This window comes from Schistocerca nitens, chromosome 2, assembly GCF_023898315.1.
Source record: "Schistocerca nitens isolate TAMUIC-IGC-003100 chromosome 2, iqSchNite1.1, whole genome shotgun sequence".
Taxonomy (NCBI): domain Eukaryota; kingdom Metazoa; phylum Arthropoda; class Insecta; order Orthoptera; family Acrididae; genus Schistocerca; species Schistocerca nitens.
In genome coordinates, this window is record NC_064615.1 from 484,275,647 (window position 1) to 484,419,825 (window position 144,179).

The 144,179-nt window shown below is 38.9% G+C and overlaps 1 protein-coding gene across 2 annotated transcripts; it reads left to right on the forward strand.

The window, feature by feature from the left end:
- Nucleotides 1-15,430: 15,430 nt before the first annotated feature.
- LOC126236421 (dolichyl-diphosphooligosaccharide--protein glycosyltransferase subunit STT3A) lies at nt 15,431-120,232 on the forward strand. 2 transcript variants are annotated; one of them, XM_049945722.1, is made up of 14 exons: nt 15,431-15,558; nt 25,535-25,647; nt 29,549-29,716; nt 33,570-33,730; nt 51,172-51,262; nt 57,811-57,917; nt 58,163-58,354; nt 70,815-70,968; nt 95,337-95,575; nt 106,509-106,673; nt 113,979-114,167; nt 114,634-114,853; nt 115,044-115,232; nt 119,489-120,232. In XM_049945722.1, the coding sequence occupies exons 2-14, from the start codon at nt 25,551-25,553 to the stop codon at nt 119,632-119,634; spliced, it is 2,118 nt and encodes a 705-aa protein (XP_049801679.1). In that variant the 5' UTR covers nt 15,431-15,558; nt 25,535-25,550; the 3' UTR covers nt 119,635-120,232. The 2 variants fall into 2 exon arrangements, with proteins under 2 accessions (XP_049801679.1, XP_049801680.1); XM_049945723.1 differs by lacking the exon at nt 15,431-15,558 and adding an exon at nt 24,983-25,001.
- The last annotated feature ends 23,947 nt before the right edge of the window (nt 120,233-144,179 follow it).

A 144,179-nucleotide genomic window follows, 5' to 3' on the forward strand; every position in this document is an offset into this window, starting at 1 on the left:
TAGTACACATAAAATGAGAACAGAATATTATTGCAGATGTACTTTTGTGCCTGTCACAAGGTTTACATGAATTCAGTGAATTGACAGAACAAACTTCTGATTTTCTATTCTTCTTATGTATGGTGGCACATACCAACCATACTACTTAATGATGTGTCGAAATATGAGTAAGTTACAGGGAGAAGCTTCATGCTGGCAGAATTTGAAGTGGAGACTTTCACGAAGATAATAGTGAAGAATTTGGTAAGTGCTGTACTCTGCTCCAAGGAGGCTGTTTCATCGTCACACCAGAGTCATCCTCATGGTGTGTATGTTTACTTAATACATACATTGATGACTTCATCAAATACACTTGCCATGCTTGGGGACACTATGGTTTATCAAAGTGCACATACAAGTTTGTTTTGTTCTATTATTTTCGTAGTGTCTGATGCAGAGTACACTTGGGGTGTGTCCAAAGGTGGAACACCCAAATTAATCTAGTTTAATAGAACTACATCCAGTTATTCCTATTAAACCACTGGAGTTGGTGTGCCTAGATGCAGCTGACCCCTTGCCACAAGCTGGGGTGGGATAAAATATTAAAATATATAACTGTATTATATGATGTTTTTACCAAGAGCCTTCACAAGTGTGTGGTTAAACAGTGACTTCAGCTCCTACTATCAGAAGGACTGCAATGATTATTTATTTATGGTGCCGGGGTGCAGTATGGCCGCTCCTACCACAGACCAGCAGGCCTTCCAAGATACACCACCCCACTGGCCGTCTGCTGAAGCTGCCGCCTTTATACGAGGACAACCCCGTATCATGGTTTGCACTTGTGGAGTATCTGTTCAAGTTACATCATGTGTCTGACAACAACTCTAAATTCCTATGTCTCGGCACGCACCTCCTTGATCACTCAGACTTAATTTGTGATCTACTCCTCTCACCACCACCTCCACCGAAGTACAAGTTTGCAAAGAAAACAATATTGGACCGACTCACCTGCTCACCACAAGAATTAATCATCAAGATCTTGTATGAGGAGCACCTGGGAGACCGAACTCCATCACAACTCTGGCGCCGCCTTCGATTACTTGTGAGTGAACATACAATGCTGGACATTACTCTGTGGGCAGTATAGTCCGCCAAGTTACCTACCGACCTACAGAATCACCTGCTACTGCACTCCTTTGAGTCAATCGTCTCTCATCTTCACATTGCAGACCAGCTGTATGCACTGCTAGAACAACACCAACCAACACACCACTCACCACTGGTTGGCACAACTGCTCCTGTTTACCAGCTGTCTGTGGGCAGAGGCAGAGCTCTCTCCACCTCCGAGCCGTGTACACTGCCTGGCAGTATCCACTCACTGTCTCCTCCATCTGAGCACTCAAGAATCGCCCATGCACCATACGTGGCAGTATACATCCCAGAACAAATGAATGAGGACAAGCCTCCTCCACTGCGGCAGTCGCCACCACCACCACCTCTGACTCATCCGTAATGTTGGTACCACAAGATTTTCGGCGATGATGCCAAGAAGTGTCGATTACCTTGCCAGCACCCAAACACTGACCGCAGGATCTAAAAGACACCGAGTCCTGCGGGGAACCTCACAGGCATCTTCACACATTGCGCTCCGTCCACTCATCCACCCACCTGATTGGTCATTTATACGTGACCGAAATTTCATCGTGGCTCATCTTCCTTGTTAACACAGGCACTGACATGTCTATCATACCCTCATCGTTGGCTCCTCTCGCCTTTTCACCAATGAGGTCTCTTCTACGAGCTGTCAACGCATCAATGTTACAAACCTTAGGCTCTGTCAAAGTTACGGTGCACCTATCTCCTTCTCTGTGTTTTCTGTGAATTTGCTACATTGCTGACATTGATGAACCAATCCTCGGTATGGATTTTTTGTCACATTACAAACTCTCTCCGAACGTGGTTCAGGGCTCAGTGCTACATCATCCCACTAACACTCAGATACTGTGCTCCCACACTTATGTTCCACGTTCTGTTTCTCTTGCGACATGGGAGTTAGTATGCGAGTGCTCTGCCCTCGCAGGTGACATTGTGACCTGCATCACTAACCTACTGTCAGAATATGACTCAGTGACACAACTCTGCTGGGAAAACGACGAGCTGAAACAATGAATAGCACACACTTACAACGAGCTCGTCACAGCTCGTACCTCGCTGTTGAAAGTGCAGTCCACAGTGCCTCCACGTTATCGTGTTTCTCCAGCAGACACCAACTTGGACACTCAGCAGGTTAGTTCAAAAACATTAGTTGTGTGTGACAATTCACATCCGCTAGACACTGCACCGCTGACGCGCTCACCACATTCAGTGCCATGTGTTTTAAACAGTGCGTCTAATGACAGTCGCACGCATGATATGACCATGCCCACCATGCAGGCAGCTGCCCTGCATGTTGATAAACATTCCCCCTCTCTTGCGCACCGGCCATGTGACTCGGCAGCCATCGCTGTTCCCCTGCACGACACCAACACCTCTCTCGCCCGCACCGGTTACCCAAGTCAAGGCTGCCAACAGATAGTCGCTGCATGTCCCGACTGCTCCACGCTGCGCATGCAGCCAACCTCTTCAAAGAAGCACACGCAACGCTCACGTAATTGGCATGTGACTTTCGTGCTGCATTTTCCCACTCACACTAACAGTTACGCCTCGTCACATCCCACTCGTCCAAAAACTTCACATCAGGACATGCCTATCACCAGACTCCCGTAGCACCGGAAGACATTCCAAAGACAGCTATTATCACGCCGCTCGTTTTGTTCCAATACAACTTCATGCCATTCGGCCTGAAAACCACAGTACAAACATGGCAACGTTTCATTGACTCAATCTTACGACAGTTCGAGTTTTGCTTTGCATATCTGGATGACATACTCATTTTCAGCAACTGGGCTGAGGAACACTAAAATCATTTATCCAAGGTCCTCCAGACCTTCAACTCCAATGATGTCAAGGTCAACAAGGACAAATTCCAATTGCACCAGTCTTCTGTCACATTTTTGAGTTCCACCGTCTCCACAGACGGAATACAGCCTCCCAAATCCTGCATGCAGGCCATCACATCACTGCCACCTCCAGCTACTTACAAAGAACTCTGACGTTTCTTGGGTACAATAAATTACTACCGTCGGCATTTGAATTCTGCCGCCGCCGTGCAGGCCCCGCTGAATGACTTGCTGTCAAGCAAACAGACTTCAAGCCTTAAACCAGTTCGCTGGACTGAACCCATGCTGGAGGCCTTCAAGGTCCTAAAATCTTCCTCAGCTCATGCTGTGACACTCTCCCATCCCGACCTGTTGGCTGAGTTGTTCATCACTATGGACGCCAGTGACATTGCAGTGGGGCCAGTACTACAGCAACGCAAAGCCAACATGGTTTCTGCCTTTCATTTCTTCTCTAAAAAACTGTCTACAGCTCAGAAGAAACATTTGATAGGGCCCTTCTGGTTGTCTATTAAGCCATCAAACACTTTCGCCCCAGCGTCGAGGGCCATTCTTACTTCATCTTTACCGATCACAAACCACTAGCAGACCCCTTCTGCAACCCTCCCAGGGACCCACTCCCTCAGCATTTCTGCCACTTTGATTTAGTATCTCAATTCACAACAGATGTTTGCTACATCAGAGGCACAGAAAACGTCCCTGCTGATTTTTTTCTCACATCAATACTGTGTCATGCATCATCGACTTATCCAACCTGGCCGCTCTCCAGGCCTCTGACAAGGAATCTGAAGCTCTCCTCGCAGATCCTCAAACATCTCTTGTGTTTACCAAAGTCAAGTTCCCTGGCGTTTTGGACAAGGTGTGATGTGATTCTTCTACTGGTACCCTGCGGCCATTGCTCCCACCCACATTGTGCCGGCAAGCCTTCAGCGCCTTGCATAACCTCGCTCACCTTGCCGTCCATGCCAGCACATAGCTCGTATCCGAGCATTTCATTTGGAAAAATATTGAACGGGACTGTCAGACCTGGACATGCAGCTTCATCTCCTGTCAAAGCAACAAAATCGGCTGCCACACCTCCCCTCCACTAGGCAAGTTTGACATTCTGCAAGGAAGATTTCATCATGTACATATCGACCTTATCAGTCCACTACCACCATTGGAGGGCCACAAATATATTCTCTCCACAATTGACTGCATGTCTCGCTGAGTGGAAGCTGTTCCTTTACCCAACATCACCGCTGAAACCATGGCCGAGGGTTTCAATTCCTCATGGATTGCCAGGTTCAGTTGCCCGACCATCATCACCACCAACCAAGGTCAGCAGTTTGACTCTGCTCTGTTCACCATTTTATGTAACATCTGCGGCCTTAAAAAAATTCATACTATAGCCTACCACCTGCAAAGCAATGGGTTACTTGAACGGTGGTACCACACCCTCTAAACTGCCCTCAGGAGCCATGACTTTCTTTGGTCTGAGGTGCTTCCATGCATGTTACTCAGTCTCTGTTCGACCTTTAAACCAGACCTACAGGGAAGCATCTCTGAATTCGTTTTCGGGGAGAACCCAGTCCTCCCAGGGGAACTTATCCTGCCTCAAGCACCTGAGGATTCCCCCCCCCCCCCCCCCCCCCCCGCTTTCCCCAGATTTCATTAGGCGCATGCACACTCACTTCAAACATTAATTAAACATGCATGGCTTACCTGCCTATCAGCCATTCCCCGCCGGACACTTACTTGCCAACCGCCCTCAACACTTGCTCCCACGTTATGCTCAGGGATGATTCTGTTAGACAACCCCTGCAATCATCCTACTTCGGCCCCTTTAAAGTACTCTGGTGGGGTGAGACAACGTTCAACATTATGGTTAAAGATTGTCCTCAAACTGTTTCATTGCACAGGACAGGCTCAAACCTGCTTTTGTGGACTCCGACACCCCTCTGCTGTCTCAATCGGACCCTCCTGACGACTTTTCCGCCACAGAGCCTCAAAATACTTTGTCTCATCCCATGGTGTTGTTTTCTCCAACCCATGATTCATTGTTGCCATTTGCAGGTTTTCCAGGCACGTCGTCATCCACCTCATGGGCGGGTTTCGCCACCACTTAACCGACTGCGGAGACTCGCTCTCCCACATTCAACCTGTGCTGCAACATGCCACCACACCGCTTGAATCATGTGTCAATCGTCACATTCGATGACTGTGCGCTCGGGCTTCTAACAGACACCACATCCTCGCCCACCAACGGGCAGTTAAATGTCAGTGTAGTGCATAGCCTGCCCCTCCCTCGTGAGTGCAACCCGTCAGAAATTCACACATTCATCTCCTTGGACGTCTTGATCTGCATTTGGAGTGGGCACACCAGCACCATGCTGCAGGCCGTTCCACGTCTGCTCTCGGGCCAGCCGACACATCATCCGGCCCCACTGGTTGACTGACTATGAGGTGGACCTGCCGCCAATCACTCCGCCTCCGCACTCCGCCTCGACCGAGATGGAAATCCCGGTCGTGCACCTGCCGCCTTGCACGATTACTACCAACGCTGACGCCCACATGACCTCCACTCAAGCCTCACAGGTGGTACTCCGTACTGCAGGGGAGTGGAGGGGGGGAGGGGGGGTGATGGGCTGTGTGGTGTCGATAGGTTGTATTAACGATGATTAACACCATCTTTGGACTCTTATTGCTCTGCTGTGTGCCATGTGTGCTGTTGCATTGTTACAGCTGAACCTGGTGAGCAAATATAAGTTTCATTGTAATTAATAAAGTAGTACTTTTTTAGAGTGTTCTAATGAACTGTATTATTACTAGCCACATCATTGTCAAAGAAGTCAAACACAACAGTGTGTAAGCTATGGCAAAAACAATCTGTCAATATCTGTTAGCCTCCACAGACAGGTAGATCCATCATGATACTGTACACAGAACTAGATCTTGTCTGAAAATATGACAAGGTGCCACTCGTGTATTCATTATTATCATTGGTTTACCACTGTTTAAAAGATATGTCTTCCTGGCAGTTTTTCATATCAACATCAAGGAATCCATACTGGAGGTTGACCTTCTAAGACATTTCCACCTCTCCCCTTATCTGGCGCTTAGAACTCTTCTACATCATGGTAATGGATGTTGTGTAACTAGGATCACTGGTGGTCCACTGCCATCCTTGCTTCCATCTTCCACAAACTCCAATGACAAACCCTTCTTTCTGCCAACACACAAATAGGATCAACAAATACTCTGAGACTGCATGGCATCAGCATTAAAATTGCAATAAATCTTTCAACACTATTTCCCCATCAAACAATAAACACTTTGCCTACGTGAAGAAAACCACTCTATATGTGATAAAATTTGTGCATCTATGGAGAAGCTCATGGATGCATGTGTATACTTGGAGCAGCTCACTAGAGAACAACATCATTCTGACATCATTACCATGAATGAGTCAGTGATTGTGGGGGAGCTAGCAACAGTCAGATGCCCACCATCAGAGCAACCTGCACCATCTATACTAGCCCCAACACAGGTCAGTCCAATGTACCCTTCTGCAGGTGCCTGTGCACCTACTGTCCTCCACTCCCCAACCTAAACAGATTTTCTTGTGCAGTTCATACCACATGCTATCCACAGTGGAACTCTCCATACAATCAACACTATGCAGGTCCCTCCAGTCAGACATAAGGTGCATTTTATGAACTCCAGATAAACTTTGCTTGGACAAGTTGGTTATAGAGGAATTATTACAAGCCAGTATCATCAGACAGTCCAATAGTCCTTGGGCCTCACCCTTTTATCTTGTAGCTAAGAAAGATGGCACATAAGGAGTGTGTGATATCAGTCGGGCTCTCAACACCCACACTAACCCACACAGTTATCCATTTCCAAATATTCATGACTTTAGTTATAGTTTAGCAGGCACCTCTGTAAAAAAGCTCATTTTGAGATTCTCAGGAATAAAGAGGATGCAATAAAAGTGGCTGTTATCACCCATTTAGATTTTAGAAACTTCTTTACATCTTCATCAACATAGACACTCCACAAGCCACCATACAGCACGTGGTGGAGGATACCCTGTGCCACTACTAGTCATTTTCTTCCCTGTTCCTCTTGCAGATAGAGTAAGGGAAAAATGACTGTCTACATCCCACTGTAAGAGCCCTAATTTCTCACATTTTACCTTTGTGGTCCTTAGGCACACTGTATGTTGAGGGCAGTAGAATCATTTGGCAGTCAGCTTTATGTGCTATATGGGCTCAAAAATGCAGCACAGACTTGGCAAAGGTTCACAGACACAGTTCTTTCAAGTTTTCCTTTTGCTTTACCTACTTGCAATTAGATGATATTTTAGTTCTCTCTACATCTCAGTATGAACATGACGAGCATCTCAAACTAGTTTTCAGTGCCTTATATAAACTTGGTGTTGTAGTCAGTTACAATAAATGCCAATTGCTACAGTTAGTAGTTACTTTCCTTGGACATTCAATGAAGGCATATGACTTATAACACAATGGACTGAGATCATTAGTCAAATACCATGACCATGGAATTTTCAGGATGGGCTGGTAAATTTTTATCATAAACATCTACCTTGGGCAGGTGCCATCTAGACACCACTGCTAAATGTATTAGCAGGCAAGCACACAATGGGCAGAAGAGACATTCAATGTACTTCTCAGTCTCAACAGACATTTGAGAAAATTATAGACTTCCTTTATCAGTCTGTGGTGTTAGTACACCCACTACCCACTGCAGACCTGTCTGTTACCTCAGATGTGAGTGATTCCATGATTAGAGCTGTTCTCCCACAGTTAATAACAGGAATAAAACAACCACCATACTTTTTGCAGTAATTTTTGGGTCTGCAGCTGGGTTCCATCAACATTCTGCCACAATATTTCAGCCCAGAGATGTCAGGCCATCCTCAGGTGAGTAGACGAAGTACTGAAGAGACCTGATGCGGTCATGGTATTTATAGCAAATTCCATGCATGCGAATCATACTGGCAATTTGCGGTGCATGTTTTAGGAGGTGACATGCACAAGGCAGCCAAGTTGAACAGTCCACAAATGCTGTGTAGAACATGAAAGACACACCAATCTGCGACAACCTTTAAAATCAGCAGTGGCAGAAAATTGCATTTCCATGGCACTTTCAATGGAATACAACAACACCAAAATTTTAGCACCAGTTTCCAGCTTCTGGGACTCTATAATTAAAGAATCCATGGAAATACATCTTTCTGATAATTTAATGAATTGTGACAATGGCTTTCAACTGGATAAAAATTGGAATCCAATTATTAAAATGATGCGGTCACAACATAATTGGCATGCTCAGTCAATACTTAGCGATTAGTTTGTTCTTACTTCACCACTGAGGGCAGCACACACAACTTGGCTGCCTCGCGCATGTCACCTTCTAACACATGCACCGTAAACTGCCAGTACAATTTGTATGCACAAACACCATGACTGCATCAGGTCTCTTCAGTATTTCGTCTACTCACCAGAGGGTGGCCGGATGTCTCTGGGCCGAAATATCATGGTAGAATGTTGATGGGATCCGGCTGCAGACCTGAAAATTACTGGAAGAAGAAATATGCCAGGAAAATTTCAGAAACCACCATACTTTTTTCCCAAAAAGTTGACTTACACCCAATGTATGTGATCTTTCACAGAACCCAAAGAAATACTGGTCATATGTAAACGCTGGTTAGCAGCACCAAAGTTAGTGTCCAGTCCCTAGTGAATCAGACAGGAACTGGAACTGAGGATGGCAAAGAAAAAGCTGAAATACTTCACTCCATTTTCAAATGTTCCTTTACAAAGGAAGACCCAGGTGAATTGCCCAAATTTAATCCTCATACCACTGAAAAGATGAATGAAATAAGTATTAACGTCAGTGGTGTTGAGAAACAGCTGAAATTGTTAAAATTGAACAAAGCTCCAGGCCCCAATGGAATCCCTGTCAGATTCTGTACTGAATTTGTGGTTGAGTTAGCTCCTCTTCTAACTACAATCTATCATAGCTCCCCTGAACAAAAAACTGAGCCCAGTTCATGGAAAAAGGCACAGGTCACACCTGTCTACAAGAAGGGTACTGGAAGAGATTCACAAAACTACCATCCAATGTCCTTGACATTGATTTGTTGCAGAATCATAGAACATATTCCAAGGTGAAACATAATGAGGTATCTTGAACAAAATGACCTCCTCAATGCCAACCAGCTTGGATTCTGAAAACATCGATCATGTTAAACCCAACTCACACTTATCTCGTGTGACTGTGAAAGCTTTGGATCAAGGCAGTGAGGTACATGCAGTATTCCTTGATTTACAAAATGCATTTGACTCAGTACCACACCTGCACTTATTGTCAAAAGTATGTTCATACGGGATATCAAGTGCAATTTGAGACTGGATTGAGGACTTTTCAGTAGGGAAGACGCAGCATATTATCTTAGATGGGGAGTCATCATCAGATGTAGAAGTAACTTTGGGTGTGCTGCAGAGAAGTGACTTTGCAGACAATATTAACAGTAAAATCAAGCTTTTTGCAGGTGATGCAGTTATCTGTAATGAAATGCTATCTGAAAGGAGCTGCATAAATATTCAGTCAAATCTTGATAAGATTTCAACATAGTGCAGAGATTGGCAACTTGCTCTAAATCTTCAGAAATGTAAAATTATGTACTTCACAAAATGAAAAAAAAAAAAAAAAAAAACATAGTGTCCTATGACTATAATATCAAAAAGTCACTGTTGGGATCGGCCAACTTATACAAATGCCTGGGTGTAACACTTTGTACCAATATGACATTGAATGATCACATAGGTCAAGTGATGGGTAAAGTGGGTGTTAGACTTCACTTTATTGATAGAATACTGGGGAAGTGCAATCAGTCTAAAAAGGGGATTGCTTACAAATCACTCATGCAACTGGTTCTAGAATATTTCTCATGTGTGTGGTACTCGCACCAGATAGGACTAACAGGGTATATTGAACATATACAGGGAAGGGCAGCACAAATGGTCACTGGTTTGTTTAATCCTTGGGAGAGTGTAACAGAGACACTGAAGGAACTGAACTGGAAGACTGTTGAAGATAGACATAAACTATCCTGAGAAAGTCTATTTACCAAGTTTAAAGAACCAGCTTTAAATTATTACTCAAGGAATATACTGCAATCTCTTATGTATTGCTCACATAGGGATCGTGATGATAAGATCAGAATAATCACTGTGTGTATACAGTGGCATTCAAACAATCATTCTTCCTGCACTTCATACATGAATGGAATAGGAAGAAACCCTAATAAATGGCACAATGGGACGTACCTTCTGCTATGCACCTCACAGTGGTTTGCAGAGTATAGATGTAGATGTAAGTGGGTGGCAGGGAATTTTTGATAGTGTGCAAATCAGTATGGCATTTTAACGATATTGTGGAAGGCAGGCCTTTGGGAGACTCCATTTGCAATACTGTGAAAATAGATTATATTGTGCAGTTCACAATAGATGTTCGACAGCTTCATTGCACAGACACGGCCATGCCACATTACCTCTGCAGGATCAACACACTCACAATGGATAATGACTATGACAAACTAGCAGAAGCACAATAACAGGTCACGCAATTATACAAACTCTTACATGAAACTAAAACCAGGTTACCCAGAGAATGCCACACTATCCGCAGCTCCTCAAACCAACTACTACGTGATGTTTCACAGAACTGTCTTTGACCCCTGGTACCTCCCAACAAGTGGACACTCATCTTCGATAAATTGCAGGGGTTTCCATGTCCACTGATCTGTCCGACAATGAAACTTATCAAATTAGCACTTTATGGGAGCAAATGTCAAAAGAGATTATAAAACCAGGATGCAAGCATGTGCTGCTTGTCAACAGCCTAAAATAGGATGGCACATGTAACCATAACAGAGCTATTATTCAATCCCTAAGTGCTGCTTTCAGTATGTCTGCCTAGACCTTGATGGACCCCTCCCTGACTCAGGTAGTTTTCGCTTCAGCAACCGGCCACAATGTGGCTTGTCATGCACAACCTTGTGAAGTGGAGGTCAATGGATGCTGTCATCTTTCTCCTCGCCCCCCCCCCCTCCCCTCACCCGCTACCCTCCCCCTTCCACCAGTGCTCCACACTACCAGGAGAGGGGAGGGGGGGGGGGGCTAATCTAGTGACTCAGCAGCAATGTCATAAGCTACAACTTGGTTTGTTCACTGTCACATTAAAAAAAAAAAAAAAAAAAAGAGATCCTGTTCACCCACAAAGTAATTTGTGCTATGCCGAAAGCTTTATCTTCCAGTCATTATTCTACCACAATTTGAAATTGATTTCCATGCAATTCCCTTGAAGCATATGATGTACTACTGCAAAATATTCAACTAAAATGTAAAAAATTGTTTTTGTCTATACTTGAGTCCAAGGACTAGCCAGTAAATTCCTGTTTCAGGCTCCATGTGGGTTATATACAATTATATACAACATAACTTCTTCCAATCTCAGGTATGCGGATGATACGATCCTGTTGGCAGAAAGTGAAGAAGAATTGAGAACACTCTTGCTGAAGGTGAAAGACGAAAGTGAAAAGTCCGGTCTTTGGCTGAATGTGAAGAAAACGAAAATTATGACGACTACACCTACAAATTCGTGGGATATAGCAGGAGAAACCATGGATGTAGTGACCACATTCAGTTATCTCGGTTCCCAGATCTCTGCTGATGGCGACTGCAGCCATGAAATCTGGAGACGCCTGTTGCTCGGTAGACAGGTGATGTGAAGCCTTGACAAGGTTATAACGTCCATAGATATAACACTAGCAACAAAGATCCATATTGCGAGGTCTATAGTCTTTCCAGTTGTGATGTATGGATGTGAGACCTGGACCATTAGAAAGGCAGCACGGCAAAGAATTGACTCCTTCGAATTGTGGTGTTGGAGGAAACTTGTTAGAGTTCCATGGACTGCAAAGAGAACCAACAGACCAATATTGGAGCAAATAAAACCAGATTTCTCCCTGGAAGGTCTAATGTTAAAACAAAAGCAGACCTACTTTGGACGCACAATGCGAAGGCATGCCTCGCTGGAGAAAACATGAATGCTCAGGAAGATTGAAGGAACTAGAAGAAGAGGACGTCACAAGGTAGATGGATCAATGGCATCACAGAAGTAATGTGTTCCAACCTGGAAGGTCTGCGGGAGAAAGTGCAAGACAGGAAAAAGTGGCGTGATTTGGTTCATGGGGTCACGAAGAGTCGGAACCGACTGAATGAATAGAGAGCGAGAGAGAACTTCTTCACAATTTCAGTGCAGTAATGTGTTCATTGTAAATAAGTATTATAGTAGTTATATTACATGTTTATTACCTTATAAATAAAAAAAAAACATTTTTTAATTTTAAATTCAGTGCGTTAGTGTTTTTAAAATGATTCTTTCATATAGTGTTCATCAAAAAAATGACATTCATTCCACTTGGGACCTGTGGAAGGTACATTAGCTTATTTGTTTCAGCTGTAAATATTTGTCATGCATTATTGTTTTTCTGACATGTTCTACATCCTGGAGGACCTCCTCACTATGGATCAATTGCAACGAAAGTAAATCTAATCTAATCTAATCTAGATTCATACATGTGGACATTTTGTTTGATGTGCATAAGTACCATGAGTATGTGTAGCCTGGAGGCTACATATTTTGTGCACAACAAAATATTTTCAGCAAAAAGTTAAGTTACTTAAGCCACAAAACCCACCCAGTAGCTTTTTTTTCTTCCAGAGGATGACTTCCTTTGCCCCAGCAGCTTTTCTGCCAAGTGTAAGTCTGTATGGAAAGGGGACAGAATGCCATAAGCACTAAATATTTACTCACACAATCCTTCAGTTTCCAAAGGAAATATAGAACTCTTACCAATTTACTGCAGAGCATTTTTGTATGGGTATCCCAGCATTATTTTCTGCCCATGTAGATGCAAAAAAATTTTCAAAGGGCTTGAGTTCATTTTGTCCATTATTAATATATTTAATATTAAAGAGTATTTTTTTGTTCTTTAATGCCAACCTATTTTTGTGGGACCAATGAGCAGCCTTTTCCATAATGGAGCTGTTCAGTTGTTCTGCATCTTTCACTTCATTCTGTGATGTGATGAAAGTTGTATCATCAGTGTGCATCATGGATTTTTATGGCAGTATGTTAATTGATTAATCAATCAGTTAGCTAGTTAGTTTCATGTTCCATGGATCATTTGCACGATAAATTGTAATGATGTTGTACGAGTGATTTTACGTACATATTGCAGCTTAATTTTTAAATATGGCTACATGCAGAGCATTTATAATTTTTTTTTTTGTTTCAGTTTGTACAGATGTGAGCTGTAGTTTGTTTTCAAATTTTACTTTGCTGTCTGTTCGACATTTTATATCTTTGGGTAAGTGATCAAATATTTTTTGTTACACTATTGTGCACCCCTTTTTGAGCTAAAGACAACCGTAATGTGGGCTAATTAATATCATTTTCCCTTCTGATACTGTAATTACATGCCTCATTGTTTCTTTTGAACTGTAGTGGATTGTTTGCAACAAACTTTTTGAGGAAATAAATACACTTTGAAGCAGTAGTCAGAATACCCAACTCCTTAAACAGATGTGTACAAGATGATGGTGGGTGAGCATCACATATTATTCTTATGCACGTTTTTGAACAATGAACACTTTCTTTCTTAAAGATGAGTTACCCCGAACATTATTCCATATGACATTATTGAATGAAAATATGCAAAATATGTCATCTTACTGGTTTGTATCTCTCCAAGATTTGTATTGATTCTAAGTGCAAATGTGGCTGTACTAAGATTTTTAGGTATTCCAAAATGTGTTTTTTTTTTTAAATTCTCATCAATATAAACCCCTGAGAATTTTGAATTTTTCACCACATTTATTATTCCCTCACCATGTGTCACTGCTATAATATTTCTAGATGTGTAGAACTGAATACATTGTGTCTTCTTAAAACTGAGGGTGAGAATATTCACAGAAAACCAGTCAATGATACTTATAAGAACTTTGTTTACTATTTCACCTGTTTCTATATATATGCTTGGACTGATCACAATACCATATACTAGTGTCATCTGAAAAAAAAACTAATTTTGCTTGTTGCTTATTATATGAAAGGTCGTTTACGTATGAGGAACAGTAGTGGACCTAAGGTTAAACCTTGGGGAACCCCATATGTTATTTCTCCCCAGACAGAATTATGTCCCTGGACTATATTGCTTGAATTATCATTCTTTTGGTTAGATATGGCATTATCAGTTTGCTGGATATACAATTACCTTCACAAAACCTCCATTTATCTAGGAGGATATTGTGATTTACACAGTAAAATGTGTTAAGATAGTTTGCAGAAAATATCAGCTGGAGCTATTTTATTATTTAATGCTCGTAAAATTTGGTGAGTGAACATACAAATGGCATTATCAATAGAACAACTCTTCTGAAATCCAAACTATGGAGGATATGATTGTTTTCCAAGGTGAGATTCTATTCTAGAATACATCATCATCTCAAAAATTTTGGAAAATTATGTCAACAGTGATACAGGTTGGTAGTTATTGACATATCTCTTCTCATCCTTCCTAAACAGGGGTTTAACAACCGCATATTTCAATCTCTCTGGAAAAATGCCTTGAGTTAGAGATTCATTACATGTTTCAGATAAGAATGTGCTTACTTCATGGTAACAAGTTTTTAGTAATTTACTGGAAACCTCATTAAATCCAGATGAGCTTTTATTTTTGAGAGAATGTATAATCTTCTTAATTTCAGAGAGATAAGTTGGTAATACATTCATTTGGGCAGGCCATTCACCACTTACACAATAAATGATAAACGTGAGAGCCCATATTTTATTGAAAGTCAGTTGCTTTATTTAATTTAACAACAACCGTTTGGCATCTGTTTGTCAAATACGACCCAAGTAGTGATATTTCTGTTTTAATTATTCCATATCTTTCAAGTTTCTAAATTACAATGCTATGTGAGACAGTGTCTAAGACCTTCATTTTACTAGTGTATAATTTTCTATTCTATATAACTCAGAAGAAAATATGTATTCTTATAGCTATATAAAAATTGATTGAAGTTTTAACAGTGTTTTGAGACCATACATTGTTGGTTGTAATGTTGCTATCTCAAATGAACGGAGTGGCATCATAACTTTCGTGTATTCGATGCATACTTTTTTTTAGTTCCATACCCAACACTTGTTTTACAATTTTTTAAGTATTCTTTAATAATGGAACCTGCTACATATCGCTTTCATTTTCACTTAATGCCTAAAAATCGAATGTCCAATTGTGTAGGTCTCTGGAAGTCATATTATCGATTCTAAACAAACCTACTTTGTGTTGATTATCTTTGAAATATTGTTGTTTCTCTTTCTGGGGAAGTTGATAAACGCTGCCAACTGCTGATGTGGTGAAACGTGTGCAAGTACTTAATTTTTCCATGAGTTGAAGTACACATTCCTTGAAGTGCAATTATTGGTGCCGCGAGCTATCGTAAGTGTTGTGATGATTAGTATTAGTATAAAGCGATGAAAGCGGTTAGAAAACTTAAATATATCTACGTGTTAGGTGGATGTGCATGTGTTCCGACTACCGGCTTGCCAATTGCCTTGTATGTTGTAAGTACGTGTCATATCGGGTTGTTGTAATGGGTTAATTTCATGGTTGTACATGCGTTTTGTAATTCTGCAAGCTACCTGCTGTGGGGAATTCCAATTTGATTATATGCGTGTGTTTGTACATTGTTTGCAGCTTTCCACGTACACAGCATTTCCTCGTGAAATTCGAACATCTGGCAAGAGAGATTGTTGATTACTAGCCCAGGGTTGGAATATAATTCCGAAATATAGCATGTACGGTGCAGGAATATTGCACGTTACCAGAAAAACATCGCTACCTACTAGTAGGGGAGAGAGAGTGGGAGGTGGAATGAGATACCCCTCAAAGTTTTGGAGAAACCAAGTAACAATTCAGGTCTACATTTTCGGTTGTGCACCACAGTGACGATGTCTGAGGCTGATTGTATGGTCTTATGGGTTTTTGGTTTGCTACCAACATCCGGAGTTGTATACCTTTGTTGATCTGTAGATACTATACATTGTTAGACATATATTCACCGAGTTATGGTGTTTTGGGAACACTGTTTTTGTGTCACTTGTTGGTTGGTTATTCCATTGATTACAAGAAGTCCATTCAGGGTGAATTGTTGACCCATTATATACATGCTGTCTTTCGACACTCTTACTGAGTACTCAGTCTTACTATACTTCTTTTGAGCTGAAAGATATATCAAACTACATTATATCATGTCTCTCTTACGCTTCATAAAAATAATGGGTGATTTGTCAGTATGTTTATTTATTGGAATTTCTTATAACTTTGTGGTGCACTGACACACAGTTTGCAAAGGACAATGGGGCGATGAAAGATTTTGAAATATGATCAGAAAGCAGTTTTTTTTTTTTCTATGTTAAGTATCTGCTTTAAACGACTTAATTTTGCGCCAGTGTATTTGTAATGACCATTCGTATGGTGTTTTGCTGGAAATCAAACATTTGTACTGAATCAAAATGTTTAACTCCTTGCTACAGAAATGCTGCAAAGGGAAAGTAAGAGCTCTCCTGTGGTTTGCTACATAGTGCCTACTAAGTGAGATGAAGCAGTTGTCTAATGAACAATGCAAGCCATCATTCTATTCTTCAAGTTGTGATGTCATATTGTCATATGATATCTGGGATGTTTTTGTTTGTATGTTTCAATTGTTGATCTCCGTTGTGTGTGCGGGTTGCCCCCCCCCCCCCCCTACAGTGTCACTTAGTGGTTCTTGTTGAAAGTGCATTTTTCAAAAGGCCAATAGTGTATAGGTAGGCCTGCAGTTTGCGGTTCATTGAGGGGAATGATGTCTTTGTTTTGTATATTATAGATATAGGCAATTTTTTTTTTTTAGTATAAAAATGTTTCATTTATTTCATCCAGAGGTTATTCACAGTAAGATTTCCTATCTCAATAGTTGAGTAAAACTCAATAGTTCAAAGCTGAACACTTAAGTATATTAGGCCTATATAAGAATAGGGTAGTTATATTTGTGTCCCTGATAAAAACCCATATTTCCTCACTGTGATCCCATATTTTCAGCTGGTGTTGTGAACTAAACCGCAGTGGTTAAATTTTTTTAGTGTTAAAATTTGTATCTGTCCATCTGTTTAACGAAGAGCATAATTCTCACTGTGGTTGTTAAAGGAGCTTATATGCGCTTGTGCGCATTGTTTCAGCGTGTTCATTGGTACTTTGTATAGGCCTGCAGACTTTACATTGTTTCGTGTTACTACAGTTTTACCAACTTTGTGATCTGTGGTTGATAATAAGATCAATGTACTTGCTGTATAATTACATAAAGGTGTTACAGTTGTTGTAATTTCTCTGCAGTATGCGGAAAAAGTCAAAACTTACAAAATGTGTATTTTACATTAGTTAACACCATTACTTATATGTATGTTCTTATGTAATTGTCTGTCCCTGTTTTGTGGTAGTATCCTATAGCTTGCCCCCCCCCTCAGCAGTTAGGACAGTGCTATAAATAATTTGTGCCTGAGATATAAATTTGAGTTATTGCTTATTCTCACTATTCTGAGATGACTACTACTCATTGTGGTGTGCTAGCGAGAACTCGGATGTTTGATGCATTCTGCACAGAGGGTGCACAGTGTACTTTGTGGAATAGCCAGTGTTCTCTGCCATTGTCTCACATCCAATGCTCTGTTTCTTGTCTGTATACTGGTGATTGGTGATCCTGTTGTGTGTGCCATATTGGATACTGTTAATGCTTTGATGTCTCCTTCTTGTAAAGTATTACATTTGCATAAAACCATCATTATCACTTGTTAGAGTAATATGTGTCTCTTCTTATAAATCTTACACAATGAACACTACAATAGTAAAATATCCTGACCATAGACTATCTAATATCAAAACGCTTAGTAAGGCTGAATGTTATACATGCGTCCTGAAGTGAATCAACATCAGTTCAGTGACTGAACTGTTGTACAGGATATTTAATATTCATCAGTGACTCAATCGTTGCACTTGTGTGGGCTTTGTTGTTTGGCTCATTTTCTTTCTTGTCATGGAAAAGAGAGGAGGATTAAGGTTTAACCTCTTATCAAAGAGCTGTCTCATCTGGAATATCTTGTTGAGAAGGAAAGTGAATGAAATGCCTGTCTGACAGTCACACTTTAATTTTTCTGTGGTTTCTTTGAAACTCTTGGTGCATATTTATGGATGTTTTTTCTGAAAGAGCTAGGCCTGTGCTCTACCTCTAATGACTTTTTGTCTAAGAAACATTAAATCCTAACCTTCATTCCTTCATCTGGAATAAAGTGTTGCTGCTAAATGGGCCCTTATTATCCCATGAAACATGATTTTTTAGATTAATACTCTGTAATAAAATTAGCATTTTATGTAGATATCCACATAGCAGCAGTCAAGCTGTATTTATTGAACCCAGTCACTGATGCAAATTATAATTATATGTTGAATATTTCTTTCAGATTTCCATTTACATTGCTTCAGCACACACCGAATTGCCCAGCAATCTGCTGCAAAATCTCAGCTTCAGTATCACTCCATTGTACAATCACCGTTATTGCACATCCTGCTGCTGTAGTACAACATACTGAACCAAGAACAATGTATCTTGGAGTTACCTTTAATGTGGTTAATCACTGAAACTATAGATTTTTCTTAATTCATAAATATTAATAATGATGACTGCCAAATATGGCATGTTAGCTTTTAAGGGGTGATATCGAGATGACAGCTGCTAGGTTGACTGAAAGAAGCAAATCACAGTGGGCACAAGGGACACGAGTCAGTCAGTCACCGCTAACAAAGGACATATGATCTGGTCAGCCAATCACAAATTGACTTCTTTGTTGGATCAGCATGTAAATTAATATACATACAGCATGGGAACTAGTAAAGCTGTACCATCGTTTATAATTTTGGTTGCAGAAACTGTTTTCTCTGGGGATGTGATTAAGCTGGGAGCTAAGACCACAGTTTAAATTGCTGTGGGTGAAGTAATGACATTTCTATTCTTGATTGTGAGAAATGTTTGGCCATTTTTTTCCAAATATGTTGCTGTTTACAAAATCACGATTTCTGAGGGTGTGATCAGGTTCGGAAGTAATGGCATAGGTTAAATTGTTATGAGTGAAGCGGTGACAATACATTTTTCACTGTCACAAATATTTGTATGTTTTTTCTGAATATATCATGCTTTCTGAGATTGCGGCAAGGCAGGCACCAAAGAGAACAGCTTCAGTTGTCACAAAAAATCTGGTTTTGGTGACTGATTGAGCTGCAGCCTAGCAAAGTGTAGGATACATTGCGAAGGTAACAATTTTGTTGTGACTTGATGAAAGTAACAGATTTGAATGTTTGTGGAGACAGATTGACCGGTAGATTAGAGTGCACTAGTGAAATTTATAATATTGCTTGTAACATATATTTGGCAATTTTTTCCTTGAATATGTCAAGACTTCCTAGAATGTGGTTGACTGTGAGCCAAGAACACAGCTTAAATTGCCCCAGTCGAATATTTGTGGCTACCAATATTATAATATTGTTTCTTATAAATATTTGGTCTTTCTCCCCAGAATATATTGTGCTTGCTGGGGGTGTGTATAGACAAAAACCTTTGAGCACAGCCTAAATTGCTATTGCTGTGTGTGAAATAAGCAGCAGTGATATTTGGGAAATACGGAAGCGTCCGATCCCGCCCGTCTGCTTTGACCCATGACGTCACAAATATGGCGGAAACGGCCATAAACCACAATTCCAATATGGCGCATATAGTGTCGTTACGTACACATTATGAGGACGAAAATACATCGAAAAATAAACACACACACGTTCCACAAAAAGCCTAATGACACTAACGGGACAAGCGCAGAAAATAGGGGTTTTTTGGGTGGGGACAAACTAAATATAAACAAATTTAGACACCCACCCCATACAAAACCGCGCAAAACGACGTAAAAAAACTGACATCATAAAACTCCCCAAATACCACTAAACACAATATCATCAGGAATCGGACACTTCCCTTGACCTATATAGCTCAACAGCAGCTTCCGATCCCATTAATTGGGATCGAACACTTCCCTTGACCTATGTAGCTCAACAGCAGCTCCCGATCCCATAAAAGGACCTAACACTTCCCTTGACCTATATAGTTCAAAAACATCTCCCGATACCAATACCAACATTCACAGCCACATATTGGGGTTCAAACACTTCCCTTGACCTGTTATCCTTACGACATCTCCACATACAGCCGTCCATGGTCCGAGATGCCGGAACTTTAAGTAAGCCTCATTTCTTCACAACATACTGAACACTTCACGACTTCACCCAAAAATCCGAATAGTTGAAGAAATAGCCAACAACCGAAAACTGTTGACCCTGTCAGTCATATCCATACCTAGCAAAGACATAAAAAAAGCAATTTTTCAAAATTCACACGACACCACACTCGCAAACTAAACCAAAAATATCACCTAACACACACACCACCGGAGAGTACCACCGATCGCATCAAAACGACACCTACAAACACGCCACTCTCACAAACTAAATTCCGCGCCATCGTGACATCACACACCACAACAGCCTTATGTCGCGGGTCAAAGCTGACGAGTAGGATCGGACGCTTCGGTCGACCCGATTATCGTGTTGTTGCTGGTCACAAATATTTGGCTCTTTTTAACTTCTGCCATCCTTTTATTCTCAGTTGCTTGTAATACTTTATTATTATTATTATTTTACACTAAATCATGTGTCCTGTGCTCTGATTGACTGACAGAAACAAATTGAGTCTGCAAATATTATTTAAGTGCCTTAAAAGCTAATGTGCCATATTAGGTGGATTTTGTATTTATATTTGTGTGTTATATAAATATGCTGTTTCAGTGATACATCACCTTTAAGGTATCTCCAAAACACATTGTTTGTAGTAAGGTTTGTTGGGCTACAGTGGTGGGAAGACTGATAATGGTATATAAAACAATACACAGAATGCATTTATATTTTATGAGTAAAACCAAGAATAAGTGCAAACACTTGATTGAAATGGGAATAGAACACAGTAGAAGTTGAAAAGGCTGCATTGAGAGATGAAATAGTGAACGTAGTCTAGAAGATCAAATGTGTAAGGAGACAAAATCTAGAAGAAATTCTTGGATAATACAAGGGGTATTGAATTCAACTGATGAAAAGAGGAAATATGAAAATGCAGCGGACAGTACATATGTCACTGAACGAAGACTGGAAGGTGAAACGAATATTGGGCTAGTTTAAAGAACAAGCATCACAGGCGACTGCTTGTGGCGCCAAGTTGAGAGGGGTATCAGAGGCGCCACTACTGTAAAATTTCTATGCAGAGGGGTATTGCTTGCAGTGGTCATTTGGGCACCAACCTGAGAAGTGTGCCAGCACCACTCGTATGCAAGATTTGTCAACAGTGTATCACAATTAATAGTGAAACCCACTATGAGTGAAAATGTACAAAATAATAAGAGGGAGATGGCAGGGGTGTCAGATAAGTTGCTTGTGCAGACAAATGTTTTTGAATCGGTATTGAATATATACTGAAGAGCCAAAGAAACTGGTACACCTGCCTAATATTGTGTAGAGCCCTCGCGAACATGCAAAAGTGCTGATGTAGCATGGACTCAACTAATGTCTGAAGTAGTGCTCGAGGGAAATGACACCATGAATCCTGCAGGGCTGTCCATAAATCCGTAAGAGAACAAGGGGGTGGAGATCTCTTCTGAACAGCATGTTGCAAGGCATCACAGATATGCTCAATAATGTTCATATCTGGGGAATTTTGTGGCCAGTGGAAGTGTTCAAATGCACAAGAGAGTGCCTATGTAGCAATTTTGGACACGTGGTGTGTCGCATTGACCTGCTGGAATTGCCCAAGTCCATCGGAATAAACAATGGATACAGGTGATCAGACAGGATGCTTACGTATGTGTCACCTGTCAGACATATCAGATGTCCCATATCACTCCAACTGCACAAGCCCCCACAATTACAGAGCTGCCTCCAGCTTGAACTGTTCTCCGCTGACATGCAGGGTCCATGGATTCGTGAGGTTGTCTCCATACCCACACACGTCCATCTGCTTTATACAATTTGAAATGAGACTCGACCGACCAGGAAACAAGTTTCCAGTCATCAGCATTCACTGCCGTCGTTGACAGACCCAGGCGAGGCATAAAGCTTTGAGTCGTGCAGTCATCAAGGCTACATGAGCCGGCCTTAGGCTCCAAAAGCCCAAATCAATGATGTTGTGTTGAATGGTTTGCATGAGACACTTGTTGATGACTCAGCATTGAAATCTGCAGTAATTTTTGGAAGGGTTGCACCTCTGTCACATTGAACGATACTCTTCAGTCGTCATTGGTCCCATTATTGCAGGATCTTTTTGTGCCCGCTGCGACGTCGGAGATTTGATGTTTTACCGGATTCTTGATATTCATGGTACACTCGTGAAATGGTTGTATGGGAAAATCCCCACTTCATCGCTACCTTGGAGATGCTGTGTCCCATAGATCATGTGCCGACTGTAACACCACTTTCAAATCATTTAAGTCGTGATAACCTGCCATAGCGGCAGTAACCGATATAACAACTGCACCAGACGTTTTCTGTTATATATGGGGGTTGCTGGCTGCAGTGCCATATTCTGCCTGTTTACATATCTCTGTATTTGAATACACATGCCTATACCAGTTTCCTTGGCACTTCAGTGTACATATGGACTATACAAAGAAAAGAAACTTAGCAATGCTATGGCAAGAGAAAATAGATGAAGAAATTCGATACTACAGTAAGTGTTTGACAGAGCGTTGAAACACCTAAGCCAAAACAAGGCAGCTGTCTAAATGAAATTCTCTCTTGTTAATCTTGGGAGAGCAAGATATATGAGAAAATACACTCTCACATTCAAGAAGAGCGTACTAATTCCAGTTTCAAAGGAGACAGATGTGAGTATGTCCAAACTATAAGTTTAAGAATTCATTGTTTCTAAATGCTGACAAATTATTTATAAAAAAGTGGAGAGATTGGTAGAAGGCAACCAAGGGGAGATCCGTTTGGGTTCCGTTGAAGTACTGGAACACATGAGGCAATACTGACCCTACGACTTACCTTCGATGTTAAATTGAAGAATGGCAAACTATGTTAATAGTATTTGTAGATTTAAAGCTTTGGACACTGTTGACTGGAATATACTCTCAAATTCTGAAGGTATAAAATACAGGAAGTGAAATGTTATACAGAACTTGTTCAGGAACCAGACTGCAGTTTTAAGAGTTGAAGGACATAAGAGGGGAAACAGTATTTGAGAAGGGAGAGGGACAGGGTTGTAACCTTCTCCCAATGTCATCCAGTCTGCACTTTGAGCAAGCTGTGAAGGAAGCCAAGGATAAATTCAGAAAGGGAATTAACGTTCAGGAAGAGGAAAATAGATTTTTTTTTTTTTTTCCAATGACTTGGTAATTCTGCAACAGATGGCAAAAGATATGAGAGATCAACTGATCCAACTCTGTAGTGTCTTGGGAAGAGGTTATTAGATGAACGAATGAGGCCAAATTAATCTAAGTGATGCCAAGAGAATTAGATTAGGTAGCAAGACACTGAAAATAGTATTTGAGTTTTAGTGTTCGGGTAGCAGAATAATTGCTGATGTAGAAAGGATATAAAATTCAGATTGCCAATAGCAAAAAAGCATTTCTGGAGAACAAAAGTTGTTGAGCAAAAAATGGCTAACTTTAACACATTCCATTCACATAACAGTGACTGCTGTGTTCTACAAAAATGTAACTTTTTTGGCTTCTTAGTGTGGTCCTGCTTATAACATGAAGAAAAAAAGTAGATTAATGTTTGTTTCAGAAAGACTAATTGGTTTCGAAACCATCATTCTCAATTTCAGAACCATATTCTTGAAGCAGCACCGGAATTTTTACGTCTGTCAGATTGTATTCCATTTTATGACAAACTTTTGCAATCAAGATGGCTACAGAAGCACACTGTTATTAACAAATGTGTGTGAACTGATGGCACCTGTAATATGTTTTTCAAGTTTGGTAGCACTTTGTGGAAACAGGAACATCCATCTAACAGCTCTCTGAAGCACTGAAAGGCAACTGTCTTCTATCCATCACTTCTCAGAGAGTCTTCGAGCACTGGCATGTTAGGGAAATCACAACATGCTCTTTATTGCTTAAAATTAGATGGGTAGACTGGATGATTAATGAAGTGGTTCTGAATCAAATCAGAGAGAAATTACTTCGTGTAAAATCTTGACTAAAAGAAGTGATAACATAATAGGACACATCTTAAAGAATCAATAAATTGTCAGTTTGGCAATGGAGGAAAGTGGCAGTGAATTGTGGAGGGAGACCAAGACTTGAACATAACAAGTGAGTTCATGTGGATGTAGATTTTGGCAGTTAAGCACACTGACTAGAGTGTAGAGCTGCAGCAAACCAGTCTTTGGATTGAAATCTGCAGCAGTGGCAGCAACAATGGCAACAACCACCACAGACATAATTGCAAAGTGTCGACACAAATTAAATAATATTGGCAAGAGTCATTGCCCTCACCAAAAAAAAGTTCATTCCATAAATTACCATTGAAGCAAAATAAACAATGTTCTGTTCTATCTCTGTACACTTTCAAACATTTGTTCACAGACAGACAAAAGGATTCGTAAATTAGCTCATGTTGATTGCTCTGTTTCCTTTTCCTTATAGGACAGTATGTGATGACTGCACATGCTGAAACATGTCACAATAAGGAGAAACAAACACATCATATATTTCTGTGTAAGACAAAGGTCTATCACAAATAAACCATCTGTGCTGGTTAGTACAGTTTCTGTAAGAGGTACCTATTGTACTCCTAAATAGTTGGCAATTTTTCTTCTTGTCCTTAATAATAATAAAGTGTAACTTTTTTATTATTTTTATTTATTTATTTATTTTTTAATTTAGACGCGCAATAGTGCCTGTGAACACAATGTTCACAGAAAAGGAACTAGAGGTTGGATACAACACAGAGTATGTTTGTTTTGTTAACAACCAGTTTGATGTAGAAGGGCGTAATGTTATCAGTCACATTACAGATAATCAGTGTAACTAAAGAGGCTGCTAAAGATCTACTCACAAATATGGTGGGAAATTTTCAACCATCAAAATGGAAGGTTTTGTAATATGGTAGCTGTTACAAAAGCTTTAGAAGCATGAATTTGTTTGCAAATCAATTGGTCTCCCATTGATTCATCCCACATTGGTAGAATTATTTGTGTTGAATTTTTTGCTGTGAAATGCTTCAGTTTTCAGACATGTTGTGTGCACAAGTAGCAGTTATAATGACATTAATGTGTTCCTTTCTACAGGTCACCTTATAGCACAATGGGGCTACTTGTCAAGTCTCGTGCTTTTCGTATGTCCACGGATAAGCAGGAGACATTGTTGAAGCTGAGTATTTTATCTCTAGCAGCCATTCTATGTAAGTTTTAACAGTATACGCACATTACTTTTGTTTTGATTTTTAATTTTGCATTTTTGTGGAAGCTTTGCAGTGAATTCGTGTTTGTTTTTCATGTTTAAAAGAGCTTCATGTCTGTTTGGAAAATTTAGAGAGCTCTGAAAAGATGAATGTCATGTGCCTGTATGAGCACAACATAACCACAGGGTTAGATAAGTTATGTATGAAAGATTACACTATTGCAGCTTACTCATGAAGAAATAACATGGGGAAAGGAGTTGCTACATACATTTAAGACAGAAGTGAAGTTCAAAAACTCTGAGACTATTAGATTTGTAATGATCAGCAAATAGACGTGTGCACTTGTGAATTAATGCTGAATATCCCCACTGGGAAATTTTGAACTATTTATGAGGAATCTGGATTCCTTACTGTGCTGTCCATCGTAGAGCAGGAAGCAGTTACTAGCTTGGTCGCTTCAGTGTGTATTTGCTGAAGGATACTGATAGCAAAAATGATCTGGAAACCTTATTTGGGCCCTACAATTTGATCTCAGTAATTAACTTTCCATCATGGGCGGATAAAGACAGTAGGGTCCTAATCAATAATATTTTCTTTGGTAAAGCTCAAAGCAAGAAAATAACTGTTTACTTAATAACAAATACGGTCTCTGATAATGATGCACAGTTAGCATAAATAACATAGCACCTTCCTGTGTTAATAGTCCTCACTGGAAATCAGTTAGAATAATTAATGACTCCAGGACAAATGTTTTTTAAGAATAATTTATACGCGATAACATGGTATGTAATGTATAATGAAACAAATACTGCCATTAAATTCAATCTATTCCATGATAAATTCATATCATTATTTGAAAATAGCTTTCTGCATAAGCTAATCAGAAAGGACACTAAATGGCCATGTAAAAAAGCATGGATTGCTAGAGGGGTTAAAGTATTATGTGAAAGGAAAAGGGAAATGTATCTTTTGGCAAGAATAAGTAGGGATCCTGCAGTAGTTGCACACTACTCAAAATTACTAAGAAAGGTTATTTTTTTTTTAAATCAATAAACTTGCACCTAATGTCAGAAATCAGTACTTCTGACAACTGACTTAAGGGCACACAGAATATATTGAAATGAGAGCCAGGTCAACCAGCCACAGATTAGGACAACATCACTATTGAACTGAATGGAAGGGCTATAAATGATAGTCACAAGTAGCAAATGTGTTTAAGAATCATTTCTTAAATTTAGTCAAAAGCATAGGCACAAACAGTTAAAGAAGAAAATCACAGCAGTATGTTGAAAATGTAACTTAAATTTAGTCACATGAATGTGTCCCCCAGCTTCTTCTTCTGCTATTAAAAAAATTATACATTCTCTCAAAAATGAAAGCTCATCCGGTTTTGGTGGTGTTTGCAATAGAACACTAAAAATTTGTTCTCAGGTAGTAAGCTCAGTGTTATCAGAAACATGTAATGCATCACTAAATCAAGGCATTTTTCCAGAGAGACTGAAATATTCAGCTGTTAAACCTCTCTTTAGGAAGGGCGAGAAGAGAGATGTCAATAACTACCAACCTGTTTCACTGCTGACACAATTTTCCAAAATTTTTGAGATGATGTATTCTAGAACAGCATCTCACCTTGGCAACAATAATATCCTCCATAGTTTGGATTTCAGAAGAGATGGTGTACTAAGAATGCCATTTGTATGTTCATTCACCAAATTTTACGGGCATTAACTAATAAAATAGCTCTGGTTGATATTTTCTGCAAACTATCGAACACATTTTACTGTGTGAATCATAATATTCTCCTAGATAAATTGAGGTTTTATGAAGGTAATTGTATAGCCAGCAAATTGATAATGCCATATCTAACAAAAAGAATGGAGAAAGTTGTTCTTGGTAACTCAAGCAATGTAGTCCAGGGACATAATTCAGACCGAAGAAATAAGGTCCACTGCTGTTCCTCGTATGTAAACAACCTTCCATATAGTAAACAACAAGCAAAATTAGTTCTTTTTGCAGATGACACTAGTATTGTGATCAATCCAAGCATACGTATAGAAACAGAAGAAATGGTAAACAGAGTTCTTAAAAGTATCATTGACTGGTTTTCTGTGAATTTTCTCACCCTCAGTTTTAAGAAGATACAATGTATTCAGTTCTGCACATCTAGAAGTATTACAGCAGTGATAAGTGTAGCACATTATGAGGGAATAATAAATATGGTGGAAACTTTAAAAATTCTCAGGGGTCTATATTGATGAGAATTTAACTTGGAGTTATTAAAGCCTTTTAGTACAGTGACATTTGCACTTAGAATCATTGCAAATCTTGGAGAGGTACAAATCAGTAAGTTGACAAATTTAGCATATTTTCATTCAACAATAATGGAATAATGTTCGGGGTAACTCATCTAAGAAAGAAAGCGTTCATTGTTCAAAAATGTGCCGTAAGAATGATGTGTGCTACTCACCCATCATCATCTTGTACACATCTGTTTAAGGTTGGGCATTCTGACTACTGCTTCACAGTATATTTATTTCCTCGCAAAGTTTGTTGTAAATAATCCACTACAGTTCAAAAGGAACAATGAGGAACTTAATTACAATATCAGAAGGGGAAATGACATTAATTACTCCATATTAAGGTTGTCTTTAGCACAAAAAGGAATACACAATGCTGCAACAAAAATTTTTGATCATTTGCCAAAGTGATATTAACTCATTTTTCTTTAAAAGAGAGAGAGAGAGAGAGAGAAAAACTTGGAAATGTTCAGAATGTAACCATATGTACAAATTAGTTTGCAATGTGAATGTCAAATGACTTGTTCCACGTCTTTAAGATCTACCGTGCAATATGATTCACGCAACATGTAACTAACCAAGCCTTTCACAAGGTGTGTATCTACACATGATTAACTTCCATAGATAAAAATTTTACCTTGTTTCACATAACTGTCATTTGTTGACATTTTAATTTGGAGGACTGTTATGGCAGTACCCTAACAAACACAGTAGCGGTTGTATTCTGTCTGGAAATTCTTGAAGCTGATGAAACTGCACTAATCTATCCATTCCTGCTACGTGCTATGTAGTTAAAAGAGGGAAAGCATGTTCTCATTTTGTTTGCTTTGGTGGTGTTCTGTTGTTGACCAGGAATCAAAGTTAAAACTGTTGATTTCTAAATATTTAGCATAAGAAATAGCTTCTGGTTCATCAGCTTTCACTACTTTTGATAAAAAGCAGTGGTCAGGATAGTGCAGTAGACATGAAAATGTCTGAAAACTGCATAGGTGCTAATGGAGCTGTTAAGGTGTAATCTCACTTTTACTGCTGTTTGAAATGCAGATTGTATTGTGTGTCAATAAGAGAGCTGTTTGTTTTCTTTGTTTATCATGTTCCACTATGTCACCATTTAAACCAAATATAAGGGAACACACAAAGAACTTGTATAAGGACTTTCATCTTCGTTCTTTTGGACAGTAGTAGACTATGCCTCAGCACTGACTTTAATCCTGTTCTCTCTCTCTCTCTCTCTCTCTCTCTCTCTCTCTCACACACACACACACACACACACACACACACACGCCAGTCATCCACACTCAGCTGATACACTGTTACAGAAAGATTCTGCTTTGTATGTAGAAAGAAAACCTACTCAATTAGTCTGCTAAACTTGCTCCTTTGGGTTTAAAAAGTAAATATTTGTAGCTAACATGGATGACATTCCACAGAGTATACTCTTTTAGCACAGTAGGTGAACTTGTAATATGTTTGTGATTTTAGGTTTATGTAATGTACACAAATGATAGAACATGAAAGCACAATATCACAATATATATGCTAATTGACAGCATCAAAATTTTAAGGTATAGTTCTGTAAAATTGTAATAATTCTGTTTTTACAGCATTTGCAACTAGATTGTTCTCAGTATTGAGGTTTGAAAGTGTCATACATGAGTTTGATCCATATTTCAACTACAGAACAACAAAATATTTAGCTGAGGAAGGCTTTTACAAGTTTCACAATTGGTTTGATGATCGAGCATGGTATCCTCTGGGGAGGATAATTGGAGGTAAGCAATATTAGCCCCTCTGGGCCAATCATTATGGATATTTACTTTTCAGAGGCAATACTGTTTGTGATAGCCTTTATGCTTCTTTTCCAAATCTAGAATCTGCTTCAAATCTAGAATAATATCTTGCTGAATTTGTACATTTCATTGTGCCCTGCTATTAGGTCTGTCAGTGTTCTGTGTTTCTCAAGATGTCAAGTGAAAATTGCCATGTTAGTTTACAACTAATTGTAAAACTTTATAGTTTTTGTAATAAAATTTGAACTATTAAGGATAGATTTTACAAACATTTTACTTGAGTTCAATTTTGACCTTAGTTCAAGAAACTGAACTGTGATCAGGACTAAGTTATATTGTATAACACTAAATTTGACACACTGAAAGAATGATCAATGTTGATCTAAATTGGCACAAAACATTCTGGACAACTCCACTAAAATCAGCTATTGATACAATTACCACACTTTGACTGCAGGTATTACCCATGCATCGTAAATACAAAGCAACGAAATGGCCTGGAAATAAGTTGCTGTTGACTTTAATTCACAGAACGTACAGACAAATTGTGACTGGAAATGTTTGAAAATTTATTATGGTAATATTAATAAGAAAACCAAGAATGCATCCACAAATGGCAGGGTGTAATTTTAAGATGCTCTTCACACTTGCTATATTTCATCCCTATGTAATTAATTACTGTGTAAACTGGGGCAAAAACAGTATCACTCTTCCATGGTTGTGAAATGCATAAAACTGGAAGTGGTAATTTCATCACGCTTATTGTTATGGAAAATGGGCAGAAGCTAATTACAGGCCTGAAGCCACAATTTATTGTTATTTCCAATTATACGATGACAATCCGGAAGTTATATGCGATGGTTTGTATGCATTTAATATGCACAGATAAATTTTTTGAATCAATTTGCTGTGTAAAATGAATTCATGATATTATTTTTTATATTCTTGTTCATTTCTTGTTTTTAATGTGGATGCAAATAAACACTGAATGTTGTAGTTCATTCAGAACACCAGTAAATGAGTAGATGAATTTTTCATTTGTGTAACCTTATTGCCCGTAGTTGCCTTTGAATTCCTGAAGGTATTTTTGTTCTGTCATCACAACTACAAGAAAATGTGTGGTTTTTCATCAGATGCGTGTCACTTTATTGAGATAAAGCATCATGAGTGGTCTGTAATTAAAGATATTTGCAATTTGATTTTTGTTAAAAGTACTCTCAGAAATGAGTAGAAGACAGCAACTTCAAATTAAAATATTGTTCTCATTGATGACAGTGGAAATGAAGACAGTAGGAAAGAGCGTTTTCATTGAGTTGGAAAGAATGATAGTGTAATGCAACTGACAGTAATACGATGCATATTTTGAATTAAAAATAACTGAACCTCTTATTACAGGCAGATGCACAACACACAAACTTTCGCTCTGCTATAGAACATACAACATCAAAACTGTGCCCCAGAATCAAAAAGAACAGAAAATGTTCTCCCAGTGCAACATCAAAGCTACAATAGAACATTACAGTGCATAGAGAATGAACTTAAATAAAAACACTGTGGTGCTTGAGAAACATGAAATGAGAATAACAACACTGAAAGTGTATAGAGAAATGAAAGAACTGGGACTGAAAGAAATAAAAAGAAAATTGTGCTGTTCAAGCCTTGAGTTTTGAAAGAAGTGTTCCATTGATTATAGCTGCTGTTGAACTTCTTGTACTTAACTTTTCACTGCAAATATTTTTGACACTGCTGCTTTTCACTGCAAATATTTTTGACACTGCTGCTAAGTGTCTATAAAATATCTTGAACTATAAACATATTAATTATGAGCTCGCACGGAAAGATATAGGTGTTCATTTTTTCCACGCGCTCTACGAGATTGGAATAATAGAGAATTAATGTGAAGGTGGTTCAGTGTACCCTCTGCCAGACAATTAAATGTGATTTGCGGAGTATTGATGTAGAGGAATCACCTCCAAGAATTGTTATGAGATAAGTTATTATCTGCACTCTTTACTCACATAGCTGATAATTTCTTAACCTAACCTTACAGATTAAAAAACAAAAAATAGAGTTTCAGTAGTGTGAAAGTTGTGTATTCAGATTTATACATAACATTTTTTTGTTTTAATTACAACTTCTTTATTATTTTTTGACTTGTAGTTGCACGAAACAAAAGCATTGTTTAGTAGTGCCACTGATAATTGCAGCTGAACTAGACACAATCCATGAAATTTTCCCAAAGTTGACCCTACTTAATGGCAATATAATCTTAGACTTATGTTTAACATTGAGCATGGTGAGTAATATAAGTGAAACACTAAGATTTAATTCACTCAGATGTTATGTATTACAGATGGGACGTAACCTATGTTTACTATAATGACACAATATTCTTGAGCATTGAATTTGTTGCTTTACTGAACAAATACTCCATAACCATGACTTTCTCCCAGTTGCTACTCCACATGTTCATGGTGGATGTGTACTGATGCATTGGACAATAGATTTTTTATATAAAACTATTCGTAGGAATGTTTTGGGTGATAATACTTTCGGTATCAACCAGATCAGTGGTTTCTCTCATGGTTGGCTTTCATCGCATAAGATGTAAATTTTCAGTAACTTCCTGCAAATATCGGTAAAGGATACTTTCTTATACATGTTTATATTCCTTTAAGTGAGATAACATGCCATAGGTGAAGAAAGACCGCCACTCATTTCCTTCTAGAAGTTGTTTTGTTATTGGCTTTTGGTGATGAAGTAAAGGCTTCTCAGTCTAGTAATGTAAGAGAGAGAATTAATTGGAAGAATCAAATCTGTCAGTGGCTTATTTAGTTTTAAAACTACTGATGAAAATAAAGACATTCCTAAGAATTTTATCTGACTAACAACATAGGAGACTGTTTAGGAGAAATTCAGATTTCTTCAAATATTTCCCAATGAGGTACATGTTGGAAACTTCCAGCAACAAAAATAATTATTAAAGGTGAGTAATTTTGTGCTCTCTCAGTATGAAATTGTTCCATCCATTTCAGTATTGATTATGCGGCCAATTTTTAATTATTTCTGCCATTCCATATTTCTCAGTCATTTTGGTAATCAACAAAGAGCTTCTGCTCTTTTGTGGAATAAACCCTGTATTACCTTTGAATACATTGTGGGAGTGAACAGTAATCAATGTGTTACAAATATGTGATTTACCACTAGGAGGAGGTTTTTGCTCATTGGTCTGAAGATGACCACAGTAGTGGTCAAAACCGGTCACCGTAATAAATAAAATGTGACCAACACTTTTTGGTAGTTAAAAAAAAAAATGTTGTATTGCTTGTATATGCCAGTTCTTTCCTTAAAAAACTAGTTTTTCTTCTGAAAGTATTTGACATATATTGAACAGCTACATCATACTGCATGCATGTGAAGTCTAATTTCCTCCTAATCTTACTCAACTGCCTTATTGTGGGAAGATTTAAGTAGTAGACTCGCCTTTGTTAGGCCATCCAGATGCTGATTTTAGGTGTTTTATCAAATCTTTAAAGTGATTGCCATTGTAATTCCTTTGAAAATGACTTGGCAAATTTCCCTTGCATCCTTATATTTCTAAGCTTGTGCACTGTCTCTAATGACCTCGTTGTTGGTGGCAAGTTAAAACCTATCTTTGCCTTTTGTAAATGTAAGATGATGAAAGAGGTATTTCTTCACAATAGATTTCGTTATGTTGGTAATTAGTCTTATCAACCCTTCAACATAGTAATGACATTGTGTTAAATTATAGTGTAAAAAAACGTTGAAAATAACCTGGTACTTACAGATGAATTCTGTTTTCATTCTGCTATAGGAACCATATATCCTGGACTGATGGTGACTTCCGCTGTCCTGTACCACTTAGCTCAGCTAATAAATGTCACCATTGACATAAGGAATGTTTGTGTGTTTCTTGCACCATTCTTCTCAAGTCTTACTACAATAGTCACTTACCTGCTTACAAAGGAACTTAGGGTAAGTAATGCTTGATCTCATGGTTTTTCTAATTAGCAGTGCTGATTTTTTCCCATAAGGAAATTATTCATTGACTAAAAAAAATAAGCTCAGGTGTCACATTTCTGTGTTGTTTGTTCCTTTGGCCTCTCAAATTACATCAAACCATACATATTTGTCACACTTTGTGAGGATGAGTTGCTGTAGTTTAAGGAGCTATAGCCTAAGAATAACAACAAAGTTACTCTGTTAACAGTTTGTCAGTTCACATTTGTTGTAGATTCATTATAGTGATCCTCTGTGTGTGTGTGTGTGTGTGTGTGTGTGTGTGTGTGTGTGTGTGTGTGTGTGTGTGTGTGTCAGGGGGGGGGGTGTTGCAGACAAGACATCAGACAAGGAATTAACATATATTGACAGTTGGGTGACATAGTGATTTTATTACACAACTAATACTATAAAAATGACCTTCAGGTGCAAGTACAAGACATGTGGACAGCTGAAATGTAGAAATCAATGGAAACTCTATGTACCTGCAACCTAAGTTAGTAGTTTATTTCACCTCCATAATGTTGTTAACTTTTTGGCAGTTACTCCGAATGTTTCCATGTGCTACACAGTGTTGTTATGCACTATGCTAATCTTGTTTTCTCTAATCATTATAAACATTGGAGAATATGTGAGATTGAATAGGGCATTAAGAATTTAAGCTATATCCTTAAGATGTGCAATAACCTAAAATATTACAGTTTGCTTACATTCATATTGTTATAAAGTAACTGTGGCAGTGAATTGCAAATATATGTATTGATAAAGTCACGTAAATTGCTTTGTTGTGTGTCATGGCCATTGCACCCTAGGTGCAAAGTAGTATCGTCTAATTTATAATGTGATAAAAGCTGTCTGTTAAAAAAATTCATGAGACACAAAATTTCAATCTGTATCATATTTGTTGATCTGTTTCTGTAAACCACTAAATCCTTGCACCTACCTTTCTTTTTGTTTAAATATAACTGTAAGTATTCTATTAGTTATTAGCAACTTGCTACCCGAGATCAGTAATTTAATATGATGGGTAAACAAACCCACTTAAATAAGAGTAAAAAATGACAAAACAATAGAAGGTTAAAACGGTGTTATTATGGAAAGATAATAATGAAGGATATCAGTGGACTAACAAAGGAGAATAATGGGAATTCTAACACAGTGGATTGGGTGGTATGGTTTTTGTTTGTTGTTTAAGCTTAGGTAGTGATTTGAACACAGAAGTAAGAAAGCAACTATTGAAATGCCTGATATAGTGTGTGGCCTGTACGGAGCAGACACATTGATGTTGAGAAAGTGGGACAAGAGGAAAATTGAAGTTTGTGAAACATGAATATCGCTCAGAAAGGAGGAGGTCAGCTGGACTGTGAGGAGGTACCGTGGAGAATTGGAGCAGACAGGATGATGCTAACAGTGAAGCTAAACTGAATAAGACATAATTTGAGATGAGATTGCTTTCTAGTAGAGGCAGTTATAGGTTTTATTCCAAGGAAGAGAGGGAAGAGCATAAGAAGATACTGGATGCTGAATGAAGTTACTAGACTGCAAGGAAGTTAACAAAGAGGAAAGCGGAGGACAGAGAAGTGTTGTCCACTCTGAAGTCTAAAACTGCTACAAGGCATGTAACCAAATGATGATATTGTTTTTATCGTTTTTCACCTCTTGGAGAGGGGGGGGGGGTAGTGGCAGAAAATTGTTTACAAATTGACTGTGGCTTCCTTAAGGCCCCCATAAACAATCAAAGATTTTGTCAAACTTAACTGTGCTTGCCCAATATTTGACCATGTATGGTGCTGTTTTACATGCTTGTCAAGCGTAGTGTGTGTTTGACGTGTTTTGTCAGAAATTCTGATTAGCAGAAAGTTTGATAATATGGCGGACATTGTTTGTGTTGATAATTCACCGCACATGTTTGATTGTTTTATTACAATTTATCTCACTGTATTGTTAGTTTCCACCATTGTGGAAACTATGGCCAAGGATAAAATCAAAACAACACTGACAATTACCAAAACGGTAGAGGTATCACATTTTTCCATCTATTATGCAGGAAGAGGTTACAAACAAAATCAGTTTTACACCTAGCATACAAGTGGTAGTGCAATGAATTAAAATAAGTTGAAATTCTCTGCTTGTTCCACGGATGATGTGGGCTATAAGTTCCTATGTTGTGGAACATATTTTAATGAATTGTCATTAGAGGAGCTGGTAGAAGGGAATATTTTTTCACATACATAAGTCTTCTTTTTCAGTGCAAGGGCTAAGTAACTCTAGACAAATTATTAAATGTTTCACTGTTCATCTGCTGAAAGTTGTGATCTTGATGTTCTGAGTGTAACATTTCTGTTAATAGTTTTTCACATATATATTTCTCTCTCCTTTTAAACCATTCCCTGGACCAATGTCTTGTTTCCTTCTTCTTTAAACACAGCATCACAGTCAGTGCCAGGACTGCTTTGCTTGCATTTGTTGCCATTCTCATTACTGTCAAAATACTCACATACATGAACAGCATCTGCTTCAAAGTGAGCTGAAACTGACAAAAATTGTTTGTATGTGTATGGACTTTTTTGATAAATCTATGGCTAGACAAGGGTTCATCTGACAAACAGGTTTGCTCATTTATGGAGACCTTTATGAAAAGAACAGATTGCTGCTCATCTTATAGTGGAGATGTTGTGTTGCAGGCAGGCACAACAACAAGACTGTAGCAAGTGAAATTTTGGACAAAAGGCCTTCATCCACAGTAGACAAAATACACACACACAAGCCACTGAGGCTGGACTGTGAGCAACAGCACCTGGTGGGAGAAGCAGTCTGGGTGGTGGGGGGTAATGAAGAGGCCAGGGTGAGAAGGGGGAGGGATAGCAGGGTGGGGATAGGGAATGATGAAGTCCTGCTTGTGGAAGCATACAGGAATGTGGTGGGGACACGACACTGCAGCTAGGTGCAGTATGAGTGTTGGACCGGGAGGGGGGGGGGGGTAAGGAGAAGTATAAAGACTGAATCAATAGGGGGAATAAAAGGCTGTGTACTGCTGGGGTGGGTGCAGATAAGGGGGTAGGGGGGTGAAGGACAGAGACTAACAAATTTTGATGCTGGAACGGGTACAGGAACATGGGATATATCCTCCCCTTCCCTGCTCCCACTACACAGCCCTCTAGTCCACCTAAGCACCCAAGTCTCTTTTATGTCTCTTGTTTTCCTCTCCCTTCCCCCACCACCGCCCCCACCTCCACCCCTCACCTCCATCTAACTTCCAGACTGCACCTAACTGCCCTATTCAGCCCCCTCTGTCTCTGTATGCTCCCACAAGCAGCATCTTACCCAAGGTTGCCACAGGTTCTGGAAATATGGTTTGTTTACTGAGATGCCATGCATCGTTGGTGGCTGTGTGTAGCTGAGAACGTGCACCACTGCCCTACTTCTTCATTCTTAGTGCTTCTCTCCTTCCTCCCCTCCCCTCGGCTTGCAGGCAGTACTGCCACCACTTCTTGCCGCTTAACTAGCAGCTGCCGAAGAGAGGCAGTGAGGCATGAGGAGTGATTTGTATGGATCTGATTCTCAGAGATTGTTGACGCCACGGCCGGAGATGGCAGTCATGTACGCATGAGCTGTGTCTGTGTGGTTGTGTGAATACGTGTGTGCTCTCGTTTTCTGACAATGGCTGTGGTCAAAAATGTAGTTGTAAGATCTGATAGTCTTTTCTAGAAGCCTGTCTGCAGCTCAGCGATCATCTTTACAGGGAGTTGCTACCTGTACTCGTTAATATTGATCCTCAGAGTGTTTGTGCAAGTTATCTGTTGCATGGATTGATTACCGCGCTCTCATCTCGTCAACATGGCATCTGTAACGCGTGAATAGCTGTCCAAATAGTGAATTTCCACAGTGGGCCAAAACCGCAGGCAATTTCTGCTGGTATTTCTAATGGACCGGGCATGCCAATCTGAAGCCCATCAGTCCGTCGAATCAAGTCTCACCGATCTGCCTCCACTACAGGTCTACTTGTGTGAGGCATAATGTGGCAGATAGGATTGATGATATCTTTACCATATGGATTCAGCTGAGACAGACCTGCTAAAATTCCTAAAATCTTTGAATACCTTCTCCCAATTAAATTTCACATGGTCCTACTCCGAATCCCATGCCACTTTCCTTGATGTTGATCTCATCTTTACTGAAGGCCAGTTACACACTTCCATCCATATTAAACCTACCAACAAACAACAGTACCTACATTTTGACAGTTGCCATCCCTTCCATGTCAAACGTTCTCTCCCATGCAGCCTTGACATCTGAGGCATACCTATTTGTTCGGCTGCAAACTCATTACAGCAATACACCATCATTCTCACCTCAGCTTTCACAGCACATAATTACCCCACCAGCCTAGTTGAAAAGCAGATTTCCTGGTCCATCACGTCCAATGCTGTTACTGCTGATCCCTCCACAAAACAGCTTTGGAACACACCATTGGTGACTCGGTATTATCCTGGTCTGGAGTGCATTAATCAGCTGCTGTGAAAGGGCCATGACTTCCTAAAATCATACTCTGAAATGAGATCCCTTCTGTCTGAAATTTTGCCCACCACACTTAGAATAGCTTTCCGTCGCCCTCCCAATCTCCTCAATATTCTAGTCAGACCCTATGCTCCTTCTGCACCCGTCTCCCTACCCTATGGCTCCAACTCCTGTGACCATCCCCGCTGCAAGACTTGCCATATTCACCCTCCTACCACCACCTATAATAGCCCTGTAACTGGCAAAACATACACTATCGAAGAGAGAGCCACCTGCAAAATGACAAGTCATATACCAGCTATTATGTAAACACTATTCGGCCTTCTACATCGACATGACTACCACCAAATTATCAATTAGGATGAATGGGCATAGGCAGAAGGTGTGTAATGGCAACATGCAATAGCCTGTTGCAGAGTATGCTCTACAACATGACATTCTTGACCTCGGCATCTGTTTCACTACACGTGCCATCTGGATTTTTTCCCCCCAGACACCAGTTCCTCAGAACTCTGCAGGTGAGAACTTGCACTACACCATGTCCTTGGTTCTCGCCACCCAACTGGCCTTAACTTAGGTTAATTTCTTCCATCTCAGCATTTCTTCACTGTAACTACTCTTTGCTTCACTCCGTTTTAGTTTTCTACATCTTTCATTGTTATTCCTATCTATTTTTCACCGCCCTCCTCCCACCTCTGTTACGTACAATGCCCTTAGCTTTTAACTCTAATTAACTCATGCAAGATGTTTCAGTAGTAATCTCTGTCTTTCATATTATCCTGTCTTCCACCCTTAAAGCTCTCAGGTTTTCAAATCGCATCCAATGCTGTCCCCATCAATCAATCTTTCCTTCTCATCCCGTACACTAAGTCTCCCCTGACCCGTGGTTCTGGATGAATTTCCAGAAATCTACCACTTTTCCTAGACCTCTACAGGCCTTTCCCTTAACCTTTCTTCCTTCTCCTTCAATCTTTCTGCCTGAAGAAGGAGCCACTGGCTCCGAAAGCTTGCCAATTACTACAGTCGTTTACATGTGTGTTCTGCCGCCGCTTGGCGAGTACATTTTTTATCTGTCCAATTAAATAATTTTGTAAAATCATTATCTGTCATTTCAAGTGGAGAAAGAAAGGTCCCGTTGCATTGCAGTCATGCCATGTTCTTTTTTCATGCACACAGCCTTTCTCACTGATGTGTCAAGGCAGTTAAATAACATAATGTAACTTAAAATTACACTTCATGTGACAGTCAACTGTTATTGACACTACAGTAAGATTTATGCCTTCATCAACAAACTGCATCTATTTGACAAGCAGCTTAGTAAAGGGAACTTAACTTTTTTCCCAATGTCTTTCATCTTTACAATTATCTCTAGTGTGTAACTTCATTAGAATATTGAGAAAAGATTTCAGGGCTGCCAGAACTTAGAAAATGAATTGAAATTATTTAGCTCTCCTCTTTAAATTTGGCCTGATACTGTACCTTTAGAAAAGCAACTAGAAGTGATTGATTCACAAGATTGCCATCAGTTCAGAACAAACTTTTTGTTATGGTATTGTGATTTACATGTGGAAGAGTTCCCCAAGCTTCACAGAAATATGTTCAACTTTACGTCGGGGTCAACATTTTATTGTGGACAACTTTTTTCCGAGGGGGGAGGGGGATGTCTGCAGAAAGGTTCCAGCTTCACATTACATTTCTAAAGAGCTATGTTCTGTGATAGCATGGGATCTGACACCAAACATGTCATCACTTACTAATGAAAAGAAACGTTGTGTTTAACAAATTTAGTAAAATGCTACAGTAAAACCCCAAATTAACAAACCTCTTTTTAAGGAAATCTTGCTTTTAGTGAATATTTCTGGTGAGCCCAGTAAAACGTCCATAAGAACAATTTTATTCCTCCCCGCTTTTAATGTACCTCACTTTAAGAAAAAAATTGCTTTTGAAGAGTAAACATGAAAAATTTCTCAAATTAAAATCCAGTGTTTATGCAGTTTCTAACATGTCCAATTGAGTTTCAAATTCCTTTTATTTTTATACTTCATACATATACTGAGTCTGCAAAGGGCGAGAATCGTAGTTATTTCTTTGTTAGTGTCAAATTTTATCAGTTTTACCTTTGTGTGTTTGTGAGGTTATGGTCTGCAGACATAGAAAGCTTACAATTTACCAAAAGCTTATGACCACCTGTGATGTCAATGGCAATCATAACATGGCAAAGAAATATGATTCAGCACAGTCTACGCGTGTGGCACTCTCAAAAGTAAGGAAGCATTTTAACTGCAGAAGCTAACAATTCCAGTTGATCCAAAAGGAAGAACATTCAGTAACATATGAAATGTTCTTTTATAGTGATTTCAGGGAGTGATAAGTGGCAGCAATCCTATTTTTCTGCAGACCTTAAGCATTCCTATTAGCAGAAACATACTGCAAGAGAAGGCTAGTGAAATCATTCTGAAGATTTACATTGAAAATTTTAGTGCATCAAACAGCTGGTTGTAATGTTCTAAAAACCTCATAATCTATTGTTTCAAATTGCAAGTGGAGAAGGTGAGACTATAGCCATAGAAAGTGCAAACTGTTGGAAGAACATTACACTCTACTATTGATACATGACTATGAGCCTAGAGACATTTTCAACACTGATGAAATTGGTCTCTCTATAAATTGTTTTCTGAAGAAATCAGTCTTGTTGAGGGAGAAAAATGCCATGGATGTTATAAAAAGTAAAGCAAGGATGGCTGCACCATTGTGTATAAATAGCAATGAAAGTGAAAAACTGCCTCCTCTAATAATAGGAAAATTTAAAATTCCCAGGTGTTCCAAAAACATAGAAGTGCTACTTTGTACTTTAAGAGTACAAGACCTGTGCCTGGGTGACATCAAAGTCTCTGAGATTTTTCAATCATTTAATTACGAAAATGGATACAGCAGGAAGGAAACTTGTACTTATTGTTAACCAGTGCCCTTTATATCCCAAGGAAACATAATTTCTGAGGAATGTAACTGTTGTGTTCCTTCCTCCAAACTGCTCAAGTTATCTGCAGCCTCTGGACCTGAGCCCAACAGACTCTGTTAAAGCCATGTACAGAGTAGCAATTGTGAGAAGCCAGTTGCATTCCTTGAAAGGAAGTGATTGACTCGACATTTCAGCATTCTACAGACTGTGCATATGTTTGTTGCTGCCTGGAATTCTATAATGTATCGGACTGTCAAATTTTTTCACAAAGGTTGTTGTTAAAGGTGACATTGTTCCAGAAGAAGAATGCAGTAGAATCAATGATTTCTGAAAATGTGACAGTCCAGGACATTGTTTGTAGTGATGATGATGTCTTTACTTTCACACCTGAAATTGATGCAGCTGAAATGTCTGAAATGTTGTGAAGGAACGCTGAGATAGGAGACGGTGGTGGCGATGAAGAATCAGAAGAAGAAGAAGAAGAAGAAGAAGAAGAAGAAAAGGAGGCAATTACACTGAATTCTGCAGGCTAAGAATTGTTACTGTCAGGAAATTATTTTCCTCTTTTAATGTAGATAAATCAGTTCTAACTTTAAATCCATCAAATGGAGTGACAACTTCTTTCACCCTGATATTCTGGAAGAACTAAACAAGTCATCTGCAGTTTTTAAGTAAAGGTTGTGTTATGTGAAAAGTGTAACCTGTTAGTTCATCCCTATGAAATCCCCAAACCACCTTCCCTACCCTCTGGCTCCTATCCTTGTAACCGCCCCCGGTGTAAAACCTGTCCCATGCACCCTCCCACCACCACCTACTCCAGTCCTGTAACCCGGAAGGTGTACACGATCGAAGGCAGAGCCACATGTGAAAGCACCCACGTGATTTACCAACTGACCTGCCTACACTGTGATGCATTCTATGTGGGAATGACCAGCAACAAACTGTCCATTCGCATGAATGGACACAGGCAGATAGTGTTTGTTGGTAATGAGGATCACCCTGTGGCTAAACATGCCTTGGTGCACGGCCGTCACATCTTGGCACAGTGTTACACCGTCCGGGTTATCTGGATACTTCCCACCAACACCAACCTATCCGAACTCCGGAGATAGGAACTTGCTCTTCAATATATCCTCTCTTCCCGTTACCCACCAGGCCTCAATCTCCGCTAATTTCAAGTTGCCGCCACTCATACCTCACCTGTCATTTAACATCATCTTTGCCTCTACACTTCCGCCTCGACTGACATCTTTGCCCAAACTCTTTGTCTTTAAATATGTCTGCTTGTGTCTGTATATGTGTGGATGGATATGTGTGTGTGTGCGAGTGTATACCCGTCCTTTTTTCCCCCCTAAGGTAAGTCTTTCCGCTCCCGGGATTGGAATGACTCCTTACCCTCTCCCTTAAAACCCACATCCTCTCGTCTTTCCCTCTCCTTCCCTCTTTCCTGATGAGGCAACAGTTTGTTGCGAAAGCTTGAATTTTGTGTGTTTGTTTGTGTGTCTATCGACCTGCCAGCGCTTTCGTTCGGTAAGTCACACATCATCTTTGTTTTTAGATATATTTTTCCCACGTGGAATGTTTCCCTCTATTATATATATATTTACTTATTTAAACTGGTAGCCCAAGATACTAGTAATATTGTTATTAAATAGCACTTACATCATCTAACTTGCTTGAATTAAGATTCTGGGTCACTACTTCTATATACTCTGGCAAAACCCAGATTGAAGAAAAAAAAAAAAAAACAAAAAAAATAGTCCCCAGACATCTGCTAAAAAGGGCTTTTATGGAAGTATCAAACAAGGAAAAGTCCAGGATGTTATAACAACAATATAATGAAGGGTAGATAGATACTCGCTATATAGAGAGAAAGTTGAGCTGCAGACAGTCCTAGCAAAGAGACTGCTATACATTAAAATATGCCAGCAGGCTCTTGTTTGCACACACATGGACACTTGAGTTGGAACAGCCTGGGCTATAGAATCCACAAAGAGTACGACCTTCATGGGGGCACAGCTAAAAGGGGAGTGGCCATATTTATCCCTCTTACCCTCAACACCAATGTGATAGCATTTAACCCTTTCGCTGTTACAGATATGCCCCCTGAATTCCAAGCTGTGTGCAGCTTTGTTGTGGCTGTACTGCTTGCCAAATGCTATTAGTTGAAAAAAAAATTATTTTTACACATCGTACAGTCTGATATCTTTGCTTGATAAAGGACTGAATTTCTTTTTGTTTTTCATAATAGGTATTGGACTGCATCAGATTGAACAAAAATTGCATGAAACTTTAAAGAGTTTTTAGAGGTAAAAATGCATTATGTAAACTTTGCATGTGATTGATTTTAATGAGGCTTTTTGCATGTGGTAGGCAGAGAGGTGTATGATAAATACTCAGTAAACTTTTTATTCACTAAGATATGGAAGCAGCTCGTCTGCAGCGGTGAGAAGTCATCAGCTCCGGATACATACAGATGTCGATAGCAGTGGAGGAAAACCCAAGCGGAACATGTATATACGTCCACAGCACCTGGGGATGGCAGAGCAGGATGTGTATACATGCCCACATCAGCAAAAGGGTTAATGCAACAGTGTGTGCAGGGTATTGGGTGACATTGTACTCATTAATTGCCCTTGAATGAAGTTCTCAACAATCATTTGAACTCTGTTATGGAGACTTAAATAAAAATTTATGGTACTATAGGGCTTCACTGCTTAATATCCCCACAGGTCTGAAGTGAAGTGCCTAATTACATATATGATGGGGAATTGTTGTAGGAATTTGGTCATGATCTTCCCTTGGCCACTTTGAATTAGTTTTATATGTGCCTGATTTCAAGGCATAATGAGCCATTTTCAGATACATCATAACCCGCTTATCAGATTCATCATAACCCGCTTATCTTTGAACCCAAAATGGTCATTGTTCAGTAATCAACATATTTAGTAAGACTTTATACACAATTTCCTTAAGCGAGTTGTTGTATTCTGGTATTATTGACTTGCACAAATACAATTTCATATTATGTAGTTAAACTAAATACTGAGTACTTGTCAGTAACCAGGAAGAGTGAAGTCTTGTTAACCCACTTCTAAGTTGGGCATTGCTGCATGCATCATGGATTCTTTTACTAGGTGATGTATTAGTATCTGTACTACACATTGAGCTTTTCAGTTGAATTGATTTTGTGCAAGATCTTACCTGTTAACTATTTCAGAATGGGGTACATGCATATAGTATGTAAATTTGACTACAAGCACTATGGGTTATAGTGTAACACTTCCATAGATCACCTGCTTGCTAGTTTGCTGTGGTGTTTGTGCACAGATGCTAGAGCATTGCTAAGGGAAAGAATCTGCTGGTCATAGCCTATTGCTCTTAAACATCTTTTAGAGCTTCACATAGTTTAATTTTCTAATTTCATCTTTCCGCATTTGTTTGTTTCATTTTAATTCTAATGCTTACAGTTCATCATTTGTTGGTAAGCAGTTGAATGATTTCTTCTGTACTCGTCAGAAGACATGATTTCTGATTGAATTGGCTTTAGTTCCAACACATTGCTTTTATTTTTTTTGTATTTGATCTGTTAAGGAATTGATCCTCCTTTTTTCATATTCTTATGAAGAATTGGTATCTCGGAGATTAATAAAATCAGTACTCAGTTATCGCATGGGAGATGTAAGTATAATATTGTTAAACACAGCTGTAATGGAAGTGTTAGATCTGTAGTGTTGCATCTTCTTTAGACCGTCTGTTTGCTGATTTGCTTTGATGGTTACGCAAAGATGCTACAGCATTGCTGAGATATAATCCACTTGTTTGTTGTTATTCAGACATAGTCTAGTACCTCTCATACAAAAATATTCTGCTGAATAATGCATAACATCCTGTGATTTGACCTTTTTCAAATTGTTTTTTAAGATGTCTGCTCATACAATATTTGATTTCAGTTTTAGAGTTGAATTATTATTATTATTATTATTATTATTTATTATTATTATTATTATTATTATTATTTGCTTGTGTTGATTGAAAGACTACTTGTTATGTTTTAATTGTCATAACTATAGTGCACTGTCTGCTGCTTTTAGTCAGTTTCACAATTTTATCTTTACTTGTTAAAAGACATGATTTCATATTTACTTTTCTTAAATCCCAACCCATTGCTTTCCCACTTTATTTATGATTGATTAAAAGAATTGATGTAGAGTAATAACACATTTTGGTGTCCCTATATGCTCCCCCCCCCACCACCAACCCCCCCCCCCCCCACCAACCTACCTTCATCTTTGTCTCTCATTCTGTTTACAACAGGTGGGTCCCCCTCATGTTGGGGGCTGAGGGACATGCCCTTCCTTTACAACCATTTCCAACCTATTGTTTTTTCCTTACCAAGGAAGGATCTATTAGTTTTGAAAGCTAGGATAGTTTGTTTAGTTTTTGTACATGTGTATTGGCTGTTACGACATTTCTCCCGTAAATAAGAACTGTTCAGTAATTCTCTCACACTCTTATAGATTTATAGTTTCCCCATAATTTTGTGTTTTAATGAAGTCTCTATAGCTCTGAGATTAACCCGTCAAGCCGGTAGTCAAAGTATGTACTGAAGTGCTATGAGCATCCACATGGACAGTATCTCAACCATGTACTCACCAGTTGCAGTCTTGCAGGTAAAAATATATTACTCTGGCATCTGTCGATGATGGGCAATAAATTCTGCAGCTGAAGTGCTCAAGCTGGATTTTGTAGAAACAATTGTGTGCAAAACTAATCACACTCTACATCAGCTTTTAGCAACTGCAGTTTGTAAACAACGGGGAACTGCATTCATTTGAGGGGGGGAAGAAACATTGTTTTAAGTTTTGGGAAGAAAGGCTGACAATAGAAACCTAAAACCTCTAAAAGTAGTGAAATGTGGAATAAGTTCGTTTGAGATCTGTGAATAATCAACAAGATATTGTTTAAAAAAGGGGGAGGGAGGGAGGGAGAGAGAGAGAGAGAGAGAGAACTAAAAACAAAAATGAGAACAAGAATACTTTTATTAGAAAGCCTGCGGAAAGACAGAGGAAGAAACATTTGTAAATTTCAGGTTGCTTCTCATGTCAAAATAGCTGGAATTCATGGAGTGTAGCTTCACCACATTGTAGGCAGCCTCCAAAAATTGCTGTGCCTGAATGGCTCATAGCAAGATATTGCACTGAGAAGATCCTTCCCACGGAGAAGAAGAACAAGCCTACAAATAGATGCACAGTGTACTGCAAGGGTAAACAAAAGGCAACATTGTTCTGGAGCAGAGTCTGAGGTATAGGACTTTTGATTGTTTCAAGGTATATCCACTGTATGTTTTAATCATAATAAAGTTATGTAGTTAACAGTTCCTGACAATTTCATTACTTCTGTATAAATAATTCACACACTAGACCAGTTCTCTAAAATGCTGCATACCTGTACCAACTGACTGCGTAAACTACTAAAGGTGGAGCAGGCATGTGCACAGAAACTACCAATTTGAAGGGTTAATAATTCCTTTTACTATTGGTCACAATGGGAGGCATCTTCTTTAGACCATCTTCTTGTTAATTTGCTTATGCTTCAACATTTTAGTTACATGTTAAAAGATTTGTTTTACTTGGAGTTAGACAGGGCAACATAGATTATTGAAGCATTCCCTTTTTGATAATATCTTTTACCCAGCCGAGTGAACTGATAACCTGGCTAGGACGGAAACAATGTCACGTTTATGCTCTAGAAACAGGGAGGCAGCAACTGTGTACACTCGTGCATTCTTGCAGGTGGAGCACTACCACACGTTACATGTCTGTACGTCAATGCCTTGCATAGCACAACCAATAAATGTCGACGGGCACTTCTGTTTGATAACACTCTTCGGACAATATCACTTTAACAAAATTAAAGTGCAGAATAATATACATAAATCCGCATTTCATTTAAACCATTGGCCACTTTAATTCATATGCGTTTTTGTGTAAAATTGTAATGAAGTTTGCCTTTTATGAAATATAGACTTGTTTGTTCATGGTAACTTGTTTGTTGAGGCACAATTTAAAAACAGATTTCACACTAAGAACAGTTTTTTCATAAATTCCATAAATAGGGATTATATTATTCTCTCTGCATTATTAGATTTTGTTTATGTTCTTTCCTAATATTATTTCCTCAGCTTTATTTCAAGGATATGACTGCAGTTTAGCACTACCAGACTGAAAATGTTCTCACACTTACACATAAGCTTTACTCTACACGTTGACAGGCATGTTTCACAAATTCCGTTCCATGGGCTGAATAATAGACTAACGACCATAGATGATTAGTCTATGTAAAACCCCTAATGACCATCATCATATACCAGATTGTTATGTTTGCTTTGCTTACTCGAGTTTGAAAATTTGAAGCTAACGGCTGTTAAAATTCTTAACTTTGGTGTCAAGATACAACGTACAGAGATAAGACCTTTTCTGCACAAGAAATATCAGATTTTTTTCTATAAATTCTTTTAAATCTTTCAGTTATGAGTAATTTAATGAACAACAAACAGCATCTTGAAATACTGGATGGTGACACTGTTCCCCATAATACACACTAGACCAATTTTTCAAATCTGTACTCATAACCTGTGACCCAACTCTCTTGATAAGATTTCGGGAACTGATATCATATTTATGGGACAGTTGCAGTTAATGTTTAATAATTTTAGTAAAATTTCGTGCCCTAGGGTCTTCTCAGCTTGTGGGGGAAGACTATGTTAGTTCTCTGCTCAAACTAGCGACGAACCATACAATGCCCAGTATATTTGTTGTATCATCCACACTAACTGCGTAGGAAAAACATAGTAATGTGTTGTCAACTTTCATCTGGCCTGGTTACTGATGTGGAATCGGACATGGCACTATTTGGGGCACCCTATCCTCTAACAGCATCGAGGGATGCCTCCCCATGATTATTTTGTTCTCCCTCTCAATACAATTATGCTTTGTGGTCTTTGTCTTCCCTCACCCTGTGAGGTGTGTCCATCTCAACCTGGGACTGGATGACCTGTACCTCCTTTCTAACTTTTCCCATTCTATCTCTCTTTCCTCCCTATGAAAGAACTTACTAGTTCAGAAATCTAGGATTTTCCCCCCTACTTTTATATGTGCTGTAGACAGTACTTAGAATTTCACCCCCCTGAAGGTAGATACCTCTCTTTCCTTGTAATTTGACCGTTTTTCAAAGTGGACTTTCCTTTTGATACAATGAACCTGGATATTGTGTATATGACACTTGACAGCAATTACCTTTCCGTAAACTATGTCAGAAGCATATTACGTAGGTGTGGCTGACACTGGATGACTATATTGTTAAATATTTGGAGATATTGTCAGGACTAGACCCAGTACAAGTTATATGTTTAGCATATTAATTCACTAAAAGAATTAATACTTTATGAAAGTATATTTCAAAACTTTGTGTGTGTGTGTGTGTGTGTGTGTGTGTGTGTGTGTGTGTGTCAGCCAGCCAGGTTGATTACCTCATAGACCAACATATATGATAAGAGGACTGTCTTGATACAGAAGTTGATCATCCATATTGCCAAAAGTTGTTCTGGCCTGCTGCCACTTTCTGTTTGAATAGTTTCACGCACTATTTTAAAGGTGGGAACCTTTGAAACAAAGCTTTGGCGACAGTTGTTGGTGTTTGTTAACTCCATATTTTCTTTTTCTTCTTCTTTTTTTTACAAAAAAAGAAAAGAATACTCCTTTTAAACTAAATCACTACTAAGTACACATTGCATCATAACTACCATGTAGCATGAATACTGAATGTGTCTGCCAAGTTCATTCAAAAACAGAAAAGAGTAATTGTCTTATTATTTTTGTAAGCAGTCACCAGATGTATGTAATGCTCCTTCCATACTCTTAGCTTTCAAGTTATTGTTTTTTATCATTGTGAGCTGCTTCTTATGCCATTTTTATCATGTACTATGAAGTGGTGTTTATTATTCCCATGTCAACATTAAAATTGGAATTACTCGTTAGTAACATCAGAGGCGCTTTCAGTGAGTAATGCTCACAAAGTTTTTACAGCTATTAAAATACGTAGGAAAATGTCCGTGTAGGTGCTTCAGCTTTGATGTTTCTTCTGCATGTTTACAAAGTATCGATCAGTTTATACAGGTGGCTGGGCTGTAGTGAGCCATCAAAATAGTGTATACCGCATCACTCATTCGAAACAATATGCTTTAATTGGTAATGTAAAAACAGACCGTGGGGAAGATTTGTGTGCCATGTTTGGCACAGATGTAAATGAAAGAAGCACTGTTGAGCGATGCATAAAAAGAATTGAAGCGCCAGAAATTGTAGAAACTGAGCTCCATGATAGGCTACCTTTAGGCCATTCTGTCACAGCAACTGCTCCCATCATGTTAACTGCATAGATAGCATTACTGTGCAGACTGGCTTATTAAAACTGTACAATTGGCACTACAATTATTGGTGAGCATTGAAATTATGCCTGCAACATGTGATACTCTTGTTTAGTGGAAAATCCATGATGGAATAGCGACAATATTATGAAAAATGATAGATTGCTGCTCACCGTATAGAGGAGACGTTGAGTCACAGACAAGCACAACAAAACGACTGTGGGTATTCAAAGGTGTATTCGAGATGGGTTCCAAGAATACTCACAACAGATCCCACATTTCAAGTAAAAGTCAGTTCATCTGAACTATTGGAGAAGTTTGAGGCCACAGGAGAGGCTTTTCTGTCATAGATCATTACAGGTGACTCAACATGGGTGCATCATTTTGAGCCAAACACAAAAAGGCATTCACTGGATTGGCACCACTCTCAATCACTGGAAAAAAATAAAGAAGAAGACTTTTGAAGTAACTCCCTCTACCGGTAATGAAATGATGACAGAATTTGGGATAGTGACAGTGTCTTTCTTAGCAATGTATTTCCATAAGGGTTAACTGTTAACACAGGCATATGTGAAGACTCTGAACAAACTTGAGAACTGTTTCAAATGTGTTCATTCAGAGAAGAATAAAAAAGAACTATTACTCCAACAACACAATGCATGCCCACACACAAGTATCGCCAATTTGCATTGGACATCATTGCCTTATCCACCCTATAGCCCAGACCTGGCACCCTCGAACTTCCCTACATGGGATATACGTTGAAAATAAGAGCATGATTCATGCAGTGAAAACATTGTTACACGCACTGGACTAGAGCTATTACCAACAGGCATTACATGATCTTACACTATGCTGGTGTAAGCCATAGAATGTGATGGGGACTATGTAGAAAAATAATATATATGAAAGAAATGTTGCTTGTGTACAAATTCTAAGAATAGATAGGTTCTGAGGGGGGAAAAAATGTGGGACATTATGTATTGAAGAACCCCCATTTTTAAGTAAATTTTCCTCAAACTATATGTATTTGAAAAATATAATAATGTGTGAAAAGGAAAGTTGCTACTCACCATATAATAGAGATGCCGAGTCACAGTTAGGCACAACAAAAAGACTGTCACAAATAATAGCTTTAGGCCAGTAGGGCCTTTGTCAGAATTAGAAGACACTCACACACACATGACTGCAGTCACAGGCAACTGAGGCCCAACTGTTTTAGATTGTTAGATTTTCCATTCTTTGATATATTTGAAAAAGTTATGAAGTCACTCACAAAACTCATGTTGTCAGCACAGTTGTTGAGAAACTTGATCACATTAACATTTCTTGTTTTGTAGATATAATTTCGTATAATTCAGGTTTTTAGGGGTGACACTGGTAGGTATCTCATAGAAAAGATATGGGTACTATGAGAATAACCATTTCCAGAATTGTGGTAATTTATTCATTTTCTCCCTCTTTCCTTTCCTCCTTTTCTGTGTCACTTTAGTCATTTCAGGCTTATTTTTACAGGATTCTGCGTCTGGATTGGTGGCTGCAGCCATGATTTCTATTGTACCTGGCTATATCTCAAGGTCTGTTGCTGGATCATATGATAATGAAGGTTTGTGTAGTGATATTTTTAAAATATTTCAAATTATAATATTGAAATATTTGCATGTAAGGATAGGATTTAATATGTTTTTGTTTCATTGCAAGCACTGAGAGGGAAGGAGAATGGTGATACCTGAAAATAATTGCATGAATGAAAGCAAAAGCACAGGGTACATTTAACTTAGTGTACTGACAATAGGTGATAAGGATTGGAGAGAGATGTATTACACCTAAGCTCAGAAGTCTCATTCATTAACTGTGTGGTAAGATGAATATTATAGGTAACTCAGCCAGTGAAATGAAATGCTAGTGTTCTCTGTTAATGTCAGAGGGTCCAGTATCAGTATGTCAGTGATTGTGAGGCAAAGTGATCATCTCAGGTAAAAGGGTGTATCATGCCACCACCTTTTGGCTTGTATGGGCATACTGCTTGGCAATGATGTTTTTGTGACACCAGTGGCTAGAAGAGGGTAATACATGAAGAGAAGCAGGTACTAGATCACACAGTGTGGTCAATACATTGAATAATTGTCGTCTAGTATGTTTGTTTATAAATGGTTTTACTTTTTAGTGTTGATTATTGTGGATTGCACTAATAGAACACAGAGTATTGTATCATCTTCCATTGTCCGTAATTAGAAATGCCTCAGACTGTGGTTGACACATTAACGTTGACATGCAGAAAGGCAAATTGCAGAGCTTTTGCAAGTCAGCCAATCTTTCAGTGATTACTGTATACATGTTAGGTGCTAGTATGGCTACCACAATCTGGCGGCCATCGTTGTTGAGTTGCATAGTGAACAAATGCCAAGTATTGTTGTTTGGATTCAAAATGGAACCTTGGTAATCTGAACAACAGGCACAGCAGCAGGGTGTTTTTAGAGCCTAAGGTATTGCCCCTTGTTAAGGCATATCCAAATACAATATTTCAACAGGGCAATGAGTGCTAAGAAGAGACAAATATCATGTGCACCCTTTTGCACAAACAGCCAGTACCGCTGTTTCCTTTTCTTGCACATTAGTCTCACCTTAGACATTCACACATAAAATTGGAAATACTATGCTACCTTTTGAATTGGTAGTTTCTTCCCAGAGTAGGAAAGATGTGTAGGTTGGGAAACATTAGAAAGAAGGGGCAGATTTCAGACTACAGATCGAAAGGCCCTCATGTTGGAACGATGAGAAGTGCAGGAGATCAGATATAATACAGTGGTAAACATTGGGTCAGCTTTAGTCCACAGATGCTAGGGCAGAGTGAAACATGAAGAGAGATTAAGAGAAACAGAAACGTGAAATTAAACAAATAGTCCAATTAAGAACTGAGAAGAAAGAAGAAGAGAGTTGGTGAGAGGGGACATTGAAATTAAAAAGCAACAGAGAAAATAATTGAGAAAATAAATAAAGAAATACTACCATAAAAGGGGTAGTGGGGTGTTGCAGCAATGCCGAAGTTGCTGACTCTTGGTGAGAACTAAAATTATTTTAGGTCTTTATTTTTATGGTCCAAAGCTTGGGATGAGATTATAGCTACAAATTTCCATGCCTTTGATTCCTTTATGTTCTACTTGGCTAGGTATATTTATTAAATACTATCTTAGTTAATTTTTGTGATAAACAAAATGTTTTTGTAATTTTTTTCACAGATCTTAATCTGTAGAAACATTTTCTTTGATGGAGCAGTGTGAGGATGTAGTAGAAATGCCAAGAAAGGAAATTGTAAAGTGGCTAATTCTGGTGGTTACTATCCATGTACAAAATTATAAAAAAAAATGTTCAAAATATATGTTACTTGTTGAAAATGTTATCCTTGTTTTATTCCATGTATTGTACATCGTTTTTCATTCTTCCAAATATGGAGGCAAATGATAAAAGTATATTTGTCACAGATTATTACGAGAGCTACAGTGTGCATTGTTTTAAAACTTACTGGAAGATTAAAATGATATACCAGTCTAGGACTTGAATTTGGAACTTCACCTTTCGCAGGCAGTACCCTGAATTGTCTATCCAGGTATGACTTGTGTCCTCACAACTTCAATTCGGCCAGAACTCCTTGCCTACTTTTTAGATTCAACAGAAAATTTCCTGGGAATCTCACTGCACTAGCATTCTCGAATAAAAGAATATAAGCCACAGCCTAAGCGTTGTTCTTAGAATCAGTCTGTAATCTGTCAGGAAGTGTCAGACCAGTGCACAGGCTATTGTGTAACTAAAAGGCAAAGTTCAGTGTTTGGATATAGGCCCAGCACATAGTTTAACCTACCAACTTTTTGCAAATGTAGAGGGAATCCATGATAGCTGGAAATGTGGCTATTATACATTACACAGGGTGATTCAGGAGGAATATCACATAATTTTTGAGGTGATGCTACACGTGAACATAAACAGAAAAAGTCCTATGAACATGTGTCCAATTTTCGATCGTTACAGAACTGGAGCAGGTTAAAGAGTTCACATGTCCATGGACAATTATGAAGGCAAGTGTGAGTGTTACTTACCAAAATGCTATGTAGGCACTGTGGTGAACAGAATAGTGGTGGAACAGGTGACTGATCCATTCTACAGGATGTGTTCAAAAAATTCCCCCTCAATGCACTTGTCATCCCCATTGGAGGATGCGTTGTGTTGCACATCAGTCATCGTCTTGGTGAGCTTAATGTCGGTGACGCGAACAATAAGTTTTTCACATGTGTCCACCTTGGTAGTGTATACATCCCTGTTTAACCAACCCCATAAATAGGAGTCTAATGGGATTAGACTGGGTGATCTGGCAGTCCAGTTAACTAGTCCGCCAATGCACTGTTAAGGAAATGTGGTGTTCAGATTCTAGGATACTTGTCTGGTACAGTGAATCTGTAATCCATCGTGTTGCAGGTACATTTGCCATTCTTGCTCTAATTTCACGTCTTCCAAAAGTGGAAATAGGTCTTCTATTAAGAAATGTGTGTATGTTGTGGCTGTCATACAATTGGCTGCAACAAAGGCCATATCAACAAGTCATCAATCATACCACACCAGATGTTCACTGAGAAAATAACTTGGAATCTTGTTTCCCTAGTGTCAAGTGGATTCTCTACCCTTGTATGACAATTGTGGATGTTTGTGGCACCATTGGGTGTAAGTGTAGCTACATCTGTAAATAAAGTGTATTGTACAATGTCTGTGTGTACAGCTAACCAGTCACAAAATTGTCTGCTTACTGAGTCACCTGGATGCAGATGTTGCATGGACTGCACATGAAATTGGTACAAGCTCTCTAATGTACGCCAATTCACTTTTCTGTAATATCAAGCTGACGGCTAATGCACAGTGTACTGGTGATAGGACTCCATTGTATCATTACAATAATGTCTTCCCTTTGCTCAACTGACTGGGCAGCCTCATGTTTCCAACATCACGTGTATAGTGGGTACCACTCCAGATTCACATAATGTTTGAAAAACTTTGGGAAATACCCTGGCACAGTGGGTATGTCAATCAGGGAAACATCTCTGGTATTCTGTCACAGCTGCACTGCCATTACTACAGAACCTGTACAAAAACATGTCTGTGTACCCTGCATAGGTGAATGTATGTGGCATGTTGGTTTTCATGGACACAATGGATTTGCTCAATTAAACAACGCTTGAGCACGACATGCACATAGCCTCATGACTGCTCACTGATTCAATTCATGATTGATTGCGCAATGGGTACGCTTCCAGCTGTCGCCTCAGTGTGACATCACAGTGCTGCCATCTGTTGGTGGAACCCTCAAACCTCTTATAGGATGGATCAGTCATCTGTACCACCATTATTCTGTCCACCACTGAACCTACACAGCATTTTAGTAAGTAATATTCACACTTGTCTTCATATTCACTCATAAATGCGTATAGTCTCCCAACCCCCCAGTTCTATAACGATAAAAATTCAGACACATATTCATAAGGCTTTCACATGTAGAATCAGCTCACAAATTATGTGACATTCCTCGTGAATCACGCTGTGTGTGTGTGTGTGTGTGTGTGTGTGTGTGCGTGCGTGCGTGCGTGCGTGTGAATAGTGATGAAAAAATAGGTAACAAAAAATCTGCATTTTGTTGAGAGCCTGTTACATCTTGTACAAGAATCTTGTAGCCTAGTTGTGTATACTTGCCTTATTTACACATGTAATGTCAATCAGAAAATTTGTGTTGGTTTAGTTACATTAACATTTTTGTTTTTTGTTGAAACAAATTATTTTATAATTATTTGGCATAAATACCAACACAGCTGCTTAGACATATGTGCATTAGTTGTACTGTAATTTTCTCTTGGAGCATGGACCTCTTAGGTAATGATTTGTCAATTATGAAAGTTGCTGATGTAAGTGTAACATTTTTATCATAGTTGCACAAAGATCTATTTGATGTACGGTGTTTGCATCTTCTTTAGACCATCTGCATGCTAATTTGCTTTGTGGTTACGCAAAGATGCTAAAGTATTGCTGAGATCAAATCCGCTTGTTTGTTGTTATTCAGATATAGCCTAGCACATCTCATACACAATTGCCATTGCGGAGTAGTGAAAAATTTTCTTTATAGCTATGTGCTTATTTATTTTTTTGTGATATGCTTTCAATGTCTGATTTTACTTTTAACTGGAAAATCATTTGTATTGGCTGTAAGAAAAGTTGTGTATTTTGAAACCTAGGGCACTTGCTATTGGTGGAACAAACAAATTCATACAAGTGTGACACAGGCACATGATATATTCTTATGTCACAGTGTTTTTGGGCAACTGTGAGATCCTACCCATCCATCCAACACCATAAATCCTGAGTCTGATATGTCACATGGATAACTGCATGATCTAGATGTATGGCAAGGACAGCTTCTGCTCTTCCATTCAGAACCAAACCACTTAGTCTGAGAGAGAAAAGAAAACATAAACTCTGATTTGAAAAATGTATGTTTGACATTTTAATGTGATGAATGGAGTAGTTTTCTATCCATACTTGTTTGCAGTATTATCAATAATGTACTGTAGAGATTTGCTGACATATTAAATGTTTGGATTGTTCTTTGGTGTAAAGTCTGATGCTGTTGTGGAAACTGTGCAGTGTTTCAGTGATGCAGCTGCTTGTCATATTCAGATGTAATGGAAGGTAATGTGTCAATGGTGATCCAGTTTATATGATCACTTGTGAAGCTGTACAGTATGTGTATATCTTGACCTTTTTTTTGTCCAATAACCAGTATTTTGAACCAAGTGATCATTTTATTGGTAGTTCTGTGTATTCCATAGAGCTAATATTTTATGGAATAATAAATCATTTCAGTCAGCAGTTTTGAAACCAATTTGTTTTTGTAGATATGTAGACAATATCTTTGTGGTGTGCCCACATGGAAACAGAACACAAGACCATCTTAGCACTTGTTTCACTACTCAAATGGAATAAAATTCATAACTTCCTTTTATGGATGTCACGGCTCATAGAAAAGATAATGTCCTCTTAAGTCACAACGTGTGTCGCAAATCAACAAATTTTGTACTTTATTTGTGAGCCACTTTCTGTCACAAGTCTTGTCAATACAGTCATGAAGTACGGAGACCTGTTGAGCTGTATAGGTATCATGTGCATTTGCGAGCTGCTCTTAGCCTTGTCTGCTCTGTGTTTTTTCAAAATGGGTAGTCTGAGAAGCAGCCAAAAGATATGGAAAACTCAGTTAGCATCATTTTCCTGTTTTATGATAGTTGTGTGGTACTCAGGATTGGCAGGATTTTCAAGAAACACTCAATTAAATCTGTCTTCCGTCTCCAGCATGAGCACAAAGAATACTGTGTTCCATGAAAGCCGACCTCGGCTTAAATAGCCAAGAAGTATTCAAGATCCCATGTTGGTGTGGCATATAATAAATTGAGCAAACATGTAACTCAAAAATCTTTTATTGCTCTCGAGGGTCTAGATAGGAGACATGGCCTTAAACTACAGAGATCCCAAGCTCCATGTCGACTTCCGAGAAGTAGGGTTCGAAAAACATTTGGTGAACTACATAATCAGTATATAGTGAGCAAAATAGTATTACCAGCAATGTCTGTGCTAAGATATCAGCAGCTGTAGGGAAATTAATCTGGCAAGAACACCCTAATGAGAGCATGAAACGAGGCCAGGTAGATGAGGACCAACTTACAAGAGGACATACACTGAAGTCATGGCTTTCGGCAGAGCTGCCTACAGTGCATGTTCTGTGGTCTACTTTTTTCGGCAGGTGGCAGTAGAGGGCTTCTTCTTGGATGATGATGAAGTCCCTCCCCTTCCCCTGGTGTGTGCAGTGTTCTAGCCAGCAATTCCACGTATTGGATCACCACTACAGCTTCCTCAAGTCACATTATAAGATTACGGATGAGAACTATTCAATCATCTTATGCTTATCAATATTATTGTGTGTGTGTGAGAGAGAGAGAGAGGGGGGGGGGGAGAAGATGTTAGGTACAACATACCTAACACATTTAACAGCTTCTGCACACCATTGTTTTTTATTTCATTATTGGTAGTGCCTTATGGATATTGTTCAGTCAGATTTATGTTACACAGGCATTGCCATTTTCTGTATGCTGTTGACGTACTACATGTGGATTAAAGCTGTAAAAACTGGAACAATACTGTGGGCAACATTAACGGCGTTAGCTTACTTTTACATGGTAAGTATAGCACTCACTAATTTTGATCACCGTATTAAAGAATGAGCATATATTTTGTGTTGTGTTATCTCAAGAAAAATGAATTGCATAAGTAATATTCTTGGTGTTTCCTGATTTTTGCTTGCAAATATTTTGTGAATTACTGTCTGAATTTCTTAAGTGTGAACAATAACTTAAATATGTGTGATGTCAGGATTTCAGAGTTTTATCAGTCTTTACTCAAAATGCACTTTTTTTACCCTTAGGTGTCATCTTGGGGTGGTTATGTGTTCCTCATCAATCTTATACCACTCCATGTCCTTACTCTGATGGCCACGGGACGCTTTTCTCATAGGATCTATGTGGCCTACAGCACACTTTACTGTGTGGGCACAATACTGTCAATGCAGATCAGTTTTGTTGGTTTCCAGCCAGTGCAGAGTTCAGAACATATGTTGGTAAGTTGCTGCAGTATTAGCCTTTTTACATTGTAGTTAATTGTGAAATTTGGTTCCAGTGGGGTGTAGGCTATTACTAAACATTTTGGTGGCACACAGCAGCAGAGTTAATCAACTATAAACCACCTAAATTGGGTGCTTTGTATAGGAGGCAAATCAGATGAGAACAGGTGTTTGAAAGGGGACATCGTGGCCTTTGTATGATCATTAGCCATCATGATGAAAGAAGGCAAGACGAGGCTGAAAATTGCTATGTTTTAATAAATACTCTTGTTCAGAAATGTCTTAAGCGCTAAAGTGCAACTGAAGTTCTATGTCATTTACTTTGTCAGTTATGTAGAGATATTTATATTGGTAGATTGTAGTATCTTTGAAATAATCCTAAGAAAGTATGTAAATATATTGAAAGTATGGCGTGTTAATGTCCTTTCATCACGGTTAGAAAACTGAAACCATTACAGAAAGTGTCAGCACTAATTGCACTTTCAATCACTTTAGAACTTATGATAAACCTGGAAAAATTTGGTATATAAAGGATTTAGTTCAGGATTAGCACTGGCGGAGTATGGGGATCGTGTAGGTTAAGCAGGAAATGCATACTAATAGCCTTAGCCGAGTTAACTGCATATGTCTATTAGTTCCACAACATACACTCATACAAGCATGTGGTCAAGACCCTGACTCTTCTCTAACTTAAAACAGGCAAGGATGTCATGGGTGTCACTGAGAACTCAGCTGACAACTTTGATCCTGGGCCAACTTTTATTTGCTGCCAGTGACCTCACGTTGGAGTTAGCTGATGCTGGAATGTGCATACTGTGTGCTGCAAGGTGATGGCTCTGGCACCGTACTTACTTACATGAGCACTTACAGATAAATATTTCGGAAGGACCTTTGATTCCAGAATGGATCAGCTTGTAATTTTCCAGTTTCAGAGTCTATAACTACCTTTATTGAAATTCATTGAAAGTTTAAGAGGGAGAAGTTTTTGACAAAAAATGTTAAAAATCTAACACTAGTTATACATGTCAAAGATCTATTTATAAAGAGTGTCCGAAGAGAAATGGTCAGTATTAAGGATGACAGCAACAATCATTTGAATGAAAGAAACATCATATGGACCCTGCTAAATTCCAAATGTTTTCCAAGATAGAACACACTTAAAATACATTTGATTTATTTTCTGTATTATTTAATACATTGTCCAGTTTAAACATTTTAGTACACATGTACAAGAGTACAAGAGTTCAATTTTGGACATGCTGTATGTGAAATGGTTAAGAGTTTTCTGCATGTAATGTACACCATACATGAGTTCGTGGCTGGGACACTGGTACATGCATAAAGTCTCTGTGTGCTTGTAGTAATACTACACTGCACCATTTCAACAATATGTTGCTGTTTCTGCACAGGTTGTGGAACTATATGTTCTGGAGAAAAATGGGAGCTTGAAAGAATATCTGCTTCACACAATGTGCTGAAAACTATGGTAAAATATCTTCAATCAGGGATTCAATGTGTTTGAAAGCACTGATGGTATTTGTGAGCAGCAGCAAGAGCATTACCATCACAGAAGCCATAAACATACGGTATTTGTGAGCAGCAGCAAGAGCATTACCATCACAGAAGCCATAAACATACACTGTATCTGTGTGTGCTTCATTAGTGTAAATGTGTGGCATTCTAGCCAGGCCGAGTACAAACACAGTTAACCAATGCTTTCTAGGATACACTCTCAGTCCATCGCACTAATTTGCTCACAACATGTTATGGACAACTGCACCTTCAGTGGGCCAGTTTGATGGCAGAAAGGCATCCTGAGCAATGAGGTTGAAAGGAACAAGATAAGTTACGCTAGAATAAACAGTCAAAGAGGTTGGATGTGTAGGACACAAACATCACGCCACTAGCCCAAAAACAAATGCGCATTAAATGTGTTCTATCTCGGAAACCGTTTGGAATAGGGCATATGTCCATATGAAGTTTTTCTGCTTCAGATGAGTGTTCCTGTCCTGTCATATCCCCAAATATTGGCCGTTCCTCCTGGGAAACCCTGTATATAGTGGCATAGTTAAGAGATACCACCAAATGCCTGGACATCAACTGCCATGTGCTGTTCGCATTGTTTTGCAGTTTCAAAAGTGTTCCGGTAATTGATTGCTTCCAGGAATGTATCACTATTAATACTGCTGTCTTTCTTACCAATCTCACCTGCTCATTAGGCAGAGAATGGTGACACACACATCCTCATAAGAACTGTGTGCTCCCGCCTTTGCAGTGTTGTTTCTCTCAGTATATAGCGACTGGGAGAGAGATAATGTGGATTGTCCAGAGCTGCAGTAATTGTCATTGAGCCACACCAAAAATTGTTTGTTCAGAAATGTGTGCAGGCATAGATGCATGCGTGTTAAGAATGTTGTGGCAATTCTGGAACACTTTAGTTTTGGTGTGTGGCTCAGTATTTACCTTTTCTCCCCAATGATGCACAACAGTGATGACGTGGCTGCAGCAGTTGTTCTCATGTATGTTGACTCTGTCTCCCAAAAGCACCATTTAAAAATGCAAGTCGTCATCCAGTTGGGAGAAGGAAATTGGGACATAGCTCAGTAGTAGAATTAAAACTTATGACTTCCGCATATTATAACTTTTACTTAACACAGTACTGAGACAGCGCTGTTACAGATGTCTTTCTCGCACCATCTCAAGAGACCGACAAACACAAAGATCAGTGAAATAAACAAATGAGGTACATAAAAAGCTTGCTATTTTAACCTTCAGTTTTCAGTTAGCTTAGATAGAGGATCATATCTTTGTACGATATCTTTGCCACATAGGGAGGACACGCATATTTATTTATATGTGTAGGTCATTGAAAGAACCTTAACCATGTCCAAAAAGGCCTTGGAAGGCCCAACAGCACCGACCGGCCGCCATGTCATCCTCAGCCCACAGGTGTCAATGGATGCGGGCGGATATGGAGGGGCATGTAGTCAGCACACTGCTCTCCTGGCTGTATGTCAGTGTACGAAAACGGAGCTGCTACTCCTCAATCAAGTAGCTCCTCAGTTTGCCTCACAAGGGCTGAGTGCACCCCACTTGCCAGTAGCTGTTGTCAGACCGGATGGTCACACATCCAAGTGCTAGCCCAGCCCGACACACTTAACATTGGTGATCTGATGGGAACTGGAGTTAATACTGCAGCAAGGCTGTTGGCATTTAAAGAATCCACACAACTAGAAAGTATGTAATACTGGCTGTTACCAACAGCTGTACCAACATATTGGTAGCTTCGTTACAATGAGTCATGGTGAGAAAATTAAATAGCACAATTTGTAGTTCAGTGCAGCGCAAATTTTATAATGTTTGTAGGTGCAATAATGAAGCTGCCCGCACATGTTTATTCCGATAAGTGTAGCTTGTGATATGCCCCCTCCTCCTCCCCCCAAGTGCCCCAACAAATGGTGACATGGCACACACAGCATCACCACCAAGCACTACATGCGCATAAACGCGCATCTATACATTGTGCTATTGAAGTAATTGTACATCATCCAACAGATTATAATAATTTTTCATGTGGTTTATGTTCAGTCAGCTAGCAACTACAGCAGTTAGTTCACCACTAGCATAATACCTGACATTTTACTGTACTTGGAAATGACTTTAAAGTATAATCTACCCAAAGGATTTTTTTATAGTAAGATTGGTAATCATGTAAAAAAAATGTTGACTTGGATCATTGTTTGAGAGATGTAAATTAGTTGTTTTCATAAGATCTGCTCTCATGTAATTGCTGTTCTAATTCCTTTTTTTAAAAAAATTGTCCTACATTTTTTTTTTTAAGCTCGTTTTCTGTTTAGCTGCATGTTTTTACACGGTAATTTAAGTTTGTTCAGTGAGGTTCCAGTATTCTTGTGCCTCTCTGATAACTATTTCCTATGAATATTTGAAATAACTGTGCTGCAGCCCTATTGTTTTTGTTGAAGGTATTTGTCACTAACCAACTAATTCATTAAGAAGTGAAGTGGAAGTAATTGACAAATGTGGCAGAAGTATTCTATTGAGCAGTGCCAGCTGTAGAAATATAATGAATTGTTCTTGGAAATTTTTACCTATGTCTAGAAATGTATTATGGCAATCAGATGGAAGTAGCAATTATGTCTCTACCTGTCAAGGCCATCAGTTGTTTTCACGAGAACAACTTTGGTATTTTGTTTTTGTGGTGAATGTGACTTCCCGTGCTTGGGTTGGAATGGTAGTTTTGATTAGTGTAGTTTGTATCTCATAAGGACACAAATCAAATTGCTTTGTAACTATAAATGGAAACATTTATTCTCATTTCAACATTATTACCACACTTTATTTCCTTCAATAAACAGGATGCTTTGCGCTTTTAACATTTTCTGTTGGTAGTGTGACATAATTTTATTAATAATAATTTGACCTTTTATACATACAGTTGCTTGAGAAAGATGATCACACTTACTAATTATGTGAAAGTTCATAAATTCCCCTCAAGTGAAAGTTGTTATAAAGCTAAATTTTTCTGCTTTGCATGTACAAAGCACTTACTCAGTGCACCTAACTTAGTAGGCAGTGTGCTCCGAGTGTGTGCAAAAGAATCTGTGAGGAAAGATCTCCTTGTTTCCTGTTAATAGAAAACTAGGTTGAACATTTCTCATACAGTTGTTTAGAATTGTTAGAATTTGCAAACTTTAACAATAGGTAGTATTGAACGGGTAAAATTAGTTAACTTATATATGTTCTAAGGGATTTTTTCTTTTTTTTTGTGATATTCTGATTTTCTACATCTCAATATCTAGCTGATGTTTCCAATAACCTAGCAATTGTCTCAGATACATGGTAAGAAAATCTAATTTTGTGCATACCATGTATACTAATAATTTCATTATTAATCATGTCATTCTTGCGAGAAAGGGTATCTCACATTTTTAAAGCTGTGGGAGTTTTCTAATAATATTTTTTGTGCCTTATAATTTCAAAGCACTCCCTCCATGCAGCCTCAGTTAGTATGCAGGGTGCTTTGAGTGTGTGCAAAAGGATTTGTGAGTAAAGATCTCCTTGTCTCCTACTCGTAGAAAATAAGGTTGAACATTTCTCATACAATTATTTGAAATGATTGAAATTTCCAAACAATTATTGAAGGCATAAAATAAGTGTCATTCTAAGAGCTTATGACTGCCTGAAAACAGGTGGATAGTTGTTAATTGAATCTTATTTCTCAGTTTTCATTTAACACATACTGTAAGTTTTATGAGCCCAGTTCTTACTTTTAGCTAAAAAAGTTCTTTGCTTTTTTGTAAATGTGGTCTTTTTCAGCTCCTTGCATTTATTTAAAAGGAACCCTCTAGTCATTACACCACATTATAAAGATACAATTTCCTATAGCCTAATAATTGTTCCAGTTATGTAGAGATGGTTTCAACTTGTGTCACTGAAGTCGTGTTACAATGATGACACTATCTCTAAACATTTATCACTGGTGCCTTTGTATTGCTTTCTTAATACTGTTACACTGCATTTGCATGGCCGAGGTTAGCCCCACATATTAATTCTTTGTAAATTATCGTGAATGCCATGACAGAGATCTTATGAGAGACCACTTCAAATAGCAGAAAAAAAGGGGGAAAAAATGCCTCTCGCAACCTGGTTCCATTGTGTCAGTTCACACTTCTTTGTTCTCCACATCCATTCTACAGGAGTAGGCAGCAGAAGCTAACAATGATTCCATGTTAGCGTATTATAGATTAAAGAGCCAACTTCCTCTTTCAAACCTAAAGACAGTACTGTGAAAGGGATGTAGCCAGACGACAGACATGCCACAGCAGGGATTACCATTACTTTTGTTACGCTTCTAGCATGTTGGACTTCAGAGAAAGCAGTAAATGTTGTGTGCCCCTCTAACATAAAAGAAATGCTTATGTCTTCAGAAGAGAACCGAAATAAATTTTATGTCTACAGAACAACACAATTTTATACGTAAGGCATATGTCAAAATTTGAAGATAGTGACAGGTGTACTTCCTACCTGTTCTGTTCATTCATTACTTTCTCCACCAGGAGAACTGCTAAACCAGTGTCATTATACACCAAAGTTATAAAGCTAGTATTTACCAACCTCTCACTTTGTTTCATTCTTTATCCCTTCATTCTTTGCAATCAGAAAACTCCTGTGCCTAGAAAATGAGTTGATTGATTCTTTTTAATCGTGGTATCTGCTCCTCCTGTCTTCGTTGAAGTCGTCCTGCTAGAATCCCCCCAGGGGGCTCGCCACTCTTCGGCAGGTTCATGCTTGGCTACCACGGGGCCCCAGCCTTTGCAGCATCTTTTCCCTTCCATGCTGCATGTCTATCCTGTTGGTATTTTTTCTTTCCCCTCCCTTGGGGAACGTGTCTAGGGTGTTATTGGGAATGTTCTGCATTGTCTTTGTGCTAACATAAGAACAGTCTCACAGCTGTTTCTTGTTTCCTTTTCCTTTCTTTGTTTCTCTTCTCCTCTCCTCTGCTTCGGCATTTGAGGTTTCTCTTTTTTTTCTTCCTCCCTGTGCGCTCCTGAAGGTCGGCCCAAACGTCTCACGTGTAACAGGTGACTGGGTAACACGTAATTCCCAGCCCTTTGTCGATAGGTAGGGTTCACACATACTCCCTGGTACAGACCAGGCCCAATGGACGGGTGATTGCCTGAGCTGCAACCTTCCCAAATTGCCGATTGCCCCCTCTGTCGGATGTTTGGGACGTGTGACCTGAGGTGTGAACAATCACCTAAGGCTGGTGCGCTCCCTTTTGAAGGGGGTCCCCAGTTCGAAGGGATGCGCTATCAGAGACGCTGGCAATCATGTGGGATTTTCTCGCAATGAGCCAATCATCTTCCCAGTCAACATCTACGAAATGTAAACATAATGGGGCTAAATATTCAAAGACCCTTCCCATTGCCCTACAGTTACTTGTGCTCTCATGTACTGAAGACGGCCAGTCCTTCGCCACGGTAAATCCGTTTATTATTCAGAAAGGTGTTGATGCCATTGCCGGCCTATGAAATCCTGCTCTCATTTACGGAATGGCACTTTGCTTTTGGAGACTACTTTTGACTCTCAAGCACAACTGCTTGCCGCTTCACTTCTCCGTGGCTACCCTGTTTGTGTCGAGGCCCATAGAACTCGGAATTCTTCCTGTGGTGTTATTTACACTAGGCTGCTCGACAGTCTAACTGAGGCCGAAATCCAATCTTACCTATCTGATCAGCGTGTCTCATTGCCATCCATTGGATGATGAAAAAGGTAGATTCCTCCTTAGTGCCCATCTGCACTCTTCTTCCCACCTTTAGAGTGGTGCTTCTGTCCAGGATCAAAGCAGGCTATGAAATTATCACAGTCCAACGGTGCAACAAGCCATCAAACTCTCACCTCAAGAGGCGAAACCATCAGCTGCATAACCGGTCGGCTGGAAAGGACAGGAGGAGTACTCCCATGAAGAGTTCCTATGTTCCTCCAGCCAAACAACACCCAAGTCTTCCTCTGCTAACCGGAAAGGCTCAAAGAAGTCCACCAGTCTTCTCCTTCACTGACTTGAAGATCATCTTCGATGGTGTTGCCACATGATACCTTAGCCTGGCTGACCTCCGTGTCGCCGGTGTGCGCCACCAACCGTTTTTCAGCATTGGACTACACAGACCAATAGCATGCACAAACTGATGCTTCTGTGGATCCCATGGAGCAGGATCCTCCTGCTTCTGTGCCCTGTGGCAGCGACTCTACACAGGCTGTCACTCAGCAGCCACTGAGATGAAACCCCTTCATTTTTTTCCTCATCGTGACTCTCCTCTAATGGAAGGTTCATGGTCTTTGGTCCTGCAAAGAGAATTTACGGCTGCTTTTAGGATCACAGCGTCCTCTTGTACTCTGCCTCACAGCCGCTTTGAGCTTTCACATTTCTTCCCGGTTCGGTTTTACCATCCTCCTGAGATCGGCATTCCATCTCATGGGAGCATCATGCTGCTCATATGGGATGACCTACATAGTCAACCCATTTCCCTGACTACCCATCTTGCAGCTGTTACAGTTCGCCTTCTCCTTCCCCACCTGACTTTTTCCCTCTGTACCATTTATGTCCTTCTGTCATTCGATGTCACCAGGGCAGACTTCCTTCAGCTTATTAGGCAGCTACCTCCCTCATTTTTGCTACTCAGTGACTTTAATGCACATCATCCCCTTTGGGATTCTCCCTGGACCTGTCAGAGAGGTGCCCTCTTGGTTGATCTTATTAACCAACTTAACCTCTTATACCTTAACACTGTAGTACCCACTTTCCTTTCCGATTCCTTGCACACCTATTCCCAATTGGACCTATCCTTCTGCACTGCCCAGCTTGTCCATCGTCTCGAGTGGTCCGTTCTTTCTGACACCTACTTGAGTGACCATTTCCTGTGTGCTGTCCATTCACTGACTCCTACCCCACCTGCACACACACCCAAATGGCAGCTTACTAAGGCTGACTGGCAGCTTTACTCCTCCTTGGTGACCTTTGAAGGACAAGATTTCCCCAGTTGTGATGACCAGGTGGAATATCTCACAAACGTTATTCTTACTGCTGCAGAATGTTCCATTCCTCGCACTTCCCCTTTACCTCATTGTCTCCTAGTCCCTTGGTGGACTGAGGCATGCCGCAAGGCAATTTGTACACATGAGATGTGCTGTCCACGGTTTTAACAGTCATCCTGCGATGGCGAACTGCATTCATTATAAACAGATGCATGCAAAGTGTTGTTGCATTCTTTGGGATAGCAAAAGAGCTAGCTGGATTTCATTCACTAGTTCTTTCAACTATTCCACTCCTTCCTCTGTCATGTAGACCAACCTCTGATGGCGCTCTGGGACCAAGATCCATTCCCCAATTTCCGGCCTGACATAAGATGTCATTGTGGACCCTATTGCTATCTCCAACACGTTGGGCCGCCATTTCTCTTCCCACTGTCTCCCTGCCTTCCTCCATCGGAAACGAGCAGAGGCAGCTCAGATGATACCCTTCTCTTCTCCAAATTGTGAGTGCTACAATGCTGCTTTTACTATAAGGGAGCTAGATCATGCTCTCAGTTCATCTCGATCTTCCGCCCCAGGGCCTGACGTCCACATTCAGATGTTGCAGCACCTTTCTCTTGCGGGCAAGCACTTTTTACTTAACACAAAACAACCGCATCTGGGCACGGGTCACATTTCTCGGCCGATGGCGTGAAGCTGCTGTCATACCCGTACCCAAGCCCAGTAAGGACAAAAAGCTTCCTTCTAGCTCTACCATCTGAGCTACCGAAGCACGACTCACGCCCGGTCCTCACAGCTTTACTTCTGCCAGTACCTCATCTCCTACCTTCCAAACTTTACAGAAGCTCTTTACAGAAGAGTAGCTCAGATGATAGAGCACTTGCCCGCGAAAGGCAAAGGTCCCGAGTTCGAGTCTCGGTCGGGCACACAGTTTTAATCTGCCAGGAAGTTTCATATCAGCGCACACTCCGCTGCAGAGTGAAAATCTCATTCTGGAATCATGTCATTAATGGTTATCTGCAGAAATCCCAGATTGTAGCCCTGTTTTTCGATTTGGAGAAGGCCTACGACACCTGCTGGAGAACTGGTATCTTCTGTACTCTACACGTGAGGCTTCCATGGCCGCCCGTCTTGTTTCCTTCAGGAATTTTTAAAAGACAGAGTTTTCGAGGCTTTCTTCTCTTACGTCAAATGGGAGTGACATACAGTCATTTTTTTAACTCCTTTCTGTCTTCGTGTTCTGTAGTTTTGACTTAGGTGCATATGACCACAGTTGTTTTTTTTTTTTTTTTTTTTTTTGTGCTGTAAAGCAAAACAAAACCAAAATCCTGCTTGAAAAGAATTTGAAATCTTTGTATGTTTTAAACCGTGTGTGTGTAAATGGATGACGGTTTTGAATACAGAATATCCATTTCTTAGTCTAAGAAGAAACTGTTCAAATTCCATATGGTTCATATTGCACAATTGACTTAAATTTTAAAAAATTCTTAAGAGACTGGTGTGTAAAAAGATTTTACATTTTCTTTGTCATTGCAGTAGTTTCAGGAGACTGTACTTAATCAGTAGTCACAAGGATTAAGTTGTCATCTGTTGAGTCGGTTAGGTGTGCATTTTATTTTTGAAGTCATTAACAGATGTCAGACGATGTTAATATGTTTATTTCTCTTATGATCTTGTATTATAGCGATAGCCGTAGGAAACCTAGAAGCATCGGTGTAAGATCAAGAGAAATGCCTCCCACAAATGGAAGTATTAAAATGCTAGTGGAAATCTGCCGAAGTGCCAGAGCTTAAAGTGCTCATGAAAAGCAGTGTAGCTCACATAATACTAGGTACAGAAAGCTGGTTGAAACCTGAAATTGGTAGCAGTGAGACTTTTGAGGAAAATTTAACTGTGTATCGAAAGGATAGCCAAATGGGAAATGGAGGTGGCGTATTTGTCACAATAGACAAGAAACTCAAATCGACCGAGATAGTGACAATTAATTGGGAAAATTACAGTTTTGTTAGTGGTGGGTGTGATAAGACAAATGCCTTTTCTGAGAACTACCTAGAACAGTTAGTTAAGAATCCCAATCATGATTGAAATATACTGGATCTAGTGGCAATAAATAGACCTGACTCTTTGAGGATATCCACATCGAAACTGGTATTAGTGACCATGACACGGTTGTGGCAACAATGATTACCAAAGGACACTTAAAACAAGCGGAAAGATATATAACGATAAAAAAATCATTAAGGACCTATCTCAGTAAGGAACTTGAAACTTTCAGCACAGGGCAGGAGCACGTAGAGGAACTATGCCTCAAGTTTAAAAGAATAGTTTACCATGCACTTAATAGATAAATACCCAGTAGAACAGTTGATAATGGGAGGGGACCACCATGGTATACGGGGACTGTAAAGAAACTAGCAAAGGAACAGAGATTACTGTATAATAGGCATAAAACAAAGTGTAGGGCTACAGATTGAGAGGTGGTGAATGAAATTCATTTGGCTGTCAAGAGAACAATGCATGATGCCTTCAGTGATGACTGCAACAGAATATTGTCAAGTGATCTGTCACAGAACCCAAAGAAATTCTGTTTGCATGTAAAGGCTGTTAGTGGCATCAAAGTTAAGTGTCCAGTCGCTAGCTGATGAGACAGGAATTGAAACTGAGGATAGCAGCAATGCTTAACTCTATTTTCAGATCTCAGGAGAGTTGACCCAATTTAATCCTTGTTCCACTGAAAAGGTGAATTAAATAAATATTAATGTCAGTGGCGTTTAGAAACAGCTGTAATCATTGAAACTGAACAAAACTCCCTATCAGATACAATTCTGAATTTGCCGCTGAGTTAGCCCTCTTCTAACTATAATCTATTGTAGAGCCATCAAATAGAAAACTGTGCCCAGTTCTTGGAAACAGGCACAGGTCACACACTTCTAGAAAAAGGGTAGTAGAAGTGATTCACAAAACAACCGTCCAATATCCTTGACATTGATTTGTTGTAGAATCTTAGAGCATATTCTGAGCTCAAACAGAATGACCTCAGTGCTAACCAGCATGGATTTTGAAAACATCAATCATGTGAAATCCAACTCGCATATTTCACTCGTGATATAATGAAAGCTTTGGATCAAGGCAACCAGATAGATGCAGTACTTCTTGATTGCAAATGACATTTGACTCCGCACTGCCCCTATGCGTATTGTCAAAAGGATGATTATATGGGGTATCAAGTGAAGTTAGTCATTGGACTGAGCACTTTTTGGTAGGGAGAACACAGTATGTTATCTTGGATGGAGAGTCATCGTCAGATGTAGAAGGAACTTTGGGTGTGCCCCAGGGAAGTGTATTGGGACCCTTGCTGTTCATGTTGTATATTAATCATCTTGCAGATGATATTAATTGTAAAATCAGGCCTCTTGCAGATGATGCAGTTATTTGTGAGGAAGTACTATCTGAAAGAAGCTGCATAAATATTCAGTCAGAGCTTGATAAGACTACAACGTGGTGCAGAGATTGGCAGAAATGTAAAGTTTTGCACTTCACAAAACAAACAAACAAAAGTATCCTATGGCTATAATACCAGTGAGTCACTGTTGGAATCGGACAACTCGCAAATACATGACTGCTTTCCATTACATCACCACATGCCTTCATATGTGCACATTTCGGTAAATTGTGTCCATGCATTGACGATGTCATATCTGTACTGATACTTAACTTTTTCCATCTATATTTTGTTCTTCTTGGTCACTTCTTATTACTTAAGTGATCTCATTAGAATCATAATTACAGTGCTCATTTATGTGATACACCCACTCTATGTCCCATGCTATTGGAGTAATAAAATACACACATACTAAGTGGTAAATGATAAAACATCTTATTATGTTTTTTTAATTGTGTTTCATAGGCTTTAGGTGTGTTTGGGCTGTGTCAGCTACATAGTTTTGTGGACTACCTTCGCAGTCGCATGTCTAAAGAAGACTTTGAGACACTTTTTAAGGCTATGGTTGTGACCACTGTAGGAATCAGTGCTGTTGTTGGTGGAGCACTTACACTTACAGGTAAGGTCAGTTTTCATTCAGTGTTGTGTGATTTGACTTTTTTTTTTTTTTTTGACACTTTCAGGGCATGTAGTTTTCAGCCAGTTAACCCTCTTCCCTGTCTTTCTCTTGCAATCCAGAAATAAATATTATACTTGAAAATATACTAAGGGAAGATCTGGCAGGATGTAAATACTTCAAAAGTGAAGGAGAGGCCACTCATCAAATAGCAGAAGCGTTGAGTAATCAAGAGGTGCAGTCAAAAGAGAAAGTAAACTTGGTAGCTTAATTCACACACACACACAGGGGGGGGGGGATGTTCTGTTCATGTGACTGAACTGTGGCAGATGAGAAATTTTGTAGCCCGGAATGTACGCCTGTGTCCTAACTTACCTGGAATCTCTTGATGTTCAATGTATCCAAGAACATGGTGTCCAGTAAACTGCGGCTGAACTATTAGTCACACTCACTCTGTTCCTTGTGATTAAAGCTGACCTCTGCAAGGAAACTCAAGGTAGAAAGTTTTCGGTTCCAGCACTGAAAGCAAACTGTAACTTCTTGCTTTCATTGGTTACCTAAAACTGTCCTCGTGCTGATTACAAAAGCTGATGTGATACCAACCGACGAGCAGTCCTGGTTGGCACTCAGTTACAGGCTGTAGGCGACAAAGATGGATTCCACACAAAAAAAGGATGATAGGAAGAAAAATAAGAGCAAATAAAAAATTCAATGGGATGATAAAAAGGTGTGACAAATGATTAAAAATAAAAGATTACACCTAAACCAGTTAACTGAAAATAATAATAATAATAATAATAGTCATTTTGATGAAGACTTATATAAATAAAAAAATTATTGTCTCGCCTGATGAGATTTCAACCCACGATCTTCTGCACATTAGAACATAACTTAACCCAGTACAGTACCACTTCATGCAACGATGATTTGCTGCTTTCAAAAAGTACAGCCTCAGGCAATTTCATATAATGCTTATCTACTCTAGAATGATCTCTGTGGTGGTGGTGGTGGTGGTGACTAAATATCAGGTCTTTAGTGAAAGGATCCAGTAGTGTTTTGCTAGTGATGTGTATGAAATGTTTGTGTTTCATTACCAGCATTTTGTGGGTTGTTTTTGATTTGGTTGTCATGTCCAATGAAATGCGAAATAAAAGGGTCAGACCCAGCGTTCGGGTTCTAAACACTTCGAGAAAACAAGTCAGACAAGGAATTAGAGGTGAAAAAATGAGTAGTTGTGGCTGTTTGGGAATGGAGAACAGTTTTGGGTATGACATTGAACGCTCTGATTGGAGGAAGACAGCTCCAACACGTGAACTGTCAACTATCAAGTAATTTTAATCAGGCTATAGGAATGCGAGAGGGAGGGGTGACTGGTACACAAGCTAGGCTTGTGGTACACAGGTACCAGAGTTGGTGGTGTGCGGCACACAGTGAAGGTGACACAGGTATGTGGATTGGGAGAGGTTGATAGGACATAGGAAGGGGAAACTGTTGCATAGAGGGTATGCATTTAGTGGGTTAATGGAAGCTGAGGCCATGAATGTTATGGGAGTGAAGGATGTGTTGCAAAGATAACCCCCATCTGTGAAGTTCAGAAAAGCTTGTACTGTGTAATGGATCTGGGAAATGTTATTTTTTTACCATATTTTTCGATACCGAAGTGTAAATGTTTTCTTATATTTTTGTCAGAATTTATTATAATTTGTCTTATTATATGTTAATTTACCTCTGTTTTTGAGAGTGAAAGCATATTGTTTACTGAGACTGATTACAAATGGAAACTTGTGGATTGTGTAAAGTATCTTTGACGTTGGAGTCGTCTTTGACTATAGTCAGTCGGCAACTAACTTTTGTGTGTGTGTGTTGATGGAAGAACAATGTGAAGGTCGAAGTCATGAATAATTTTGAATTATGTTACTATTATTTTTGTATTGACTAAAAAGAAGAAACTACATTTGAAGAAACTGTATTTGAAACACCAAAATGAGAGAAACACTTTGAACCACGTCTTTTCTGCAGCCGACAACGATGCATTGTGGAATCATACTTAGACAACTGAAGCCAAGACTTATATCGCCTTGCAAACATCTAATGGAAAAGGTACTGTCACGAAATATGGCTAATTTAAGTTTATAAAAAAAACAGTGACCATATTTCAACTGGGGGCTCAGTACCGGGATATTGTGTTCACGAGATCTTCAACAGTGCTACGAGGAAGAAAATTTTTGTGTGTTAATACCAGTTTCTTCAGAATGTGTGTTACAGTGTTTGTGTTCATCGGGAAGTAAAAGTTTGGAGAAGAAATGTTTCAGCAAAAAAAAAAAAAAAAATAATTTTTGACAGAAGAAAATACTTCAAGAATTTTGGTCAACAATCACATAGATGGAAAACGTGGTTTTGCAACAGTAGAAGAGTGTTCCAGATAAGTCACGAAACCCTCGTATTTTGTTAAAACAATATTTTTATCTTGTGTTGTATTGTGTATAAATTTTTGTTCTTCACAATGACTTATGAGATTTCCGAGAGTATTGTGCCTAAAGTAGAAAGTAGTGATTTAATAGACTTCGAACATCAGGACAGGTCAAATGAAACAGAAAAAACCGATCAATTTGATTTAAAAAGTTTTCTTGTAAATTTCACGAAAGAAATTAGACAATCAGTTGACGACAATAAGACGTACTGGGATAAAAAAAAAAATTGATAACATTTTGTTGCAAGTCCAAGCAGTCAATACCCAAGTGGGTGAGCTTTCGAACAGAGTTGGCAGTGTTGAGGAAAAAATTGAATCTGTGGAAGCAAAAGTAAATGAAATTGATGTTAAATTGAGCGGTGAAATTAATACTGTAAAAAATGAGTTACTGGTAGATAGGGAAAGAAATTTAATTGAATTTAATGAGATAAAAGGGGAAATTAAAAATTTGGATGAGAATACAAAAGTTTTAGTAAAAAATGTAGAACAAAAAACTGACAATCGTTTGGTAACTCTAGAAGAAAAAGTAGAATGCAATGATTTAGAAAACAAAAAATCTGTCAAAGAACTTAGCGAAAAAATTGAAAATTTTGACATTGAATTTCAAAGCAAAAATTACAATGTCAACACATGTAATCTTGTATCTAATATTCCAGTGAAGCACTTTTCGGCAGATGGACCCTTACATCCCGTTGATTTTATACAGTATTGTAGGGATTGTTTTTTACCTCACTCACCAGATGAAATAAAAATTAAATTTGTGAAAAAATTCTTGGAAGGGGAAGCTTTGACTTGGGCAAACCAGATTGTAACTTTGGGGATGACCTTTTCAGAATTTGAATCAAAATTTCTGGAAAAATTTTGGGATGATCTTAAACAAACTAGAATCAAAAGTGAATTTTTGAATGGGCGAAACTATAGAGAATCAGATGGGAACATGAAAAAATTTTGCAAAAGTGAACTTCAAAAACTTATTCATTTAACAAAACCTTTGGATGACTTGATCAAAATTGATACCTTAAAGAGAAGATTGCCATCAACAATGCAGTTGAGTTTAGTTCATTGTCCTGATAGTAATGTAGAGCAGTTTCTCAATTATATTGAAAAGTTGGATAGGGTAACAACAAGAACACACAGTGGGTTTACTCAGAAAGGTAATGGTCAAAATTGGGGAAATGACAACTTTCAAAAAAGGGAACAAAACAATTATCATGGTGTCAGTCAAAATTCAGGAGGATATAGCAATTTTGAAAAGAAGGACCATAATTTTTATCCAAAACAAGAACAACATTTTCGTGTTAATAATCAACAAAATAGAGAACACTTTAGGGATCAAAATCACAGAAATTTTGATAGAGGTCAGTACAATAGAAACTACCAACAATCAGGTAATGTTTGGCATAGGAATGGGATCAGAAATGTTGATCAGAGACATTGGCAGAACCATAATCAGCAGTTCAAACAGGAACCAGAAATAAAAAACGAGTAGACGCCCCCTTGAAGGTCCGCAAGGTTGAGGCAGAAGGTGAGCATGATGAAAGGACCAATGGATGTGACTATCATAAACCCAAACAGGCCAGTTCCAAACCTAAGCTATCACATGAGGTCATTAGTTGTTACTTATTGAAGAAATTTCAAGAGGAAAATAATGATGATAAAGATAACATTTTCAATACACAAGAACATACAGTAGATAAAAGTAATTGTGATTCATTAATTTAACAGAGTTTTACACTTGGGCAGAAAAGAACAACACTTTGTCAGATGGTGTAATTTGTAGTAGTTCAGAGATGTATGTGAATGAAAGAGAGAATGCATGCTGTGAGAATGAAAATGTTGGTGAAAGGTATCTGGTAACTTTAGAAAGGGGAAATAATATTTTGGGGGATAATTTGAATGTGTATGACCTGAATATGTGTAATGATAATGATGGTAATGGTATTGATGATGATGTTGAGGAAAGGTATTTCATTAGTTTAAATAGGGAGTTGGGTATACACATGGTTGAAAATGGATTAAATAGTGAGAATATTACAGAAATTCCCAGGGATGTTACCAGGATGAATAAAGCTCGCAAGCTGGGTGTATGTAAAAGTGTGAATTTAGATGTTGCTGGTAAAGAATCTGACTACACAAATAACGATGACACATGTATAACTTCTTACCTAAGTGAAACTTTTACAGATACTAATGATACACACAAATTTCTTATGAATATATGGCTGAATAGTGAAACTATTTCTTTTGACAAGAACTTTAGAAAGATGCTTATTAATGTATGTGAAACTGTATGTCCTGAGTGGTGAAAAAAGATGAGATATTTTATTTTTGAAAAGCTGAAGGATAAATACTTCAATAGTATACAATGTGATTTGGATGAAAATTCTTGGCTATTTGAGATAATAGAGAGTACAAATGACAATTTTGTATCTTATGCAAATTCTATAACTATGACAAATAATACATATAATGGTATACCATATGATTCTGATAAGTATAGGTTTGGGGAAATTGAAAGTGATTTATTACATGAGGATACAGGTTCTGAGAAAAGTGATCAATTTTGCAGTCCTTATATAAAAGTTCAAATTGGGCCATGGATTGGTAAATGTTTAATTGATACAGGAAGTGAGATCTCGGGAATATCTGAAAGGTTAAGCAAGAAATTGAAAGTGGGGAAAGATTATGTTGAAATGCCAGATGTTGGGGTAAAGATAAAAGGTGCTACTGGGAAGAGGAGCAGTAAATTGGTAAAAAGCCAGGCTTTAGTGACATTTTTAATTGAAGGCAAGTTGTTCACACATGGATGTTTTGTAATTCAGGAATTTAATGAAGATTTTCTTTTGGGTATGAATTGGATAGTAAAAGTAAATACAGCATTTGATTGGGTTGGAAGAAAACTTTTGATAGAAACTAGTGAAAGGGAATACATTCAGACAAATTTTGTGAACACACTTGGTGATCAGAGTAATGGAAATTTTGACAGTATCAATTTACAAAAAGAAAATAGATTGGAGGATATTGAAACTCATAGATTTGATACTGATGAAGTCGAATTTGGGAATTTAGTAAATTTGAAAATTTCAGAAACACAAAATTTATCTGTGGAGCAAAAACAACAGTTAGAAAATCTGCTGTGGGAATACAGTGATGTTTTTAGTGACATACCTGGTAGGGTAAAGGGTTACCAGTGTGAGCTTCAGGTAAAACCTCATGAACCATTTTTCAGAAAACCATACAGTATTGCAATATCAAAAAGACCTGCTGTTGAGAAAGAGCTGAAAAAGATGGAAGGATGTAATATAATAGAAAGGGGTATCAGTGCATATAATAATCCTCTAGTAGTAGTTTCGAAAAAAGATGGTGGAGTAAGATTGGTTTTGGACTCCAGACACTTAAACAAAATTTTGTTCAGACAGACAGACCATCCTGAAAATATTGATGAGTTACTCTATAAATTTACAGATATAAAATATATGTCAAGTTTGGATCTAACTTCGGGTTTTCATCAAGTACCACTTTCGGTTAATTCTAGAAAATATACTGCTTTCTTGTACAATGGTAAGAGTTACCAATATTGTGTTGTGCCATTTGGGTTAAATTCTTCTGTTTCCGAATTTATAAGATCATGTACTGGGGCAAGAACTTGCGTCTAAACTGATAATCTATGTAGATGACATTTTGGTTACAGGGCAAAATTGGGAGGAACATTTTTTTATTTTGAAGTCAGTTTGTGAAAAACTTAGAAAAGGGCGGATGACATTGAAATTAGAGAAATGTAAATTTGCAGTTTCTGAATTAAAATTTTTGGGTCATGTTGTCACAGACAAGGGAATTTTGGCAGATCCAGAAAAAATTAAAGCCATTTCAGAAATTCCTATTCCTAAGACTAAAAAACAATTAAAGTCGTTCTTTGGGTTATGCGGTTATTACCGAAAACATATAAGTGATCAGAGTCTGAATGCACCATGTTTAAGTCAGTTACTTAAGAAAAGCACTGTTTGGGTTTGGGATAAAAGTTGTCAGGAAGAGTTTGATAAAATTAAGCAAGAGTTGAGGAAGCAATACTTATTACACAGACCTGATTTTAATTTACCATTTTGTTTGAACACTGATAGCAGTAATTATGGGCTTGGAGCAGAGTTATTTCAAGAAAGAGTAGAGAATGGAGTTAAAATACATTGTACCATAGCATTTGCAAGCAGAATGTTGCTCAAGCATGAGAAAAATTATACAGTCACAGAGAAGGAACTTTTGGCAATTCATTGGGCTTTTACAAAATTTAGAATTTACCTTATTGGACATAAAACCATAGTATTTTCGGATCACAAAGCTTTGAGTTACTTACAAGAGTGCAAATTATACCACAATAGGTTGACCAGATGGGCAATTTTTCTGCAACAGTTTGACTTTGAAATCAAACACATAAAAGGTTCTGAGAATGTAGTAGCTGATTTACTTTCAAGGTTACCAATTGGGGGAGAAAAGGAGATTTTTGAACAAGAGGAGGAAAAGCAATTTAAAATTAGATACTTGAAAGGGGTGGAAAATGAGAGAACAATTAGAGCTATGTGTAACAAAATTAGAAAAAATCAAAATTCGGATCAGAGTTGGAAATTAATCAAAGAATGTTTAGGCAAGAAGGGGTATGAGAAACTTGATAAATTTTACAAATTGCATAAGGGGATTTTATTTCGGAGAACAGATGTAGATTCTGATAATTGGAAACTGTGTTGGCCAGAGGCAGATGCTGATAAGCTGATCATTTACATACATGAAAGTTTTGGTCATTGTGGGATACAGAAGTGCATTCAAAAGATACAAGAAAATGTTTATTTTTACAATATTGGAAAGAAGGTAAGAAAAGAATTGGCAACCTGTGACAAATGCCAGAGAGTTAAAGTGAGCAATCAAAGATGTGGTGGAGAGATGCAAAACATTATTCCGGAGAAACCTTTAAATCTTATCGCAGTGGACGTATATGGAATGTTACCAAAGAGTAAAGGTGGTCACTTTTACATATTTGTTATGGTAGATGTATTTTCAAAATTAATTAAACTATATCCAGTGAAAAAAGCTACTAGCCATGAAATTATAATAAAAATTGAAAGAGATTATTTCGCACAGGTGGGAAAACCAAAAGCTATATTATCAGATAATGGTTCACAGTTTACCTCAAAAATTTGGAAAAAGTTTATTGAAAGATCAAAATTGAAGCATATACTTATATCTGTTTATTCTCCGTCCACCAATCCTACAGAAAGATATATGAGGGAAATTGGGAGACTTTGTCGAACCTATTGTAGCCATAAACATCCAACCTGGTTTGAGCACATTCGAAATTTTGAAGATATTGTGAATAGCCTACAACATAGTTCCACAGGATTTTCACCGTATGAGATTATGTTTAATATTAGACCTCCAAATATTATATCAGAACTTATTGAATTTCCTAAATGTACACCTTTAACTATGCAAGAAAGAGAAGATATTGTCAGGGAAACTATGAGGAAACAAGGGGAAAAGAGGAATAAAAAACATAACAATAGGGTAAAATTAACCACTTTCAAAATTGGGGATCTTGTTCTGGTCAAATCTCATGAAAAATCAAAAATGTTAACTTCAGAAATTAAAAAATTCTTTGATATCTATATTGGGCCTTTTGAAGTCATAGAAAATCCACACCCTAATGCTTATCGTTTGGTGTATCCTAAGTCAAAGAAATTATTTGGTCTCAGGAATGTTGTCTCTTTAAAACTGTATAAACTGAAATCATAATTTCAAAAATAAATAAATAAATAAATAATCTATTATCATCAAAAACAAAAGTCCTCCACTGGAATATGCTTGTTAGGACAAAACTACCTGTACAACCAAGTATGTATATTTGCATGTATAAATTAATAATTTGAAGTCACATGTTAATTGAAACTGATGAAAAAACACTGATGTAACAAAGAATGAGAGAAAGATTTATTTTTACTATTTTTACAAAAAAAAGTCGCCCTAGTGAGCATTTCTGAATTTTTTCTAATTTTTGGAAGCTAAGTCTTCCCTGTGGGTGAAGGCATGCATGTGAGGGCATGCATGCAAAGGTATAAGTTTCAAAACCAATTTTAGATAAAGCCCCATGATATATGAGCAGTTTATTGTTGTTTATACTGATGTTGTGGGGAGCAAAGTACTCTTCATAAGAATGTGACTTGTAGTAATATTGTAGTAGAGAGGCAAGTGTACATAAATAATTGAAAAAAAAAATTTAGATAATACTGATGTATCTTTAGCTGTACTAAAAGAAGAAAATCATAAGAAAAAAAACCATGAGTAAAAAAATTAAAAAGAAAATCATAAGCAAAAAAAATAAACAAAAACAAAAAACCATGACTAATAAAAAAAATATATAAAAATAAAAAAATCAGAAGTTATATATACACACACACACACTCCTGGAAATGGAAAAAAGAACACATTGACACCGGTGTGTCAGACCCACCATACTTGCTCCGGACACTGCGAGAGGGCTGTACAAGCAATGATCACACGCACGGCACAGCGGACACACCAGGAACCGCGGTGTTGGCCGTCGAATGGCGCTAGCTGCGCAGCATTTGTGCACCGCCGCCGTCAGTGTCAGCCAGTTTGCCGTGGCATACGGAGCTCCATCGCAGTCTTTAACACTGGTAGCATGCCGCGACAGCGTGGACGTGAACCGTATGTGCAGTTGACGGACTTTGAGCGAGGGCGTATAGTGGGCATGCGGGAGGCCGGGTGGACGTACCGCCGAATTGCTCAACACGTGGGGCGTGAGGTCTCCACAGTACATCGATGTTGTCGCCAGTGGTCGGCGGAAGGTGCACGTGCCCGTCGACCTGGGACCGGACCGCAGCGACGCACGGATGCACGCCAAGACCGTAGGATCCTACGCAGTGCCGTAGGGGACCGCACCGCCACTTCCCAGCAAATTAGGCACACTGTTGCTCCTGGGGTATCGGCGAGGACCATTCGCAACCGTCTCCATGAAGCTGGGCTACGGTCCCGCACACCGTTAGGCCGTCTTCCGCTCACGCCCCAACATCGTGCAGCCCGCCTCCAGTGGTGTCGCGACAGGCGTGAATGGAGGGACGAATGGAGACGTGTCGTCTTCAGCGATGAGAGTCGCTTCTGCCTTGGTGCCAATGATGGTCGTATGCGTGTTTGGCGCCGTGCAGGTGAGCGCCACAATCAGGACTGCATACGACCGAGGCACACAGGGCCAACACCCGGCATCATGGTGTGGGGAGCGATCTCCTACACTGGCCGTACACCACTGGTGATCGTCGAGGGGACACTGAATAGTGCACGGTACATCCAAACCGTCATAGAACCCATCGTTCTACCATTCCTAGACCGGCAAGGGAACTTGCTGTTCCAACAGGACAATGCACGTCCGCATGTATCCCGTGCCACCCAACGTGCTCTAGAAGGTGTAAGTCAACTACCCTGGCCAGCAAGATCTCCGGATCTGTCCCCCATTGAGCATGTTTGGGACTGGATGAAGCGTCGTCTCACGCGGTCTGCACGTCCAGCACGAATGCTGGTCCAACTGAGGCGCCAGGTGGAAATGGCATGGCAAGCCGTTCCACAGGACTACATCCAGCATCTCTACGATCGTCTCCATGGGAGAATAGCAGCCTGCATTGCTGCGAAAGGTGGATATACACTGTACTAGTGCCGACATTGTGCATGCTCTGTTGCCTGTGTCTATGTGCCTGTGGTTCTGTCAGTGTGATCATGTGATGTATCGGACCCCAGGAATGTGTCAATAAAGTTTCCCCTTCCTGGGACAATGAATTCACGGTGTTCTTATTTCAATTTCCAGGAGAGTGTGTATATATATATATATATATATATATATATATATATATGTGTGTGTGTGTGTGTGTCCAGTATCAATTTTACTGTACAATATGTAAGCATAATGAAATAGCATTAATATTAAAAAAAAAAATTAAATTAAATCTTATTCTAGCAAAGGAGTTTTACCTTTCTATTATTTTCAATCTGTATGCTGTATGTTAGAATATTTCTCATGTATGTTTTATACCATGTATATTTGTCATGTCAAATAATTTCTTTACTTGAATTTTTTTGTGTATGAGATTGATGGGGAAGTATCATTGCGACAACAGCCAGTAACAAGTCCACAGATTCAAAGAGTCCAAATTTGGAAGAGGTTATCAGACTGCATCATTAGTGTACTAATTGTGTAATACAGATCCATTACTGAGAGTGGTCGGCATTTTGTTGTATATGTCCATAACAACAAAAGCCCTGGGGAGCAGTTGTAATGGATCTGGGAAATGTTATTTTTTTACCATATTTTTCGATACCGAAGTGGAAATGTTTTCTTATATTTTTGTCAGAATTTATTATAATTTGTCTTATTATATGTTAATTTACCTCTGTTTTTGAGAGTGAAAGCATATTGTTTACTATTAGGAAATGTATCGAAGAACAGCAAAGAGACTGATTACAAATGGAAACTTGTGGATTGTGTAAAGTATCTTTGACGTTGGAGTCGTCTTTGACTATAGTCAGTCGGCAGCTAACTTTTTGTGTGTGTGTTGATGGAAGAACAATGTGAAGGTCGAAGTCATGAATAATTTTGAATTATGTTACTATTATTTTTGTATTGACTAAAAAGAAGAAACTACATTTGAAGAAACTGTATTTGAAACACCAAAATGAGAGAAACACTTTGAACCACGTCTTTTCTGCAGACGACAACGATGCATTGTGGAATCATACTTAGACAACTGAAGCCAAGACTTATATCGCCTTGCAAACATCTAATGGAAAAGGTACTGTCACGAAATATGGCAAATTTAAGTTTATAAAAAAAAACAGTGACCATATTTCAACTGGAGGGAAGGATAATCAGCTGTAAAGGAGTACCCCCTTCCCACCCAGTATCACTGTGGACCGGGACAACTGAACCTATCTTTCACCAGAGTTTTGGTTATCCATCATCATGCCCAGAAATGAGGAACATCATACCCGAGATGTTCCCACCCTCCTAAAGTGGTATTCGATCTCCCATCCAACCTACAAAAGACCTTTGTCTGTCCCTATGCCACTCTGACTCCAAACCCCTTGCCACAGGGATCTTATCCCTGTAGAAGACTCGGGTGCAAGACTTATGGACCCAATTCTTCCACTTAGCACTTGCTATTCCACTCTTGTCAGCTGCTTATCCTATCAGATGCAGGGACACATGTGACAACAGCAATGTCGTATACCTACTCAGCTGCAATCACTGCACAGCTTTTTATGTTAGTATGACAACCAAACAGCTGTTCACTGGAATGAATGTCCAATGCCAAACTATGGACAAGAAAAAAGTTGACTACACAGTAACACAATATGCTCATGTTCAATTGCTGCTTTACAGCCTGGGCCGTCTGGATACCTCCCCTCACCAACATTTTTTCTGAACTACACAGATAGCAATACATCCTGTGCTCCCATAATCATCCTGGCCTCAATCTCCCAATGTCCCCACACCCTCTACCCAACAGTTTCCTCTTCCTTTGTCCTGTCACCCTGTCTCATTGCCCATCTTCGTGTCACCTATATTGTGCATTGCACCCCACAGGCTCTGGTACCTGTTTATCACATGCCTAGCCTGTGCAGGCAGCAAACCTGTTGCCCCCCTCCAACCCGCTAACTACCAATCCCCAATCCCTGTCCCTCCCTATTAGCCCCACCCTAATCCACCTGCCAAAATGCAGTCCCTGCATTGGGCATCCAACCGCATGCATGAGCACATTATTTCTACTCTAGCTTGACAAAAAATTTATTCCGAAAGCTAATAAGTTTTCTCCCTTTCTATACGTGCATGTTGATGACTCAACACTTATTCTGTTGTCTGAGTGGTCTCCTTTCCTTCTATTATATTTGATAAAGAAAGACGTAGTTGCTGAGAAGTTTCAGTGAGACTTTGTTTTATCGGTGACTAGTTTTTGAAAGGTACTATACACTTAAAAAGAAACTGTCATTTGTGCAATGAATACATTGTGTAATATTTCATTTATCTCAATTATTAATGATAAATTGGCTGAATTGGCATTAAATCTGTGAAAATTGCAGTACAGCTTAAAAGTGCAGAATACATTTTGTAAGATTCAGTTACAGTAATTGTATGTACATCAAGATAATTGTGATTTTTTATTTGTGTTGTCCTCAATTTATAGGCATACTCATATTTATTGTGATCAAACACTGAAATTGTGGTGTTCTTCTTGAGAGAGGTTATAGCAGTCAGTCCCTAACTAACTTTTATAACCGAGGTTTTTTTTTTTTTTTAATTGATTGTTTCATATGATTCTGACAGTATTTGAGGGATTCATATACCGTATTTACCCAGTTATAAGACAAGGCATTTTCCCATATTTGTCATTCAGTAAACAGAATTGTCTAACCGTTACTGATTAAGCACTTGCTGCTGAGATCATTTCCATGTTGTGCAATAGACTAATATGGGAGTTGTCTTACATTTACAGGTGAAGCTTTGACAGATGAGGTCTCATACAGCTTTATTTTGAAGAATTTTAATAGTTTTGTGGAGAAACAGTGTCACCAGCTTGGGGAATTTGGAGAGGGAAGCTGCAAGAGCAGGCAGGAAATTTTGTATTGCTCCCAACCATCAGAAATATACCACATACCTTAGTTTTTTATGAATATCTTGCACGTTTAAACTCCAGTTCGCCAGATTCAGAATGCAGTCAGAATCGGTATGACTTTAAAATTGGACAATTTTATATATTTTTACGAAGGACAATAAAAATCTAGATAGGGACCAGTTGGGTACTAAGCATCAGTTGGATAGTAGGGTTTTGTGCTTTAATGTTGTCAGTGCTGTCTGTGAGGTATGATAGCAAGAAAAGGGTGAGTGCCAGCTGCTGGTTCTACATAGACAGTGAGTGAGCAGCAGGCAGATGATATGTTTGAAAGCAAGAGAAGAAGGAAAATTGTCGCATTCTCACATCATTAAAGCTAAGGAATCTATATTTGAAGGGGAACACCTGTGTTCTCATGTGCCACTGTAATCACAACCTCTGAAATAGCAACATATTCGGAAGAAACAGCCAAATACAGTAAGACCGCGATAATCCAGTAGACATGATTAGTCCGGAAAACATCACAAATTTGCCTGTAATTTTAGCCCAATGCTGTTGGCAGCTTCGAGAAACGTCTTGACCTGTTTGGTGTGGCACCTTCTCACTAAAAATTGTCTGCCTAACTGAGCTGTAATACACTTGTCAAAATGAGCCGGAAGCATTGTTAGCTTTGTGCCAGTATCGCTGATTCTTCGTTCAGTTTATCTAAAGTTACCGTACTTGCATTTGCATTAGAGTTGTGTGACTTTATTTAATGATTATTTAATCAAATCATCCGGACTTTATCAATATTCAGCTACCTGTACATAGACTACAGCACAGGAAAAAATTCATACATACAGTGAATATGTTTTCCGAACAGAAAAAATTGCACCTAAAATGGCCAAACGCAAACACATTACATATTAAAAAACCCAATTCAACAGCTGGAATAATTTGTGTTACAGTTGCTTCAGTTAAATCTTAGACACTGGGCAAACTCAAAAAACCTCAAGCTAGAAATTGTAGATGAAGTTTGAATAAGTAGTTCAGTGCTAAGAGAGGGAAAGGGAAAGCCAGTAACTGGGCCCACATTAGTTGAAAATGCCAATTTTTTTCACAAGGAATTAGATCTGCCCATAGATGAAGTTCATTCATTTTCAAAAGGTCAATTAATTCTGTGTTCACTAATGACTTGAGTGCATTGTCAGCAGAAGAAGTTGTTGAATGGTTTATATTGACAGAAATTCAGCTATTGAAGAAGAGCTGATATTAAAAAGTGTTTTCAACCCCCAGGAGGTACCAGAAACTGAATGACAAAAGCAGAAACACCTACAGTTCACATATCTTAGGCTGACTTTTAGAAGCCTTAAACACTTTTGTGAAATTTGCTGAGAGTAGCCATCAATACAGTGCTCCTGAAGTTATGAATTTATTCTTCAAACAAAATAATTTTTGTCAAAAAAGAGCTCATTTCAAGGAACAAGTTATCATTTATCCAATTTTCCAGAGGACTCTGAATAAAATTTCAGCTAAACCATCGATGGCAGATACCAGTCCGCCACATGCCATGCCCTCAATGTCAGATATTTGTCCTATTTCTAAAGACAGATCTTTTGAAATCTGTGGTGCTTATTTTATTTTGTAACTGGCATACAAAAAATTATTTATGTATATAGACCTTTTCTAAAACTTTGAACCTTAAACTGATACCTAAATAAATTGTTTAAAAATTACATTTATAATCTGATATATTTGATAATCCAGCATTGACAATCCCTGCATGCCAGATTATCAAGGTCCTACTGTATTTGTTACAACCAATATTGTAAATTTTATTGATTATGGTTTCACTCACTGCAATTTAAGCTGTGCTCTTAGGTCACACTATAACCTCTACCTCGGAAATTGCAAAATATACGGAAGAAACAGCCAAATATTTCTGACTACAAAGGTTATAAACTTCATTGCTGCTCACGCGTAGAAACACATTGCCTCTTTTCTTACTTCTCATTGATTAAGTGAAACTACATTCCAGATAATAATACCGGTGGTGATTATTAATTGTGATGCCACTGACATATGGCATGATTAGCAAAAAGAAAATAAGATAAAAATTAATACAAACCATTTCTTTTTGTTTATTTTATGTCCTTTTGTATTATCAAAATGTACCCAATCAATAAAGTGCATAAGATCAGACTAGGTGTAATGTTAACATTTCAGGTAGATACTTTAGAAAAGTTTGTAATTTTGTTTAGTCACAATATCTTGAAAATAAAATTTTGTTGAGAAGCCTCGTGGGGGGAGGTGGTGATATTCCTCTTATACTTGGGTAAATATGGTATTTTCACATATAAGGATAATGCATAATGATGCCGTGCTCTCTTTTCTTGGTATTTTTCCTGTGTTATGCACTAACTTAGTATTGTGTGGTGTTATACTATAATGCCTTTTACACATCCCAACAAGTGTGCAGCAAACACCGGTAATGAAATGGGGCATGCAATTTTATTAATTTTTCTTCCTTGAAAGCGGACGAAAGAAATTGTTGGTATAGGTTCTCTTTCAAGTAGAAATCGGTTATTAATCTTCTGATACTATTTTCTTCCAAATAATTTTTGGCAGTTGCAACTAGCAATCAACATTTATTGTTTGATCGTCTATAGGTACACAGTGTGATGAAATGCCTGAATTCGACTCAAGGCTGTTGTTATCTACATTGTTGAATATTGTCTTCATTGACAACTCTTGCAGTGTAGTGTTCTAAGATCCTCCTGGGCATTCCGTATGGTTCTATGATGTAGGGATGTCTGCAGACAAATGCCCTATACTGCAACCCACTGAAGGAGTACTTCAAACAAATAATGTAATACAAAACAAATATTTGAACTAATATGGGGGGTGGAATATACTTATAAATGGCTCCTTTCAGGATATTTTATTATCATACAAATTATAATAATTTGTGTGTGTGTGTTTGTTCGTTTGTTTGTTTGTATTTCCACTAGAGAAAGAGCAAAAGCTTGAAAGCCAGTGTAAATACACTCCTGGAAATTGAAATAAGAACACCATGAATTCATTGTCCCAGGAAGGGGAAACTTTATTGACACATTCCTGGGGTCAGATACATCACATGATCACACTGACAGAACCACAGGCACATAGACACAGGCAACAGAGCATGCACAATGTCGGCACTAGTACAGTGTATATCCACCTTTCGCAGCAATGCAGGCTGCTATTCTCCCATGGAGACGATCGTAGAGATGCTGGATGTAGTCCCGTGGAACGGCTTGCCATGCCATTTCCACCTGGCGCCTCAGTTGGACCAGCGTTCGTGCTGGACGTGCAGACCGCGTGAGACGACGCTTCATCCAGTCCCAAACATGCTCAATGGGGGACAGATCCGGAGATCTTGCTGGCCAGGGTAGTTGACTTACACCTTCTAGAGCACGTTGGGTGGCACGGGATACATGCGGACGTGCATTGTCCTGTTGGAACAGCAAGTTCCCTTGCCGGTCTAGGAATGGTAGAACGATGGGTTCTATGACGGTTTGGATGTACCGTGCACTATTCAGTGTCCCCTCGACGATCACCAGTGGTGTACGGCCAGTGTAGGAGATCGCTCCCCACACCATGATGCCGGGTGTTGGCCCTGTGTGCCTCGGTCGTATGCAGTCCTGATTGTGGCGCTCACCTGCACGGCGCCAAACACGCATACGACCATCATTGGCACCAAGGCAGAAGCGACTCTCATCGCTGAAGACGACACGTCTCCATTCGTCCCTCCATTCACGCCTGTCGCGACACCACTGGAGGCGGGCTGCACGATGTTGGGGCGTGAGCGGAAGACGGCCTAACGGTGTGCGGGACCGTAGCCCAGCTTCATGGAGACGGTTGCGAATGGTCCTCGCCGATACCCCAGGAGCAACAGTGTGCCTAATTTGCTGGGAAGTGGCGGTGCGGTCCCCTACGGCACTGCGTAGGATCCTACGGTCTTGGCGTGCATCCGTGCGTCGCTGCGGTCCGGTCCCATGTCGACGGGCACGTGCACCTTCCGCCGACCACTGGCGACAACATCGATGTACTGTGGAGACCTCACGCCCCACGTGTTGAGCAATTCGGCGGTACGTCCACCCGGCCTCCCGCATGCCCACTATACGCCCTCGCTCAAAGTCCGTCAACTGCACATACGGTTCACGTCCACGCTGTCGCGGCATGCTACCAGTGTTAAAGCCTGCAATGGAGCTCCGTATGCCACGGCAAACTGGCTGACACTGACGGCGGCGGTGCACAAATGCTGCACAGCTAGCGCCATTCGACGGCCAACACCGCGGTTCCTGGTGTGTCCGCTGTGCCGTGCGTGTGATCATTGCTTGTACAGCCCTCTCGCAGTGTCCAGAGCAAGTATAGTGGGTCTGACACACCGGTGTCAATGTGTTCTTTTTTCCATTTCCAGGAGTGTAGTTTTCTGTTGGATGTTGTTGCTAAGCAGCACACATCAGTCAGCTATAGATGAGCAGTTGCTTTTTCTTTATTTTAATTAGTTGTAGATAGTTGTAGTTTAATTAGTTGTAGATACACTTGCTTGTTCATAGATGACACTCTTTATCTTTATGGGAAAATGCCTGAATTTAACCTAGCCAAATTCTCTACAGTCACATCCTAATCACTTAAATGTTGTGGGTTATGTTGGTAAGTGCTTCAGCTTCTGTTAGTGATTGCTTATTGATGATCATTATTCCTGTGTAAAAACAAAATCTGTAACAGGGTGAATACGCCCCAGGACAACTGAAAAAACTGTGAAAAACCCTATAGTTTTTCAGAATTATGGGATTCTTTTTTGGAATTTTGGGAATTTTTCATTGTTTTAGTTTTCAGTTAAATTTTTGTAATTTTGTTTGATAAGAACTGATACTCCAACAAAGAATTTTGTTTTAGCCTATTACTGCAGCAAAGATACATAAACAAGGGAAAAACACCAAAATGAAACTCAAATTGCAAAGAAAATGCACCATTTACAACAACAAAACACACTGTATACACAGTTGCCTGCCGACAGCAAAATGTGTCGAAGGCTATTGGACGAAAACTATGCAATACTTTGTAACAAACAACTGCTTTTGATAAGCGCGACGTCACAACTGTTTACATTATTTCGTTTGATCAGTTGTCAACGGGCTCATGCGCCCTTGCAGAGCTGAAGTCGCTTATAGGCAGTGCCTCCTTCCACCTCTGGCTACCTGAAGTGTGGCTGTTAGCTGTATAAGCAGAAGCAGCAAGGAGCCAGATGCTAACTGGAAAAAAATTCATCGCGTGCCCAAGCTGCCAGAGTCGTACATGCGCAGAAATGTCTGTGTTGTAGTGGGGTGGTTTCCACATTATCACATGTATGTTTCATGGTTTTGCTGTTTTCTCTTTGTTTATAGGTCTCATATTGAATGAAAACAAAACAGATTACTGTGGCTGGAGGCTATCAAGTGAATTAAAATACACCCACATAATTACCAAAGACTAAAATATGTTGTTAGTTTCAGTTTTCTGATTTTATTTTAGTTCCATGTTATTGGCAATCGAGCATTAATCGTCTTGCAAAACAGTGAAGTTATTTTTGTCAGATTGCTGAAGAAATTTGGCTTTCATTAATCTTCCCTACATAGATAGCCAGTTTATTTGAAACAAAGTGTTTCATTTTACACTATTGGCTAGTTTCAACTGTCCACTGAATTTCAAGTGAAAATTTGCATCATCTGGCATGTACAGCGTAATTCCATAATAAAGAACCAAACATGAGATAATACAGTACTGGTACTCCAAGAAAACTGCATCACAAAAAACACACAGCAATGCTTAACACCAGGTAGGGGCCTACTTCAGTGCCTGTCTGGACATACGAATGTGCACGTCAAGCCAAACGATGCATTTTAGTATGTTCTACGAAATTCTGATGCTCTTGGACTATTCTGATGTCCTGCTTCAGTTGTGACGTAATGTAAGAGCTCTTAATGCTATAGACATATGAACATAAATAAATGTTCGCTTGAAGATAACTAAGCATGCAAGAACACCATTCTTCAGTAAATTATAGGCTGGCTGCACACTGTGTTTTATCATTGTAAATCCCCCCTACTCCTGGAGTAGAATATAAGTTGCCAGTTATACAGTTCCTTTGCTTTGCAGAAAAACTTGTTAATTCTTTATTCTGTTTAAGCAATTCATGAAAAACCACCAAGCATGGGCTTTGTATGTCGTCGTAGCTGTGAATGGGCAGTAACACCTGTTTCTTGGCACACATGGGCAACTGTTCAAACCAACCTAACAGGTCACGGGAAGATATTGTGAATGGTCGTTTGAGAAGCGTTACTTTTAAAGTAAATTTCCTTTTATGGAAGAATTATGCTTCGTGTGAAATTTGAGATGATTTTCTTAAGTCACAGAGGCTTTGACTTCCGTTCAAAACTTAACACATTGAGGACCAGCCACTTAGAAACATTTTGGACACAGAAGACCAGCCATTATTTCATTATTTAAAATTTTACTGGCACACGTGTGTTTGATATATTTTAAAGGATAGTTGCTACTCACCAAATATTGGAGATGCTGACACGCAGAAAGGCACAGCAAAAAGACTGTCAGAAAGTTAACTTTCGGACAATAAAGCCTTTGTCAAAAACACACACACACACACACACACATCTGGCTCCAGTTGCCAGAGACTTGCGATACCCCACCCAGCTCTATGGATCAGTTTTCACCTGTAAATTACCATGGTTGGCGATCGGACTCGTAATTATAATGGGCAGGCAACTGCATGCAGTAAGACTTCAGTGTTGTTTTCACTAATCGCTCTAAGCACTGCAGAACTAAGCTCTTACCACACAATCTTTAATTTTGAGTAATGGGAACCTATATAGTAACTTGACAAGCAAACAAGGGAGATGAGAGCACACAATATGTCATAACCACTTTGAAATTGACACACTGCATATAGACAATATGGATCCTACACATGTACTACTTTCGTTACCACAGCAAAAGACACTTTCATCAGTACAGAATAAATCTATTTTAACCTTGAGACACTTTTGTGTGAAATAACACTGAAATGTTGAGTGAAAAGATCCTGCTAAGCATTGAAGATGCATAGCTACAGAGATGGCATTATTTGTAATTTTTATAACTAATAAACATATTTCTTTATCATCATCTTTACACAGAATTGACAATGAGTTTTTACACTGATGTTTCCTGATAATTTTCAACATGAAGAATTTTTAAACTGCTACTATTTCAATGCAACGTAACAAAAACACTTTCCTGCACTTTTGTTGAAACATAAATTTAGTTTGTCACATGCTATGAATCAGTAAAATTGTATGTTGTGAACATCACAGTAATAATCTTTTTGTAGTAATGAAAATGTGCACAATATCTTTTGTTTTCTTCTGAAACTGCTTTTATTATGCTTGTCAGTGTAATAAAATAGCTGGTACTTTGTACACAATCTAATGCTTTGCTTGAAGCGGCAATAATAATTTAATGCACTTTATATAGGCTTACGTATAACCAGCTTATGATCTGAAAATGTTGCTGATTAAATATTACAGGATGTGTAAAGGACACACTAAACATCTATTGAAATAACAACACTGTTTTTAAACACTTATACTAGAGGAGACAAATCATGACTTTTACAATACGCCTGTCACTATGAAAAATAGAATATACTGAACTTCACCCTAGAAATAAATACTTCCTTTTGTGGTGGTTAGCAACATACTGCAGCCTCTGACGAGATTTTGCTACCGATGGATGGTTTAGCAGCACCACACACTACTTCACAATCCTTGTGATTCACAAAGAGAACTGTTCTATACTTTTTGTAACAACATTTCTCCCCCCTTACCCTTCCACGGGGAAGTTCCTTTAGATTTTAACTTAAGCCTAGGGCCATGACTCATTACAACTTTAATCCTAAGGGTTAATAATACTTTTAAAACAAATATCTATTTAAAAATATGTAGAGATTAATAGAAAAAAAAGTATTTACAGCTATACACTTAAAACACAGTTACAGATTATTGGTTCCATACTTCACTGGCTGATGGCAGCACCTTACAGCAGCGAGCTGTGTTACTTTACCGTGCTTCTGTTAGATGGCATATGCACCCTCAGTGCTCCTGCCCTGCTACTGATCATATTTTTTAAGTTATGGCAGAGAATAATAACTCTCTCTCTCTCTCTCTCTCTCTCTCTCTCTCTGACAATCTTTTTATTGTTCCTCTCTGCATCTCAGCATCTCTGCTACATGGTGAGTACCAACTACCCTTTTTGTAATATGTTACATTCCATCCTGGATTTTCCATTGTCTTATATATCTTAAAGGGTAACACATGCAAAAAAAAAAAGACCAATTTTTATATGTGAAAGCTTACCTTTGCTTGTAGCTATACTTAAACTATTAGCTTTTCCCATTTATGTGTACGTGCTATTTACCAGTGATGTTGCTATAGGCTGACTACATCGTGTGTCCTATGCTCTGAATATCTGTTGTCATTGGTTGGCGAGATCATGTGACTGAGGTATGATTGGATGATAAACATACATCACAGTCTTGCTTTCAGTGCTTCAGAAACTAATGAACTGTATTTGGTGGAATTCATATTTATACTTTCATAACAAAGTTTACATGTTGCCGCCCATCAAAGATGTTTCCAAAACATGTTTTTTGTTGTGTTTTGTTTCCACAAAATGCCAGGAAGGTATAAGCGAATGTCTAAAACCTTTACCATTCAAAGGATTGGTAAGTTTATAAACTTTACAGTTCCTGCCACTGAACACACTGTATTTTCACCTGGAAAAAGTGTATTTTTTAACTAGTTTGTTTGTAGAAGGCAGTGGTAGTAAGATGTAGTTTGCACTCAGAAGTTCATCAAAGGAGTGTGCTCTATAGTCTGATTAAAATTAATTGTTAGCCGACTTCTATTACTTAGCACTACAGTGCAGCTGCTGCTTGGTTATAGATGACACACAAACATAGCCAGTCACTTCACAAGTTCTGTTGCTTATGTGTAAACCAGAGCAGTATTGGCAGGAGCCGCCATAAGTTAGGATGGGAATATGAGATGCCCTGTCAATAGCTGATTTTAAGTGACCAACAACTGTACTGTGGTAGGCAACATGTTTTGCAGCACTGAATTTAAACTTGCTCTGGACCTACCACAACCCCACAACGTGCAGTGTATCTGAGAAAACATCAGTCAACAACTTGCGGCAGAAGTGTTAATCATGCTCACTTTGTTCATGGCGATTAAAGCTAACCTCTACGAGCAAACTCAAGACAGAGAAATTTACAGTGCTAAAAGTAAACCATAATTTCTTGCTTTCATTTGTTACTTGAAACTATCCCCATACTGGATACACAAGCTGATCCTTTACCAGCTAGTGAACAGTCCTGGGTTCCACTCTGTTGTAGGTTACAGAAAACACATCCTTGGTGGCACATAGGAATAAAGCATACGGTTCAAAAGTAAGAAAATTAATTTGTGTTTTTACCTCCACCGATCGTTAGCTCCAGACAGCTGTGTTGTAGAAAAGAGTGTCTGTACCACTCAATTCAAAGTCACAACTTCCCAAAGTGTAGGATCAGTTGGAAACAATAAGAAGGTCCTGAACACTTTCTTGCAGAAGACCTTCATAATTCCACACTTTGTCAATTCCTCGCTTCATATGCATCGCAACAGCCCTCCAATCCATTTTGGTGACATTTTTCAGGCCCTGAATAGTATTTATAATCCTCCAGGTCAAAATTTATATAGACAGTAGTGAGTCCTAAACGCAATAGTTTGGCGTCAGGCACCAACAGCATAAATTAAATATTTTAGATGAGAGTTTAAATGTGCCATCGATGAGACATGTGTTGCTATTGCTAAACTGCTAATGATTCTGCCACATATGGATATTTGTGGTGCTACCCTGGAAAATATACACAATTGTCAGTAATGATTCCCCACTGAAGGCAGCCATTGTTTATAATCCTTGTTTGGTTTGCAAAGGTGGAGCATTACTTGTCACAGGAACTAACAAACAAGTGATAAATGTGTGATGTAGAAGAATGTAGTACCCTATAAGTTGAAAGAAATGTTTAGCAATAGTCATCATCTTGATTTACTGCTGTGAATAGAAACTTACTAAAACCTGTATCATTCCGCCCACAGATGGCGGGGGTTGTGGTGAGTCAGCCATTAGTGCGCGTTGTGCTTAGCAGCGTGTTCTGGCATTGAGGTGGTCAATTCTGTTGTTGGTCACTGTTTCGTGGTGGCCACTCATTTGGGTGGACAGTTGTTCAGTGCTCATGCTCACATAAAAAGCTGTGTAAAAGTTACAGCAGAACTGGCATATTCCGTGAATGCATTCACAGGTGGTTCTGCTCTGATAGAGTAAGATATGTCAGTAAAAAGTGTTATGTTTGGCTTAAAAGTAAAAAGTCATGCAGTTCATGCTGAACTAAATTTTAGTTCCAAGTTTGTGATAGAGTATCTATATGACCTAAAATGTTACAGTTGTGAGTCACTCACTCATTATTGTAATTAAGCTTAACTTCTATTTAAGGAAGAAATATCTGAATACCCATACAATCATTAAAAAAATGAGTTTTAAAATTTACCTAACTCTTGATTTTGATAAAGCACTTGTTACAACATATGTGGCAAGTGACAACATGTTTCAGGTGATCATATTTAATAAGTTTTAGATTCAGCAATATGGATTTAACTCATGATTATGAAGCACTGCACACCTACACAAATATGTCACAATTCTACTATGTAATTAGCAGTTCTTTATATACTGGAAATATTAATAATCCAGATACCTTACCAGATAATCTCATTGATTTATCTCGATTGAGAAATAGGGCAACATTCCACTGTATTGTCATCATTTAGTTCTGTTTCAGTTTCTTTCTTGGCCATAAAACACAGGTAGCCGGTATTTCTTCTTCTTCTTTTAAATTTTTTTTTATTTATTTATTTGTGGCACATAAAAGTTTATATTCAATTCTGGTGTTTGTTAGCTGCAATAATGTGCCAGAATCATTCAGAGTACTACTCCATATTTTCACTCAAAGCACCTTTGAACATATTTTGGTTTCGAGATTTAAAATATTTTGTGCATATTTCTTATCTATGTTAGTCTTAATGACCATGCCAATACAAATAAAAAAAGTGTGCTGCACATAATGTTGTTTGTTTTTGTTTTAGGAAAGATTTCTCCATGGACTGGACGTTTCTATTCACTCCTTGATCCTTCATATGCGAAGAACCACATACCCATAATTGCGTCAGTATCTGAGCACCAGCCGACCTCTTGGTCCTCATTCTATTTTGATCTGCAAATATTGGTGTTCTTGTTTCCTGCTGGACTTTATTTCTGTTTCTCCAAACTTTCTGATGCTAACATCTTTCTGGTGCTCTATGGTGTCACTAGTATTTACTTTGCGGTAAGTAATTGTAAGAAAAAGGATTGCCTAGATTTTATGTAACTCTTTTTTTACTTATTGATGATTTGTATGTAAACTTTCAGAAATATAGAGGCTGCTGAGAAATGATTTGTGATTTCATCATTTTTTTAAATTCAGTTATGTAATACTATTAATGTCAGAAGCTAATTAATCTGTTCTTTGTAGAACAGCTTTTACTTTGCTTTTATCACTATACAATACATTTGATTGCAAGTTACATCCTAAAAGTTGCTCATTTCATAAGATACTCCATATCCAAATATTTTTAAATTTGAAGAATTGACTTGAGAAATAGAAGATACGTGAATGTTTAACTATTGGAAAAGTATTAAGATAGTTGTGCGTTATCTTAAATTCAGTAGTGAATAGGTACTGAAAGTATAAACGAGCATTGCTGCTTGAAATTTATGGCGTCAAAAATATCAAGTTCTGTTACAATACACGTAGATTTTATAAGACATAGCATGTAGAAAGAGTGATTGAATGAAGAGGAGTAACCACATACTGTAAAGTTGTCAGTAAATGTGGGAGGTCGCTTACTATTATTTGCACTTAAGAGACTGTTACTATACATGATTTATCTACTGGAGGCCTATGGTCCAGGAACTGTATACCGAAGTCAGCGATGCTCATCAATAAGCTGCTGGCTCTTTGTGTCACCAGGATGTTAACTGGAATAGGAAATAAAAGAAGGCACCCATAACAAGGAATTCTTAAAGAAAGGTGTCAGAGCAAAATATAGTTTGTGTGTGATGGCCTAGGAGCCATTAAGATTTCAGCTGTACTGTGTAAATGATGAATTTGCTTCACTTGTCCACACAAAAATGTATATTTGGTGGACACAGGCTTGCTTCATATTGCAGTAGAGATTTTAGTTACTGGAAGTTTGTGAGTACACATTCTCGAATAAAATTGTTACTGCTGCTGCTTTGTTATGTTGCCGCTTTTAACAGAAATCAAAATGGGACAAAATAAGTGTGATTGCAAACCCAGCGAAGAGAGACAATGAAAAGGACTTGGTAGTTTTTAAATCACTCACCATTTTCAGCTACTCTTGTTGCTTTGTACTTTTCAACGGTAGTCCCTCTGTTTATCGGGGAAATGTTAGGTGCAGTGGTCTCCTCACTATTGCAAGGCAGCAGTCATGAAAGAACATTAACAAATGTTGAGTAGAGGCTTTTTTTTTTTTTTTTTTTTTTTTTTTTTTTTTTTTTTTTTTTTTTTTTTTTTTTGCACGTTTCATTCCGTCCCTTATGGGGAGGGCGGGCCTTTTTAGAGCTTGCTATTTGCTCTTTTTCAGCCGGTGGTGTTCAATACAATTTTTGCTTTTCGGAGTTACATCTGCTTGCAATTGTGCCAAGCATTATTATTCTGGTATAATATGGAGTTTACATTATTATTTTTGAACAATACAGGGTTTATACTATTTTGATATTCAGGAGACATTTATGAGGTTATTTTAGGAGACATATAGTTAGGTGTTTAAACTAGATAAATAAATAAAATAGAGCATAAGAAAGAGAGAAAAAAATATACAAGTTTAACAAGAACATATAAATTGAAGTAAAATATATAAGTTAGAAAGAGACATATAAATTTAAGAGAAACATATAAATTTAAGAGAAACATATAAATTTAAGAAGGTCATATAACTATGAGAGTCATATAATTAAGAAGAAGACATATGTTTAAGAGGGAAGTGTATCTATTCAGATTTTCGTTTTATTGCTATTGCTTGTTTGTGTATGTGATCGTTGCGTTGCGGTGTGTGTGTGTGTGTGTGTGTGTGTGTGTGTGTGTAGGGCCGTTGCCTACATCTTGGCGTCGAGGTGGGGGGGGACAGTGGGTGCCGCTTACGAGTGGGGTCATGGTGGGAGCAAGGTCGGGGAAATGGGAGGTCGTATTTTGTGCCACTGTACGCGCTGGTTGGATGTATTTGAACTTAGGGCGCCTCCTTTCCCGGATTTCAGAGGTCAGTAAGTCTTCCATGTCTGGTCGTTTCGTCAGTATGTGTCTGCCGTAGTTGGCGCGTAGTTTCGTTAGTCGAGTTTGTAACGGTTCTATGTTTGTGATGTCATACACGTCGTTGCTCGGCGTCTGGGGGGGGGGGGGGCAGTTTGGTGATGCTGCGAAGTAGTCTTCTTTCGGTTCTGTAGAGTCTGTCCGCCTGGCTCTTCGCCAGACCAGCCAGGGGTGCGGCTGCATACTCCATGACCGGCCTGACGAAGGTCTTGTATGTGTGCAGGGCCGTCTCCAGGTGGCTGCCATGGAGGCGACCCTGCACCTGTCATATGAGTCCTTGTCTTTTTCTTGTTCTGTTGAGGAGATAGTTGATGTGCGTCTGCCAGTTTAGATGCTTGTCTAGGAACACGCCTAAGTATTTCGCGGAGTTAGTGAGCGTCAGTGGCGTGTTCCATAGGGTTAGTTGTAAGTCGCCAGTGTTTTGGTTTCTGTTCTTGGTTCGGTGTCTGTGTTGGAAGAATATGGTCTGTGTTTTGGTAGGGTTGGGTCGAATTCGCCACTGCGTCATCCAGGTCTGATGAAGTTTTTGTAGGTAGTCTGTCGTTTTCTGTTGTATGGTCCTGGTGTTTGGTGCAGTGCACCAATATGCAGTGTCGTCTGCATATAGTGCGACTGTCTCGTCTGGTGTCGCCGTAGTGGGGATGTCTGCTGTGTACAGCGCGTACAGGGTCGGTGACAGGATGCCTCCTTGCGGGACGCCTGCCTGTGGCGTGAACGTATCGGATTGTTGATCCCCTACATGGATCCTGCATATTCTGTTACTAAGGTAGGCTTGTATGATCTTAATGAATTTGGTGGGGATTCCTAGTCGGCTTAGTTTGAGGAGGAGCCCTTGATGCCACAGCTTGTCGAATGCACGCTCGATGTCTAGGAATACTGCGAGCGTGCATCGTCCGTCGTTGAATCCCTTAGTGATGCCATTTGTGAGTTTAAAGAGGGGGTCATTCGTCGAGTGATTGGGTCTGAAGCCTGCCTGGATTGTCGGGGGTAGTCCTTGGTCTTCTGTTAATTTTCTAAGTCTGTTCGCTAATATGCGTTCGTAGGTCTTCCCTATAACGTCCAGCAGAGAGATCGGTCTGTATGAGTGAGGGTCAGTCTTCGGTTTGTCAGGCTTGAGGATCATTATCGTCTTACTCGTCTTCCAGTTGGTCGGTAACGTTTCGTAGGTGAGGCAGTAATTGAAGATAATGGAGAGAATGGGGATGAGGATGTGGGGGGGGGGGGGGCTTTCTGTAGGTGCAGTCGTCGGATTTCGTTTTGTCCGGAGCGGAGTTATGTCCTGTGTGGATGGCTTCGGCTATTTCAGTGTTGGTTATTTCCTTGGTCAGGTTGTGGTCGTTCTCTGTGTCCACTGTAGCTGTGGCGAGTAGTCGATTCAGTTGTAGTTCAACTGTACGTCTGTGTACTTCGTCAAAGAGATTGTCGTTGGGGAAGGAGTAGACCTCCTGCAGTACCTGTTTGAAGATGGTGGCCTGTTCACGTTTGTCTGTTGTCGGTTCGTTGTTTGTTATTAAGGTGAGTTCAGTAGTTCGTCGTTGTCCCGTTAGTGTTCTGAATTTTTTCCAGAATTTGCCTCCACTCCTATAGTCTAGTTGTTGGCAGGTGTCGTCCCACTGTGTTTGTCTGTGTGTGGATATTATGTTTCTGACTCTGTTGTTTAGTCTGTTCCAAAGTCGTCTTAGATCTGGGTTGTTCGTACGTCTTATCTCTCTGCGTAGTCGCTTCTTTTGTTGTATTAGCTGTAGGGCCTCACGGGGGATAGTTGGTCTCCAGTTATTTATGATTTTCGTCGGGATTGCTTCGTCGGTGGCTTGTTTGATTGCATTTTCCAGGCGTCTGGTCACTAACAGTAAGTCGTCGTCGTCAGTGATGCTAACTGGGAAGTTTAGTTGGTCTGTGATGACTTCACCATATCGTTCCCAATTAGCATTTGCGTAGTTGCGGATGGTACGTCTAGTGGGAGGAGGGTCTGGAGGGTTGAGTGCCTCTGTGGAGAAGGTGAGTGGTAGGTGGTCGCTCGTTATGGGATTGCCGATCTTTGGGGAGGTGATGGTGTCTGTCAGTGCGGGGCTAAACAGGATGTGGTCGGGGGCAGACTGTCCGTTGTGCCATATGAAGGTGAATTTATAGATGGGAAGGCGGTCTATTGGTTGCGTTGCTAGGATGTCAAAGAGTGTGCGTCCGTTTTGGTTATCTGTCCAGTCTCCGAGTTGGGGGTGTCTGGCGTTGAGGTCGGATAAGAGAATGAATTTGTCCAGGGTTTGTAGGTGTTGTAGGAATTGGAGTGGGAGGGGACTGTCGGCGGGGGGGGGGGGGGGGGTTATATAGGCATGCCACTGTGATTGTACGTCTGTTGGTTCCCCTGATTTTCACCATTATCGCCTCTAGGTTTTGTAGTGCTGGGGGGAGGGGGATTTCGGTGGCAGGTATCGTGTTTTGGACGTACAGAGCTACGCCTCCCCTACCGTCAGCCCTATCTTTACGGAAGCAGTTGAATTTAGGGATATTGCAGTCCCTTCCCTCTTTCAGCCAGGTTTCGGTCACGCCCGCTACATGTATGTGGTCATTTATGAGAGTGTGCATCAGTAATGTTTCCTCATAGTACTTTGTATTCCCCTGCAGTCTTCCCATCAGCTAAATGAAAAGTTGTTTGTCTGCAATACTTGGGTAGGTGTGATAAATTTCTACCTTTTCAGTTTCTAGAAGAAATGTCTCAAGAGACATGGTTACTTGAATGCACACATTGGTGGTGATGTGAGTCATTTGTGTTTCCAAAGCAGAAACTATTCATTGTCATTATTTCATTATCTGTCTGATGTATTAAATAAATGAGTACTTGTAAATACCCATGTTATAAAAGTAAGGTTGTTCTGTGAAGAGTATCTTAATTTGATGACTCCTTACATAGAATTACTGCTTAAAAAGTGGAATCATACACATTGAAAAATTAATGGTTGCTGTTCCGCCTGAAAGTCATCTTACATAATTCTAATTACTGCATCTGCTATCTACTGCCATGTTGGATACTTGTCAACATGACAGAATTCTAAAACAGAGGGACATATATATCTCTCTCTCTCTCTGGAATTTGTCCAAATTAGTGACAGATATTCTTCCCTGAATACTGAAACTTTCTAGATCATAAATTTGACTACTTACATATAACTGCTTTTCTTTAATGCTTTTGGCTTTCGACTGTGGTATTTTAATGTGATAAGGAAGCTGCAGGGCATCAGTAAATGCACAACAAAAATCAAATCCCTCAGTAAATGAATACCACCAGCAAATATTAAATTTGTCAATGATAAGATTGGTCACAACAGAGAAGCAAAATGGTACTAGTGATCGTTGTGTTGCCACAAACATCATGTTGTTTTGTAGTGATTGTTTCTTTATGATGCCACTTGGGCAATGGGCATAGTAGAGATGGTGTTGCGGCAACTGTTTGTGTTTACAGTCATGGGATTATCAAAAACCGCATTTCCAGTTGCAAAAGAAGTGAATGCAATAAGTTAGACAACTGATGCTCCCCTCCTGTTCACCACTTTTGCTGCTTCCTTCTGTAACTCAGTTGGAGATGGATAGGGGAGGGAAGAGAGAATTGAATTGCAAATGATGTTTGCAAATGACCCATCCTCATACTCAGCTTAAATGATCTTTAAAGGAACAACAGAAATTCGAAAATATTAATTCTTTTCTTCTGGAGTGTAATTCCAGTAGCTTAATTGTTGCCACATAGGTAATCAAAAACACGTTAAATTTATGACTCTTTGCTGACACATATGAAGGCTATTCAGAAAGAAGGGAATGTTTTGGCATTTTAAAAAACTAAGTACAAGAAATACATTTTACTATATACACCTGAAAGAGCGATTGACATACTACTTTTCCACATAGTCACCAAACACATTGAGGCACTTATCATAGCGCTGGAAAAACTTTGAAAGACCTTCGTCATAAAATTCTGCCATGCCTACCTGGAGTTCCACATCATCATGAAAGCACTGCGTTGCAACCCAGTTCTTTATCTTGGGAAACAAGTGTAAGTAACTTGGTGCAAGATCGGGGCTTATAGGGTGGATGAGGGAAAATTTCCCATTTGAATGAATTTAGGAGTTTTTTAGTGTGGTTTGCCATGTTAGGCCGGGCATTGTCGTGCAAAAACAATATTTTGGATGTCAGCTTTCCTCGGTGTTTATTTTGAACTGCTCTTCTAAGGCTGTGCAAAGTTTGACAGTACCAGACAGAATTTATGGTTGCTTCATGTTCGAGAAAATCAATGAGAAGCACACCTTGCCTATCCCAAAACATTGTCACCATCAACTTCCTTGCTGACAAGGTTTGCAAACATTTTCTTGGTTTTTGGGAGACCTTGTGTGCCTCCAATCCATGGACTGTAATTTTGTCTCGCAATTAACGTGTTTCACTCAAGTCTCGTCACCGGTTAAGATTTTATCCAGTAATGAATCACCATGTTTGTGGTAGGCCTCCAGAAATGTCAATGTTGCGCCATTCGCTGTTGTTTATGGTGCTCTGTAAGCATTTTGGGCACCCGTCATGCACAAAATTTGTGGTAGCCTAGCTTTTGAGTGAGAATTTCAAACAACACAGTCCATGCAACTTGTGGAAAAGAAAGCAAAAGCTGCATTATTGTGAAGCGGCAGTTTTCACAAATCGTTTCATCAACTTTAGCAACAAAATTGTCAGTCACAATGGTCAGGCGTCCACTCTTCTCTTCATCGTGAACATTGGTTTGTCCATTTTTAAACCAAATGCACCATTTCCAGACGGAACAGTCAATCATTACATTGTTTCCGAACACTTCACACAGTTCACAATAAATTTCTGTGGGTTTTAGGTTTTTTTGCTTACAAAACTGTATCACAGACCTCACCTCCCAACTGGCGGGATTTTCGATTGCAGCGCACATTTTAGATTCGAATATCGAAAAAACCAGACGCGCAGAGATGTTCCCGCTGTCACAAATGGATGCCAACTGAGCTGCTAAGCACACACATACCAAAATATATGCAATCAGCATGTGCCTAGCGACGTCAGATGGAAATGTTCCCTACTTTCTGAATAGCCCTTGTATGTCAGCCAATTCGCTTCTCTCCGTACCATTGTGGTATGCTCCATTCACTGAAATTTTGTAATTTCACTATAGTAGTGCTTATGTGACAGTTTTAGTTTGTCTCCCCCTTACAATATCAATGTGCACATAAGAAGGTGGGTGAGGAAATGTGCAGTGGCAATGAGCAGTGTACCACGTGACACTTCAGTCAATAGCGTCATTGTGCCACATTTGTGTGTAGCACTTGCTTATGGGTGCATGCGGAACATTCAGTGTTGATTTCATGTTAGTTGAGGTATGATGGGGTTACTTAGCAACTGTAGTGCTCATTATGGGTGACATAAAGAAAACACGACAAGTATTACATTAAGAAAGTGACATTAACAGTTTACCAAGCCTATAAATTCTGTTAGGGATAGTCAGAAGAGAGAGAGAGAGAGAGAGAGAATGAGCACAATGCATAACGCTGTCACCTGTCTACATCCATGCAACTTTGTATAACAATGATTCTTTCTGCATCAGTATTATTTTACGCATTCCTCTGTGTGTAATATCAAAAATGTCTAGGTGTTAAAAGGAAATTATTTTAATTAAGAGACTTGCTCATTCGTCAAGAGTTCAGTGTCAATTTCTGCTGGGTTTCACAGTTGCTGACAAGCACAGCAGCTCGCATGAACTGTCAAGATTCAATAACTCAGAGTAGAGAAAAGATGAAACACTTCATTTTTCTTTAGAAAGGTAGCATCTGTGTTGCAGGCAGCATATGCTTTCTTTGGCTATGCTTGTCACTTTCCCTTTCAAAATTGTCCTCATTCAAGCAAAAGCTATGCAAATTATACCACCATTTTCAGAAGGTGAAATGATAAGTGATCCGTCTATGTGCAGCGTAATCCAGGTAGTTCATTAAATATAATCCGTGTAAAGCTAGAAAAACTGAAACAGCAGGAGGCAGTAATTGTATGTCTGCTTCATTTCTTGTCAAATTTAACAGACCATAAATATCCATCCAGTCAGTCTTAAAGCTACTGACTTGGAATTTGACTCCTTGTGGAACAAAACACATTCAAATCAAATTACACAATTTCAGTGTGCTTCCTGATCACATGCAGATATTATTTTGTTGACAGGTGTGAAAATTACCGATCTATCTGTTTAATATGTCGGCTGCAAAATACTAATGCGAATTCCTTAGAGACGAATGGAAAAACTGGTGGAAGCAGACGTCGGGGAAGATCAATTTGGATTCTATAGAAATTTTGGAACACTCGAGGCTATACTGACCCTACAACTTATCTTAGAAGATAGATTAAGGAAAGACAAACCTACATTTCTAACGTTTGTAGACTTGGAGAAAGCTTTTGACTATGTTGATTCGCATACTCTCTGTCAAATTCTGAAGGTGAAGGTGGCAGTGGTCAAATACAGGACGAAAAAGGCTATTTATAATTTGTAAAGAAACCAGATGGCATTTATAAGAGACGAGGGGCATGAAAGGGAAGCAGTGGTTGGGAAGGCAGTGAGACAGGGTTGTAGCCTATCCCCGACGTTATTGAAACTGTATATTGAGCAAGCAGTAAAGGAAACAAAAGAAAAAATTTGGAGAAGGAATTAAAATCCATGGAGAAGAAATAAAAACTTTGAGGTTTGCCGATGATATTGTAACTGTCAGAGACAGTAAATGAGGTGGAAGAGCAGTTGAACAGAATGGACATTGTCTTCAAAAGAGGAAATAAGATGAACATCAGCAAAAGCAAAACAAGGATAATGGAATGTAGTTGAATTACATCAGGTGATGCTGAGGAGATTAGATTAGGAAATGTTACACTTAAAGTAGTAAATCAGTTTTGCTATTTGGGGAGCGAAATAACTGATGATGGTCAGAGTAAAGAGGATATAAAATGTAGACTGGCTATGGCAAAGAAAGTGTTTCTGAAGAGGAGAAATTTAACATCAAGTATAGATTTATGTGTCAGGAAGTCTTTTCTAAAAGTATTTGTATGGAGTGTACCCATGTATGGAAGTAAAACATGGACGATGAGCAGTTTAGAGGTGCTACAAAAGAATACTGAAGATTAGATGGGTAGATCACGTAACTAATGAGGCGGTACAGAATAGAATTGGGGAGAAGAGGAATTTGTGGGACAACTTGACTAGAAGAAGGGATCGGTTGGTAGGACACATTCTGAGGTATCAAGGGATCACCAATTTAGTATTGGAGGGAAGTGTGGAGGGTAAAAATCGTAGAGGGAGACCAAGGGATGAATACACTTAACAGATTCAGATCGTTTCATAGCTTTGGTAACTGGTAATAAGTTGACACCAGTACCTATGAGTTTAATTTGTACACTACAGCACTGAAGATGATCACTATGTGATTGAAAATCGATTTTGCTTTCAGTAAACCATCAAAATTATGACCAACGCTAACCTTCCTTCTAGATTCAGAAGGACGTATGTTGCAGTAGTTACTCGGAGATGAAAATGCTTGCACAGGATAGAGTAGCATGGAGAGCTGCATCAAACCAGTCTCTGGACTGATGACAACAACAAAAACAACATATAGATTGAAGTGGTGAGTGAAAATTTGTACACTGGTCAGAGAATTGAACCCGGGTCTCCTGCTTACTAGATAGGTGCGGTAGCCACTAAACCAGCTTGGCACAGCGGTTTGCACAACTATATGAATTACCTTGGCATGCTTCCCTCCTCGATCCAAATTCTCACTGCCATCCCAGTCTACTTTAAACTCCCCTTGACATATGAACATAATTTCTGATGCTCTCCATGTTCTGGAATAGCACCTTAGCATATTTGTATAAGTACCTGTACCTGGGTTTCTGGCTGGATCCCTCATTTACGTTCAATGCTGAGGTGCTATTCCAGAACATGTGAGCCTTTGCAATTCTGTTCATGTATAATGGGGAATTTAAAATAGATTGGTGTGATAATGAGAATTTGGATCAAGGAGGGAGGCATGCCAGGGTAATCTGTGCAGTTGTGCAAACAACTGTGTCGAGGTGGCTTAGTGACTACCACATCTGCTTAGTAAGCAAGAGACCCAGGTTTGATTCCCAGCGTTTATACAAATTTTTACTCACTGCTTCAGTGTATACACATAAAAAGACATTCATAAAAAAAGTTTGATGTGATAAAGTGATACTCTTAAGCTTTAGACTGTTTGCTGTTGCTTCAGAGAATCAATCTAAAGTCTCAAAGAAACAGTCAGATTGGTGGTAGTGAGACAGAACTAGTTAAATGAAAATACAATATCATAGTATCACATTTCAACATTTTAAGGTTAAATTTACTCTGTTTGACTTGACAAGTCCATTTAAAAACCATTTTATCTTATTTGTTCACTGTAGGCTAAAGGAGTTTTAACTGAAGTATGTACACATATTAAGCAGAGAAATTCATCTTATTAGGAAGATTACGTGATTGCTGAGAGCCATTGCTAAATTATTGTGAATAGAGAATGAAAATGTGTAGTGTGCATATTTAAATAATTTTATCAAAACTGCAGTGATAAAAAGATTTTCATTGTTGCAATTGCTTGGAGTTTGTGCATAATGTTAATGTGGGGAAGAGCCTAATGAGATGATTTGTGAGCTTAAATGAGATGTACATCATTGTGAGCTGCTAATTTATTTTGGCATTAAAATAATGCCATAAACCAGGAAACGAAATTATTTATTTATTTATTAACTGTCCACGTATTTTCTACTATCTGTGATCTATGAAAAACAGATTTTGACTATGAGGCATAGAGTATGCAAAGTTATTAATTTTACAGAATACTTTTCCTTTTTTTGCCAGGGTGTTATGGTTCGTCTAATGCTGGTTCTTGCACCTGTGATGTGCATACTCTCTGGTATAGCTGTCTCTGCCATGCTAACGACATACATGAAGCAGATAGATGCCTCTAAGAATGTGGATAAGAAAAGCAAAAAATTTGAAAGCAACTATGTCATGAAGAGTGAGGTAAGAAAAAAGTTCATTATTAAACCATCAGTATGCTGTGTTATTAATTCCTCTCAACATTTAAGTTTGATTCTCTCATAGGCTTTTGCTACAGATGATCCTTGTTTTATCAGTGGAGAATACTGGAGATTATGTTATCCGTAAAGTGATTTTATATGTTGATTAAATTAATTTTCTGACACAAATGACAATGTAAAATTCTAACTTTTGAGATAAACTAATAAAAATGATCTTAAAAGAAAAATGCGTGTTTTCCTCTGTCTTAGAGACAAATACTGAAGAAAATTATTTGTGCCACTAAAATTCTTGATCGGTACTGTGAAAGTTTTCATTGACTGAGATGTTGACTTATTATATTCTTATTGCACTGCATTCTGACAGTGTTTCCAGTAATGCATCTCTGTGTCCTCCCCCTCATCTCTCTCTCTCTCTCTCTCTCTCTCTCTCTCACACACACACACACACACACACACACACACACACACACACACACACCTGAGTTTTCCATGCCACTTCTTGTACAATACATAGGAACATAATGGGGAGCAATACCTTTTGAGTTAACACTTAAAACGAACATGCTTTATTTTAATCAAGAAGTAAACATGCCAAGTATCTGACTATAGAAGTGTCAAAAGTTATATGAACAAATAATTACTGGAAAACTGCAGTGAGAGTAGGTTGCAAAGGAGGTGAAACATTTTTCTAAGGAACAAACAACTGTTTTGTTAAGAGCACACATTGATAAGGAAACAAAGAGCATTATCTAGTCACAAAAAAATCACACTTTTTACAGCGAGGTCTCAGAATAAAATTGAAATAAAAGTTGTACAAAACAATTATAGAAGGAATAGTAACAGACTAGACATACACATTAAACTTTTAAATGAACTGATAGAGCTACGTATTCAATCTGAGAAAGTTCTTTCTCAGTGCTTTTCATGGGTTTTGTTTTCTGACTTTGTGCCTCTTATAGCTGCTTTGCTCTAATCTGTTTCTCTTCTCTCATTTCTTTCCAAGAACTTTTCTTTGCTAATGATTCACTGTACCCACAATGTGCAGTGGAGTGTGCACTGATTTGAAACTCCCTAGCAGATTAAAATCTACAGAGTGAAAATATCCTGGAAACAATCTTCCAGTCTATGGCGAAACCATGTAACTGCAATTTCTTTTTCCTAGGAAGTGAAATGAAATGATAATGTGGTGTTTTTGGCTGGGAGACCCCATCTGTGAAAGTTCAGCCACCTAGTGAAAATCTTTTTATTTGACACCACTTCGGCAGCGTGCACCATTTCCCGAGTGGATAAAATCTCCAATCCTGCCAGGAATCGAACTGCACTGACCACTCAGCTTCGTAGCTGGATTTCCAGGAGTGTTAGTTCCCCAAGGTTTGAGGGGGACTTTGGAGAAGTTTGAAAGCTAGGAGATGAGGTACTAGTTGTAATCTTCCAGGAGATTCCAATCTACACTTTGTTGATGCTGTTACCCTCACTCATTGCAAGAGGCGAGGAAGAACTTAGTGATCTGTTCTCCAGAGTGAAAACTGTTAGTTTATGTTTGGATCTGGAGATAAACATGAAAAAGACCAAACTAATTATTAGTAACTGACAAGGTCTAGATGAGGTATTTAAAGGATCTGGAGGTAGTGAATGATGGTGTATATCTAGGATTTCTGATGAGTGACATAAGATAGTGTGATAAAGAAATAAAAACAGCGAATCATCTATGTCAAGCTGCAATGGTTAACCTCACTACCATCTAGCAGAAACAGCAATATCCAAACAATGAAGATGTGCTTGGCGGAATAATTGGTGTTCTTGTATGATTACAGAACTTGGGCCTTGAAAGCTTAGTGATAGGAGCCGAATTGATGCCTTTGGAGCATGTTGGAGAAGATGTTAAATGCACCATTGACAAAAAGGACCAATATTTCCATTATAGCAAGACAGAGCATCAGCAGAAGTTTGATAGTTCATTGGGCATATTTTGAAAAGAGAAGAGGTAATGTAGGAAAGACCATCTTGCAAGACAATATCTAAGGCTGAAGACAATGAAGAAGAGCAGCAGGCAGATAGTTGGATCAAGCAAAGAAGATTAATGACCTTCTTCTTCACATTATATTAAGAAGGGCAGAAGATTGCAGTGGATGACGGTGTGTATTTGAAGATTAAGTTACTTAATACATGAATAAAGAAATGAGGTCACAAGTCAGCAGTGAGTAGACAGATATGATGAGGTCAATGACAACGATTAACTCATTAATCCTCTGACCATGGATTGGAGGGAAGTATAGCGAAGGGAGATAATTGGATATCTGACTGAAATTTTGTCAGAAAGGGTGCTACCTGAGCAAGCACAGTCTCTTGTGCACTGCTTGGTAGCTGTGACTCTTGGGAATTTCAGTAGTAACCTTAGGTTTTGGTTTTATCTCCTTTTGTACCTTCTTTACCTTTCTTACTTTCTTAACATACTTTTTAACAACCATTAATATTTGCTGTACCCCAACTGCCACTATCTCATTTCCACTTACTGAACAGCATGGAACTTATGTGGGAAGACAGAGGTGCCTGTAATGTTGTTGAAATCAGCTCTGCAGAAGGGAACTTCTTGAATAAATTGCATAAATCTCTCAGAAACTGGGCAAGGTTCCAATCATCAATAGTACAACCCTTCTTAAAGGCACCATGCAGTGTGTAAGTCACATGCCCCTAAGTTCAAGAACACAGGATCCTCAAGATTACCCTCAACTTTGAGCTTGCTTATCAGTTCTTTCAGGAATGAGTTATTACCATTAAAGCTTGACACTTGAACAACAACTTACCTTTTCAGATTAACATTATATTGGAATGCACCTGGCACAAATCCTTTAACTAAATCTTTTGCAACTTTTTTTCCCAAAAACTCAGAAGTCGGGGTACCTGCTCGATACCTGGACCAACGCGCTATCCCAGAAACATACAGATCCATCTGCTGGTTCTGCTAGTGCTATTCAAACTCTCATCAAAACAAAGCACAACAATGTCACGGGGAATAACAGTAGGCTGTAGCTGTTGAATGAAAAATGGACTCGTACTGAATGCAATGCTAAAATTGACATTCAACTTCTGGAGCTGCACTTTGAAGACAGTTCATTGCCTGGAAACATATCCGGTAAGATATTATGAACGCTACCACTGTCGGGAAGATTGGTGTCTCTCAGCAGGCAACAGACACAAACAGATTTGAGCCTTCATCATGGCATCTCTCTGCACATAATTCAGCTTCATTGGCCATTGTCCTGTTATTGCAATAGGTGGCTGGTGCAATTGTGTAGGGTTAGGAGCCGTTGCTGGAACACATAATGACTGCATGATGCACTCCCCATGTGTGCCACAGCAGACTAAAAATATAAGGAGACTAATTAGAAATAGTATGTTTCTTCATTGAAATCAGTATATTCTATTTGCCAGTGCACTTAATGTGTTAAGGCACAGTCAGGACTGTTCTTTTCGTTACCGGAGTTGTCGATCAACTGGTTGCATCCAGCAATAGTAAACAGCACCGCAAGGGCTATGCTCGATGTAATAGTATTTTGGCAGCAGCCGTTTGTAGCAGTTAACATGGATATAGGCACTGTCACCTTCCTAGTAGCCGTGAGCCCAACGTGCTTCTTTTCACTTGCATGACTCGACAAGAGCTGCTTGCTCATGTTGCTGATACAGAGGTTTGTTTTACAGAGTGTGCTACTGAACACTGAATTTTTCAGTAGTCCACGAACTCCCCTATGACACTTGTCTTTTGTGCACAACACCAAATAAGGAAAGCATGGCCTGCACAGTTTGACTCAGTCGGCTGCAGCCAGATCCATCTGAGTAGCTGGCTGGCTGCTGCAGTGGACTGAGCAAGGGAAGGGGCTAGGGCTGCCGAAACACTGGTGGCGGAAAGTCACACAGCACCTGGTTGCAGATGAACAGTGATGACAGTGCTACATTGAGCCAAACAGAAGGCAAGCAAGTTCTTCTGCTCAAAAGCAAATTGTGTACCATCCTTTTCCAGGGTTTATAGGCAAAAATGCAATAATTCTGAGTTTTCCAGGACATTGGACATCCTGCCAGGTTAAGAAATCTGTACTATGCTGCCCATCTTTTCTCTCTTCATTTAAAATAGAAAGCATCACACACACACACACACACACACACACACAGAGAGAGAGAGAGAGAGAGAGAGAGCCTTTGTCTCCCATAAAAAAGATCTCCATCTGAGAATAACTACTGCAGCATACATCCTTCTGAGTCTGCTTAGCGTATTCATCTCTTGGTCTCCCTCTACAATTTTTACCCTCCATGCTTCTCTCCAGTACTAAATTGGTGATCCCTTGATGCCTCAGAACGTGTCCAATCAATCGATACCTTCTTTTAGTCAAGTTGTCCCACAAATTCCTCTTCTCCCCAATACTATTCAGCACCACCTCATTAGTTACATGATCTACCCATCTAATCTTCAGCATTCTTCTGTAGCACCACATTTTGGAAGCTTCTACTCTCTTCTTGTTTATTTATCGTCCATGTTTCACATCTATACATGGGTACACTCCATACAAATACTTTTAGAAAAGACTTCTTGACAATTAAATCTATACGCAATGTTAACAAGTTTCTCTTCTTCAGAAATGCTTTTCTTGCCATAGTCAGTCTACATCCGACCACCACATTGTTTTCCTCCCCAAATAGCAAAAGTCATTTACTACTTTGTCTTATTTCCTAATCTAATATCCACAACATCACCTGATTTAATTCAACTACATTCCATTATCTTTGTTTTGCTTTTGTTGATGTTCATCTTATTTCCTCCTTTCAAGGCACTGTCCAGTCTGTTCAGTTGCTTTTCCAGGTCCGTTGCTGTCTCTGGCAGAATTACAATGTCATCCGGAAACCTCAAAGTTTTTATTTCTTCTTTGTGGATTTTAATTTGTACTCCAAATTTTTCTTTTGTTCCCTTTACTGCATGCTCAATATACAGATTGAATAACATTGGGAATAGGCTACAACCTTTTCTCACTCCCTTCTCAGCCACTGCTTCCCTTTCATGCCCCTCAACTCTTATGACTGACATTTGTTTTCTGTACAAATCGTAGATAGCCTTTCGCTCACTGTATTTTACACCTGCCATCTTTGTCATTCGAAAGTGAGTATTCCAGTCAACATTTTAAAAAGCTTTCTCTATCTTATAGGATTAGTTGTAGGGTCAGTATTGCCTCGTGTGTTCCAACATCTCCACAGAATTCAAACTTATCTTTCCTAAGGTCGGCTTCTACCACTTTTTCAATTGGTCTGTAAAGAATTTGTGTTAGTATTTTGCAACCATGAGTTATTGAACAGATGGTTTGGTAATCCTCACACCTCTGAACACCTGCTTTCTTTGGGATTGGAATTATTACATTCTTCTTGAAGTCTGAGGGTATTTCGCCTGTCTATACATCTTGCTCACCAAATGATAGAGTTTTGTCAGGGCTGGCTCTCCCAAGGCTATCAGTAATTCTAATGGAATGTTGTCTACTCCCGGGGCCTTGTTTCAACTTAGGTCTTTCAGTGCTCTTCCATTTCCATAGTATTGCCCTGAAGTACATCACCCTTGTATAGACCCTCTATAACTCCTTCGACCTTTCTGCTTTCCCTTCTTTGCTTTGGACTGGTTTTTCATCTGAGCTCTTGTCCGTCCCGGTAGCTGAGTGGTCAGCGTGACAGACTGTCAATCTTAAGGGCCCGGGTTCGATTCCGGGCTGGGTCGGAAATTTTCTCCGCTCAGGGACTGGGTGTTGTGTTGTCCTAATCATCATCACTTCATCCCCATAGACACGCAGGTCGCCGAAGTGGCGTCAAATCAAAAGACCTGCACCAGGCGAACGGTATACCCGACGGGAGGCCCTAGCCACACGACATTTCCATCTGAGCTCTTGATATTCATACAAGTGTTTCTCTTTTCTCCAAAGGTATCTTTAATTTTCCTGTAGGCAGTATCTATCTTACCGCTATTCATATATGCCTCTACATCTTTACATTTGTCCTCTAGCCATCCCTGCTTAGCCATTTTGCACTTCCTATCGATCTCATTTTTACGACGTTTGTATTCATTTTTGCCTGCTTCATTTACTGCATTTTTATATTTTCTCCTTTCATCGATTTAATTCAGTATCTCTTCTTTTACACAAGGATTTTACAAACTCTCATCTTTTTACTTACTTGATCCTATGCTGCCTTCACTATTTCATCTCTCTACACTATCCATTCTTCTACTGTATTTCTTTGCCCTGTTCTTGTCAGTCACTAATACTCTCTCTGAAACTCTCTATAACCTCAGGTTCTTTCAGTTTATCCAGGTCCCATCTCCCTAAATTCCTACCTTTTTGCAATTTCTTCAGTTTTAATCTACAGTTCGTAACCAATAGATAGCGGTCAGAGTCCACATCTCCCCCTGAAAATGTCTTACGATTTAAAACCTGGTTGCTCTTCATGACATATCAAGAAGAATTTTTTAACTTGTCAGCTGATATAAATAGTGGCTATAGTTCTGAGCAGTTTCCTTTCTCTCTCTCTCTCTCTCTCTCTCTCTCTCTCTCTCTCTCTCTCTCTCTCTCTCTCTCTCCCGCATTATTTTGGTGGAAACATTTCTCAATTCAGTTGGTGTCTGGTAGTGATAAGTTTATTTGGGAAGTACCGAAATCAGCATTTGTTTTCTTGTTTTCCCTTTCCTTGGCAGAGTTTTATTATTTTGACAGATATTGTTGCCAATTTTCCAGTTTAATTGTCAAGAAACTGTAGTAATATTAACTGAAAACTGAAGTTTGTGCTAACACTTTGTAAATATATTCAGTGTGCGACAGTTGTGTGTATAATATCAAGTTTAAGGAGATCTCTGTGAAATGCAGCAGTAGAAGAAAATTGTTAGGAATGTTAGTCACATATCTTGTTAGGCTGAATTCATGCAATAATTTTCAGATTGGAGTTAAATAAGATTCACAGTACCATAGTAATTAAGCAGTTGGTAAGTTGATCACACTGCCTTTTATCAAGTTTCACTTCTTTGCATGGTTCAGATTTCACTTCTTCCCCTGGTTCAGATTTATAGTCTCAAGTTATACTTCAAAATAGTTAATGAGACGCTCATACAAACAATTTGTCACACATCTATTATAGTTGTAATGTAGTGTGTCAATATTTTGGTTCTTTTATGATAATTTTTAATGAAATACAATTCATAAACCAATAAACTTAGGAAGCTGTACCTACCCCTTTAATAGAACAAAGTGTTCTTTATTCTCCTTTACAGATCGCCACTGTTTTCGTTTGTGTGATGTCATTTCTACTTGTGTCCTATACATTTCACTGTACATGGGTGACATCTGAGGCATATAGCAGCCCAAGTATTGTGTTGTCAGCACGATCACATGATGGCTCTCGCATAATATTTGATGACTTCAGAGAGGCATACTATTGGTTGAGGATGAATACTCCAGAGGTTAGGTCATATCTATACAAACATTGCTTAATGTTTATTGTTTATTACTTTAGATTACCACTTAATAAATGTTACAGGTATTTATCCTGACACTTCAAATAAAGATGAAATTAATGAAACTGAAGATATCATTTTATATTGTATTGATATTTATATTTTGCCAATTTTTATTTCCACTTGATATATCTGCAGTGAAAAAGGCGAGGTTAGCTTTTAATTTTTTCACTTTTGTTTCTACCACTTCTTAAATAAGTGATGAAATGAATGTCAAATAGGTCAGTTGTTATACTTGATGATGGAATTCTAAGTTGTTTTTGAACTGTTTTTTTGGATCATTGTGTTTTACCACTCAAAAAATCACACAAAAGTTACTTTAATACTTTGTTTCCTTTTTTTAAGCCCGTAAGTGTTATAGAGTAAGAGGCACATATTGAATAAGTATATATGTCGTGTTGAACAATTGTAGGATGCACGAGTTATGTCCTGGTGGGATTATGGATATCAGATTACGGCAATGGCTAACAGAACAATTTTAGTAGATAACAATACATGGAACAATACACACATTTCAAGAGTTGGTCAAGCCATGGCCTCATCGGAAGATAAGGCATATGAAATTATGAGGGAATTGGATGTGGATTATGTTTTAGTTATATTTGGAGGACTCACTGGATACTCTTCAGACGGTTAGTATTGTAGCACTTATTTTCATGTATGACTTTTCACCAGTTGTCGAGTACATTGGTAACTACACAATGAATTTCTGGCTTCAGGCTAAAAATTTGCATTGTTGAGAATTGCTGAATTGAGTGCTCTTATTTTTAAATGGTATGCTGCTTTGAGAATCACCTGTACATTCTTGATATTACTTTGCAGATATAAATAAATTTCTGTGGATGGTTCGTATTGGTGGCAGTACAGATCGTGGCAGTCACATTAAAGAATGGGATTATTATTCACCTGCAGGAGAGTTCAGAGTTGACAAAGAAGGCTCACCCACTCTGCTTAATTGCCTCATGTACAAGATGTGTTATTACCGCTTTGGACAAGTTTACACAGAAGGAGGTAGGTGGTGGTATTCTGCATTGTTGATGGCTGTGAATCTGTTACATTGGGGGTGTAAGAATGTGTTTGTTTTTAGTATCACATTGAGAAAATGTATCTTGGACATTGTTCTGAGTACCAGTATACTGTTTCATTTGTTTCTCATTAACTTGTTAACAAAAACATGAGTGGGTTGATATGTGACGTTCTTATGCTCTTTAAATGTGTGGATAATTTAAATTATGAGTTTTAAAAATATATTACATTGTATCCAAACCATGACAAGTTCAAAAAAATTCTTTAACTTCTATAATTTTCACCTAGTAGGCACAGACTCATGAACAGCTTTTTGTGTATTAGACGACAACATTTCAATTTTGCATGTAGCAAAATGTTTGACGAACTTTGATGGGGTAATAGATTCTTTCGCATAAAGGGAAGCATCCCATGTAAAGCTGTAGTATGATTAGAGAGGAAAAAATGCAAGGAGCTAAGGATTGAAGAAATATGTACCGTCTTGCTTGTCTCTTGTCTTCACTGGTTTTATGTACCCTATACTTAATTTTACGTCACCCAAAACTGCAAGTTATTAGCTAATAGGCAATAAAGACTGAAAATTTTTTAAAGAGTTCTTGTTCTACCTGTTACAAATAATCCCATCTAATTACGAGGTTTTTTTTAAAAAAAAAGAGGGGGAGGGTGTCAAACCGGCTGACTGGCAGGAGGAGAGGCACCACACAACAGTTTAAATATAGTTTGATGGCATCCATTACAAAATATACACATTTCAATTCCACAAAGCGAAATACAGTGATGTGCGATAGAGGAATGCTGTGTGAAGAGGTGTGGCACCTTACTTTGGCACACTTAAGACCAAGTAACATGTCTTCCATTTCTTCGAACACACATGTTAAATGTATCAGACTCTTCAGAAAAGTGTGCGCCACAAAATGAAAATAATTTTGAAAATTCAATTTTTTTGACGTCCTATCTCAAATGCTTGGGAGGGGGGATAGTCTCCACATGATGCGCATTTACATTTAGTGATTTTGCTGTTTCCTCTTTGTTTACTGGTCTCACTTCAAATGAAAATGGATTTCTGTGGCCGGGAGCTATCAATTGAATTAAAATACATTCATATAACTACAGAGGGCTGAAATATTTTATTGGTTTCAAATTTGATTTTACTCTCACCTTTCTGACAGTTAAACATTACTCTCCTTGCTGAACAATGAAGTTATTTTTGTCGGTTTGCTAAAGAAATTTCGCTTTTATTAATCTTTTCCGCAGAGGCAATCAACTTATTTGAAACAAGTGTTTAATTCCACACAGTTGGCTAGCTTCAACTGTTTGCTGCATTTCAAGAGAATGATTTCATCTTCTAGCACATATGGCATTATCCCTTAATAAAGAACCAACATGAAATAATACAGTACTGGTGTTCCAAGAAAATTTACATCCCAAAAAACGCACTCAAAAGCATAATATCAGGTCGAGGCCTACTTTATTGGGAATCTGGACATACGAATGTGTTCTTTAAGAATGCACTTTAACTAGGCACATTTTAGTATTGCTCATGAAATTCCAATGTCTGATGTCTTGTTTCTTTTATGACATAATGTAAGATCATCTAATGTTTTACACATACAAACATACGGGTTTCCTACGTCATTGTAGCTGCGCAAGCAGGGTGGTGGTGCCTGTCATCTAGCAACTACTGAAACAAACCTATTTGTAAAAGGTTGCAGGAAAATATTGTGAATGGTGGTTTGAAAAAGTTACTTTCAAATTAAATTTCTTTTTATGCAAGTTGAACTATGTGCGAGAATATGTGGTGAATTTCTTAAATCACAGAGCGGGTGACTCTAATTGAAAAATCAACTCTTTGATGACAAGCCATTTATATGAATTTTGAGCCCAAAAGATTAGACGTTTCTATGTTGTTATTAAAAATTTTCCTGGCACATTTGTGAGATATATCTTAAAGTGTAACACGCGCAAAAATGATCAGCATTATTTGTGAAAGCTTAGCTTCTTTTGCAGCGTATTAACCTTAGAGACCAATATTATATGTGAAAACTTTGCTTTTCTTGTAGCAACACTATTTATATTAATTTAAACCATTAACTTTTCCTGTTTGTGTGTTCGCGCTACTCAACAGTGATGTTGCTATTGACTGACGACATCACATGTCCGAAGCTCTAAATATCCACTGTCATCGGGTGGCGAGATCACATGACACGAGCTATGACTGGCTGCTGTTACTTGGAAAGTAACTTGCAGTGTTCGGCGGAATTTGAATTTATACTTTTGTAATATGAAAATATGCAGTGTACGGGTTGCTGCACTTGAAAAATCATTTCAAAATGTGTTTTTTTTTTCCCCCCCCTGATTTTCATTTTCTAAAGTGCTGCGAAATTTACACACCCATGTATAAAACCATATCTATCTAAGGATTGATAAGTTTTACAGTTCGAAGGTAAAATATACTGTCCTCTGCGGTATACAAACACCTGCGTTGCAGTGAGAGAGAGAAATCTTATGTTCTGTTGACAGGAGAAAATTATAATCGTAGATATAGTCATGGAACCTTTTTAAAGTCAAAAAAGAAAAAAAAAACTTCCTTTTCAATTTGACTGTAGTTTCATTGTCAGAGTCTTGGACACAACAGCAGTTGGTCATTCCACATCATTAACTTTATGGGAGATAACTGCTCCCAGCCCGTAGTCTGATGCATCCACTGCTACAATGGGCAACTTATGAGGGTCGTAGGTGATTAAACAAGTGATTTTAGTAAGTGCCTGCTTCAGTTTGTGAAATAAACTGTTATCCATCATATTTCCAGTGCCACTTCACATTCGTGCCTAATAAACAGTGCAACAGTTCCGTAGTGGATTCAACGTAAGGAATAGATTTATATAATAATATAATTTATAATGATATTATATATTATTTGGATGAGGACTGATGTGAGTTGCTTCACATCCATGAGGGGTTTAAATGTTTTGAATGGCCTTGACAAGCTTTGCTGTGGACTTGATACATGCAGCACTAAGGATATGACCTGAAAACTAAATCTGTCTGCTTCAATATTGTGTGAGAGATCTACTGGAGCCATCCCCATGTCAGTTGTGTCATCCAGATAACTACTGGTCCAGGGACACCGCTTATTAAGTGCTCCAAATACCATTGAAATACCGCAGAGGCACTGGAGGTCCCATACAGTAAACGGTTGTGTGAAACTAAGCCAAATGGTGTGATGATCACCAAATCGTGTTTTGCCTGTTTATCCTAGAATAACTACAGATAAGCTTCTTTGAGATCTGTTTTGCAAAAATCAAGTGTGGCTTTATCTTTCACTTTGGGGACTGGGTATGTATCCACAACCATTTGTACATTGGCAGTGGATTTAAAATCATGGTAGACACGGAGAGACCGATCTGGTGTTTCTACCAGCACAATTGATCTTCTCACTTTGAAAAATTTTGCTGCTGCTGAAGAATCAGTGTAATGTGCACTTCGTAGTCCCTGACACGTGTTGTCTTGCCATCAAACATAGTTGCATATTTCTGTAAGAAGCTCATAAGGTGCATGTGGGGTACTACGATACCCTCACCTAATTGACTGAGTTGTATATCTGCAGACCCATCTAGGAGAATAGATGAGGATCCAAAATATTACTTGCATCCTGTGATTGGACTACCAACAACTTTTTGTGACCATATCCTTATACCAAACAGTACAGAGTTGACCACGACAGCTATCCAATCTTTATTTTAACTGGTCAACTTATATGGAATGGTCGGAACAGTGGTGTGTCTAACCGTCAGTATCTTTGAAAAGTGACAATTGTTGCAAAAGAACCTGTACCAATCTGGAAAGTGATGGATGCTCAATTGATTGACACCTCAACATTTGAAGTTCATATGAAACAGGGTAAAATTGCATGAACCTGAAAGTCGTTAGAACCCGAACCTTCCAGTTCAGGTTCAAAGTCCGGACCATCATCTGTAAAATCTGTGCCATTCACTTTTCAAAAAGAACAATTCTCATGCTAAACTATCTGCGGCTATATTATTTGATAATTCTTGTAAGAAGAAGATGATGATGATAAAATGTAGAATGGAAAGTATCTTTTAAGTCATTTCAGTGGCTAATTCAAAAATGTTCTTTGTGATAAACTTACCTGTACTTTGGTTAAAATGTGTATTCATTGTGTTATTTATTAATATCTTATACAAAAAAAAAAATAAATGATTTTCATTTGTATTTCACAGGAAAGCCACCTGGATATGACCGAGTAAGAAGTGCAGAAATTGGCAACAAAGACTTTGAACTAGATGTTTTAGAAGAAGCCTACACAACAGAGCATTGGCTAGTGCGAATATATAAAGTGAAAGACTTGCGTAACAGAGGAGTGTAAATAGGTCAACTATGAACTGTAATTTGTGCCAATTACTGATAACATAATCTTCAGAAATACACCTGTACTTCCTCAGGCCTGATTTCCTGTCACAAAGAGACTGCCACGGACGAGTACAAATTGCTCTGCAAATGTAGCTTTAATATATGTTCCTATGTGGAATTACTGATGTGTGAGATAACCAACTGTAGTAACATTTCATATCATTAGTAAGGTTGTCTTTCTTAATACTATGTGTATTTGTTTAACATCAGTTTGTCAGGTCATCAAATTAGCATGTGTACTTTGTTTACATTCCATTTTTCAGGTTAAGTGTGGTAGTACATGGAAAAAGGCATGTGTTTTTACTTGATAGTATGTACAGGCTTGATGTGTGCTGGGCAATTGGTATTTCTGTTGTAACTCTTGGTTTGTTGGAGGCTTGTCAGTCACCTTTATTTAAGGTGAATAGAATTAAATACTGGGGGTTACTGTCAGTGATTTTGTGAATAAAGCTGTAATAAATTCATTGGCCAAAGTGGTAAATCACTGGTAGGTTAACAATGCACAAGTTTATACGTTATGTTAACATCACAAATAAATTAAAAACTACATTTTATTTTTACAGTAAGCTATTTCTTGTGTAGAACTGAGACCCTATCCAAGCACCTGAAAATATTAACATGTTCTTGCTGGCGCATACCACCAAAGGCTTTTGCTCAACTCCTCCATTGAGTGGTATGTAACACCAGTGGCTCACACTGGAGTCCTCCTTCAAGCAGCAAGTACCACGAGTAGCTCAGCTGGAGCCGCCCATCAGGGGGCTCGTACTGGAGTCTTTCATCGGGCTGTGTGTACCACAGGAGACTCTCGTCAAATGTTAAAGGGAAAAAGAAAAACTAGAAAAAATTGTCATATAGTTGAACATATAAATAATGGAAATTTAACATATATTACCCGAAAAAATATGAAAGTTATTTTATTTAATCTGAATATTATAAACATAACTATCAGAAATTAGATTGTAGACACACAATACTTCAATATTATAAGCGTAACTTATTGTTTGTTTTCTACGCAATTTTTGAAAGCATTTCAGAGTGCTGGTTGGCTGTAACAACCATTGCAATAAGTTGTTTCACTTTTAGCTTTCCTCATGGCATAATCTCTAATCTTTTTTTTTTTTCCCCTTCTGAATAACAATATGTAACATTTTGCTTGGCTTTTTTGCAGACTCTTCATTTGATACAAGAAAATGTGAAACATGTTTGAAGGTATTTGCTTTTCAATATTTAATTGTTCATTGTGGTATCCTGCTTTGATTTATATACCACACATTTGTTAATTATATAATAATTTTTCTACACCATTTAATGGTTTCAGACATCGCACAAAGTTGTTTACTCAGTTGTCATAGCATTTTTACAAGCATAAATGTCAATATTACGAGTGTAACCTTCAGATGGAGATACTGAGTCGCAGATAGGCACAACAAAAAGACTGTCACAAATGAAGCTTTTGGCTATTAAGGCCTGCGTCAACAATAGACAACACACACAGCAATCTCAGGCAACTGAAACCATACTACGAGCAGCAGCATCAGTGCATGATGAAAGTGTCAACTGGGTAGGGTGAGGAGGAGGATGGGGCGGGGAGGGGGAAGGATAGTAGTGATGGTGATTGTGGTGGTGGTTGTTGTGGCGGAGGCAGACAGTGAAGTGCTGCAGGTTAGACCGAGTGCGGGGGAGAGGTTGGGGGGGGGGGGGGGTGAGTATTGGAAAAGGAGAGAAGTAGAAAGACTGGGTGTGATGATGGAATGACCGCTGTATAGTGCTGGAATGGGAACAGGGAAGGGGCTGGATGGATGAGGACAGTGACTAACGAAGGTTGAGGCCAGGAGGGTTATGGGAACATAGGCTGTATTGCAGTGGAAGTTCCCACCTGCGCAATTCAGAAAAGCTGTCGTCTATTGTTACCGAAGGCCTTAATGCTCGAAAGCTTTATTTGTGACAGTCTTTTTTGTTGTGCCTACCTGCGACTCAGCATCTCCACTATATGATAAGTAGCAGCTTTCATATTGCCACATACCATCCTGGATTTTCCATTGTTTGAGTGTAACCTTCAGGAAGACTCAGGTTATATACACTTATACTATACTTACATTTGCATGATATACACACACCAAAGAAGTTTTGCTCCAGCCCAGTTCCCAGAATCCTGAAGACATATGTTGACTGTGGATTTGTATCATAGACACAGTCCCTTTGACTGTTCAGAGATGTCACTAAACCTGCCCAAAGATGTAAACAACCATGCATGAGCATCACCTTTTAGATGGAGGGGGTCCGACAGTTGATCAGGTTCGTGTTGTCTGTAGTTCAACCATTCAACCATGCCTAGACAGTCAATACTGCAGTTCGATTGTGTCCACATCGTTACTTTCTGCCAGGAAGGGCTCTCAACAAGGGAAGACTCCTGGCGTCTTGGAGTGAACCAAAGCGATGTCATTCGGACATAGGGGAGGTACAGAGAGACAGGAACTGTCGATGAAATGACTCATTCATGGGCCACCCAAGGGCTACTACTGCAGTGGATGACCGCCACGTATGGATTATGGCTCGGAGGAACCCTGATAGCAACGCCACTATGTTGAATAATACTTTTCGTGCAACCACAGGACGTCATGTTACGACTCAAACTGTGTGCAATAGGCTGCATGATGCACAATTTCACTCTCGATGTCCATGGTGAGTCTATCTTTGCAACCACAACATTATGCAGCACGGTACAGATGGCAACATGCCAAATGGACTGCTCAGGATTGGCGTCACGTTCTCTTCACTGATGAGTGTCGCATATGCCTTCAACCAGACAATCGTCGGAAACGTGTTTGGAGGCAACCCAGTCAGGCTGAAAGCCTTAGACACACTGGCCAGTGAGTGCAGCCAGCTGGAGGTTCCCTTCTGTTTTGGGGTGGCATTACGTAGGACCGACGTATGGCGCTGGTGGTCATGGAAGGCGCCGTAACGGCTGTACAATTACGTGAATGCCCTCCTCCGACCGATAGTGCAACCATATCGGCAGCATATTGGCGAGGCAATCGTCTTCATGGACAACAATTCGCACCCCCATCGTGCACATCTTGTGAATGACTTCCTTCAGGATAACGACATCGCTTGACTACAGTGGCCAGCATGTTCTCCAGACATGAATCCTATTGAACATGCCTGGGGTAGATTAAAAAGGGCTGTTTATGGATGACGTGACCCACCAACCACTCTGAGGGATCTACGCTGAATCGCCGTTGAGGAGTGAGACAATCTGGACCAACAGTGCCTTGATGAACTTTTGGATAGTATGCCATAACGAATACGGGTATGCATCAGTGCAAGAGGACGTGCTATTGGGTATTAGAGGTACCAATATGTACAGCAGTCTGGACCACCACCTCTAAATGTCTCGCTGATTGGTGGTACAACATGCAATGCGTGGTTTTCATGAGCAATAAAAAGGGCGGAAATGGTGTTTATGTTGATCTCTATTCCAATTTTCTGTACAGGTTCCAGTGCTCTCAGAATCGAGGTGATGCAAAACTTTTTTTTTTATGCGTGTATATTGGCAAAAACCAAGACATCCTCACTTTCATGGAAAATAAGTTTTCCAGCTTTAACAGCATTTTTGAAAGTATCAACAGTTGCTCCTACAGTATTTCGAATTTTAGTTGTAGTATTATTCAAAAATGTAAAAATTTCAATATGGGTAATTTCTTGTGCATGTTTTCCTTCTGGAATAATATAGTGTAAATTTCCTGTAGTTGCATTGTGTCTATGATAAGCAGTATGCTTGTAAAACCACTCATTTCGCCTCTTGTAACAGGCAGTTAGGCCTCTTGGCATTTTCTGTGACTAGGTAAAGAATTTATATTGTACAGCATATTTGTTTCTTCAGTTGTCATTCCTAATATATGAAGCAGTGATGAATGTTTTGTATTTAAAGAAACAGAATCATTGTGATAAACATTTTCTATTGACAATTTGTTCTCTTCCAAATACTAATTTACTTCTGGACTTCTTTTTCTTATTTTCTGCCATTCCATTTCACCATCATCTTATTCTAACGATGAATCAGACTCGGAATCTTCTTCCTTGTCTGTAGATTCGTTCACTTCATTAAGTAATGATTCACCTTCATTCTGCACATGAAAAAAATCCTTGTCTCAATAAGATGGAAATATTCTTTGTCTTTAGTTGTTTTCTGCTTCTTTTTACAGATTTGTCAGACAAATCACTTATTTCCATATCCATGTTATCTATTATTTAGAAAAATTAAAACAGGATAAACGCCAACCAACATTAGGCAAAGATAACAAAGAAAAAGACTATTAGCTTAAGGTGACCAGACTTCCATAATCAAAATATGGGACACAAATTAGAATTTAAAATGAACTGACATTTTTGTGGAAAGTTTCATTAATACTATATCCACATAGTATTTTTGTGTCAAAATACTTGCTTTGTGCTACAACTACGTGGATCATTGTACTTTTTTGTTAAAACTAGCACTAAGAAAATACCTTGCATTACTAATAGGATAAGCTTTTTATATTGTGTCCACAACTCGTGGCTAGTGTTGCTGCCTCTGAATCACGGGGTTCCGGGTTGGATTTCTGGCCAGGTTGGGGATTTTCTGTGCCTGGAGACTGAGTGTTTGTGTTGTCCTCATCATTTCATCATCATCGATTGTGACAGCGGCTAGATTCTACTGTGGGAAAAAAAATTGGAAATTTGTACGGGCGCTGATGACCGCGCAGTTGAGTGCCACACAAACCAATCATCATCATCATCGTTTTGTATTGTGTTGTCGTTGTCAGTGCACAAATGCAGAAAATAATTTCTTGCTTTGCAATTCGAATTTCAGAAATGAAAACTCATCTTCAGTTTTGCCATTAAATACAGACGTCCCTTTTTGCATTTCAGTGAAAAGTTTGGCTGTATCACATCAATAATGTAACTTGTGACTCTAATGGTCTAAAATGACGTTTCTAAGTCCGGTGACCTGAAGCAGTTGGCAATCCACAGAGAATTGTGCCTTGTTCAGTTTGGCTTAATCAAAGAGTGTATTTTCTTTATTCTGTGGGTATGACCACATTTCCCCTACATTTGCTTACATTACACGTTTAAAAACGTTTCGTATGTATTTTGTAGGAACAACGGGAGAGACAAAGAGATGATCCCCTAAAATATGGGATATTTGGTAACTCTCCAGTAAGCAGAAATATTGCAGTTTTCAGAATTGGCGAATAAGATCAGATCTGCTGTCCAGTGAGCATACATGTTTTTTCCTCCCCTTGCATCATGGATGTAAGATCATGCAAGCTTTTTTATCAGTAATCAGTAAATAACTGTTTTATTTCATTTGCAACAGCTGGTACAATAGAGAGATACATAAAAAACGCCACATGTTAACAATAAATTAACACAGCTTCTTTCTTTAATTTGTAATTAGTTGTTGCAGTTTACAAATCTATGCTGCAATGAATGAGCCTCTGGTTCATTGAAATGTTTACTGGAAGAATTTCAGACTTCGTCCGTTCTGCATTATTTCTGCTTGTGTTTTGTAAGGCAAACAACTCAGTCTCAGTGCATACAAGTTACACATTATCGAGTGCCAACAGGTTTGCTACAAAGGCAGAGTTCGAACTGATGCGTCCCAGGAATAAATATTGTATAGTACTATTTTGCTGTTTTTGGCCTCACTCTTTCGTGCAGTGTATTGACACAACATTATTTCGCAATAAATATTGAGCATGTGAGGGCCACTTTAGTGTGCTTAAGTAGAGGCACCAGTTTTTGTTGCTACACGAATGTAGAAGTGGACAAACAAGACAACCATAAATTTGATCAGTGTGATGCCTGCATTTACAACCAGAGGTACAGATGTACATGGCATCGTGGAACAAACTACTGCTGTGTCTGCCAGTGGCCTCTTGGTCATCGTGGAACAAACTACTGCTGTGTCTGCCAGTGGCCTCTTGGTGGTCAGTGTGTAAGTTTCATCAGACGTGTTTATGGGAAGCAATTGGTCACCATTTCTTTTATATAACAATGTTTTTTGTCATTACTTTCATGTCCAATGAACTCTGGTCTTGAGATGTGATGCATCACATTTACCAAATTAATAGTTCTCTCACTGGGCTGGTGAACCTCGATAAAATATTAACATAAACATTTGATTGTTGTTTCAAACTACGGTAATGAATTATTTGAGACCTTCGTCCACCTGCACAGAGGCATATCGATGGGAAGTACACTTTAAAAAGATACATTTAATTTCTGTATGAATTACCACTAGCCAAAAACTAGAGTGATTTGCAACCTGGTTGTAGTAGATGTACAGCCACTCATATGGGTGTTGGTCTTACTAATTCTCGCACAGATTGTTATTAAATGGTGTATTCATACTTGTGTGTCAGCATCCTGGAAAAGATCTTTATGGTGTGCAGTTGTAGTTCACGAGTTAAAGTTGTCATGAAACAGTGAGTAGTAATCTGGAGCAGTCCAAGAAGCCACCTGAGTATGGGAATGTCTGAAAATGCGTTAATATCGCCTTGCCTTATGTGTCAGATTCATTCAAACGCCAGGCAAAATCAGATATTATTCAACAGAGGAATTAGCCACTGTGTCACCAGAGTTCAGAGTTATTCAGGCAGACACCAGTGAATATTAGAACCAAATCAGCAGTAGACTTGCTGTTCCTCACCACAAGTTGTTCCCCCCCCCCCCCCCCCCCCCAACTAATGTTGCATACATACAAAGTGTGTACAGGTGCTAACCAATACTGTAAAAGATGTATGCAGTTTCATGTGAATTACAGTAAACTGGCAGCTGAAATGAGACAGGTCCATCACTGAGCAATGAATGCCACAGTTGTTACTCAAAGGTGGCCTTAATAATATCAGTTCCCTGCCTCTCTAATCGCAATAGGTATGTAAGGTCGAGCTACCACTGCCCAGTTAATGATTTCCTCTTGTGAGTAAGAAGCAAGGTTGACATTTCATAGATAAAATGTTAGGACCCTGAGTTAGGTAATAGTGCACTACCATGATGCTTTCCCAATCTGCAATCAATGACGTGACCTCAGATTTATGTATAGATGCAAAATTTGTAGCTAGCATATCAGGTCGCTGGTGGCGTACAATATGTGCATCAAACGGTGGCAAGAGAGCGTTATTTTATTTAAGAAATACCACTCTGGTCAGTTATAACATTGCTAGTGAGTCATATCAGACCACGTTATTTGCATCAGAACTCACTCAGCATTCGTTACAGTTCCTATGAAAGAAAGGGTGTAAAGGAGTACCTGCAGGCAGGGTTAAAGTTTCAAAAGTTGTACATGTTGATTAGCATCAACCGTTCATGCTGTTGTACCCGATCATGTAGCGAGCTTCTCCATACAGTATGTAGGAGCACACTCATACTAACTGTAGTCTTTTTCAGACTCTCGCTACACTCTCTGCCATATGATAAAAGTTATGCCTCAGTTCCAACTACTGCTACTTTAAGGAAGGCAGTTTCTTTTTTTCTCTCTCTTCTGTCTGTGAGGTGAGTTCAGTTACTCATAGCCACAGAACAACAAGAAAAGAGAATCACAACTCCCGTGTTAAAAGAGGGGAAACACAGACCAATAGCAGCGCCTCTAGTGGTTTGGAGATGAACTAAAAAAGGATAAACATTGCGGGTTGCATCCCTCCTAGCTTACGCATGTTGTAGTTTTCTTCTTCTTCTTTTTATTTGTTTTCTGGATGTGCTATGTAATTATTTTGGCTAGCATTATAAGAAAATAATTTAAACACTGCAATACAAAGCCCTCATGCTTAAAAAATTAAAGCAAATTTTTTAAAATCTATTTCAAACAAACATCAGTGATATTATTGTAGTCTGCCACCCACTTATGAAACTGAACATTTTTGTCTTATCTCTCCCTGTGCCTTGCTCCAATACTTTCCAATTTTCCATTTACTTTAGCAGACTGTACCACAATTCAATCAATGTGTGGGGGCTCTGCAGAGAGGACACACAAGATTTGCCATCTTGTGGATATAATGGGAACTGTTCAGTGAATCAAATAAGCAATCCATCTTTTCAACAAATTCTGCAGTGTATGTTGCCTCAGCAGGTAAGATATTAAATGCTACATAAGTTTCAATAACTGCAGCAACTGTAGACTAAGCTGAGCTGCAGCTACCGTAACTTTCATTTTAGTAAAAGAATACTTAAATTCAAAATGATTCCTCTGTAATTTTGGCAATTTATTAATCCTCATCTGCTGATCCAGAAGGAAAAGAAATTCAAAAGTGGCCTCTTTCTTTTTTTTAAAAAAAAAAACTGTATTTTATTTCGTAACCAAGCATTTCTAGTATTCTTTAATAGATGTGGGACATCATAAATTGCTGCAATATGTTCGCCACTGACTAAAAAATGAAATGAAAGGACTAAGTAGATTTCTCACAGAAGAGTTCTTTCAGTGCTCTCTGGTTGGTTGCACCGCACTCACTACCTACCTTTAGCCCTATTTCTTGTAATTGCCTTATGACATAGGTAATAAGACTTTTTAAAGGGACACTATAAACTGAGTGAAGTAATAAGCAGCAACTTGCTTCCAACTTTTATGTATTCCTCTAACCATGAAAACTAATGCATGGTTTGCTTGTACATTTGACCTCCCTAAATGCCCTAAATCTTGAAACCATGAAATTTCTTGTTTGCTTGCATCATAATAGAACCCTCTCTCTAAAGATATGTCATCAAACACTGTTGTTCATTGCCTCAACTTCTGCTTTTATTACATTCATCCCAGAAGTATTCAATCCCAGTTCAAAAGGTACAGAAGACAACACAGACTTCAGATGCCTCACAGAAGGAAGGTAAAAATGAATTGACAAATATTTACAAGGCAGGGACTTCGTTTTTATAAAGATAAACCAAATACTTCGTCCTCAGATGTCCATTGCTGTACATCTCCTGATCATTGAGCATTTCTTAATGGGCTGTTTATGAAATCTTTGGCAACAGAATTTTAATTAGTTTCTATGAAAGAGAAAGTGTTGTTGTATAAATCTTTGAGTGTTTTTAGTTCTGATTTTTCATGATGTAACTTTGCTTTCAGTTTTGATAGCCTTGTGAGGGCATTTCTATGAATCTTGTACATTTTTTTTTATTTTCTTGGAGTTAAGGCTGCTTTTGAAACCTCTATTCCTAAAACCCCACTTTCCTCATTACAAAAGGTTCCAGATAAGAATGTGTACTCACCATCTGCGGATATATTTTGAGGGGAGATAAACAAACTTTTGGTATTGGCACCTGTATAATAAAGATATTCCATGGCAACACTAGTGCTTGGTAGACCTAATTCACTACTACCACCAGTTTCACCTGATCCATTTTGAGTACTAATAGCTGCGTGAGAACTACTTGCCGCAGCACAACTAAAGCTTTGTTGTTCATTCGGCCGAACTTCCCCGAATGGGGGACTCCCTGCCCACAATGCTGTATGCTCATTTCATTTTTTACCAGTTTCACTTCTGGAATTAGCAGCTTGATAATGAACACTTGCCATACCACCACTAGTGCTTGGTAGGCCTAACTCACTATTAACAATTTCACCTGATTCACTACTGTTATTAGCAATTTCACAAGGAACACCTGCCACATGTTTTGAAAACACATCCCTGTTTAGCTTATGGCTAGTTTTATTCATAAAATCTTCATCGGAAAAATGATCTTCACAAACAAAATAAGTAGCACAGTTCACATCAGGTGACAGTTTACAAACACTCTTCCACTTCAGAAGCAACTCTTGAGGTTATTTTGGAAACCTGTAGAAATGCTTGTTGCTAACTTTATCCGTTGAACCCATATGAAATCCAGATGAACAGCTAGGGAATTTACAGGAGTATTTCAATGTCAATTTTCTGTGTTGAATATTCTGCAAAACAAAAAATTCTTCATTAAATAATACTACTACTGACATATCAACGTTATTTAAATAAACAAACGGAAACCATACAGCTTAATTCACAATAGAAGAGAATACATTTCATCTATAGGCTGTGAGATTATTTACTGAAAATTAAATGTCTTACCTTAGGATTAAGCAAGGAGAAACCACAACCATAATTTTTCCCAAGGGCATGCAGCTTTAATATACGGTTAAATGATGATGGTGTCCTCGAGAGTAAAATATTCCGGAGGTAAAATAGTCCGTCATTCATATCTCCGGGCAGGAACTACTCAGGAGGGCATCGTTATCAGGAGAAAGAAAACTGACGTTTTACAGATCAGAGTGTGGAATGTCAGATCCCTTAATCGGGTAGGTAAATTAGAAAATTTAAAGAGGAGAATGGTTAGTTTAAAGCAAGATATAGTGGGAATTAGTTAAGTTGGGTGACAGGAGGAACAATACTTCTGGTCAGGTGAATACTGGGTTATAAATACAAAATCAAATAGGAAGTTTGTTTAATAATCAGTTTAAAAAAAATAGGAACACGAATAAGCTACTACGAACGGCATAGTGAACGTGTTATTGTAGCCAAGATAGACACGAAGTCCACACCTACCACAATAGTAAAAGTTTATACACCAACAGCTCCGCAAATGACGAAGAGATTGAAGAAATGTATGGTAGGATAAAAGAAGTTATTCAGATAGTGAAGCGAGACAAAAATTTAATGGTCATGGGGGACTGAAGTTCAATAAAGGAAGAGAAGGAAAAGTAGTAGGTGGATACTGAATTGGGGGAAGGAATGAAAGAGGAAGCCGCCTGGCAGAATTTCACACAGAGCATAACTTATCATAGCTTAACACTTGGTTCAAGAATCCCAAAAGAAGGTTGTATACGAGGAAGAGGCCTGGATACACTGGAAGGTTTCAGATAGATTATATAATGGTTAGACAGAGATTTAGAAACCAGGTTTAAAAAAAATGGCTCTGAGCACTATGGGACTTAACATCTGTGGTCATCAGTCCCCTAGAACTTAAAACTAGTTAAACCTAAGGACATCACACACATCCATGCCCGAGGCAGGATTCGAACCTGCGACCGTAGCTGTCACACGGTTCCAGACAGAAGCGCCTAGAACCGCACGGTCACACCGGCCGGCAAACCAGGTTTTAAATTGTAAGACATTTCCAGAGACAGATGTGGACTCTGACCACAATCTGTTGGTTATGAACTGTAGATGAATTTGTAGACTTGGAGAAAGCCTTTGACAATGTTGACTGGAATACTCTCTTTCAAATTCTGAAGGTAGCAGGTGTCAAATACAGGGAGCAAAAGGCTATTTACAATTTGTACAGAAACCAGATGGCATTTATACGAGTTGAAGGGCATGAAAGGGAAGCTGCAAAAAGGTGAGAATTTAAGGAGATGGGACCTGGATAAACTGAAAGAACCAGAGGTTGTAGAGAGTTCCAGAGAGCATTAGGGAACGATTGACAGGAACTGGAAAAAGAAATACAGTAGAAGAAGAATGGGTAGCTTTGAGAGATGAAATAGTGAAGGGAGCAGAGGATCAAGTAGGTAAAAAGACGGGGCTAGTAGAAATCCTTGGGTAACAGAAGAGATGTTGAATTTAATTGATGAAAGGAAAAAATACAAAAAAAAGCAGACAAAAAGGAATACAAACGTCTCAAAAATGAGATCGACAGGCAGTGCAAAATGGCTAAGCAGGGATGGCTAGAGGACAAACGTAAAGATGAAGAGGCATATATTATTAGGGGTAAGATAGATACTGTCTACAGGAAAATTAAAGAGACCTTTGGAGAAAAGAGAAACACTTGTATGTATGAATATCAAGAGCTCAGATGAAAAACCAGTCCTAAACAAAGAAGAGAAAGCAGAAAGGTAGGAGTATATAGAGGGTCTATACAAGGGCGATGTACTTCAGGGCAATACTATGGAAATGGAAGAGGACATAGGTGAAGATGAAATTGGAGATGTGGTACTGCGGGAAGAATTTGACAGAGCACTGAAAGACCTAAATCGAAACAAGGCCCAGGTAGTAGACAACATTCCATTAGATCTACTGATGGCCTTGGAAGAGCCAGCCCTGACAAAACTCTACCATTTGGTGAGCAAGATGTATGAGACAGGCAAAGTACCCTCATACTTCAAGAATAATGTAATAATTCCAATCCTGAAGAAAACAGGTGTTGACAGGTGCGAAAATTACCAAACTATTAGCTTAACAAGTCACGGCTGCAAAATACTAACATGAATTGTTTACAGACGAATGGAAAAACTGGTAGAAGCTTAGAATTTGTAGACTTGGAGAAAGCCTTTGACAATGTTGACTGGAATACTCTCTTTCAAATTCTGAAGGTAGCAGGTGTCAAATACAGGGAGCAAAAGGCTATTTACAATTTGTACAGAAACCAGATGGCATTTATACGAGTTGAAGGGCATGAAAGGGAAGCAGTGGTTGGGAAGGGAGTGAGACAGGGTTGTAGCCTCTCCCCGATTTTATTTAATCTGTATATTGAGCAAGCAGTAAGGGAAACAAAAAAAAAAAAAAAAAAAAAAAAAAAAAAATTGGATTAGGAATTAAAATCCATGGAGAAGAAATAAAAACTTTGAGATTCGCCGATGACATTGTAACTGTCAGAGACAGTAAAGGAGCTGGAAGAGCAGTTGAACGGAACGGACAGTGTCGTGTCTTCAAAGGAGGATGTAAGATGAACATCAGCAAAAGCAAAACAAGGATAATGGAATGTAGTCAAATTAAATCAGGTGATGCTGAAGGGATTAGACTAGGAAATGTCACACTTAAAGTAGTAAATTAGTTTTGCTATTTGGGGAGCAAAATAACTAAGGACGGTCAAAGTAGAGGAGATATAAAACGCAGACTGGCAATGGCAACAAAAACCGTTTCTGAAGAAGAGAAATTTTTTAACATCAAGTATAGATTTACTTTAGTTTTTCTAAAAGTATTTGTATGGAATGTAACCATGTATGGATGTGAAACATGGACAATAAATAAACAAGAAGAGAGTAGAAGCTTCCAAAATGTGGTGCTACAGAAGAATGCTGAAGATTAGATGGGTAGATCACGTAACTAATGGGAAGGTACTGAACAGAATTGGGGAGAAGAGTAATTTGTGGCCCATCTTCACTAGAAGAAGAGCCGGCCGAAGTGGCCGCGCGGTTCTGGCGCTGCAGTCTGGAACCGCGAGACCGCTACGGTCGCAGGTTCGAATCCTGCCTCGGGCATGGATGTGTGTGATGTCCTTAGGTTAGTTAGGTTTAACTAGTTCTAAGTTCTAGGGGACTAATGACCTCAGCAGTTGAGTCCCATAGTGCTCAGAGCCATTTGAACCATCACTAGAAGAAGGGATCCGTTGGTAGGCCATGTTCTGAGGCATCAGGGGATCACAAATTTAGTATTGGAGGGTAAAAATCATGGAGGGAGACCAAGAGATGAATACACTAAGCAGATTCAGAAGGATGTTGGGTGCAGTAGTTACTTGTAGATGAAGCTTGCAACAGGATAGAGTAGCATGGAGAGCTGCATCAAACCAGTCTCTGGACTGAAGACAACAACAATAAGAAGAGGATTAATTGTAGACATTTTTTCACCAGGAAATCTCTTCTATTCCACCTTGAACGTTATTAAATTTAAAGTAAAAAATCTGCTTTAAATGAAGATCAGTAATATGTAAATATAAAACAAATACAAAAATGATGTAACCATAGACTTCAGTACAGAGCAAGAAGATAGAATATCAACAACTGCTATTGGACAGCTCTCATTGGTCAATTTCAGCTTCGTTTGACCCCTAGCGCCTTTAGTGGTCTGGAAGGAACAATGTGGCTTGTTGCCCCCTTCTCCCATGTAGCTTTCACCCCCGGCTTGTAGCTGCACTCGCCCACAGTCGCCATGTAGTACCTCTTGGCACTAACAGATGGCTCTGATGCTTCGCACTGTTCAGTGGCGATTGTAACCTGTTACAGCTTGCTCTGTGCATTTGGTGGTGTTAGCCAGTAGACGTGTGAAAATAACAAAAGAAGTATACCCGTATGTATTTGTTACTTAAAGCGACAGTATTAGTTACAAACGTATTGTTACACATTGCCTTCGTTGTGACATTAACAATGAAAACAACATCTACATGAGTGAAAAAGTATCTCATTTGAAGATAACTTTTTCTAAACTAAACGAAATCAAGACACAAGTAATAGTCATTAAACTGAAACAATTGCTAATAAAAAAAAAAGAAAAACGGTGTCTTTGCATTAATGGCGGACCTGCAGATCACATCGAGTATTAATCTGCAAACAGTGACCATAAGTGAGATCTAAAATATCTTATAATGAATAATAACTGTCTAAAACTATGCACTTAAAATTTGTCAAGGAGTTCTACATAAAGTACTCACCTCACAATAAACATTATACACTAATCCAATTCCAAAAACAATATTTTAAATTAAAAGAAATTTACACAACAAGAAAGCTTGTGTGACACAAGCAACTACTGTGCTGATGAGGGTGTATCCTTTAAATTTTTGAAAATGGTTGAGTAATATCGGGCGAGCCAAGCCGTGTCGGAACACAAAGCGCAGTAACGACTTCCATCCAGCATGCCACATTGAGTGACAGCGCCATATATTTCATATACGTAGATTCGTACCGCTTTCACCATTGCTACATTCCAGTTCCAATATACACATGCTCTGTATTGATTTCTTTTAGAGAGATGGATAGATGCGACTAATGTAATATATTTATGAGTAACAATTCAGTACTTCTTATCAGTACTTTCATCACTCGATACTCAATATATCCAGTTTGCTACATCTCAACTAGCCATCGCACAACACATCTCGATGTGTGTTTATACAGACCATATTTTAGGAGAATGTGTGGCCTCAATAGAGCTGACATCAATGTTGCTGCAATAAATGCCAATATTATGGGATGACTGGGATATATTGCCGATTGAACAGGCTTGTGCGAGTAGTTGCCATACTGCAGAGGCCTTCCCTGTTTTATCCACCAAAGGTGAAGACTATTTCACTGCTGCTACCCTTGCCTGTAAATACTTCCCAATACTGAGTATTGTGCAATAATACAACTGTCTGAGGGTGGTATTGATGGTTTGTGTGCAGTGTGTTGCACAATATATTGTACCGAGTGAGGGTAGTATTGCGCAATACACAGCAGCTCGTGCTGAATCCAAGAGAAATCAAATTTGCAAAGACCTGAAGATAGTGAAATGACAAAAGATCAAGGACTTGCTGGAGGATGTATTTTGAAGCACCAAGCTGTACTTTGAAGCACCATGCTGTACTTTGAGAAATTCCTTACTGTTTTAGGAAATGCCACAACAGTAGAAGAAACTGAAGATCGCGGTGTCGTGACAGGAAGAAAGGGTAACCAGATTTCATACAAATCAAAATATGGAACACAAATTGGAAGTTGAAATGAACTGACATGTTGAAAGTTTTGTTAATACTATACCCGTTTAGCAGTTTTGTGTTAAAATATGTGCTTTATTTTACAACATAGATCATCTTACCTTTTTCGTTAAAACGTTCACTAAGAAAATGTCAAAATACCTTGTATTTTGATGTTAAAGTGTTTAGGGTAATAATGGAAAAGCAAGGTTTGGTGGCCCAGAGTGTGAGTTACCCTTCCTGAATGAGAGAAAAGTGCTTTAACCATCACACTCATCCTTGATGTATAACATTAGAGATCTTAGAAAAATACCGAGTGCTGGTGTCATCAAGTGGTGAGAATCTCCAACCTGTTATGTTCTGACTGAATGTGTAAAGGTCATACTACAAATTCAGTTGGTCTTTGATATTTTTCTCCTCTTGGTGTTGACCTATTTGTGTGAAAAATGAGAACAACTTGAGCCATACCCCAGTAAATGTGCATTTATGGCTCACAATAGCTCATGTGTCCACCCCCCATTTTCACCCAGTAGCATCAGATTATAAATTAAAAGGAGGTACAAATAACAAAAATAGACAGACAACTGCACAAGTTTGATTGTAACATCCCCCCCCCCCCCCCAATCCCCTTCTCACATTTTACAGGATTTGCTTCGAATCATGTTGCTCCTGTTATACATTGAGAGTACTGCATACAACTGAAACAATATTATTAATTCCTATTCTCTGTTAACAACAAACAAGGAGCAGCATAAAAACCAAAGCACCTGTTTGATGCCCTTCTTCCTTGCAGACCATTGTATCAAGTCTGAACAGCACAGGCAGGTAGAAACCAGGTACGAACACCTTCTGACGTGCTTGTGTACATGCCACATTCTATCGATCTCTGCTCAGCACCATTCGAGACATTTAACTAAATAACCCAAACAGCAGTATCGAAATTTTTCATAATAAAAAGATACATACACTGATGTGCCAAAATGTCATGACCACCTGTTTAATAGCTTGTTTGTCTGTCTTTGGAACCAAATAAATTACTGATTCTGTGTATCAGGGATTCGTCAGTTTGTTGGCAGGTTTGTGGAAGTATGTGACAGATGTCTATGCACTGGTCATATAATTCGTGTAAATGATGGCACCTGACCCATATGGTTTCCACAGGATTTATGTCAGGCAAATTTGGTCATGGAGACATCAGTGGGAGTTCCCTATAATGCTCCTCAAACCACTGTAGTGTGGTACTGGCTCTGAGGTATGGACAGTTATATTGGTGAAAGATGACATCACTGTCATCAACCATGAATGGATGCAGGTAGTTCGCAGCTGTCAGCATGTCTTCGATTAGTACCACAGGTCCCATGCAAGTACAGGAGAACATCTCTCATGGTGTAATACTGCTTCCACCAGCCTGCGTTCCTGGCATAGTGCACATTTCAAGCTGCCGTTCACCTTGATGACCCTGTTTGTGGAGACACCTAGTGTAGTAAAAAAGTGATTCACCTGAAGAGCCAACACCTTTCCATTGATCGACAGGCGAATTCTGATGGTCATGTGGCCACTGCAATCATAACTGACTATGTTGATGGGTCAACATGTGAACATTTAGAGGTGGTCTGCTGCGGAGCTCCATGTTCAAGAACATACAATGAACAATGTGCTCTGAACCACTTGTGAATGCACTATCATTGTCCTCTTTTGGCAAAGACACCACAGGTCACAGTCTGCCCTATTGTATAGAGCACACAAGCCTCTGAACCTCACGTTCTGTGGAGTCTCGTGGACATCCAACTATTTAGTGTCTAGTGGTAGTTTCACTGTCCTCCTAGCACTTTCCATAGCTGCTCATGGCAGTAGCACATGAATATTTGACCAATTTAGCCATTTTTGAGATACTCATTTGCATGCTCTGCATAATAATAATCTGCCCTTTGTCAAAGTTGCCTGTCTCAATGAATTTCCCCATTTACAATCCGTCCATGTCTGCTCCGCTTATGTACTTTTGTTACCTCATCTCGTGCCTGCAACGCTACTAGGTGACATCCAATATCACTGTGGGCAGTAATCATAACATTTTGGTTGAGCAGTGTATAATGCTGTAACGTGACAGAATGTATTTGTTAGTGTGGTTCTTTCCTTCAACCCAATCTACTTGTTTTGGGAAAAGAAAGGTTGTATCTTTATATGAGGCATGTTTTCTAAGTAAGGTCCATTTGAACATAAGTACACAACAAAAGGTTATTTCAAAAAAGTAAATGTATTTTCAGAAAGTACATACTTCACTCTATTTTTCGACATAGTTACCAAGTTTGTTGAAACTTGTATCATACCTCTCAACCAATTATAAATACCCTCTTCATAAAAACTTGCCACCTGCTCTGATAACCATGAGTTCACTGCCGTTTTCACTTCGTCATCATCATTGTAACAGTTGCCACTGAGGCATTGTTTGAGGTGGAGGAACAGATGGTAATTGCTCGGCGCAAGATCAGGACTGTAGGGTGGGTGGTCTAAAACGTCCCAGCAAAAACTGTCCAATAAATCACAGGTCTGACCTGCAGTGTGAGGTCTTGCATTGTCATAGAGGACTATTCCCTTTGTCAGCATGTTGCGTCTTCTGTTTTGAATCGCTCTGCGTAGCTTTCTCAGGGTTTGGCAGTATGCTTCTGCATTGATAGTGGTTCCTCATTGCTTGAAGTCGACCAACAAAACACCATGCCTATTTGAAAACACCAGTGCCATGATTTTGTGCTGGGACAGTCTTGTTTGTCCTTCACCTTTACAGGCGACTGTGTGTGTCTCCATTCCATGCTCTGTTGCTTCAATTGGGGCATGATGTGCGAAATCTATGTTTTGTCTGCAGCTACGATCTGACTCAAGAAGGCGTCACCTTCTTCATGATAACGAGTCAAGAACTTCGTCGTACACTCAAATCTTTGGTTTTTGTGGTCCTCTGTTAGGAGTTTCGGGACCCAATGGGAGCACAGTTTCCTAAACTTTAGGTGTTCAGAAACAATTTTGTAAAGCACTGATCTTGACACATCAGGAAATTCGTTTGAGAAACTTGTTATTGTGAAACGCCTCTTCTCATGAGTCCTCCCTTCAACTGAAGCTGCCAAATCGTTTGTAATCAAAGAAGGGCGACCAGAGCGGTCCTCATCATGGACATTGTCACGCCCATCTTTGAATTCTCGTACCCACTTGCACACTTTGCTTTCACCCATAACAGTATCACCATACACTTCACCAATCTGTCAATGAATTTCTGGAGCAGACAGGTTCCTTGCTGACAAAAACCGTATCACTGAGCTAACCTCACATGCGGTGGGCGAGTTTATAGTCTTAAACATTTTGAAAGCACAAACAGAACCATAGACGTTAGCTACAGAGCTAAAACTGAGCACAGTCGTTCCCAAGACATGCTAGTACATGACACATGCACTTGTTGTGGTATGCATGCGAACTACTAGTGTCTGCAACAAAACGGACTTTACTTAAAAAACAGGCCTCGTATGTATACTAGGTTAGCACCTGCTGCTTCACTCATATAGACTGTGTGGTCTGCACTGACTTTTATCATGGAATGTATGGTAATTCCATCTCATGACACAAACACGGGGCAAGCTTTTTTGAATAATGTTATACAACAAGATTTTAAACATGGCTGCAGCAGCAACTGTTAAAATTCTTCAGAATAAAGGATGACAGCCAGAAACAGTTGCAGGATAGAATTTTTTTTATTAAAACTCTTTACCACGGTTTCGGTACATATAAACATACCTTCATCAGAAGTAAAACTTCTAAAATTACATCATGCCATGGAGAATAATAAAATAATTATGCCAAAGGCGTCATCAGTAATTTAAAACATCTCCATTTATACGACATGTGTAATGGGCACAAGATCATAGCGAACAGTTTAACATCGTTGCTTCGCCTAGGCGAAGCAACGATGTTAAACTGTTCGCTATGATCTTGTGCCCATTACACATGTCGTATAAATGGAGATGTTTTAAATTACTGACGACGCCTTTGGCATAATTATTTTATTATTCTCCATGGCATGATGTAATTTTAGAAGTTTTACTTCTGATGAAGGTATGTTTATATGTACCGAAACCGTGGTAAAGAGTTTTAATAAAAAAATTCTATCCTGCAACTGTTTCTGGCTGTCATCCTTTATTCTGAATGTTATACAACACTTTTGACCTCTGTGGCAAGCTAGAAAAGAAAGAAGAAATACTTGAAAGATGTGCAAAAAAGATGTGGGCTTTGTGATTAACAAGTATTTGTCTTTAATTAATTTCTGAACACAATTCAACTTGCCACTCATAACATTTGCACCATCGTAACTCTGAGCTATCAGTTTTCCTCAGTCATTTCCAATTAATGCTTCAGTTTCTTTCAGAAGACTGTCAGATATTGTAAAAGCATTCTGACTTTCTGGATTGACAAAGTTCGATATCATTCAATGGGTTTTCCATCAACAACCTAACACAAAACAATAACCGATTGAAATTTGCGAGACACATCTGTGGTTTCAACCATGATTATTGCAACATAATCAGCATGTTTTATTTCTTTATGAACTTCATCATGGTACGCTTCCAACATGCATTGCGGTTGTTCGTTCTCAACAATCTTAGGAATGGCTTTGAATGCTGATGTTTGACTTTATTCAGTTCTGCACTGAACTGAATTAGCTCATGATAAACCCCCTTATTTTGAGAGACATCAGGTTCGTCATGGCCCCTGAGAGCCAGTTCCAAAGCGCCACAGAACCGAATATAGTTTACAATTAAATTCAGTATATATCTATTCTTTTCTACATGTTTGTTATGGCTGTCAGTTGTTTGTCTGTATTGCGAATTTAATTTCCACTGAATGTTGGTTTTGCCTAGAAATGAAAAACTAACTATATTATTAACATTTCATGTACTTTCATTTTAGACCATATATGCCCAATATCCAGTATCATTTATTCTGGTCTTACACGAATGAACATCTCCCCCAAATAACACACAAGGAAAACAAAAAAACAGCATTGTTTTCTTCACAGCCACAAATCCGTTTGTTCTTTCAGTAAATTTCCGGACTGAACTTACAGCTTCGACTTTTTGTGTGCCGCTGCAGATTCAGATTCAGGAGTGGGCTACCTAGTGTTTTTATCTGAATTTTTTCACTGAGAGCCCTGTCGCTAATTGGCGTTTTTAATAATTCACTTACTTTGTTCATGATTGCTACTTTCACAGTCACCTGAATCTTTACTTACAGGTAAAACTGTGCTCACAGCTATATACAGTCAATAGCTACAACATGTTTGTATAGAACTGTATTACACAAACATAACAGAAATTTTGAAAAATAGTTGCTCGACAATTGGTGAATATGTTACTTTTTTTTTGTTCTGTATCAATAGCCCTGCTGCTGTGAAATACACAGATATTGAAATAATGCCTCTTAGTTTCAAAATCTAAGGGCATAATTATATTCAAATTATATATAGCTATTTATAATGATATTTAAGTGTATTATTTCTGTATTCAATTTTATTCAGCATTACTTTGCGTTTACGAATGCATTAGCATTAAACTGCGGAAACTTGCAACAAGAAGTTTGAGCGCCGATGTATTCTAAATGGTCACTAGATGGCAGATCGTGCTTTAATAGGTTCTGCACTTTACTGCTCTCTAGCAAAAGGAATGTAAAGCTCTGAGTCGGAGCAGCTGTGGCTGCACCTCTGCCCTAAGAAGCACGTAGAAACCAGTGGCCGAGACTTTCACTCAGTGCTTATGAGGGCAGATGGTACCAGTCTGCAGTTGACTCCAAGCTTCAGAAAACTACGAGGAGAGCACGTGTGGTGAAATGCACCTCTTCAAATCATAGAATATGTACTCTGAAACAATGTTTTAGCGCAATTTGGTTAGATTTCTCTTTCTTTCTTTTTCATACAGTGCAACGGCACATCGGCACTACCTCAGAAGCCGCCCCTGATATTATGAAACATTTTCCTAAGAATTTTCATCCCCTTAGGGATTGGATTTCCAGAAACAGTGAAACACATATTTTTTAGTCCTAATCAAGAAATCAAATATCAATTTGCATACATATAGCTTTAAAAATGCTTTGGCAGTTTCTTGCATACACGAGTGTAGTCTGCAAGGTGTTTGGCCTTGCCCATATATTGCTGTGTATAGTACTTGCTCGTTTAGGTTTGTCCTGTAGTTTTGACATGTTGCTTTTGTTCTTATAAACAGTACCCACCACATGTACACTGCCTCACAAAAAAAGTGAAGTATCCAGAAGACATGGTTGGATGTTAACGTAACTTCGTATCCATGCCCACCATCAGTAGGTATGTAAGTGATTAGAGCTGAAATTTTCTATGACATGTAGAATGGCGACCAGAGTGCACTAGTGTTGTGGATAAGCTTGGTTGGGTATTTAAGGGGCGTGAAGAGCAGCAGAAGTTGAGTAACCATTGTGAAGAACATGGTGATGCTGCGTTTTTGTATGAGGTAGTGTTATCAGCATGTGACAAGAGCGTGAAATGAGGCCTCATTGTGTGATCTCATTTGGCTGGTTGGTCGAATCATCCTACATCTTGATTTGTGGAGTAATCAAGTGTAACGGTGGCCCACATTTGGACTGCATGGGAATGTGTGGATAGCTATGCTCATCATCAAGATTCTGATTGAAGAAATGTGACCACCACAAGGGGGTATCACTTTACTGTGCACCGAGCGTACTGTAACCTCTTCATTTGCGCGCCTGCCACCTGAGACCAAGTAATTTACTCCCTGCAACATTTTATGTAATTCCAAACCTTCGATAGGATACTATTGGCAGCTGGTTTAGGGAATTAGTGTTGCATGCATTAGGCTGCCGTTAACACAGAGGAGCTGGTTTGGCGTGGTGGCATGACCAGGAAGCATGAACTGCTGATGACTGGTGTCACATTTTGTTTACCACGAAACACTGCTCTGCACTACCCCAAGTGACCATCGTTGGTGAGTATAGCAGTGACCTGGTGAGTGCCCCATTCTTCCAATCATTCGCAGAGGTGTAGTGATATTACACCTGGTGTCATGATATGGGAAACCATCATGTGTGACTTCAGTTCACAACTGGAGGCGATTGAGGGAGCTTGGCATGGGGTACATCATGGACATCTTGTGTCTCTCATGTGACAACTATCATGTTGCCATTTTTTAGCAGGACAATGCTCATCCACACATGGCAATGTCTCTATGAACTGTATGCTTGATCCTGACATCTCCCATGGCCAGAAAGATCCTCAGATCTGTCCTCAATAGAATATGTGGGACCAGCTCGGATTTTTTCTTTGTGTCAGTATCTGTCTGTATGAAGGCTGTCAAGGACCAGTTAACACAGTTGGGGTTGAGCTTGCCTCAGGAGAGGGTTCAATGGGTTTATGACATTCTTCCCAATTTAATCGGTGCGTGCATCCAGGTCAGAGGGGATGCAACATCATACTGATAAGTGGGCTCATACTACCAAAGTCTTTGTATGTTTCACTTGACTTTGTATCAATGAAATAACATCACATACCATCTCAACTAGTGAAGTTTCATGTCGTTTTCTCTTCCCCTTCTTGATGCTTCATTTATTATTATTATTATTATTATTTTTATTTTTAATCAGTCAGTGTAGCTGTTCCACAGTTACAAAAGTGAGAGGAACAGGTCTGGGTTTGAATAGCTGCTGTTAACATTCCAAATATGTCTTCATGAATGTTGCTCCTATGTCACTACTTTTCCCCAAATTGTGGAGCCCATTTTCAGTTTTTGCAGCTATATACAAGAAAATATAGGGCATAAGCACTCCAAACGTAGTACAGCATCAATGCTTTTATTACAAACTTACTTCATTTCAGAACAATTAACTTTTGGAAGGCCATTGTTCTTTAAACATCAATGCAGAGCTTTTGATCTGGTGAAATATGCTTTGGAATGTTGTAAGATCTTTAGCAACAATGTTTCTAATTTTGAATAACCTCTCTCCTTGCCACTTCTGCCTTGCACATCTCCTGCTTCAATTGTGATTTTAATGATGCACATTTGCCAGCTTAAAGAGACAGGTTCACTTTGATGGACATCCACACCACATCCTTCATCTACTCCTGCCAAGCTGCGTTCACAACTGTGTCATACTAGCAGGCCGGGTGGCTTCTAGTGGCCAAATCAAGAAATGTGCAGTCTACGAAACAGTGCACACACAAATTTGGTAGAATTTACAGCAATAAAACCAACAAATGTCTTCAGTTGTTGAATTTACATTATCAAATAATTTGTGCAAGTGGCTAACAAGGTAATTTTTTAAATTTATGAGGACTGTGTTTCTTTCTCTTTGTTAAATGAAAGACTGTTGAACATCTTTTTATCAGAATACAGAACCAAACTATGAATCCAAGACAAGGAGGTAAAGTTCATCATCCTAAGAGATTATTTCTCTGTAATGTGTAAACACAGTTCAACTGACAATGACTTACTAAATGTACTAAAGTGCATGTAATAATTCTTAGATCATTGAAGAGACCTGTTCAAGATGTTTGATTATCTAATTTACACAGTATGCGCTCTATTGTTGAATGAATACTTCAATAATTGCATCTGCATTAACCTAAATGATTACTCAGTAGTAGATAGGCAATGTCATACTAATTTCAATAGTATCTTGTGTAACAAAGCAGTGCAGTCTTCAAATCAACCATAAGACTGAGATGAGTACTTTACTATATTTGTTTTCATTTTACATTAAATGTTATAATTATGTGGATCACTATTCTGTGTAAACATTTTGTGCATAAATCTTTCCTGGCAAGCTAGGTCAAATCAAATAATTGCTCCCATCATCAATCATGATAATTGGTTCTATTCAAAAATAATATATCAATCAGCATCACGAGCTTTTAAATCTTTGTCTGCTTGTCTCAGCTAAGATTAGTGTTAAATGTCTCCTTATAAAATAAATGTACATAAGATTTTTAGGCCATGTTTTTTAAAATAATACTGTTTATTTTCATATGTGAGAGGAAAACAATTTTGGGCAAGAATTAAAGTTCTGGGAGAAGAAATGAAAACTTTGAGGTTTGCT

Excerpts from the sequence above, each read along its gene's own strand:
- LOC126236421 (XM_049945722.1), top strand. The coding sequence starts at position 25,551 with ATGGGGCTACTTGTCAAGTCTCGTGCTTTTCGTATGTCCACGGATAAG. Across the intron at positions 106,674-113,978 it reads ACTATGTCATGAAGAGTGAG|ATCGCCACTGTTTTCGTTTG; the intron begins GTAAGAAAAAAG and ends TCTCCTTTACAG. Across the intron at positions 114,854-115,043 it reads CACTGGATACTCTTCAGACG|ATATAAATAAATTTCTGTGG; the intron begins GTTAGTATTGTA and ends ATTACTTTGCAG.